The sequence below is a fragment of the Gavia stellata genome, chromosome 1 (assembly GCF_030936135.1).
Source record: "Gavia stellata isolate bGavSte3 chromosome 1, bGavSte3.hap2, whole genome shotgun sequence".
Taxonomy (NCBI): domain Eukaryota; kingdom Metazoa; phylum Chordata; class Aves; order Gaviiformes; family Gaviidae; genus Gavia; species Gavia stellata.
Genome location: NC_082594.1, coordinates 1,049,512 through 1,176,336, shown reverse-complemented (window position 1 = coordinate 1,176,336; position 126,825 = coordinate 1,049,512). Strand labels below are relative to the sequence as shown.

Below are 126,825 nucleotides of genomic sequence, written 5' to 3'. Positions count from 1 at the left end.
CACGCAGACATGGGTGCACACACACGGGTGCACACGCGTGTCCCTCACCTGCACACAGACATGGGTGCACGCACACGGGTGCGCACACGCTCGCCCAGGCGCACTCACGCCGTCCTGCACCGCACGCCCGCGTCTCACCCCAGGGCCCCGGGTGCTGCCGGGAGAGGGCCCCGGCCGAGCCGCGTCCCCCCGCGCCCCGTCCCCCCCGGTTTCGAAGGACCCCCTTGAAAGCGGGATGAAGGGGCAGAAGGGGCCACGGGTGCCGACGGCGCGGGACTGGGACCCCTCGCCAAGCGGCTGTGCCGTGACACCGTCTCCGTGATCCGCGGCTGCACCGCCAGCCGTATCCCGCAGGAGCATCGTCCCTCCCGCGTGGCCGGGGACACGGAGGGTGGGTGCCCGGTGAGCGCGTGTCCCCGTGCCGGTGCCGGGCCCTGCTGCGGCAGCGCGGCGGTGCGGCTGGCGGAGGGCAGGAGGGCACGCTGCCATCGCCGGTGATGACTAGGAGGCAATTTTTGGAAGGGCTGGGGATGCCCAGCCGGCTCTGGAGATGCTGCCGACTCAGGATTTCTTGCCCTCCGCTGGGAAAAGCGAAGGAAGCCTCTGCCAGCTCCCGCTGCCCTGAATAACCGCGTAAAGGAGTCCGGAGCAAGCGCGGCGCTCGCTCGGCCTGGCAAAGCGAAAGGGACCTGCAGCGAGGAGGGCGGGTGGCACGGAGCCCCTTCCCAGGCCGCGTGTCCAAGGATGGGGCCCTTCCCTGGGATGTGGTAACCGGAGGAGAAGGGGGGGGTAAGGGGGTGTCACCTGTGCGTGGCACATGCGGCTCGGGGACCTCGCCTCGCTGGGGCTCGACGTGCCGCACGGCTGCTCCCGGCAGTCCCGACCCGGGAAAAAGAACCACGGGAGCCCTCGACGGTCCCGTCCCAGCCCAGTGCGGAGAAGCCGCACGCGGGAACCCCACTGCCGTCACCAGTGGGTGAGGGCCGGGCCGGGGAGGAGGAGGGTGCCTGGCCACGGGCTCGCCGTAGCCGCTGGGCTTTGCTGTGGGTGGCACGGGGGGGACCCTCTCCCCGCGTCCCCCTCGCCCCAGCCCTTCCAAAAAGCCCTGCCTCGCTTGAAACCTGGTTTTTTCCAGGCAAGCGGAGCGGGTGCCAGCATCCCGCAGCCTTTCCCAGCCCGGCTTCCCACCCCCCCGGCCGGGGCAGCTCCGGCTCTCCCTGGGTGCAGGAACACCCACGTCCCCGGCCAGGGCTCGCCGCGCACGCCGCGGTGCGCAGAACCCCGACCGAAAATAGGACAGACGTCATCCGCGGGCCTCGAAACCCTGCCTGCGCGGGGGGCCCGCGGCGAGGGAGCCGGCGGCCGGCTGGAGCCGGGATGGGGGGGCTGGGCTGGGGGGTTTGGGGGGTTTGGGGGGACTGGGGGAACTGGGGGAGCTGGGCTCTGGGGTTTGGGGGGACTGGGGGGGCTGGGCTGGGGGGTTTGGGGGGGCTGGGGGAACTGGGGGTGCTGGGCTGGGGGGTTTGGGGGGACTGGGAGAACTGGGGGAGCTGGGCTCTGGGGTTTGGGGGGACTGGGGGGGCTGGGGGAACTGGGGGAGCTGGGCTGGGGGGGCTGGGGGAACTGGGGGGACTGGGGGAGCTGGGCTGGGGGGGTTGAGGGAGCTGGGGGAACTGGGGGAGCTGGGCTCTGGGGTTTGGGGGGGACTGGGGGGGGCTGGGCTGGGGGGTTTGGGGGGACTGGGGGAACTGGGGGAGCTGGGCTCTGGGGTTTGGGGTGACTGGGGGGGCTGGGCTGGGGGGTTTGGGGGGGCTGGGGGGGGCTGGGGGAACTGGGGGGTGCTGGGCTGGGGGGTTTGGGGGGGTTTGGGGGGACTGGGAGAACTGGGGGTGCTGGGCTGGGGGGTTTGGGGGGACGGTGGGAGCCAGCCTGGGGAGCTGGGGGAGTCACGGAGCCAGGGAACTGGGCTGGGGGAACTGGGGGGGCTGGGCTGGGGGGTTTGGGGGGACTGGGGGAACTAGGGGAGCTGGGCTCTGGGGTTTGGGGGGACTGGGGGGGCTGGGCTGGGGGGGTTTGGGGGGACTGGGGGAACTGGGGGGAGCTGGGCTCTGGGGTTTGGGGGGACTGGGGGGGCTGGGCTGGGGGGTTTGGGGGGGCTGGGGGGGGCTGGGGGGAACTGGGGGTGCTGGGCTGGGGGGGCTGGGGGAACTGGGGGGACTGGGCTGGGGGGGGTTGAGGGGGCTGGGGGAACTGGGGGTGCTGGGCTGGGGGGTTTGGGGGGACTGGGAGAACTGGGGGAGCTGGGCTGGGGGGGGCTGGGGGAACTGGGGGGGACTGGGGGAGCTGGGCTGGGGGGGTTGAGGGGGCTGGGGGAACTGGGGGTGCTGGGCTGGGGGGTTTGGGGGGACTGTGGGAGCCAGCCTGAGGAGCTGGGGGAGTCACGGAGCCAGGGAGCTGGGCTGGGGGAACTGGGGGGGCTGGGCTGGGGGGTTTGGGGGGGCTGGGGGAACTGGGGGAGCCAAGCTGGAGGGCTGGGGGAGTCACAGAGCCAGGGAACTGGGCTGGGGGGGGCTGGGGGAACTGCGGGGTGCTGGGCTGGGGGGGTTTGGGGGGACTGGGGGAACTGGGGGAGCTGGGCTGGGGGAGATGGGGGAACTGGGGGTGCTGGGCTGCGGGGTTTGGGGGGACTGGGGGAACTGCGGAGCTGGGCTGGGGGGGCTGGGAGGTTTGGGGGGGCTGGGCTGGGGAGCTGGGGGAGTCACGGAGCCTGGGAACTGGGCTGGGGGAACTGGGGGAGCTGGGCTGGGGGTTTGGGGGGGCTGGAGGGGCTGGGGGAGTCACAGAGCCAGGGAACTGGGCTGGGGGGGGCTGGGGGAACTGGGGGGGCTGGGCTGGGGGGGGTTGAGGGGGCTGGGGGAACTGGGGGCGCTGGGCTGGGGGGTTTGGGGGGACTGTGGGAGCCAGCCTTGGGAGCTGGGGGAGTCACGGAGCCAGGGAGCTGGGCTGGGGGGGCTGTGGGAACTGGGGGAGCTGGGGGGGGGGGGGGCTGGGGGAGCCGGGCTGGGGGAGTCACAGACCCAGGGAAACTGGACTGGGGGAGCCGGTCTGGAGGAGCTGGGGAGCTCAGGAGCCGGGATGGGGGAGCTCTGACACACCCCCGAACCCGGCTGAACCCCCGCGCTGGGCGCAGAAATGCCGATTTCGGGCTGCTCCCCGTAGCAGGGCGGTGGGAACGAGGAGGGGAGCGAGGGGACCAGCTCCCCCCCCCTCCTCTCCAGGGCCCCCTCATTCCCCTCGTTCCCGCTCTCCCCAAACCCATCCCTGTCACCCCCACTACCGCCTCGAGCACCCCGGCATCTCTCGGGCGAAGACCGCGGCACGGCCAGGCCACGCGGTGCTGAGCCGGCTGCGGTGCCAGCCTTAACCCTGCCCCTCGGATCTGCAGCTCCCTGGCAGGCTTTAATTAGCAGGGCGCAAAGCGAAATTAGCCGTGCAAATGCGTCCCACGCTGCCGGGCTCCGCCGAGGGCTGCGGGGCGCGGGGGGGACGGCCGCTGGGAGCCGGGGGGGAGAGCTGCAGTTATATATAAAGGCTCATGGCTGAGTGGAAGGAATTGGGTTTTTCCTGAGCCACCGCCATCACCGGCGAGCTCCCGCGATCTTCCCGGAGTTTTCCGGCACGGCTTGGCCCAGCAGCACCCGGCGTGAGCTCCGTGGTCACGTCTTCTTCCCTGGGTGGCTGGTGGGCAGAAAGCAGCTATTTAATAATGCCATAAACCCAATTCTCCTCAATAAACCCCATTTTTTTTTTGTTATCATCGTCTTGTTTTTATTTTTCTCGCTAAAATGCAACTTTTCAGCCCCCCCTCCCCAGCACCGAGCGCGTTAGAGCCTATTAAAGCGCTGAAGCGACGGTGCGTGATGTCCAAGCGTGCCAGCGGAGCGGGGAAGAATCGGGGGGTGCCGGCGGCTGCAGCCCCCCCAGCAAATCCCACTGCGGGGAAGGGGCGCCGGGCAGCTGCAGCTTCCCCTGCGCGGTGGCGTGGTCCCACATCGCTTTCTTCACCGAATAATAAGCAGAAAACACCTCTTTTCCTTCTGGAGCTGTAAGCGCACGGGGGAGACGGGGCGAATTCCTCCGGCTCTGAAATATTGATGGAGCCAGAGGAGAGGAGCGGGAGACGCAAGGCTGCTAACAGCCTGCCAACAGCCTGCCTGCCCGTCCTCGCACTCCTTCGGGTGCCGGGGCACGAGGGTTGAGAAAAAAGCGTTCCCCACCAGCGCACGGTCATTTAAGCGACCGTGCGGGGAGCCCTTCTCCCAGCGCACCCCCCTGCGCCGCTTGCCTTTCATCTTCTCCCTAAACCACGCAATTCTACGTTTTCTTTCTCTCATGCGTCCAGTTACACCCGTTTTCACCGTCTACCGAGCAGCTCTTCGTGCACAGGGCGGTGGTTTAGTGCTTGTCTTGCGCGGCGGCTCCGCGGGACGGCGGAGGGGGTCCTGGGCTGGGGTCCGGGCTGGCTCTCCGGCCTGCTCCCACCCTGGGAGGGCGGCGGGACGGGACGGGACGCCGTCTGTCCTGTCCGTCCCCTCCGCAGCGCGAGGTGGGACTGAGCCCGCTGCTCCCCTCTGCGAGCCTGGGGCAGGGTCCCCAGCGCGGGGCAGGGACGGTGGCACGGAGCGGGGATGGGGACAAGCGGGAGCAGATCTCCAGGTCCTCCCGCAGAGCCCTGCAAGGCAGGGAGAGGCTCCCCGGCCCCCCGACACACACGCACCCACCACATCAGCAGCACTGAGCCCACCTGGGTGTGCAAACGCCCTGGCCGGCGTGCAAATCCCCCGGCTGGCGTGCAAACCCTCTGGATGACATGCAAACCCTCTGGCTGGCGTGCAAATCCCCCAGTTGGCGTGCAAACCCTCTGGATGACATGCAAAACCCCCCGGCTGGCGTGCAAGTCCCCCGGCTGGCGTGCAAACCCTCTGGATGACATGTAAACCCTCTGGCTGGTGTGCAATCCCCCTGACTGGCGTGCAAACCCCCCCGGCTGGCGTGCAAACCCCCCCGGCTGGCGTGCAAATCCCCCGGCTGGCGTGCAAACCCTCTGGCTGGTGTGCAAATCCCCCAGTTGGCGTGTGCAAACCCTCTGGATGACATGCAAACCCTCTGGCTGGCGTGCAAACCCTCTAGCTGATGTCCAAACCCCCCCCTGGCGTGCAAACCCTCTGGAGGACATGTAAACCCCTCTGGCTGGCGTGCAAATCCCCCGGCTGGTGTGTGCAAACCCCCGTGGCTGGCAGTGCAAATCCCCCAGTTGGCGTGCAAACCCTCTGGATGACATGTAAACCCTCTGGATGACATGTAAACCCTCTGGCTGGTGTGCAAACCCCCCGGCTGAGGCTCCCGGAGATATTAGCTGCCCGCCCCTGGGTGCAGACCCGGGATTTCCAGATGGGCGCAGCAGGGCCGCGGCAGGAGAGGGGAGCACCCGTGTGTGTGCGAGCCCCGCACAGGGGTGCAAAGGGCTCCCGCAGGGCCTGCAGCGTGGGTGTGCGCGCACGCGTGCATGCGTGTGTTCACGGTGAGATTGTGGTGTGTGCGCGTGGAATGCATGCGTGTGTTCACGTGGGATTGCATGTGCGTGCAAATGTGCGTGTGCACATGAGATTGCATGTGGCATGCACGCGTGCATGCGTGTGTTCACGTGAGATTGTGTGTGTGTGCATGAGTGCATGCATGTGTTCACGTGAGATTGCGGTGTGCGCGCACACGTGTGTTCAAGTGAACGATCGCGTGTGTGTGCGCACGCGTGCATGCATGTGTTCACGTGAGATTGTGTGTTGTGCGCACGATTGCATGCATGTGTTCACCTGAGATTGCGAGTGCGCACGCGTGCATGCGTGTGTTCACGTGAGATTGCATGTGTGCACATGAATGCATGCATGTGTTCACATGGGATTGCATGTGCGTGCAAATGTGTGTGTGCACATGAGATTGCGTGTGCATGCACGCGTGCATGCATGTGTTCACGTGAGATTGTGTGTGTGCACATGAATGCATGTGTGTGTTCACGTGAGATTGTGTGTGCGCACACGTGCATGCGTGTGTTCAAGTGAGATTGCGTGCGCGCGCACGCGTGCATGCGTGTGTTCACGTGAGATAGTGTGTGTGCGCACGAATGCATGCGTGTGTTCACGTGAGATAGTGTGTGTGCACACAAATGCATGTGTGTGTTCACGTGAGATTGTGTGTGCACACACGTGCATGCGTGTGTTCAAGTGAGATTGCGTGCGCGCGCACGCGTGCATGCGTGTGTTCACGTGAGATAGTGTGTGTGCACACAAATGCATGTGTGTGTTCACGTGAGATTGTGTGTGCACACACACGTGCGTGTGTTCAAGTGAGATCGCGTGTGCGCACACATGTGCATGCGTTCACATGAGATTGTGTGTGTGCGCACGAATGCATGCATGTGTTCATGTGAGATTGCGTGTGCGCACACACGTGCGTGTGTTCATGTGAGATTGTGTGCGCGCACGTGTGCATGCGTGTGTTCACGTGAGATAGTGTGTGTGCGCACACATGCGTGGGTTCAAGTGAGATCGCGTGTGCACGCACGAATGCATGCGTGTGTTCACATGAGATTGTGTGTGTGCGCACACGTGCGTGTGTTCAAGTGAGATCGTGTGTGCGCACATGCATGCATGTGTGTGTTCACGTGAGATTGCGTGTGCGTGCGTGCACGCGTGTGGAGGCAGGCGTGTACGAGTCCACACGCGTGCGAGGGCAGGTGTGCGAATGCAGGTGTGCATGCGTGTGCGTGTGCACGCATCCACGCGAGTGCACCCGTGCCCGTGCCCACGCCTGCGAGTGTGTGCACACGCGTGTGCGCCCGGGCCTGTGACCACGCGCGTCCCTGGCGGGTCTCGAACCCGCGTCCCGCCGCCGCCCGGGGGCGGACTCGAACCCGCGGCCCCCTCCTCTTCCTCGCCCTGCCGGGACGGGAGCCTAGCGCCGCTTCCCGGCATGCCCCGGGCGGACGGGCCGTGCCACGGCGCCCCCCCCTGGGGGGCTGTAGTCCGCGGCGGCGGCGGCAGCGCGGCGAAGGGCGCGGCGAGGACTACAGCTCCCAGCAGGCCTTGCGCGCGGCCCCCGCGCCGACGCCATGACCGCGCCGGGCTGCCGGCGGCCGCCATCTTGAATCGCCGGCCTCAGCGGCGTGGGGGGGGGGAAGGTGCGAGCGGCGCGGCGCGGGGCGCGAGGGGACGATGCTCGCCTCCCTGGCGTCTCGCCCGCCGCCGCCGGGGCTGGCGCGGCTCCTCCGGGCGCGGCCGTGGCTGGCGCCGTCACGGGCGGCTTCCGGGGTTGCGGCGGCGCTTGAGGGGGCCGGGACCGCCAGGCCGCGGCTGCTCCCGGCTTCGGCCGCCAGGGGGCGCCGCGAGCCCGCACCGCCGCCGGAGAGCGCGGGGTTGCCATGGCGGGGCGCGGCCGGGGGGGGGCGACCCCTGGGGACGGGGCCGGGCCCGGGGGGCTGCCCCCCAGCAGTGGGGCCGGGGGTCTTCCCCCCAGCAATGGGGCTGGGCCCGGGGGTCTCCCCCCCAGCAATGGGGCCGGGCCCGGGGGTCTCTCCCCTAGCCATGGGGCCGGGCCCGGGGGGCTCCCCACTAGCCATGGGGCCGGGCCCGGGGGGCTCCCCACTAGCCATGGGGCCGGGCCCGGGGGTCTCCCCCCTAGCAATGGGGCCGGGCCCGGGGGTCTCCCCCCTAGCAATGGGGCCGGGCCCTGGGGTCTCCCCCCTAGCAATGGGGCCGGCCCTGGGGGGCACCCCTGTAGATACGTGGCCAGGCCCAAAGGGGACCCCCACGTTGGAGGGGCCGAGGCTGCAGGCCCCAGGCCTGGCCCTGCTGCGGACCCCCAGGCTGCGCACCACCAGCCTGGCTGGCGCAGGCTGCCCCGTGGCGGGGCCGTCCGGCCTGGCGGCGTCCCTCGAAGAGCCGACGCCGTGGCCCTCGGGTGCTGAGCGGCACTGTCGTGGCGGAGGAGACCCCGGTGGGCGTCGGAGCGGAGATGGGAGCTGCCCTCCGGGAGCTGCGCTGCCTGCCCTCCTCGCTGCGCTGGCGTACTGCTACCTCAGGGACCATCTGTCCAAGGGTGACTATCGCTGCTCGGCCAGCCCCAGGGTGGGAGGGGGCTTGATGCGGAGCAGAGGCGCTTGTGCCCCTCGGGGAGGGGGGCGTGGGGGTCCCTCCTTGGGGATGGAGCCTGCTGGTGCTGGCCTGGGAAGCCCTCCAGGGAAAGTGTTATCCTTGATCCCTAGCCCAGAGGTGTGCTGCTGCGTCGCGGATACCCAAACCCTTCTGTAGTGTGAAGATAACGATCCTCATGTTTGCCACCAAGATAAAATAGCCCGCACCCTTGTCGGCTGCACCCCAGCCCGTCTCTGTGGGTGGTTTTGTGATGTGTGCTGGGAGAGGACCTGACTCCGGGTCCCTGTGGGTGAGGAGTCTGGCAGGTGAGGGTTGGAGCTGTCAGGGTGCGTGTTCTCCGCAGGTCCGGCTCTCCCCATTCCTCTGCTTTGACCGTAGGATATTTTGGGCAAGTAGAAAGGTTTGGGAGTTGGGAAGGGATTGAGTCACTACCCTGATAAGCCCAAGGTTTCTCACGGAGTGGTTTATGTCCACCCCACTGTGGGAAGGAAGCAGTTGGTGGGTGGCCACAAGCCCTTGTTGCCGCAGCATTAGCTTTGGGTCAGGAAAGGCTGAGGCGTGTGTCTGAGCTGAAGCTCACAGGATAGTCCCAGTGATCTGTTGGGACAAGTTGCATGCTTTTAGGTTGACGCGTAACTGTAGGTTTGCGCCACAGCGAGTCCTTTCTCGGCGTTCATGCAGCATTTTTTTGTTGGGAGTACTCGGGGTGCAGTCCTACGCTTGGCCTCTCCGCCCCGGGTTGTTGTCACCCCGCTTTCCTGCCGCAGGACAGGAGATGGAGTGGCCTCGTTGGTGTTACTGGACGAGGTGATGTTAGAGCTGAGACATGTTTGCTGCTCTGCTGAGTGCCAGGCAGCCTTCAGACCTTCAGCTGGACGAGGTCAGGATCCAGGCTCGGTCCGAGCAGTGGAAGAGGAGATGGTGTGTGCACGAGGGGAGCCTTCCCTGCTCGCTGTGGTGCCTTCGTCGTGAACCAGTGCTCGCTGCTCGTGGGTTCGGGCTTGTTGGCAGCGAGCGCATCCACTGGTGGGACACAGGCCTGGGGCAGGAGGGGCTGTGACTTCAGAGCAGGACACTTACTCAGTGGTTTCAGGCACTGTCAGAGGTCAGTTTCCCTGTGAGTAAGGCGCCGACTGCTGTGCTGGGCTGCTGGGTTGGTTACCCAGGAGGTTTCATCATCGTTATGGGGAGTCTTGTGTAATTAGTGCTTAGGAAAGGTCTGCGAGACCGAGGCCTGGCTTTCTTGCAGGAGCCGGTTTGTGGACTGGTTAGTGTTTAAAGCTGGGCAGCCACGTGGCTGTGGCTGCAGGCGGAGGGGACAGAGCCACAAGCGCCCCAAACCCCACAGCCAGGGCGGCGGGGAGAGTGCGGGAAGCAGGCGGGATCCTTTCCCAGAGAGGGCAGGGATGCAGCTGCAGAAGGTCAGGCCCGGAGAGCTCCGGGGTCCCTGCAGAGCTCGCTGAGCCAGGCCACACATCGGAGAGCCTTCTCGCGCTCTCGCTTTGCAGGTTGCTTTGGGGAAGCCCCACGTTATTCTTTACCAGGTACTGCATCCAGCTCTGGGGTCCTCAGCACAGGGAGGACATGGACCTGTGGGAGCGGGTCCAGAGGAGGGTCACGAAGATGATCAGAGGGCTGGAACAGCTCTGCTGTGAGGACAGGCTGAGAGGGTTGGGGTTGGTCAGCCTGGAGAAGAGAAGGCTCTGGGGACACGTTCTTGTGGCCTTTCAGTACTTAAAGGGGGCTTCTAAGAAAGATGGGGACAGGTTTTTTAGCAGGGCCTGTAGCAGTAGGACAAGGGGTAATGGTTTTAAACCAAAAGAGGGGAGATTTAGACTAGATATAAGGAAGAAATGTCTCAGGATGAGGGTGGTGAGACATGGCCCAGGTGGCCCAGAGAGGTGGTGGGTGCCCCATCCCTGGAAACATTCCAGGTCAGGTTGGACGGGGCTCTGAGCAACCTGATGTAGTGGAAGATGTCCCTGCCCATGGCAGGGGGTTGGACCAGGTGACCTTGAAAGGTCCCTTCCAACCCAAACCATTCCATGATTCTCTGACTGTGAGGAAGACACTGTGCTGGGCCTGAGTCCAGGCTGTGGTGGCTGAACACTCGATAATTTGGACACCAAAGGTCGTTTGACCCCAACTACCTGGGGTCTACCCCGTGTCTCGGGCAGGGCTGAGTGGCCGGTGCTCTGCTGCGGTACTGGGGCCAGCGAGCAGCCGTCATTGCCCAGGGGGGACACATGAACGTGCCCGCTGCTCCTCCCCTCTGAGACGCTCAGCCTGGTGAGTTGTCCTTGAGACAGCATGCTGCCCGGGTAAACCTGCAGTGCCCACTGGTCTCGGCTTTGCTGATAAGACCACTAAGAGCTGGAAAGCTCTTAGTTTGGATCTGTGTCTGCACCCAATGACATCCATCAGCCTAAAATAGCTGTCAGAGCCCTGTCTGCTCGTGCTGCTCTCCAGGAAGACAGGTTAAAGATGCAAGGCAGAAGGCCGAGCCATGGGCACAGATGATTTGGAGAAAGGAGGCACAGAATGGTGGGGAGAGAGCTGGAAGCACCTGAAGGCTGGTAAGAATTGGGGAGAATTGTCCCCAAATGCCCCGGGACAGCTCTGATGTCTGCACTGTTTTTGAACAACTCCCGCTCCAGCAGCTCTGTGCCTCTCCGTCAGAGCTGGGGTGCTGTCCTTACCCTCTCTAGCCAGGAGATGTCATTCTGAGCCTGCGGAAGGAGCTCGCTGGCCTTGGTGTGGTGTCTGGAAACCTCTGGCTGAGGCTGTGACTGCCTGGGCTGACAGCACCAGCTGCCCCGCAATGCCTGTGGTACCCCAGAGCCCGCCGTTTGCAGGCTTTGCCTTGCAAACACAGGAGAAGTCTTTGTTTCTCCGGTTGTTGACACAGTTGGTTCCTTGCTGGAGCTGCTGCTGGCTCGCCCCCAGCCCTGCGTGCCACAGCAGGACCCTTCCCTTCTGCTCCAGCCTTTTTCCAGGCCCATCCCCTTGCACCTTCCGAGCCAGAGACTGGCAGCGCCCGCAGTCGTAAGCGAAGGTAGTTTCCTGCAGACGTGGGTGATCTCTGGCAGGCTGGGAGAAGAGACTGGTCTCCCAGGGAGGAGCAATTCATGTCCCTGGCTGCGTCCGCTGAGGTGCTGCCCGAGGGATCTCTCGTGTTACGGTGCGGCGCGCAGGGAGCTGCTCTTTCAGCTGGCTGAACATCTGTGTTTGGGCTGGGAGAGGTGAGGAAGGGACTCGTGCAGCCAGGCCGGGGATTCAGCTTGCACGCAGGTTCCCATGTCTCTGCTTGTGGCTGTGTTTTGAGAACTGCTGTTCAGTCCTGCCTTCCCCAGAGCCTAGAACCGGGGCTTGCAGGGAGGCTGTGGTAAGTCAGCAAGCAAGGGATTTTTGGAGTAACCTGCTCACAGAAATAGATCCTTCCTAACCGGTGGTGTTTGATAAGAGCTGTAAGCACAGGCCCTGCCTTCTCTGCTGCAGTGGCCTGTGCCACCTCCGAGTTATTATGTGCGTGCATGTGTTTTGCTGCTAACTCGCTTTCTCTTCTGTTTTCAGAAGATGCTCTGCTGGAAGCTGCGAGGATCAACAACGTTTCGGAAGTCAACAGGTGAGCAGGCTTTAGAGAGGTGTGAGAGAGCAGGGCTGCCGAGGGCGTGGGAAGGCAGGAAAGCTCTGTCAGCACTTGGGGAAGGGGTGGGCTCATCCTCGTTACCCGCTGTGACTCGGCACTTGTTCGTGTTTTGGTGGGCATCCCAAGGCACAGCTCCTGGGACAGAGGCTGGCTGCTCCCACACCTCTTGGGGTGCTCACCTTGCCGTCTTGGATCCAGAGCGGGTCGGAAGGGACGGTGAGCAGAGTTACCTGTGAAGTGGAAGGCAAATCGCAGCTCCCAGTGCTGGGAGAGGACAAAGCGTGAGACTGCAGTGCAGCGTGGTGCAGACAAACCCCTCCAGGCCAGAAGCCGTAGAGCCTCGCTTGTGGGGGTCTGTCTCTGAACGAACAGCCCTTACGGGCTCCTCAGCCCGAGCCAGCAGCTCTCCAGCCCGGACAGGGGCTCGTGTCCCACAAGGAGCAGAGGAGAGAGCCCAGGTCTGCCTGTGCCACACAGGCCGACCTGTTGGGAAGTGGCTGTGGTTGGTTGACCAAGCACATGCCCGTTAGGGAGCGGAGCATCTCCAGAGCTGTCCCGGCGCTCCTGTCCCACAGGCAACGGGCCTCCAGTTCTCTTGTTGCCGTTGGCCGTGCCTGCCTCTGTTGAGGTTGTGCCATGGCATCGTTTGGGAGCTGTCTAGCAACGTTAAATTCACTGGGGTGTTAACAAACGAGCGTCTTTCTCAGGCCCAGTGTGTGACCAGTCCCTGAGAGGCACGTTTGCTTGCTGCCCGCCGAGTCCTCCTGTGGCTGTAGCTCTGCGGAAGGACTTGGATTGGCTCGAGCGGTTCCCAGGATGGTTTGTGAGCAGCGCTGCTGCATTAACGAAATATGTCTGCTGGCAGGCCAGCGCTGACCTCATCTGCTGCGAGTGCCAGGGACTTGCTCTGGAGCTGTGTGGGGGAAACAAGCCTCCTGAAAACATGGGGTGAAGAGAAGCGTCTGAGAACCAGGTGGAGCTGCTTGTCCAGCTGAGCTCGGCTGTTCTGCCTGGTCTTTCTCAGTAACCCAGTGGCGATGAGGTCTCCCGTGCCCCAAGCACTGCCCTCAAACAGCACAGAATTAAGATTTTTTTGGTAGCCTGGCAGCTTGCGTAGGATGGGAGCAGACATTGCTGCTCTCCTGTGTTTGCTCTGCCTGATGTTTCTCTCTGGCTGAGATCTCCCACCCAGCGCAGGCATCCAGGGAGCTCGGTGCTGCGAGCTGCTGTCCCTGCATCCTGCTGCGGCAAGGGAGGAGAGCCCTCCTGGCCTGCAGCCACGGGATGCTCCTTCCAGTCTCCGGGATCTCAGAGGAAGCAGCCTGGCTCTGCTGCACCCCGGGGCTGAGATCTGGCCTAGATCAAGGACCGAAGAGGATATTGGTGTGCAGCTAATTGGCACATGTGTTCTGTTGCTTGTAATTGCAGGAAGCTGCTGCTTAGGGATGTCTGGGTGATTTGTGAGCCTGGTCAGGCAGAGCAGCAAGAGGGATGCTCTGTGCTCCCCCTGATTCGGGAAGGGCTGGTGGCTCTGTGCAGCCCAGATGTGCTGCACGTCCACGGCCTCTCCCTTTGTTTCCGTGCTCTTTCCTTCCAGTCCTGCTCCCTGGGGGGGAGCTGCCTCCCCCCTGCAGCACCCCGGTGTTTGGAGCTCCCCGCCTGCCTGTGTGCCTCGCACGTGCCCTCGCTGCCCGGCACGGGCAGGGGACGGTGAAAACTCAGCCTCTGCTTTACAACAAGCTTCCGCAGCCCAGGCACTCCACCGCTGCTTGCAGAGCTGACAGAGGAGGCATGAACAGAATTACCTTAAGGGCTCTTGCTCTTGCCACCTGCAAGGGGTGAAGCCCAAATTCAGCATTAGCAGGGCAGGAGCGTGACATTCAGCTGAGCACTGTGGGCTGCACCCGGGAGAGGGCAGCGCCGTCCACCTAAACACCCTGTTGGTGACTTGTCCTCTCCCCCCTGCTCCACACAGCTGGCTGGTGGTGAGTGAGGAGAGGGGAGGCCGGTGTGACAGAGTTTTCTAATACAGCTTTAGCCTCATTTAAACTCTCTCCCGTGGCCTAACGTCTTGGTATAATAACTTAAAGGCAGTGAAAAGCCAGTGGTGCAGTAGGGCTGAACTCCTGCGCACTGTCTCGCTCGGGCCTCACAGAGCGATTCAAGACGCGTGTTCTTTACTGTTCAGCCACCTGTCTCCTTAGGCCGTGCCAGGAAAGCTGAGCAGAGACGTGTTGTTGCTCGTGTTGTGGAGCAGTGCTGATGTTGGTCAGTTCTCTGGCCTTTTGGCTCAAAGACTATTAGAAGCAGCACCCAGATGTTTATAATTCTCCAGACCGCGTTCTCTGCTACACGCTCTCTTCATCTGCTGCTGGGGGCTTGTTTTTCCTTGCTGCCCGAACTGGGGAGCTGGCCTTTTTCAAGTGCCTTGTTCAGCTGACGGCTTGTCACGGCCCTTTACGCATTAAAACTTCGTAACTACAATGCCTAGGAAATGCAGCCTTTTGGTCTGAAGTGTAGAAAATGGACGTGTGAGGGAGGGTGGTGTGAGGTACAAAGAAGATAATTTTGAAACCATTGAGTTAAGTCATAGTTGTGCTTAATTGCAGAGGGAAAACAGGGTAGAGAGAGGCTCCAAGGCAGTTTGGAGCAGAGGCTGTGCTATAAGCAGAGAACTGAAGAGCTTTTAGGGTAACTCTGTGTCCCATATCCCAAAAGAGTTCTGTGTTCTCTCTTGGAAGAGAGTGACTCCCTTCATCACCCTAACAGCCACCCGCAGGGGCCAAGGCTATCATCCTTGTGGAAAACTAGGGAGAATGAGAACCCCCGTAGAGGATTTGAAAGCCAGCGAGGATAACCGGTAGCTGGTTCCTAAAATGAATGATAGTCAAAGAACGGGAGGCGAAGAGGCCCGGGGATGTGTGGCCATAACCTGCTGCCTGTTGAGGTGTGGCGGTGACCTGGTGCAATGAAGAGTGAAGCATTTTTTTCCTGTAGGAATTAATGTAATGAGGGGGTGGAGGGGTTGTACATGAGGACTTCAGACATACACCTTAAATACACTGGGACAGCGTGCGTGATGTGGAAGATGGAGGGGCAGGAGCAGCGTCAGAATCATTAACCGGAGAAGATGCTGGCTTTTTGGAGGCCAGTTCTTCAGAGCAGGTCACCCTTCCAGAAGATCTCAGCCTCCCCATCTTGGACTGCTAATCTTCCAGTGCGGGTCTTCTCGCTGCCTCTTTCTGAGTATTTACGTCTCATCATCGTATTCCTCAAATTAGTTAAAGTCAGTCACGTCAGTTGAGTAGGAGGGTCCGAAGATGGTGTAATGACAATGGTTAGAGGAACACGGCATCAGGCAGCTGCAGAACTCCTAAATGACCTATGGAGAAGCGACAGGTAGCAGAGCGCTGCTCTATGATAAGTACTTCCATGTGTGTAAGGACGTGGATGACGCTCCTCGGATTACGCTGTATTAAAGAGCTCACGTTTCACGAGGCTGCAGGCAAACACGCTGCTTTGTTCCAGCCCTCGGGACGTGAACGGAGGTGGAAAATAAGCGATACAGCTATGCAAAATTAAAAGCATTTGATCCTGGAAGCCAAGCTGTCCTACGCCTGTCCAGATCTTCTGTCTGGGAACCCAAAGAACCCCAGGCAGAGATGAAAGTCGGGCTGAAGGAACCGAAAGGAGGGTTTGTGTCAGGGGCCCTTGGGCAGCACGTGAAGGCAAGGTCTGGCTGTGCCTCGGGCTGGTTGGCAGCTGTGCCGCTGCACTAGCGTCTCTCCGAATTTGGGCCAGGATACTTACACAAGCCAGCCGAGCTCTACTCACAACTGGCGTACAGAGCACCTTGCCCTGACAGGCTTCCTCTGGCTCCCTTTTTGCTCTTGAACTGCTAAACAGGGAGAGTGATGAGACACGATGAGCTTTAGTTCAGCCGGTAACTAGACATTTCTCAGCCAGGCTTGGAAAGACTAAGGTTATGAATATCGGAAATGAATGGGAGGCGCATGTTCAGGGGAATTTTGCGTTATTCCAACCAGCACCTTTTTCCTTGGTTAAGGTTGAACAGGCCTTTCAAACATACCGGGCAGACCTCACGTTAACGCACACGTTAGTGTTCCTGCGGCAAGGATCGCCTGTCCAAAGGCTGGGTCCAGCCCCTGAGCCATAGGCTCTCCTCTTCCCTCTCTCTGCTCTCAGCTCCCAGACAGGTTTTCTCATCTTTACCTGCTTGCTAGATGCGAGAAACCAGGCTGAATTCTTCACTGAGATCGAGGAACGCGTTACCTTCTGAGACCATTCCCTTTGGAGCGTGTGGCCAACCAGCTATTCCCTTCAAGCCCTTCATGCTGTTAGCCAGCACAGAAGATAACACCTAATTAATGTGGATAGTTTAATTTCCCTCAACCTCAGTTGTTCCGTGCATTTGGAGGGAAAGCAAGAAGCAAAGCCATAAAGAATTACTGCCTCAATCCCCCTTGTGTTTATATTCAGTATTAATATTGATTCTCTGTGTTCCAGCTTTGTTTCTTAATAAGCCACCCACAAAAGTGCAGGCTTACAGCAGAGTTTCCTCGCCAGATAAATATGATGGAACAGTATTCTCACAAGCACTGTACGACTGTGACTCATGGAAACACAGCGCGTATGTCAGACGGCTGTTATCAGGCTCATTCATAACAGCAGGCAGCAACCCACATCTGCATGTTAATGAGATCTGGAGATGACCAGGCGCTCTCCTGCTCTCAGAGGGATCCAGCCAGGCATGGTGGTAGGGCAGGAAGCTCCGTGTCAGCTCCTGCAGCTGGTTTTGCTCTCTCCAGATTGATTTTTAGGTCGGGGGGGTTGCAGAAACAGCTAAGTCAAGCTTGATCACCCCAAACGGTGATCTCTCCCTTTTGGTCGAGCAGCCGAGCGTTGCTCCTCTTGTCTCTGACTCATCGTTGCGCTTCCTCCTCCCAGGCTGTGTCTGTCTCTTCTCCCTTGTTTTGTAGGCAGCAAAGCTCATCGAGCAAGAGTTCCCTTCTGCAGCAAGATGGGGTTTGGCCCAGCCTGGGCTCCTGGCCACGGCGGGGTTACACCGGATTAACGGTCCTGATCCCCACGGCAGGAACAGCCCGCTTTGCCTGGATGGGAGGAGGGTGGTCCTGGTCCGTTACTAGCCTCGCTGTCCCCTGCTTCCAGTCCTCCGATAGCGTGACGTCTCCCCTTGCTGTCACAGAGAGGTTTGCTGCCCACCGGCACAGTGCTCCAGGGCTGTTCAGTCCCCATATAGTTAGAACTTAGTCACAGAAACGCTGATGTGGGATGCGCTCCGGAGCGTATGGCATACATGGGGTGTGCTGGCTGGGCCAGACTTCTTTCCGCACCGTGAAAATACCTCTGGCCCAGGGCATACCCTCTCATGCTGTTTTGGCCTGCTAGTGAGAAAAGATTAAACCTGAAGCTGTGGCCAGCTGCAGGAGACTGAGCTGAAGGTTCAGGGGCTGCGTTAGTTGCTGCACTCGCTGAACTGCGTAGTCACGGTGGTGATTTGCTTTCTAATCCGTACCCGGCACAGTGGTGGGATGAGCTGAAAAACAAGGCTGCTTTTCTAGAAGGCTTTCTGCTCTGGGGCACGTGTGACACGGCAGGACCTGGACAGTCCTCCCAGCTAGACCAGAGCAGTATTCATCCTGTCTTTTACGCCTTTTATATCTTTTTATGTTTAAATGGCTAGGAGGAACCGAATTAAGCTGCCAGGACCACAGTAGATCCATGGAGACGCGTCTCTTCGTGTTCCTGGACATTGCACTTGTCTCCCTCTCAGTTCTGTTCAGAGCAGGGTTGGGGCTAGGAATTCAGCAGCACCTTCTATTTGCTTCCCATCTCAAGAATTCATTAAAGAATTCAGAAACTGTGTATGAAATCACAGACTGGGTAAAAAAACCCCTCTGTAGTGAATCAGGCTTCGATTACCAACTTGGAACAACACCCTCCTCAATCCAGGGACGGATTTTTGGAAGTCCCCTTTCTGAAATGAGCCTGAATCGGAGCTGAACATGAGCTGTTTGCATCAGAGCTTCCCGGAGCTCAGCCCCGTTGGTGGATCTTTCTCTCTGGACCCGGCAGCCCCGTTTCTGCCCCCACCAAGCACAAACGGGCAGTTGACGTGGAGTTGTGCTGCCCACGCCGCTGTCTGGAGCTCCAAGCAGAAAGTCGTGCCCGCAGCTGGGAAACTGTCGGATCACGGGAAGGAACTCTGCGGAGGGTGTGGGCCCTTACGGGAGCAGATACCCCGTCTCGTAGCTGTCAGAGCATCTTTCTGTCTCAGAGTAATTTGCAGTGCCGTGAATATCGCGCGTGGGGCCTTACCCTCGAGGGACGCCTGAGCGCTTTGTAGGGTAAACGTAGGAGTCGTGTCAAGGGCTACCGAAGCATGACTGCCTGTGGCCACCCGCCAGCCGTGTACCCTATCTTCTGTCCTAAACAGCTGTGAAACGTCTTCAGCCGTGGCAGTGAGGGAGGGTTGGAGACGTGAGTGGGAAATTATTTATAATTACATTTATTTCCATTCCTACATGCTTTATTTTTTGCTGTCTGTTTGCCCTCACCAGGCCTGTATTTGTTAGTATACATCTGAGTTAATGGACACCTGGGTTTTTTAGGATAAACAGATGTTTTTCCTTTAAATGTCCCCTTTAATCTTTTCTCTTAAGGTGCGGACCAAATTATACAGTACTTTGTTTCAGTGGAAGTTTTTGACTGGTTATCAAGTTTGATTTGGTGCATGGCCTTGGGGACTCGGAGCAGATGCAACAGCCCAGATTTCTTCCTGTTGGCTATGAAATATCGGAGGAGACTTGGATGCGCTGTGCTTTCCCGTATTGGATAGCTGAGAAGCCAAGAGGGGCCAGCCTTTCCCAGGCAGCACCGCAGAGCGGGCTTCCCAAACAGGGCAGCAAGGACTGAGGAGGAAAGATGGGAAATGAAGCGGTAACTTCTGCTGTTGCCGCTCAGTTTCTTGCTGGTTTTGCAGGAGCGTTTTGCTTTAACGCTTCCCCTGTAGTGACCTTTTTTCATGCTTTTTGTTGTATTTTGTCCTCCCAGGACTGATGATGTTTGCACACTGAGTCATAAGACCAATCTCTTTGCAGTCGGCGTCCAGCCAGCCAGCCAGCCACAAGAGACAGAAAATCTCATGCCTCTCTCCAAAACAGCTTTAAACCTTTTAAAGTGCCCAAAACCCTCTCTCTCAGAGCAGACACCGACTCATCTGGCATGGCTGGATGTGTGGAATACATCTGGTAGCCATCACAGGGCTAATTCCAGTTAATGTAGGTGTTTATCGCTCTGGCAGCAGCGGGGCTGAGTGCAGGATAGCCTCCGTGTGAGGGAGACGGCCGAGCGGCTCTGGGTTGCAGGAAAGGCGGCAGCAGCACCGGGAAGGGCAGTCGGCCGGCGTGGAAGTGGCCCGTACAACCACGAGCGATAGGGACGAGTGGGAGCAATTATTCCACTTCCCTCACAGCTCAGGAGCCAAGGAGCACCCGGGGAGATGTCAGGCAGCAGGTTTAAAACAAATGCAAGGTGCTTTCTTACGCAGCACGTAAACTGTGAAACTCGGTGGATGCTAGGGAGCCTGAAACTCGAGGTCAGGTCCGTGCAGAGTAAGCCTAGCAGGTAACCACGTGTCACCTCCAGCTCAGAAAACCAGTGTGTTGTGAATTGCCAGAAGTTAGTGTATTATGCTCAAATCCCTCTGCAAACAGGGATTACTCATGTTCTTTCCCCAACTACCTGCTCCTGGCCGCTGCCAGAGACAGACTGTCGGGCTGGTGTGGTATTTTTCCAACGCACAACTTAGCTGTTGCATTGCGGTGACTTGGGAAGTCAGCGATGAATTGGGACTCCTTCAGGGGAGGCTACATTTTCGTTTCCTCTCAAGCCCTGGTGATGCCAACCGTAGCACACGTTAGCCAGCAGCGAAGCCAGCCCTTCTAAACTCCTGCCCTCCCCTGTTCCCTGGGCGGTAGCAGGAGGCAGGGTGTGTACGTCCCAGTCCTTTTCTCCCTCTTTCAGCCTGTTTTGAAAAGCAAAATCTACTCGTAGCATTGGAGCATGGGACGAGGACCAGCATCTCGCTGTGTGTCTGTGTCAGTCTCTTCACGTTCACGTTGTGCCACTTCGGCATTCCCCACCCCATGTGTTCTCGCCTGTGGTGCTTTTGCCCACCTCAAACAACCCCACTCTCATCTGGGAGCTTGGTTTCCCTTCTGAAACTCGGATTTATAAGAGCTTCCCTTTGATTTTGGAAATTTATTTCCAGGAGTTTCTCCTTGGCTACCCACCTCCCCACATGCCCTGTTTGTGCTGTCTGGGTTAGGGGCACCGTCCCCTCCGGGACCCCCGTGTCCTGGGAGCTGCGGAGAAAACGCTGCTCTTCTCCGTGTCCCTTCCCTTCCCGAGCCTCGCTTGAACTGTCTGCACCGGCCCTGCCCGGCATCTTGTGGGTTCGTGCGTTTTCACGAAGCACCGTGGTGCGTTACCAGCCCTGAGATGATCATGAAGGGGTTCGGAAGCAGACGTGAGCTGTCTCGAGGAAGACGGCAGCGAGATCAAAGGCTTTTCAGCGGCTCGCGTGGTTCTCCTGAGCGGGCAGATGCTTTGCCTGGTTCTAACGGGGCTTGTGCTTTCATGTTCAGAGATATTCGGATGTTTTTCTTCTCTCCCTCTTCTGCAAAGTGGAGGGCAAGTCCCAAGAGGGTAAGCACGTCTGAGGGTGCCCCGCACCCTTGCAGTTAAACAGTGACATATTGGGGAAGGGGTGGGGGAAATGTTTAAGTGGCCGGGAGAAACAGAAGCTATTGTTGTTGCGAAAGTTCAAGTTTCCAGCTTCCTCTTCCTCCACCTGTCAGGAGGGAGCGCTGGGCATGCTGCCGGCACTGAGCACAAACTCAAACATGCCCTCTGGGCTCGGCTGTGAGCGCGGTGTCACCGAGTTAGTCACCCAGAACCCCGGCAGCGGGGTGAATAGGAGGCACATCTGTCCGGGGGCCACGGGGGGAGAAGGCCCGTCGCCGCAGCCGACTTGGGCTCTTTTTCCCTTCTGGGTGGATCAAAGTGCTGAAGCTTTGGGAGCTGCTGTCTCGAGGTAAAATAGGGCATACACACAAAGCGGTGGGTGCCGTTTTCCCTGGGCTCCTCCGGCAAATTCCAGAGCAGCCGGTGATGTCCTGCTGGCCAGGCCCCGGGCTGCTCCAGAGCCTCTGCTCGTTTCCGGAGAAATCTTCAATTCTGCAAAGTGCCCCCATCGCTGCCCTGGGAGCTGATGCTCTGCGGGGAAGGCTGGGACCGGGAGCCGTCGCTGCTCGCTCGCGGGCTCTCTGACCGTTAGAAACCTGCCGGGAAAATCCGTTGTTGCAGAATGCCCCGTCCGTCTGGAGAAGCGGCCTGAAAAACCCTAAAAAAATTAATGTTTTTCTGAAATCCTTAAAATACAAACACACCACCGAACAGCAAAAGCACCCGCTCTTTATCAGGGGTCTTGGTGGCACTGCTGCAGCCAAGGACCAGTTTGTCTGTTGAGAAACACTGAAAATGGTGCTAATAGAGCTATATATGCATGAGAAACTCCTTAGGAGGTAAGAGTGAGTGTCCTGGATCTTATTTGGTTAAACTCTGGATAAACATCCTAAACATTGATCAGAAGGTTTTATTTAATTAAAAAAAATACTCCTGCTGGTAAATACATTTGGCTGTCTAGGATCTGAGCAGTGGTCGTCGCTTTATCGATTGTCATATCATTAAATCAGGCGGGGAAGAAATTAATGATAGGCTTGAAGACCCTGAACATAAAGTTCAGTTGTCTAGAAAATCTGTTAAGTTGCTGAGCATCTTGCAATGATTTAAAAAAAAAAATAAAATCCAGCTTCTAAATGAAATGTCAATGCATATTACGCTGGATGATGTGATGCTAGTAATTCTCTCACTAGTCTGGGTCATGTGGCGTTCCAGATGCTTACGATTATCTAGATTCCTGAATGGAAAACTACTTGATTAATTCTAGTATCTTCGCTCCGAGCCTGTAATCGAATCCCGCAGCAGAGACTCCAGCGCCCTTCCTTTTGGATGCACTATGTTTTAACAGCTTTGGCTGCTGGACTAGGATCTTATTTCATTATTTTTTTACCTAAGAATGGAGATAATTCATTGCTCAGTATGCCCTTCCAGTACATCTGTAGAGAAAAAAAGCCTTGCAGTGAGCTAAAATGTAGTTTTTCCTTTCTTTTATTTGCTGGATTTTATGTGGCTATTAGACTGTCAAATGGGGGTGAGGTGGAAGTTACTGCCTTCAAAGTACTTTCAAATGGCCGAGTAAATAAAATGAAATTCAGAAATAACTTGTACACGTCCTTCTGTGCCACTCGAAGAGAAGAGTGGAAGGTGACTGGGCGTCACACTGGCTACGAAGGGATTTGTCAAAGCCCCTGGGGTGGCTCGGAGGGGAGACAGTAAGATCTCAGTGTAGGTTTCCCCCGTCTCTTGCTGGGCTCAGCCTCCCGGCCGCTCTGGTGCGGGTGGGTACGGCTCCTCGTGCTTTCTGGGAGAGCCGGGGCTGAAGCTGGTCCCTGCAGCGGCGGCAAGCGAGCGGGTTTTCATCTGAAGGAGCAGCTTTCTGTGCCTGTGCGGAGGACGCGGTGCACATGGCGGCACAGATGGAGCCGCGGTGTGGATTTCTCCTGCAGGCAGCGTCCCTCCAAGCAAGAGCAGGTGATCGCTGTGACCAGCAGCGGATCCGGATCCCTGTCAGACTTGCTTATGTCTCTGTTGTGAGTGCAAACACCCTCCGTATGCATAGCTGCAATGGGAGCTGATCTCTGAAGATAGCAATCTGCCCTGAGTATCTAGGCACGTCCTGTGTTACAGGGACAGGAGAGCTTTGTGGCTGCACATGGATAATTCTCCTTCAAGCAACCTGCTGTCTGGGAGTGCTCCTCAGGCAACAGAGCTGGCAGCACGCTCTTGTCGTTTGCTTTCAGTGATGGGGTGCTGGAAGAAGGAGAAAGCGTAAGGACGTATCCTGGGGGGAGCCAAGGCTGGTCCTGCGCAGCACCGCGGACGGTAGTTTGCGGGACCGTTTGATAATGCAGGAGCCGCAACCTGCCCGGAGTTAGTGATGTGCAGATCTGAGTGGCATGGATCTGGGGAGGATTCTGCACGAAAATTTGTTCCTCTGGTACTGTGTAGCATCAAGTATCAAGGTTGGACTTGATGATCTTACAGGTCTTTTCCAACCTTAGTGATTCTGTGATTCTGTGATCAAACTTTTTGGGGCAAGGACCTATTGTTTACCTGCCAAATAATTCATTATCATTAAACTTTTAATTGTAACCCTGTAAAGAGAACATAAATCTTCTGTTAGTGCTGTGGGTCATTTACAGAGGTCGTGGCCTCCTGAACCACAGTTGGGAGCCATGAATAAAGGCTACCAGTTACTATTCTATTTTTTTAGCTATTGGATCTCAGTCCGAGTGCCTGAGAAGCAGTTCAGAGCATCCCGTACCAGGGCACCAGCGCTGGCTACCTCTCCTGTCAAAATTACCCCCCTGTACCCGTTACCTACATACCGTACCTCCACTGGAGTCAGAAGAGTTACCTGACATGCTTCGACATAGAGCTTGGCTGAAGTCATCTGCCTGCTGCCTCTCATGCCCCACAGTCTCAGTCTGATAGGGCAAAAAGTTCAACTGGAGGGGGATACGGATCATTTTAGGCATCTAACTCGGATGACGATTGCTTGGCTAGTCTCTCAGGGCAGCGAGAGAACTGTGTTCAACTATGTTCAAGATACGAGCTGAAGCTTAGGCATTGGTCTTGCTGGTTGGAAATAACTGTAGGATTAAATGAGTATATTTGTTCCTTGGGATAGGTTTTTAGTGAAGGCGCCGTGAGGATTTTTGACCAGGTGGAGGAAGGTTCGCAGAGACCTTGTGTACAGCTGCGGGTGTTTGCTAGGCTAGCGTTCGTGCTTCCCTTTATGTTTGTTCCAACTGTAGGAAGAGGAATACGGTGCATTTAGCTCCTTTTCACTAATTCCATCCCAATGCTCTTTATCAACCATCTGACAGAGTTACCACCCCAGCAGGCTGAGGGCAATTAATTTGAAAAGGGCGGCCAAATTCAGACGCGTACCTCTCTAAGTCCTTAAGGAAATGGCCTGATTTTTTCAGTGCGTGCGAGCAGCCGCAGCTGCCATCGACTTCCTTATCTGTGGATCTGGGGGCGGATTTTAAATACTTAAAGTGTGGTGCTTGCATGTGTGAAACGTGGCTTGTGTTTTCACTTGTGTCTCTCACAGCACGGAGCTTAATGGCAGTTTTTCCTTGTTACAACTGTCTGAAGGATGTGCTGTGCGGTAACGGCTTCACAGAGAGAACGGCGCTTCCAGGCTGCTGTTTCATGCCGTCTGGGTTTGGCACTTGTTTTAGGATGAGCTGAATTCGCTTCCGCAAGGACCTGTCCCTTGCCATTAGCTGGGGGGGAGCGTAGGCAGCTGGGGTTATTTGGACTCCTAGCATCCACGTGGCTTTGGCTAGAGGAGGTTATTTGGATCCCATGGTTGGCCATGGAAGAGAGAAGGGTTGGGTAAGTTTGTCTCTATGAAATCTCACTGTTCTAAGGGTACTGCTTGGAATCTGGCGCTAAGAGTAATAGTGTTGCTGCTGCAGGATCAGAGGATGCAGAAAGGGTAGAGAAACCTGCTGGTACTTTGGAGTCTGAAGACTATAGAAGGAAAAGCCAGCAGAAGCCACGTAGGAACAAAGTTGCTAAAAGGTGACGTGAGGGATGAGGGAAACAGTGCAAAGGCTGAGAAAATATTGCAGAAAAAGCACCAAGGGTAGTTTGATGCCTCATATTTCTTGGGTTTGTCTCGTTTGTTCTCATGTTGTGCAAGAAAACTGCAGAGTATCTCCTGATGACTTGGGCTTTGGAGATGTGCTGGGCTTTTTCTGAAACCCTAATGGTTGCACTGCAGCATGAAGATCCAAACCTGTCATCAGACTGTAGGTTAATCAGCTTTGCTCTCCATCATGCTGCTGGTTGGTTCTTCGGGTATTAGACTGAATAGAAGAAAGAAATCAAAAATAAAGACAAGAAGACGGTTGGCATTGCACCATTTGAAAGGACTGTGCTTGTTATCACCTACCAGTTCGTTTCAGCTTGGGAGCCGACGAGAAACTGGATTGAATCAACTTGTCATGTTGGGTCTTCTAGGCTGCGCTGGAGCGGGTGCCTGCGGAGTAAAATATTCCGCTTTCCGTCGTTAGCTCCAGCCTGCTCGGGATGTTTTCTCTGCGTCTTCTTCCTGAACGTGTCTCTTTTCTGTCCAGGTTGTTGCTGGAAGGCACAGACGTGAACGCGAGGCACAAGCTTGGCTGGACTGCTCTCATGGTGGCAGCTATCAGCAGAAACTCCAGGTATGTTTGTCTCGGCATTCACCATCAGGTAGTGGGTAGGTCACTTCACAGCTGCCCTGCCTTTTGGAAAAGTCATACTGAGCTCCACAGAGGGTTTCCAAAAGGTTTGGGCTGGTTTGGGATGTGTTGTCCAGCTAAACCCGAGGGAGCTTTTCACTCTTCCTTTGCTCGGTACGTTGCGTGACAGACCGAGGTAGGCTGCTGTGCGATCCCAGAGAGGTGACTGCTGAATTGGCAGCAGATTTTGGCCTCTGATGAGTCCGTAACCTTGGGATGTCATTGTGGTAGGTAGTCTAACACCCCACCCTCCGAAACAGCCCCCGTAAGAGCTGCCGCGTCCCTCCTAGCTTGTGGGGCCATTGCTGGGTCTTTCACGCTAGGCCTTTATGAAGCAAAAAGGCTGAATGCTGTGCCCTCCCTCCTTAGTTCCCATGATGATCGCCGTGGCTTCTTGTAACCTTTTAAAGACACTCTTAAATATATTCAGTCTACAACTAAATTCAATTAGTTTTTTATTTAAGGAAAAAAGAGAAAAAGAAATCCAATTTTGGAAAACGTGGGACAGACGGGAGAATGAGCTTTGATGTTACAACCTCTCAGGGATGCTTTACTTAGTCACAAGTTCATAAGCAAAAAAGCCTAATTACTTGGGAAAACACAAGATTAAAGCAGTGCACAAAGGCTGAATATCCGCTCTCGGGCGACACGATTCCAATCCATGTGCCGAGTTCGTGTGTGGTGCAAACTTTGATGTGTGCTATGACAAGCTGAAAGTCGTGACCTCCTCGGGGAGCTCCTTAAGACGGGCACAGAGGCGGGGGCTTGGGACTGTTTGTTTAACTTTGATGTCCGAGCAGCAACGGGCCCCGTTGTTTGCCCGTCCGCAGAGGGACGGGCTTTGGAGCCTCCCACCTTTGCCAGTGGACAATGGTCAGCAATGGAGTGTGACGACTGTTGACCATTCCAAGTGACTGGTGGACCAGAACAGGGCTTCCCGAGCTGCAAAGGCTAAGAGGAGACAGGGAGAAAGGCTGTTCACGGTACAATAATTACCTAAAACCAGGCCTAAAAGCAGGTAGAAATGCTAATGAAAACATCTAGGCTGTAAAAGGCGTTCAGCACCCAGGCTGGTCCCTTGTTACGGAGCCGTAACGGCGGAGTGTCTTATTTGGGTACCTGGCAAAAAAAAACTCAAAAAGCTTTTGGTTGTGTTGGGCAAACGGTGTTTATTTTTCCCACATTTTGGATGAATACTGTCTTTAATTGAAAATTAAGAAGTCCTTGAATATCTGAAGCTTGGTGGGACTTGTCTCCAACAATATAGTGGAAGAGTAATTAGATACTTTGTGGAGGCAAACATAAGTGCAAGCCAGACTTACTCCGGGTGTAACAACGCTGTCGATACCGCTGGGGTTACGCCAGACATGTTTTTGGCTCTCCGTACCGTTTCTAGCTCTGTAATGTCCACAGTGGGGTCTCGCTGCTGGCTGGGAAATGTGTTGAGCTGGAACGTGACACACCAAGCATTTGAAATTCCCTACAAATCATTTGCTCGTGGACATAGTCCACAGGGTGACTTTTTTAACCCGAAGCCGGCAGAAGCGGGAGTTGCGTGTGCCGTCGGCTGTGGAAGTGGAGAAGGCAGAGCCTGGGGAGCTGATGGCTTTGACTCAGTGGCACGGGTTTGCCTGCAGAACTTTAAATGTTTATTAGCTTTTCCCTTCCAAACGCAGAGTGCCCGCTGGTTTTCTGGGTCTCTTGCAATCCTTTTACATGCATTGAGTAGGAACTCGGCTAAATACGACTTAGTCTGCTTTGTGGTAGGATGCAGGATTATGGTATTTTTAGAGTGTGCTCCCTCTGTAAAGAGCAGTGATCTAAAATTGGTTTATCCAGCCACAGCAACTGATCTGGTGGATTATAAGTTGTTATGACTTTTGGTTCTTAGGCCATCAGTCAAACAGCCTCCGGGAGAGGTGAGCCGGGTCTTTCTCCGGCTTGCACATCGGACGAGAGGTAACGAGCGCCTCAGAGACGGTCACGATGCAGCCAGCTGAGCAAGGGTCTGCACGTATTGTTAGCCTGCAAGAAGAACAAGGTCATTTGATTTTGTTTAACCCACCTGCTCCATGACCACTTCTTTTTTTAAGGTTGTTGATACCTGCACAAGTTACCCAGCCTGGCTTTAGGGGGCTGTGACGGTGGTAGCTGGAATGAATGTCTTCAGCTTAGAACCGCTGAGAAAAAGTAAGCCTTCAGCCCCAAATTGCTGTCTTTCCAAAGTCATTTCTCAGAGTAGAACTATTTTTTTCAAGTCTGGGCTGTGCTGCTGGAGATTTCTGTGACCTGTCCTTTAGCTTTGCAATGTTTCCCAATTTTCACAGCCCTCACTCTTCCAATTAGACAGCATATGTTTAATTTCGTTTCGGAGGCACTGCATTAATGATTTCTGTCAGTTGCCATCAGCTACAAGATGAAATCCCCTGTACCGGCAGGGAAGTTTGGGGTCTGTCTTTTCTTTTTACAACAAAACAATGATCATTTTCTTCCTCTTGAAAATGTCCTGTGTCCAAAACATGGCGAGGCATTAAGAAGTGTTCTGGTACATTCCCGCTGACAGGTTTCAAAGGGGAGACTGGTGCGTAGGTGGGAAGGAGTGGGGTCAGGGCTTCATGTCACACTGAAGCAGAGCCTTTCTCATGGGCTCCCAAAGGCTCCTAATCCGGGTGGATTTAGCCTCATAGCACCCTGTGAACTGGGAGAGGCACTGGCACTTCCAGCAGCTCCAGGGACTGGGCTACTGGGACACCCGGGATCTGCTCTGGTGTCTGCTCAGCGGCTTGCAGGAGTTATTTCTTTTTTCCGAGTGTCCCTTATACTCTGTGTCTGTCTTTGCATGCAGCTGGGGCTCTTTCTTGCGCTACAAATACCCAGGGCCCCAGCACATGCTGCCAGCACGATAAGCTCCCAAACATTGCTGCGGTGATAGCTATAAAAGTAAAGGGACGTGGCCAAATACTTCAGTCTGGTGTCTAATTTTGGTGTTTGTGTTTTAAAAAACACTTCGTTAAGGTAATGTAGATGATACAAAAAATTGCTGAAATAATCGTGACCCTTTTTTTTATTCTTTTATCTAGCTTATTACCTTGTTTCAGACCCTTCCTGAAGTGTGGATAGATTCATTTATGGTTCGTTTTTTATGTGAGAGGGAGTCCAGGTCCAAATTCCTCGGCTCTGTGATAATACAGGTTGTAACCGGGTTGTGGGCTAAAGACAGATCAGCTGCGACCACATTTACATGAGCAAAGGAAGCTTTTATACTGTAATTCCCATTGCTGGGGGAATTCACCATAGCTGTAACAGAGCTGATGGGGCAGTGATGCTAGTTTTATTCCAAGGATAACAACATAAAACTGTCACTTTAGTCTGCAATGCTGTGTCATAACTGTGCGTTTCTGTTAAGGCACGAAGAGTAACGCAGGCGAGTGGGTGTGCGCGTATGCACATACACGTTCCACCTTACTTTTCAGTTACGTTTTTCAGTTGGAGTGATTCCTAGTCTGTTTTATTTTTAGTCTTTGTGAAATCCTTTTGCTCTTCTGGATTTCAGGACCTGCTTTAAAGTGGCTTCTTAATTCTCCTGGAAGGACATCAGTTTTAAAAGGGAGGATTTATAATCCATGTGAAAAACACTGCTAGGGGCTTCTTTCCCTTGGCTGCACCTGCTAGCTCTGCACATTTAACGTATTTATAGTAATTAAGCTTTAATTAAATGCTTACTGAGCGCTTTGTGGGTTTTGCGCCTTTATTAAAATAAATAACAAAGCTATCATAAATTAAAAACCAAAGCAGTTAGGGCTTAGCAGGCTGTGCCTATGCATTTGTAGCATAGTGATCTTTTCTGCATACATCTACTCTGTTTTTCATTGTTTCAGCAGAAATAAAACGACAGTGAAATACTGAGTCATCCTCTCAGCCCCTTATGAGGCGGAGAACTGATTTTGTGGAAGGGGAAACTAAGGCACAAAGCAGCATGGAAACTCTTGAGTCCCAGTGGGATGGGTTTTGGTAGTTACAAAACACTGACACCTGGTTCTGCCTCCGTTCTTTACCATCGACGCAACCCCTGTGCACCAGTCCAGCGGGGAGGGAGGGGGTCAGAGCATGATTTTAGGGCGTCCAAAGTTATATGCAGAGCTCAGGCGGTGGGGAGGAGCAGCCGGCTGTACGCAGAGGGATGACCTTCTCGGAGCGGTTCGGGCCTCTGCAAGGTTCGGTGATGGCTTTCTCAGCAGCAGCGGTACCCACATTTTGCAGGTGGAGAGAGAAGATGAAGAGAAAATGGCTCGGCTGCAGCTGGGTCTCCGTGTCGCAGCGAGGTCTCTGTTTGCTGGGACAGAGGCACGTGCGGCTCTGGGGAGGGGGATGTGGGTGAGAGTGACGGGCACGTGGCTGCTCGCTTTCAGTAAGTTTGTGCGTGTCTTCTCGGGTTTAACAGTCAACCCTCTTCTTTCCAGCTTCCCTTTTTCCTCTTTACTAATACATAGCCACAGTACTTCCGCCCATCTTCCTCCCCCCTTTTTTCACACACCCGTCTTGTTTTACACATAAAGGAGCGCTTCGTTCTCACCCCGAATGCCGTGGGCAGCTGTGCGTGGATCTCAGCGAGATACCCTCAGTGAGTGCGGGGAAGGCGGGAGGAAGGACAAGAGTACAGCTCCACCTAAAGAACGTTTCTTTATTTGAACAGCTGCTTTCTCTTGGAAGCTCGTCCCCGTCTCCCCTCGCCCATGAGCGTTCTTCTGTGCAGACTGCTTCACGTTCTCTTAGAGCAGGAGGGGACAGCCTTCATGCTCTGTGCTGGTGAACCATTCCTTCCACGTGCTTGTAGATGAGTCCTGCTTGTCCATCCAGCTCACTTCCCAGGCATACCTACTCTAGTTTCATCAGGGGCTTTAGCCGCTGATCCTCTCAGCCGTTCCCAACATCATCTCCTCGCCTCCATTTTCTTTTTGCGTCTTTGCCTTCTTGCACACCCTTTCTCTTTCTCCCTCCATCTTCAGGTCTGGATCTCTTTGCCTTTCCTCACCTTTGCTTCTCAACACCTTCCTGCTGGGAAGGACCAACGACAAGTGACTCCTCCCCGTGCCTTGGCTCTCCTTTTCCTCCTCTGTCTTTCTGTGTAGATGGAAAGAGCTGTGGGTCAGAGGCTCTCATGTGGAACCAGAACCGGCAGTGCTCGGCCCAGCATGGTCCTGTCCCTTCGCTTGCCGCCCTCCTCCTCCTGCACCCTGCCCTATTCCAGCCCTCCTTAAGGAGAGGAGTCGGGAAGCGGCTCGCTCTCTGCCTCGGTGTAGATAGCTGGGACTTGTGCCTCTTCCACGCGTACCTAGACTTTGTGCGTTGAAGGTGCTGTATAGATGTTTTATATTGGTAATAACAGTACATCATGCATAGTAATATTCTAGTTGGTAAGTTCTAAGACTTATAGTGAAGGGTGACCTATCTGGAGCTATTTTCTGTCTATAGGCAATGACATGATTAACTGGTGCAGTCTTATTACCTATATTAGGTACATACATCTGTTCCGTGTGATTTTTTTTCCCTCCTTTCACTTCAGGCAACTCATTCAGAGCTGTCTGCAGCAGCGCTGGAGAAATATCTGGATTCCAAAATATCTTTGGAAGCACGTATGGCCCGTAGTGTTGCCTGTCAAAGAGCTGAGGAGTCGAACACGGTTTTCAGCTGCGATGACAGCGCATTTTGAGGGTTTGATCCTACAAACTGGGGCGTTGTCTTTCAGCTGCTCCCCTTCTGGGTGTCTTTGAGGGGTGGTGTCCACTTGGCCATTCCTGCATTGTACTTGCCCACCTGAGGACAGGCCAATGGCAACTGTCCCCCACGCTTCTCCTCTACTGCCTCGGCAGCGTCCCCATCTGAGAACTCTGTGAACGAGCTCCCCTCTTCCCAGGGATGAACTGCATCCCGTGTCCTGCAGGTCAGGCACAACGAGATATCGTCAGCTTAGCAGGTCACTGCACCGCTCCAAACCACAGAAACTGCCTCTGTGCACATTTTCTTACCACTGAGACTTCTTTTAACGCTCCTTCGCTGATGGCTGGGGGCATGCAGCAGCGCTGCTGTACCTTGGCCATCTCTCTGAAGCATGATTCACCTGAGTCACACTCTCAAGAGAAAACTGTTGTGAACAATATAACAATCCTTACCCTTCCAGATTTTTTTTTTCTTTTCGGATTCCATAATCCCTTTTTATCCCTTTTTTGGGGGAGGAGGATCATTTTCATCCGGGTCAGTAATAAACCGCCACGGAGTGAGGGAATGCCGCAGCTGCCCTGTTTTCTGTGCCACAGGTGGGCATAAACATATTGCTGGGAGGGCTCACGTCCACTTGTAGACCTTATCTGAGAAAAAACCGAGAGAACAGCGGCTGGAGTGTAAACAGCATCCCCCCCCAGCCCTCCTGCCCCTGCTGAGTTTTACAGAGAGTTAAGATATAGCCACACAAGAGATCTCCTTTGTGTCCAGGCAGGACCTGTGGCTTCTGCCAGAGCTCGGGGCAGCCGCATATCAAAACACGTCAAGGCTTTTGCATTGTGCTGATAACTCACGGTCATGGGGATCACTGGACTTCTTGGTTCACCAACCCCAGCTGCCGGCGCGTTGGTCCAGGCACAGCGTCTCTCCTGACGCAGCCCCAGTCACGTCCAGCCATCTCATCATTGATTTCCCCACCCCCTGTATTGTATCTATATATTTATTTATTTAACAATATGTTGGTCCAGCCATTAAAAGCAGAAAGCACTTTCTCCAATCGATTGAACTGCCCGGCGAACTTCAGCTAAGCATTGCCCTCTGAGTCATCACCAGGGTCAATTTGGATTTATATTCATGCTGATGAATAGGCTCTGCCTCTAATCTAATGAAAACTTGATCAGCAAATTAAAACTCAGCTTGTTGAGGCTGTTGAGCACAGGTGAGTTATGGAGGGAAGCCTGCCTCCCCAGACCAGCTCAGCCGGCCGTCGGTGTCCCTCTCCCTCTGGGTGTCTGGCGTGGAGTCTTGTTCTGCCCCAACACCTGGCAGCGAGAGCAAGAAAACAGGAGGTATATGGGCCAGAGAATCATCCATTTAAACCCCACTCCTTTATTAATAACTATTAGCTGAGCTGGTGCAGAAGAGAAAGATGCTTTCTGCCTTCTCTAGCACCTTAATTGATCCCCGCAACTGCCTTGTGAATTGGGAAGCAGTTACACCTCTTCCCCCTGGGAAACCTGAGATTTTTACCCAGGGACTGCATTGCTAGACCGTGCTTTGTGACTGTCATCCGATTTTGCAAGTCCCTTGCTTATTCCAATGATGTTCACACGCTTTACGCTGATGAGCGCAGTTACTCTGTATTTTGATGGCGCCTTTACCTTTCCTAAAGGCTAATTTGCTTGAATGTCCCATTACCTGCAAATTGGATAGGTACAATCAATATTTGTGGTTCCAGGAACGTCTGGCTGGTGCAGAAGTGCCTGGAGGGGACGGCACGTCCCAAAAACAGGAGGTGAGATTGAAAGATGATTGGAGAGGGAGGCTGAATGTGCAACGCGTTGTTATTAGACCAGTGAGTCCTTCCTGTGTACAGAGCTGGATCGCAGCCTGAAACGGGGCCAGGCTTTTGGAACACCAGATTTTGCCAGTAAGAGATGATATCCGTGCGTATTAAACTTGAGCCTCCCAGCTATCTTAAGAGCTAAGGAAATGTTTCTTATCGCTGGGGAGAAATGGTGTAGGGGGTCGTTAATGGAGAGCAGAGCAGTTCTGACATCATCACCTCAGACCACCTCACATCTAGCATTTGTGGTCCTCTGCTAAACTTCCCCTGAAGGGTCATTGCCGAGAGAGCAACGCCATAGGTGTGTGCAATGAGTGAAGAGGAAAGGGCTTCCTGGGAGTCACTGAGAGCAGGTGAAGGTGATACCTGATGAAGTGCCCAGGAAGAGCATTCGTTTCAACGTAGTCACTAAGAACAGGAAAGGAAGATGGATGGGGTTACCAAGGAAATTACAAGTCACTGTGTGTTACCATATGGCTCGTTCAGTACCCATAGCTCACCCCGGGGCTGCAAGGTTGTGGGTTAAAGTCCTACACTGGGACTTGGGATTGTTTCTCTTAAAATGAGGAGGATGCACGGACCTTAAAATATATCATAGCCTGTCAGCTAAAACTGGAGTAGAGGGATCTCTTTGGTGTTGACAGCCATGAGGACGGGGTCCAAGAAGGGTGGGTTGACTGTATCAGAACCTGTACTTCTAAGGACTTGAATGATCAGAAAGGCCCGCCTTTCTGGTGTGGACGCTGGAAGCCCTGATGCAAGAATGATGGTAAGTCAGCTGCTGGGGCAGGATAATCGAAAGCTTAAATGAGGCACGTTGCATTACTGATGGCTTCTGTTCAGTAGCTAGGTGTCCATCTCTAGGAGCGTGGAGGTCATCAACACAGATCCCATAGGGCAACAGGGCAGTGCCTGCCCCACCATCTTCCATCCCGTACCTCCTGCTTTCCATAGGGACTGCCTCTTCAAGATCTCTGATGCAGTTCTCTTGCTGATTGGGCTGCACACAGTAGCACCAAGTACTGGAGATGCAGGATGTCTCCGGAGGAATCCAGCAGTGGGTCTTCCAGAAGAACTTTGCACACATCAGTGACCTGTGCTAGAGCTTTCCCAAGTAGAAAGCCTGGCTGTAGCACCTTTACTTCTGTTTCATAGACCTGGACAGATGGCACACCTCCCTCCTGGCACTGCCAGCCAGGCACCAAAAGTAGGATTGATAGGCCTCCTACCTAATGACCTACCTCATGACCAGAGGTGGAAGAGCCTGGGCTGGTGGGCTTTGACGGTAGCTGTTCTGGACAGCCACGGATACGCACTTGGGCTCACGTGGCTTTAGTGCGGCCAGACCTCTCTCTTGCTTTCCATTTGCTGCGGCCATAGAGGTCAGTGGTAAATGTCATGCAGTGTCCCTTTATAGAATCATAGAATCACAGAATGGTTTGGGTTGGAAGGGACCTTAAAGATCATCTAGTTCCAACCCCCTGCCATGCACAGGGACACCTTCCACTAGACCAGGTTGCTCAAAGCCCCGTCCAACCTGACCTTGAACACTTCCAGGGTTGGGGCATCCACAGCTTCTCTGGGCAACCTGTTCCAGTGCCTCACCACCCTCATGGTGAAGAATTTCTTCCTAATATCTAATCTAAATTTCCCCTCTTTCAGCTTAAAACCATCACCGCTTGTTCTATTGCTACATGCCTTTGTAAAAAGTCCCTCTCCAGCTTTCTTGTAGGCCCCTTCAGGTACTGGAAGGCTGCTGTAATGTCTCCCCAGAGCCTTCCTTCTCCAGGCTGAACAACCCCAACTCTCTCAGCCTGTCTTCATAGGAGAGGTGCTCCAGCCCTCTGATCATCTTCGTGGCCCTCCTCTGGAGCCGCTCCAACAGCTCCATGTCCTTCTGATGTTGGGGCCCCCCAGCTGAACGTGGTACTGCAGGTGGGGTCTCACGGGAGCAGGGTAGATGAGGCAACACGTTAGAGTTGTGAAGTAGAGGTGAGTCTGGAGCTAGGCATGCTGAAAAGCCCTGAAGAGAGGTGCTAAAGGACCTCTGAAAAGAGGTGCTAAAGGACTTTTAGGATAGGTTTTGTGCCCCGTGCCTTACTGATGCTCCTAAGGTGGTCCAGAAGGACCTACAGGCTTGTCGTGAAGCTGGAGAGGAGGCACTCCTACATAAGATGTCCTCATTGATGTGGCCTTTAGGAGCAGTGTAGCAGGGCAGTGTAGCCACGGCTTTTCTGATCATGGAGGGGGAAATTTGTATCAGCGTCTTTTCCCTGGCAGCAAATTGTGTGTTCTGAAAGGACTGAGGATGAGACAGGAAGGTTCTATCTCACTGGAACTATGATGAAGATAGTAGATGATCTCACGTGCCAACCCTTGCACCAAGACCAAGACTGCTGAATAAACTGAAAGAAAATTCAGGCTAGTTGGAGTGATTTGAGTGGTAGAGAGTGAGCACATCTGTGATGGGAGGCTTCTTAGGGCTTCATGTCTCCCATTGCTGATGTCTGGAGGTAGGTGAGATGATCCCCGCTCCTTAGTGCCAGTCCTAACCTGTCAGATATCTAATTTGATCACGGGTGTGCAACTCAAACCATTCGAGAAAATCTTGGGCGTAACGTGCTCCTGACTACATTGAAATTGTGAAAGATCATAGTTGGTGGTTGCTGTTTGACGAATAAGATCCAGCGCATCTCAACCTAACTATTTTAGAACTAAGGGCATTGTTGAAATACAGATCTAAATGAACTCTGTACGCTCACACGGGAGATGGCGGGAGGATCTCCTGGCTTCCAGCCTGGTGCTTTGCTCACCAGAAGTGACTTCGTACGTGGTGAAGAGCGTACCAGTGCCAGTAAGGAGTTAGCCTCTGTTGTACCGTATTCAAAGAATAAAATAACCACCTTTTATTCCGCTAATGCATTTATGGGGTAAATGGGAGAGGAGCTTAAGTTAAATTCTAAATGTGACTTGACAAGACACAGCCTGCAGATACGTGTCAGTCAGTCTGCGGTGCACGTCGCTGTCAGCCCGTGAGCCATGTCACCAGTGATGAATGCTAACTAACGAGTTACTGTCTAGTTGTCATGGAAAGCTTGAACCCTGGAAAAAAATTAAGAATTAACTGGCTTCAAGCTGCTTTTGGAGGTGGTGAGAAATCTAATTTTTGCCTGATGATTGTTTGAGTTCGGAAGCAGAGATGGAGGACTTCCACACCAAAACTGCCTGGCCTGTGTGCCTCCTGCTGATCTGTCCTGCTGCAGCGTGTTGATAACGCTGCAGCTCTGGAGACTGAAAGCCTGGCTCCCAACGCATCGGAGAGTTGGCGTATGGGTTGTCCTGCCTGTGTTGCCGTGCTGGTCAGCCCTAGGAGGACCTGCCTCTCCGGTGGGCCCTGCAGCTATGATACAAAATAGTGGGAAAGTTCTCTACAAATTCAGGGATTAAATCTTTCAGAAGTCCTGGCAGCTGCTGGGCTGGTTGCAGATGATCAGGCCATCTCTGGTGGTGAGATCATATGAATTATCTGGTTCTCAGAGATGGGATTTGCCTGAGCTTCATGCAGCAGTCAAATGGTTTTCTTCCAGAACCCCATCTAATTAATGCAGTTGAAATTTATTTTTGAAACGCTGAGGTCAGTGCTTCATCTTGTGAGGGCAGAAGGTGGCAAAGAAAGACTAGCTGTCTCTCTTAGCTGATGCGGTTGCAAGAGATGCCTTTCCCAGGGTGGCTTTCGTTAGCTGCGTCGATGTAAAGGGACCGCTCGAGTGAATGCTGCAGACTGACAACGTTACGGGGATGTAACTGATTCCCATGGCGGACTGGGAATATGACTCATGCTAAGAGCCTGTTCTGTGCAGGTCTTTTTGGGAGGGCTGTGTTTCCCTGCGGTGTCACCCCTGCCTCCGGCGCCTCCCACATCTAATGGGTTTCAGAATGTGCTGGTGTGGTTGTATTTGTTGAAATGTTCAATGATGGTTGTTGGTTTAACTTTCCTGCACTGGCTGGGAATGTTTGAGGAGAGCTTTCTGAGCACTGCCTCCCTTCTCAGTCTCTGAAGGACTTTAATCACTCATGTTCTACCTCTACCTTATTTTTCTTCTAATTTGTAACAGTGTGGTGAAGATCCTGCTCGCAGCTAATGCAGATCCAAACCTTGGAGATGATTTCAGCAGCGTGTATGAGACTGCCAAGGAAAAAGGCCTCCATTCTTTGGAAGGTAATATTGGTTGTGTGCAGCTACCTGCATTTGCTTTTCAGGTCCCAAAATTTTGTTTGCTGGCTTTGAAATGGAAATTTGACCTAGGTTTTTTTTTTTTTTTAGAGCTAGCTTCAGCTTCCATTTAAATGCAGAGTAACTGATGGTACGTGGGTGAGTGTACATCTGAAGATGAGAGAAAACGTTATGTAGATGTTTATGAGAAGCAATCCTTCAACGTCCTAGAGATAACCTGTTTTTATACAGCCAGAATAGAACACAAAGTTGTAGATAGGAGCTTCATCCCATTGACCCACATGCAGGCACTTGCTGGGGAAGGAGAAGGGTTCGAGGCAGGGTGTTCCACCAGTAGCCTTTCTCTAGATCTTATAAGCAGATATAACATGAAGAGACTTGTCCAATTGAAATAAAACAGAATGACATAACTGGTTGCAATTACTGCTGCTGGGTTTTGGCCAGGTGTTAATGCTAGCTTTCAGCCCTTGAAGTCTTTACAGGCAAACGAGGAAATTTTCTCTTGTTACGATTTTTCTTGGCCAGTGTCTCAAGTTCCAGTCTCACCCTAACGTTATCCCCATCGCTGGGGTGTTGAGGCAGACCTGACCCCGGTAAAATGTCCCCAGCTGTTGCCTTCGCCATTCCAGAGGCCTCTTCCCCTTCCGAGCGCTGCGCTGACCCGCCGGCCTCGTCTCTGAGCTGGCAGAGCACGGATCGTGTCCCAGCCATCCCCACCACCCTGCCAGAGCTCAGCCAGCTGCCGGGACTCGCGTTCCCAGGGACCGCAGTCCACAGTGACTGCGTTTGTGTGCTCTGACCTTCTGCTTTGAAGTTAAACCTTCTCCTGGCTGCTGTAAAGAGCAAATTGGAGGAAGCCACACAGGTCGTCCAAGTGTGCACGGTTTGCAGAGCCAAAATCAGACGGTGACATTATCCGTTGGTCTGTCTGTGCTTTTTGCCTCACCGCTAAGAGCTGAAAGCTATATAAAGTCTAATGAAGGTGTAATATTTGAACCTTTCATAAAACACAGGTTGAGTTAAGAAGATGAATCAGTGAGGGGACAGTTTTGACAGGGCGTTATTTTATTTTTAAAAGCTCTCCGCTCTCATCCCTCGTTGTAACCCACCCATGCAATAGACCTGCTCCTTGATGGAAGTGAGAACAAGCATATATCAGATCGCTGTAGCAGTGAATGCAAAATGTATGAAACAACATTAAAAAATGAACAATGGAATGCCAATACATAATGCATGTACATAGACTTTATTTAAGACAAAGTATATCAACCAATAAAGTTAATTGTTTTTGTCTGCATTCATCCCTCTATAATGTTATATATTTTTGGGGTGAAGAAAAGATAAGGCCACTCAGTAAGAAGTTGCATTAATTCTTTGGTTGACATGTTTTATTAAAAAGAATAAATTCAGTTGCATTTTTAAAAAGAGAGGGAGAGAGGGAAACTGCCTTTGTTTTTTACTTTTTTTTTACCCATTTACATATTTCGTGTATAAATATTTTTTCATAAAAACATCCAAATCGAGAGGGTATGCTCCACAAACACTGCACAAAATATATTACAGACATTTATATGGATGGCAGGAAGGGAGACAGAGGGCTGAAAATTTCCAGGCACCCAGTGATTGATGGTAGACGAGGCTTCCCCTGACGCTTTATTGAGTTTCCGATGATTATCTCTCTCTGAGACATTTTTTACAGATGACGGCCGAGCTGTCACAACGGACCATGGGGGAAAAAACCCAACAATAATAACACTTTAATCTCTTTACTGCACTGCTCCCTAGTATCTCAGATTCATCTTCCCTGACGCACGCAGTTCATTATCCTGCTCCTCCCTGGGTAGGAAATGACGACAAATAAATAAATATACATACTCACCCGGTATGCTTGGAGAAAAGACCCAGGAAAGGAAAGGAGCCAGGGCATTAATTGATCTTCCTGGAGGTACTGCGGTTCATTAGCGGAGATGCTGGGCTAGGACGGCATCAGGTATTCGTTACAGTGTTTTTCTCTTCTGAACTTTTCAAATCTTCTGGAAATCTGACGGTAGCTCTTAGGAGGGATCGTGGAGACTGCGCTGCAGGGGATCCACCGTCCGGGTCTGCTTGCTTTGCTGTGACAAGGTATTAGGTGCTCAGAGCCCTTTCAAGTTCTCGATGGCAAAGTCCCTGAACGTGGCCTTACTGAGTTTTGGTTATATAGCCATTCACCAAGGAGCTGAACGCACCTCCAGGAGCAGAATTTGCCCCACCAGTTGGGTGGTGTTCACTCAACAGGAGACAGCACATGCCAGCCCCGCCATCACTTAGGCTGCGTGGTGGGACTGTGTGCTTGTGGGGCTTCCTCGTCTCCCGAAGTTGGGGAGAAGGGTCGCGGCCAGGCCTGGCCCTATTGCCCACCCCTCCCAGCCGAGTGAGAGGTGGATTACTCTCCATTAACTCTGGAATGGGTGCGACAGCCTCCCTTTCCTCGAAAACCAGATAGAAAGTGCAGTGCCTGTCAAAACCCGCAGCCCTGAGTGATAGTGTCTCCTCGTTGATGAAAGAGCCAGTGAAGATGGTGAATGCTGAAATTAGAGAGGGATCTGCCCTCCCGTCAGACGTGAGAGCGGTGCTCATAGCCGATTCTCCACTGTGGAATACTCGACCTCTTTGGTGGCTGTGATCATCCATCTGGCCAGGCTTTAGATCAGGCTTCTCTCTGGTGTGCTGAACGCTCTCAGGGCTGATGTTGTGAAGATGCTGTCTCTGCTCCCCTAAGTCTCCCTTCATGGCTCATCAGTGGGCTGGTATTGTTATTTCCTTCCGTACCTAAAAAGAGCCACTCTTTTCCCACTGTTCATTTTTGCTGATGACTGGAGCAAAGGGCTTAAAAACCAGGAGGTTTCCTAAAGCCTGACGCTTAGACCAGCTGCAGAAGAGTATCGGTGCTGCAAACCCGTCCTGGGGACACGCGCAGGGTGCTGGGCCCCTGGGTGCTGGAGCCCTGCCCGGACACACCGGCTGCTCTGCTGGAGACTCCCAGAATTAGGAATTTTCTTGAAAGCCAAGCGATGGTGGGGGAGCGTCCTCTCCTGTCACCGCTTCCCTTCTCTTTGCTGAAGTCACCACTGCCTCGCAGTGATCAGCCTGAGTATCGGGAGAGAGTTTCTCCTGGCTTGGGAGAATATTCCCTCCCATTGTAGAAACAGCATCTAAAACCAGGTCTTTGATGAGCACCAGAGCATCAGCAATGGAGGCTCTTTCACCTCTCCTGTCCGAGTCGAAGCGTGCACGTAAATGTTGCAGATGTTGTTAGGTCTGTGCTCGGGGACAGGTCGGAGCTGGACTTAGCAGAGAAGGACGATGCCTTTCAGTGTGACCTCGCAGGGGTCCCGTGCCGGTGCGGTAACAGCTCGGCCACGTCTGCTAGCCGTGGTGCGTTGCCGGCATGTCAGCTGGGTTTGCCTATGAATCTGCCGCTTCACCAGCTCCTCCCTGCACGTGTTGTGGGAAGGGGACAGATCTAGCGAGAGCTGGGCTTGGAGCTGGAGTGCTGGCTCCCCTGCGGAGAGCCTTTGCCTCTCTACGTCGGTTTGATTTAATGCGTTCCCCAATCTTCCAGCTTTGAGGTCCAAACTCTGATTTTGCACCTGATCTGGAAGATTCAGTGTTTCAGTGTGCCTGTGTCTCACCACACAGTCCTTCTCCTGTCCTCCTGGGAATGCCTTGGCCCAGCTTTGCTCTGGCCTGCAAGCACAAGTCATTGGGCTTTCCCTTTTGCAGGGTATCCGTGCACGTTGGCATTCAGTAGAACAGAGCTCAAGGGAAGAAAAGATTATAATTAATCAGCTTTAGAAAGCATCAGTTTCTGTTCAAAGAAACATCACAATTTCTAGCTCTGATTTCACAAAATCTGCCAGGGCTCAGTGTAATTGCATTTGCTCAGGGGATTCCAGGCTTTCTAGTGAGTTGTAAAATGTGTTATTATGAATTATTCCCATCCCAGTAGCATCGAGGAATACACCTCATGGAGTACACTGTACTGGTGACTAAGCAAACGCAGGATAAAAACTCAAAGTCCTAAAGAACAGCTGGTTTCAGTACAAAACCAAAGATGGCAAGCCGGTAGATATGGACAGGAGCAGAACTGAGTTGAGTATCGTGTGCTGCGGCACTTTAATCCGTATTACTTTTCAGTTAACAAAGAAAGTATTTTTAGAAGAGTTCCTGCTTTTAAATGGCTATTTCTTGACATTTCTGGGAAGAGTGGAGACAAGGAGGCAGTTGCTGCTGGAGATGGGCACATGAGCAATAGGAGCGATGCGATAAGGGAAGCATAGTGTGACTCTGAGGAGATCCACGGGCACTCCCAGCTGACTGCTGTCCCGAGGACCTGTAGCGCTGTCATCTGTCACCCTCTCCGGCTCTTTTCTCTTGGTTATGGCTTGTAGGTTTTGGTGCTTTGTGCTTCCAACATTGAGTAGGTGCAGACTGCTGGGATCGCGTTTTGGCTGGGGGAGGAAGGTGGTGTAGAGGAAGCACTGAGTTGTTCTCCAGCCCTTCTGGACAGTAAAAGGGGAAAAAAAAGGCAGAAGTCTCTGTATTGTTTGCTTGTGTTGAATCCTGATTCCACTTTGAAGGTGCCAGGAGGCTGTGGTTGGAAGAAGGCTGAGAGGTCTTCTCTTGGGCTTTCTCCAACCACCTCCTCCCCTGCCTGGGCGCTGTGAAGGCAGTCACGGGGATTTGTGGAAACCGTGTTGTCTTCATCTCCACTGCTGCTCAATGGAGTGGGGACAAGAGCCACCAGAAACCTCCAGTGGGATCCTGATGGTCTCCTGGAAAAGGCCATTAGGCTCTTACCAAGCTTCCAGACCGGTGGTGGTGGTCCGTGCTGCTGGTGCACGTTCAGACAAGGAGTTCTTTACTTTGTCTCAGTGAGCTGAGCTTCCATTCTTCTTCCCCTGCAGTCCTTGTAACCCGGGAGGACGACTTCAACAACCGCTTGAACATCCGAGCCAATTTCAAGGGCTGCACAGCTCTACACTACGCAGTCCTGGCTGACGACTACCTGACGGTCAAATTGCTGCTGGATGGAGGTGAGTTTCGTAGCTCCAACAGGCTCTTGGGCCAGGAGCGCTTTTTCTGAAGCAGGCGTGACCCGCAGAACGGTCAGGCTCAGACAAGGACCATGCTCTCCTGTTGTCAGGATTAGATGTGATTTGCTGTTTGCTTTAATCTCTTTATTTTTTGGTTTCTGTGTTCCCATTCATCTCCAGTGGTTTTTCTCATGTACTTCGGGTGGCTGTTCTCATCTTAATCACTGAGTCTTCCCTTTTTTCCTGCAGTTCAGTGGGGATGCCTCCCCTGGTCTCTCTGTTCAGTATTTTTAACGTTTCCCTTTCACAATTTGCACTCTGCTCATCTGTCATATCCCTTACCTACCCATGTGGAGTGGAATCAAAATCCCGCTTTACTGGGAAGGGATCTGCTTTGTAGAGAAGGCACCAGACAGGTACCGGTTCCCACATTAGATGGTTGAGGCTCAGGTACTGTGGTACCTTGGCAATGCAGCTCTCGTGAGGATGGGTAGAAATCGGCTTGTGCATTTACTGGTCCTCCCAGTTAGATCACAGACCCCTTCTTCTCATGGATCCTTTTGGACTCGATGATCTTAAGGATCTTTTCCAACCTAAATGATTCTACGATATTAAAGAGATGAAAATTTGTAGGATTATAGCATAGCTTGGGTTGGAAGAGACTTCAGGAGGTCTCTAGTCCAACCTCCTGTTCAAAGCAGGGTCAGCTGTGTGGCCAAGCCAGGTAACTCAGGGCTTTAGCCAACTGGGTCCTGAAAACCACCAAGGATGGACGCTGCCCAACCTCTCTGGGCAAGCTGTTGCGATGCTTGGCTGTCTTCGTGAGGAAAAAGCTCATCAGCACTCGTGGAGGAAAAGAAGACGATGCATTTAGCTAACAGAGTAGAGATGTGCTACCATGACAACAGTTTTTTATATTTCCCCTCCTGCTGATCTTCACCAGGATGACATTTGCGTCTGTGTTATGCTGTTACCCAGAACCAGAGTCTGCTGAACGTGTATCTAGATGTGCACGGTGCTGCTAAATTAGCAGCATCTGCCCGCGACGCGAATTGTTCTGCAGACCGCAGAGCTAGTCAGTAGAGTTCTGCTTTCCTCCGGATTTGTGCCCTTTGTCCCTAGCTCTCCTTCTGCTGCAACAATTTCAACCCCTCTCCTCCCTGCAGGGTCACCTAGGGCACCTTTGAATGAGCAAGGAGCAGCGATGCTGTGCCTGCTTTCAAGTGTGTGCTTGCCAGCAGCCTTCCGCCTTCTGCCAAATACAGCGGATAGCAGCTGAACGCTGTCAGCCTGTCCCTGCAGCGGAGAGACTCTCTAGCGTCTTGCATGGTGCTGTGTGGTGTTGGGTGGGTTAGTTTTTGGTGTGTTGTGGTTTGGTTTTGGTTGGTTTTTTTTTTTCTTTTTTTTTTTAGGTTGGACTTGATGATCTTACAGGTCTTTTCCAACCTTAGTGATTTCTGTGATTCTGTGATTCTGTCTCTCTAGCCAGATGCTGATTTCTGCAAAAATTTTAGGAATGTCACAATCTTCACGGTGTGGGCATCTCAAGAGCTCAGGAGTTAATTCTAGGGAGGCAGATCATCGTAGGACAGGCTCACATAAGGCTTATTCCTTAAGAAAGCAACTAAAAAGATAATGGAAAGTAGCATCCGTGAAGGCTAAACATCCCCAGAAGAGATGAAGAAAAATAATTGTAGGAACATTGAACCTTGATACTTACCTGTACCATATGCTTGTTATCCTTCACAGATAGACAAATAAGAGTGAAAGATTGAGATTCTATACGACTGAATTCCACAGTTAACTCTGGGTCAGGATTTCTCTGGGAGCCTGCCAGATACCAGAACCCTATCTCTTGGCCATCAATTAACCCCCCCCAAAAAAGGCGCCATTGAAAGAAAACCTATTGCAAATGGATTTAGCCAAGGTTCCTCAGGGATGCTTGCAGAGAAGGGAGCTGACAAAGCAGACAGCTGTTCTGTAGGCTGTGGGAATATGCGCACGGGGTGACTGGGAAGTCCTCGGACAAAAATATTGGCCCGTGCGTGGTCCAGAGCATTTCTCTGACGTGGCAGACCTACTCCGTGTTTGCAGCACATGTAGGCACTGCATGAACACTGAATCTGACACTTTCTCAGCGCATCTGCCTCGCTGTGCATCTGCTGCGGAGTCCGACTGCACGTGTTCAGCAGTTGCTTGTCCAAGGGCGCTGGTGGTCGGAAGAAACTGCTCCAACGGGACCTCTGAGATCCCGCAGTCGTGGGCAGGGATGCCTGTGCGGTGCGTGGAGTGGGCTTCCCCTTCTTGAGTGATGAGTTGTGAATGCACAGACCAGAAAGGGCTTTGATGGTGAGTGCCACGGGCTCTGTGGCGTTAGAGAGAGTGGCAAGGTGGTCGAAGTGCTGGCATGGAAAAGTCCTCGACACAACAGCGTTGTGAACAGGTCTGAACAGGGTGAGTCTGTGGGTCTTGAGGCTAGGGAGTATTTCATGTGCGGGATGGTGTGAATCTCAACAGCAGAGTTTTAACTCTAAAAACGCCTAAAATGCAGACGTGGACGAGCCGCGAGGGCAGAGGGGCGGTCCGCTGTGAAGATGGTACACAGGCACAGGCCACAGCAACGGCGGGGATGTGCCTCTGTTGGCACAGTGGTCATGAGAGAAGGCGATGGCAGAGCTGCCAGCAAGCGGCTGAGAGCTCTTCTTCCGTCTGTTGAGTTTGGGCTCACAAACCTTCCCCGTACCCGCTGGGGAAAAGCTGGAATGACATTTTTTACAAAGATACCTGCTTCTTGTTTCTGCCTTTGAAAGTCTCCTTGCAAGACGTGTCTATTATTAGCTGATTGAAAGTACCGAGGCAGCTGCTTGGTTATCCTAAGTACAGGTAAAATATGGGTGCAGATAACTGAGGTTGGCACTAAAGAATTTCGCCATACTGAATAAATAATTGCAAGTAGCAAGTCCAGCTCATTTCTACATCTGTCCCCTGCTCAGCTATCTGAGTGCCGTTACAACACAGCCCTCTCTAATAGAGAGCACTGTTCTTTTTGTTCAAAAGCTGTTTCTGTATCTGTGTTGGAACTGCTGCTGTCTTTGTGAGTGACCACTTCTGCTGCTCGATGCTCATAGAGAGTTCTTTGTTCGTGGCAAAGTGTCTCAGCTCAGAAGAACTCACTTGGATCTCAGAAAAAACGTGTATAACAATCTGCAGGGCTGTGTTTGTTTGAGTACAACTGGGGGGATTGTGTACGAAATCAAAGTGAAAATTCTGAATTTAGTCAGCCACAGCACTGAAATGTGACGATCGCTCATCACCATTCTGTTCTTAATCCAGCCCTACGGGAATCCTTCTGGATACAGATTCAAGGGAGTCTACACTAAGAATGCGTATCCAAGTGCAAGTCATCGTCTTGCAAAGATACGAGCGTGTCCCAGTGCTTAGACCCTGGGAATTGCAGTCCACCAACATGAATCTCCACTTGGTGCATGATGTGAAAGATCACGCTGGAGTCCTTGTAGGCTCCCGAGGCGGAGTTTGCAACGTTCTTCAGATTAATCCATATTCCCCAGCCCATCCACAACATCCACTTACCCTTTGCGGTCATAGTTATGATGAAAATTTATGACGGTTTACTTGCTAAATCAAATGCGTCTCCCCTCTTTGTCAGGTGAACCCTTCTGAGCTGGTGGTGTTACAGCAGAGCCTTCCCTTTCCTTTCAGTGAGTTTTGCACGCCGGAGTTCGATTTCACGATTGGCGCCTGACGCGAGGTTTTCATCGCATTGAGCGGGGGGGTGTTCCCCTCCTCCCGGTTCTGCGCGATAACAAAGCGTCGGTCCCTGCGTCCTTGTTAGTATAATCTGCGATGAATACATGGCTGAAGGTCTCAGAAGTGGAGATCGAACACCTTTCAAAGTGTGCCTGCCCCGGGCCCTTTGTGAGGATAATTTCCCCGTGCGGTCTGCCATTGACATCCGCGCGTAGGATGTCTCCTGTTTGCTGACATGGAACAGGCTCCCCTCGCTCCCTCCCTTACACTTCCCCACACCTGCCTTTTTACTAACTGTCCATTTACTCTCCCTAACACTTCCTTCGCTTGGTGCCCTGCCCTCGGGGCCAAAGCCATTAACTGCCAAGGCCCCTCTCTGCTGAAACAACCACCCCGTTGTGCCGCACTGTTTTTTTTTTTAAGGGAAGCCCCCGCGCTTGCCCCTCACCCCACATCCCTGGCCTTTTGTGGCCCATTCAGTGACTCGCTTGACCCCTCCAGGACCTTATCGCCTTGTGGTCAGCATGTGTGTGCCCAGCAGACCGCGAGACGAAGTCGCTGCTCTGTTGTCCTTTCGGGCAGTTGTTGGTGACATTTCACAGTCTCCTGACCTGAGCTGACACCATAAATATCGGTGTTTAGGGGAAGGAGTGGGTGGGAGCTCACGTCCACAGAGTGCACCAGTTGCTACTGCAGGCACGATCGATTCAGAGGGCTTTGTTTTGGGCTTGGAGGAAGGACGCCAAGGTCTCCAGCTCGTTGACGATGGAAGTCTCTTCGTTTTAGAGGGAGCTTTTATTACGTCGATATTTAAATCTGCTATGTGGAATAGCTGGTATTAAAAGGTTCACCTTTCTGCATGCAATAGGGTAGCCTTGCCGTAGAGCTCAGCCGCCTTCTAGCACCCTTCTAAGTCTGATTCTGCTGAAATGCAGGTAGCTGGAGGAGCCCAGGCAGGCGCTGATCCGTGGGGAACTGGGACTGGAGCTCAGTGACCCCCATGCCAGTGTCTGGAAGCACAGTGGGTGTATTCCTGCCCTCCATCCTCCTCCTAGCTCCAGACGTTTGCTGGTGGTCAAACCGAGCCAGCCCTCTTGCCCTCCGGCAAGTCTCTGCAGGAGACCTAGGAGCGGGCTTGAGTTCAGGACTGGCTGGAATTCAAAGCCCAGCCCTTCTAGCCGGGTGGATGCAGCAGGCTCAAGCCCTGCGGCACGTGGATTCAAGGTGACGATAAAGGCAGCAAAGACACAACCTGCAGCACTTAGGTTTCCGTGCGTAGAGGCCTGTCCGTTCTCACAGTGTCGTACTACTGCAGATGAGGGGTATGGGGTGTTCTGCAGGGGAATGAGTTATGATTTGTTTTGTTTAATTTCTTGGGATATTCTTGTGTTCTTGTTTTTTTGGGTTTGGTTTTTTTGGTTTTACTCCCATGTAACAAATGCACAACAGGGTTTTAGGTCCAAAGAATACCAGCAAGCTCTAGATTTGAGCAGCAAGTACCTGATACTACTTTATTGGGCTAATGTGGGGAGAAGAGTACAGGTTTGACGTATTCTCAAACCTGGTGTGGGGCTGTGAAGAAGGGCAGACCCTGACCAGGAGAATTGAGCAGCAGGAAACTTGAAGAAGCTTAGAAACCAGAAAAGGCTGGAGAGGTTCACCAGAAGTTGTTTGTGCCTCTGCATCTCTGAGTGGCCTCTCGTGCTGGGAAGAGTTCTCGTGGCTGCCGTACTCCTGTAATAAATTAAAGTTAGGTGAAACAAAGCACAGAAGGAAATGCTGCAGAGACCTGTCTTGTTCTTGCGCTAGAGCTTATGAAATGCAGAATCAGAATATTGTGACCGCTTTCTCCCGTACACACCTTGGGCACAGAAAGAAGCGTAGAAGCAAGGTTTCCCTGGCGCTTGCCAGCTTGGCTGTCGTTTTTCTTGGATACCCACTTGCTTTTCCAACTGCCTTTCCCAGGTGTGTTCTGGGCGTGCGTCCATGCAGTGAGGGGTTGGCTGAAGGGCCAGCTGCCGTTGTGTGCCCATGCACTGTTTTGCTGGTGCACGTGGGTCGGTGATGTCCTACATCTCCTGTCCTTGCTTAAAAGTAGAGCAATTCCCTCCTTCAGAGACTGACCCCTTGCCCGTTGTCGGGACCTCCCCTCTCTGTCCCCGTCGTAGGGACAGACACATCTCCTCCTGCCAAACCTGAGCAGCCTCATTATGTGTCTTGTTCTCCCCAGCACTGTCCTAATCACGGACCGCCTTGCTTTCTACTTCCCATCTTCAGAAATCCCCTTTGCTTCCAGCTCCTCCTAGAGCCAGCGTGCAGGCTGACCAGGCTGCTCCAAAACACCCTTTGCCTCCGTCTCCCTGCGTGGGACCCTCGGTGTGACTCCGGCACTGGTCCCTGTTCTCATACCAGCGCTTCCAATCTCTTGGACTGGGATTGATGGTCTCGGAGGTGCGGAGAGGCTGAGTAGCTGAGGTCACGGAGCACGTATCTGGGGAAGCTGGGAGCGGAGCTCGGGTCTCGACTCCAGCTACGTCTCGATGGAGCAGCCTCACCGCCTCTGCCGCCCTGAGAGACTCCAGCACGCACGCCTCGGTCTCCTGCTCGAGTCTCCCTTTAAAACATGAGCGATCGAGTCAGCTGAGTGCACACATCCCTAATTAGAGGGGAGAGAGAGAGAGGGGGAGAGGAAGGAAAGAACCGACATTTATGAAAACATTTTAGCTGAAGCTGCAATAACCTGGACTTCTGAACTCGATTTGCTAGTAAATTTAGCACAGTACATTTGTTGGTAATGCTCCACGCTCACCTATTTGGTACAGTATAATTGCAATTATTGTGAATAGGATGAAAGATGGGTAAATGAATTACAGAGCCAGCATTACAAGGGATGGTCTTTTGACATCAGAAAGTGAAAGTGCTTGTGGTACCCTCAGGAAAAATCAGGTTGTAATTGTAGCTGGCTTTCTTGTGTTTGAATTCTGCGTGATATGTCTTGGAGAGTTTTCAGTTGCATCCCAGATGGAAAGGGCTCTGTTCTTACAGAGAGAGGGTGAAGGACGTCACTAGACGGCTGTGGCGTCCCAGGCCCCCGGCAGCCAGCGCGTGATGGTGAAGAGGAGATACCTGGGGCCCGATCACATCCTGAGAAGGTGACATCGTTGTTTCGCTGCGCTCGGTGGAGTCGCCTGCGTAACCAAGAGCAAAACTGGGGAAACTACGTGAGAAACTGAGGAATTCAAGCTGGCGGAGGTCTGCTGGGCTAACCATCTCTGAATAGGAGGTCTTTCCTAATGGATGGACCCCCAGAAATTTCCAGTTAAGGTTCAGATGCAGCTGTACAGTGACTTTAAACCTATTGAATTTTTTTGCTTTGCTTGGTTCTCCGTTGAACCCTGGAGACTGATCAGGTTGATAAGCGCTGCCCCGGGGCCCAAGGCAGTAGATGGTACGCTCGAAAAGCTCCCACATGAGCTGGTTCCCTTCGAAAATCATTTCATTTATCCTAAAGTTACCTTGGCAGCTTTTCCTACCTCACCCTTGATCTCTGCTGGCTCTGCCTCTGCCTTGAGATCAGCCAGGGCTTCGGGAGGAGCGGTGGCGCAGGTACGGCAGCGCCAGCCGACAGGACAGAGCAGCGCAGGAGCCAGGAGTCCCTGTGGTCCACGGCTCCCGTCACAAATGCACAGCGTGTCTGCAGGGGGCTGGGGGAACGTGTGTCTTTGTCTTGAAAGCCGGTCTTGTTGCAGTTTGGTTTGGGGAAATGAAAACCACAGGCTGCTCTGTCTTCACTGGGGTTTTTTGCCTCACATTAGATAGGAACCTGTTTGTCTTGTGAAGAACAAGGCTGTAACTCAGCCCTCGTGAGCAGAACCAGGCCAGTGTGAAATAATAACTCTGCCTTTGCTGTTCGGGATCCTGCCGGAACGCATGTAAGTGGTCAGCGCTCGTACCAGGGGATCATCCCTGCTCCCGCAGAGCTGTGTGCTCACAGATTCCGTGTTGCCCTGGCCCCGGTGTCGGAGGGAGCGCGGCTAAGTCCTCCCCTGCCAGCGCCGCAGAGGACACCAAGCCCTTCCTCAGCCCGAGGCGGCAGCGGGGTGTCAGGGTCAGCATTTTCGGGGAGTCACACGCGTGGTAGCTGCCCCCGGGTGCTCTCTCCTGGAGGTTTGCTCCAGGTCTGGCGCCTGCCATAACACATCCATCCCAGGCCAGCTGTTGTGCAAGAGTGCCTGAAATCCTCTCTCCCTCTCCATGCTCATATTTACAAGGGAATGTGATAAATTCAGTATTGATTCCTTCTGTTGCACTGTAAATTTTGCAAAAGATGATTAAATAGTGCAATAGAGTCTGCAAGCGCCATGGCTCAATATGTTCTGGGCCGGCGTATCGACCCCCTCCATCCGACGGCAGCAAGTTCCACTCCCAGCCGCGCCAGACCAGTAATTAAAATCCTGTGAGACTGGGATTTAGAAACCAATCATATCACAGCATCGAAGCGTCTAACATCCCACCGTGGCGAGAGCAATAAGCGTATAAGTGCAAGCACATTTATGTCCGTGTCGGAGTGCTTAAGAATAGTTTCCCCATAGGGCAGGGGAGCAGATAGAACCCTCTCTAAGTGTTTCTGGGCACAAAACTCTACAGTGACATAATGTTTGCCATGAATTTAATGGCTCTGCACACATGTGTAGATATATAGAGAGAGGATGATTCTTTAGTTTCCCTTCCCATACTGTTACCTTACAAACAAGGATACGGTGGATTGTTTTCACACCCGGGTATCAAGTAGGCATAAAACAACTTACACCCACATCACAATAAAGCACGATTGAAAGGAGCATGTTTTAAAAGGCACGGCAAAGAATAAAGGTTTATCTGAGCCCAAAATAGAGTCCAAACTGCCCGAGCCTTTCCATGCTCTGGTCCTTCCCATGCATTGCTGGAGGAGATTGTGTTTGAAAGCGGTTTGAATTTAAGCGCCTGTGCAAATTGAAAGCAGTTTGAGGTAAGACGTAGCTAATATTCTTAACGTCTTGAGGGAAGCCTTTTTTTTCCTGAGATATGTCAAGTCTTGCGCACGGAGTGCAAGAACTTGCAAACCTGACTCCCCTTCTTCATCCTCATGATCAGGTCTGCATCTGAGCAGTACATGCAGTGCTGCGTCAGGCACGGGGGACCTTTCAATATTTAGAGGGGGCTTGTAAGAAAGACGGGGACAGACTTTTTAGTAGGGCCTGTTGTGATAGAACAAGGGGTAATGGTTTTAAACCAAAAGAGGGGAGATTCAGACTAGATATAAGGAAGAAATGTCTTAGGATGAGGGTGGTGAGACATGGCCCAGGTGGCCCAGAGAGGTGGTGGATGCCCCATCCCTGGAAACATTCCAGGTCAGGTTGGACGGGGCTCTGAGCAACCTGATCTAGTTGGAGATGTCCCTGCTGATGGCAGGGGGTTGGACTAGGTGACCTTGAAATGTCCCTTCCCACCCAAACCTTTCTGTAATTCTGTGACGAGCACTGACCACGGTGAGCCCCTTACCAGCTGCCCTGGTCCACAGAGCTGCAGGAGGGAGGCTGCTGTGCCATGCCATGCCGTACCATGCCGTGCCAGGGATGCACCAGCAGCAGGACTCTTGCTCAAAGAAGCACTGCTGGAGGGAACGCTTCTGCACTGAGGCTCTCAGAAGGCAGATCCAAAATAATGTATTTATATTTAACACACACGTTAGTTTATTTTTTTCTCTTTCTTCTTCTATAGCAACCTTCCCATTTGCCATGCGTGCGAACTGTTTTATGCATTCGAAGGGAAATACAGTCCTCTACTGTTATTTTTCTGGAGGGCAGGTTCTGGTTGGGATTGTGGCTGTGCACTGGGCATACCGCTGCAGAGCTCTTTGTTTTCCAGAGTTCTACTGGGGTGACTGAAAGCAAATTTGGTCGTTTTGTTGTATTTTGTAATTTTATACTGGGGTGAAAAATCTATGGGCAAGAGTCTACCCGTAAAGAAGGGCGACAGCCATTGTCCCAACGCTGCACGGCATAAAAGAGATCGAGTAACTGTGAAGGGCTTGTTCTGAGCTTAGAAGAGTGTTCTGCAATTCATACCCTGAAGCATATAATGCTGTATTACGTGGTGCTGAGCACACCAAATCGCCTTCAGGACACGACGTGTCTGAATAAGGAAGTATTGGGCTGAGTCTCAGGAGATCTGCGGTGCTGCTCAGCCCTGCCAGCAGCTCGCTTTTCTAGATACTCTTCTCTCTCTTCCGTCCTTTATCGTGCGCATCTGCACAGCAAGCTCCTCTAGGCAGGTCCTGCTTATCCTGGTGCCTAAGGGCGCAGCGATGCAGGACCCAGCACGGCTGGAGCACAGCTCATCCCACCACGTCCCTGCACCTCTGAGAGCAGCCGGGAACAGCGCTTGGGAGGAAAACTCAGAGCAGGACAAATGTCCGGCGCTTTCTTCTTTCCGAACGAATTCCCGCTTCCATTCAGCAGCAAGTTAATGTTTTCATCGAACTGTTCATGGCAGCTCCAACGCCTCACGCCCGATTTCCCGGTGAGGGTGGCTCCGTGCCTGTCACTGCTTGTATGGAATTCAGATTGATTTTTCCACACGTGCGTTGGTTTACGTTTATTATCCAAGTTAAGTTTCGCTTGCCAGCTCATTGCTATCACTCAGATGGCTCTGAATAAATGGGTATTGGTAGTCATCTTTGCCGTGTCAGTATTAGTCCTCGCTCCAGTCACTCGCAGATGGTCCAACCCCACCGGCATCAGTGGATGCCCTTGGACAGCTTTCTTCCCCTGTGGACACTTGCTCTCCTGCAGTGGATGTGACAAGACGCGAGTCGTTAGCGCTGGTGGATAATTTGATGCTTGAGCCCCTTCTGAACTCCTCAGTGGAAAGTCTCTGGGTCTGGCAATTTGTTAACGCTCAGTAATGTTTTAAAACTGTTTCTGCTGACTCTTCAGCTTGAGGCAGTTCCTCCAGCATGTCCCTGTAAGAGGTTTGGCGTGGGAGCCTTTCCGTGGGAGCGGAGTGCAGTTTTAGCCGTTCCTCGCGTCGTCTCGAGCCCTCCTGCTTCACCTTGGTCACCTATGGAAACTCGCCTCCTCAGGCTGACTTCCAGCTTCTGATAGGGCTACAAAGAGGTTCTAGTTTTCATTCCTGAAGCAAGGGCTTCTTTTAAATCCTTTTTGACCTGTGGTTTTTACATTTATCTTGCCAGAGCAAATGCTCCGTTGTGTTTTCCTCATCTGGACGCAGCCTCCAGGCTTCGAAGGAAGGGAGGGTGGTTTATTCTTAAGATCCTGATTTTTCTCATTATAAAGACTTTTTATTAAATAGCATGGGTTTCTTTAGTCTTTAACATCCATGTTTCTGAAAGTTTTCTGCTGGTGGGCTGCTGCTGTATTTCTGGCAAGATCCCTGCGCTCCTCTTTCGGAACAAAGCTCCTTGGCAATGGGTTCTTCGACGGGTTTTGCTTGTAGCGAAGTTAAGCAGGAGCGTCTGTCCTGCTGCAGCCTGGTGCTTAGGAGCTGAGGTTTTGGAGAAAGTCTTTTGCTCTGTCCAAGCCTGAATTAAGGCTTGCTTCTTGTCCCGTGAGCTTTCTGACTACTTGCTTCAGGAAGTGCCTCTTAGTCTCTGGTTCTTTCCAGTTCATCAATTTATCAGTATCATGCTTTTTGCCCTTGCAGTCTCTGCAGTTTTTCTTAGCACGTCACGTCCTTCAGTCTTTTCAGAGCTGTGATTCTGCATTTTCCCTACTCAGTCAGGACATTTCATTCTGTACAAATTCTGCGTTACTGGCTCGTACAATCAACTTACCTTCTTTTTGATTCCAGTCTTTAATCACTGCTCCACCAGTGAGACTTATTCCTTCACTGCACTAGAGTTTATACGCCGGCATTAAAGCATCCTGCTGTTATCTTCCTACCTGCTATTATCAGTCTCCTCTGGCACCTCTGGTCCAGCTTGCACATCCTAGTTTTGGAAGCACACGCAGATTTGTCCTCAGCCTGGTTCACGAGGTTTGTGAGCGCTGGTTAAGCTGCGCCTCCGCGAGGACCTCTCCTTGCTGTTTCTTCCCTGCCCTTGTCAGCATCTGCCCTTCATGTCCAGAGCTCTGGATGTTTCTGGTTTAGAGGATCTCTCCTTTCCATGTAGACTCTCTCCGCTCCAGAAACTTCTAGTTCCTAATTAAGTCCGAACCCTTCCTTCCTACATCACTTTTTCAACTGTGTATCGAGGCACCATCTCTCTGTTTGGTCGTGTATGTGTTAAAATTTATTACAAACCATGCACAGTCATAGTAGTGACTAAGTAAATATATTGAGAACAAATCCTCAGGAGATGGAGGAGTTGCCAGCTTGGTCAGTTGGGACCAAATGTATTTTTAATGCAGCCAGATGCAAAGTTGTGCATGTTGGGAGAGGAGTACAGAGTGGTATCGACCCTTGGAAAGTGGAGGCTCCGGAAAGGATGCGGAGTGACAGCCGGGTGAGCAGGAGCAGGAGGAGGCACTGAGAGCTGAGCCACACCGAAACGAGCCCGTCCTAGGCTGTACTAACAGGGGAGCAGTCAGAGGGCGAGAGGGATTTTAGGAAGGAGAGGCAGGACAAGAACTAATGCATGATGCTGGACAAAGTCATACTGGAAAGGCTTCCTGTGCTTTGTACAGTGCTAACGTTTTTAATGAGGATGTTACGAATCGCTCGTGAGTGGTTCTCATCGTTCGGTGCAACGCATCTGCAGTTACCTTCTCAGCTGCATTTGTAGCCCCCTTAAAGAGGGAAGCGAAGCTTGTTTGGCCAGACCTGCTTTTCATGCAGCCCCAACCAGTGTGGATTTTGCTCCTGCCCACGACATCTGTAGTTTACTTCTTTAGCAATGGCCTGTATCTCTAGAAGGGCTTTTATTTCCTACCTTCTAGCGTGGCAGCCATTTGTGGGTTTTGTTGATACCTTTAGCATCGCTTCTGTTCTGCACCTCGTCGTTTCTGCGCCACGTTGATTTCTTCCCCCCGCTCCCCGTGGGTTGTGCATGTTGCTTTGGAAAGGACAACCGCTGTCCTTGGAAGAAAGTGGGTCCTTAACCACAGCCACGCTCCTTCCCTGGGATTGCTGGGATTTGGGGGAGCTGCCCTTCCTTGAGTATTTTCATTCGCTCTTTTCTATCTCCTTTTTTCCTCCTCGTTACTTGCTTAGGTGATTTCTTCAACTCGGTGAAAGTACTCGGATATGTGGCTGCGTGCGCGCGCACGCGGAGCTGTGTACAGACGTCTGTGGGTATGGGAGAGGTCAGAGGCTCGGGACCTTGCAGCTGCTCACCGTGGTGGGGGCTGAGCATCGCCGCTCAAGGCGGTACAGCCGAGTGTGGCCCAGAAGAATTATTACATCCTTGAGCCATACGTTGCCCTTAAACATGCTGAGCATTTACTCCTGTGGAAACTAATGTTTTCACTGGAGGGACCAAAGGCAGGATTCTCCTCAGCGTGTCAGTACGTTGAGATGGTTTGATCTCTCGTACTCTCACAGGCAGGGTAATTAGCAAATGCCACCAAGTAGGAGGAGTGGGGCCGGATGCTAAATCATCCGGAGTATTGTCCTCAAGTGTGCCCGCAGCTTCTACTTCCACCCGGTACCTTTGAAAAATCTTGCTCTGGGTCTTCCCGTGATGAGATTTGAGGGTATTCCCAGGGGATCGTATGTGCACATTGAAATTCAAGCATGTGGGAAGATTCATTCGCTGTAGTGGCAGGGGCAGGTCTTCAGCGGGAGCTGAAGGTCGTTGCCCAGCGAGTGGAGCAGTGCCCTGTTATGTGTCTCTTGTATTTATTGAGACATCAGGCAGGAACAGGGTGGTAGGATCACGGGCTGGGGTGGCTACTTTCATGTTAATGTTGTATGTTAAAAGCTGCTTGTGAAATATGTGTCCTATTGATTTAAAAACAGGTTTGCGTTACTGGAAAAAGGGGTGATCATGCTAATTCAATCACTGAAGGCTCAGGAGGACAGAAGTCTTTTTATATTACTTTAACTAGCCATGTGGAGCAATAATAATGTCATTCCTTGTCAAAGCTGATGGCTGATGACACTGTGTAATCCCCAGCAGGTAGTATGGGCTGCTCCCTCCTGGTCAATCCCAGACTATGTTGGTGTTTGAACAGGGCCACGGAGAGGTGGAACTGCCGTGGCAAATTGCATTTAGCGCACCGGAGTTGTGCGATTTGTCCCAGTGCTTGTCTGCTGCTCGGAGCCTCCCTGGTTCAGGATGACAGCCGCTCTCTGTGCCCATCTCCAGCATCCTCAGCAGCGTACCCCACTGTGGGCTTGGGGATTTCCAGGCTTTCCTTTCTGGGGTTTAGTTTCCTTTGACAAAAAAGTTAGTTTATTTTTTTTTCCCCCCAGGGGAAGCTGTGGATTGGGTCCTGCAGAGTCTGCTGCAGGGAGAGGGGCGCTGCCCGAATCCTCTCCAGTCTGCTGGAGCACAGGATGGGCAAGCGGGGCTGTGATGGGTCCAAGGCGGTGGCTTTGGCAGAAGGGGTGCTCGCTGAGCCTGCTGAAAGACCTTGGGGTGCTCCGCGGTGCGGGGCAGAGTGATGAAGCCTGCAGGGTGCCGTGAAGAGCAGGGCTGAGTGCCCCGGAGGTCCGTGATCTGAGTACCATCCATCCCTCTTGCTGTGCCGAGGACGGGCTGAGCCCAGCTGCCAGCTGGCTGCCTGCAGTGCCCAGACCCTGCCTGTACCTGTCCTGCCCAAGGGATGAGTGTGCTCAGGCCCTTCCACTCCGGAGAGGCTCAGAGCTGGGGCTGAGCCTGGTTTTGCATTGTGGCCATGCTGACGTGTCAGTGTAGGCTCTGCAGCCCTGCCAGCGCCACGGGCAAGGCTGGGCTGGCCGCTCTCCTCACCGGGAAGGGTCTGATGAGGACCTGAATGAGTGGAGGGACCTCGAGGAACCCTTGCTGAAATGACTTCATGGTGACTAGATAACTGCTGTAAAAAGATGTCTGCAAGATCAGTCCCTGGTCGAGAACCTGACGTACGAAGTTAGCAGCTCTGCTTCTGGGAGGCTGGAGACGGCTTTGTACTGGGGAGAGCGGCTTTCAATGACTGAAGCTGTGCTGTCTTCTGCACCCGCGACTTGCCCAAGCGCTTGGTTGCCACCTTCGCTGTACCATTTCTTCAGGACACAAACGAAGGAAGACAACAAGATGTCAAACATTTTGGCATCTTGTCTACCATACTACTACTTCCCTCCGGCTCTTCTGCAGATGGGACCTTCAGAGTGGCACCAGGACGTAGACCGTCGGGTGCTGGTTCATAGCAGCTGCGTCCTCTGTCCCCAAAGCAGCTCCTGTTGAGTGGTCTGCAGAAGAGAGGCTCAGACCCAAACGCTCCGCTGGAGGTTACCTCTGAGGACGCCCGAGAGCAGCAGTCCATGCAGGAGTTTTCACAGCATCTGCCTGCACCGTGCAATGAGGTCCTCACACTTTCTCCTTTCCTTGCCTCAGTGCTCAGGGCTTTCCCAAGCCTCTCCGTGTCCGGTCTTTGGAGAAACGTAGTTCTCTGGGTGTGCATATGGGTCACTGATGCTGCTGTGAGCCCTGTTCTGTCTGTCCAAGGTATGAGACTCGTTCTTGCTTCAGCGGGCTTGTATTTGGCTACGAGCCCTGAACCATATCTCCACTCCTCTGCCCTGCCAGGACAGACCGCGGCGGAGGACGGAGAGCAAGCACCGAGCTGCGGCAGGGTCCCAGGGCTGCTGAGCTGCGGAGGACGCAGGGATGCTCCTCCAAGCCCTGTGCAAGCCCCGCGAGCTCCTGGCATCCTCCTCTCCCTCCTGCCATCGCCTCCTCCTCTCTGCCATCTCCCCCTCCTCCTGCCATCCCCATCTCCTCCCTGACGGCAGCGGAGGACCCGGGTACCAGCACCCGCCGTGTCACGAGCTCTATTGACAGTTATCCGGAATCTGAAGGAATTCAAGACAAATTGTTAAGAGGATGGAGTTAATAAAATTTGAAAAATTGAGGCCTGTCACTCTACTAAACTTTTTTCGATACCGCTGACAGAAACATATTTCCCCAATGAGTGACCTTATGCAGCTGCTCCAGCGACGCGACGCTGCGCGGATGCTGGGAGTGAACCGGCGTGCTATTTATCAAATATTATAAGCCAGGGCCTCCTAATATGAGCAGGGAGGTGCGGGAGGAGGCGACGGACTCGCACAGCCCGAGGTGTTGCCCAGGTGTCGATCTCCAGCTACAGACAGCTAGTGGGAGGTGACAAATTGCCTTCTATTAAGTCTCCAAAGGTTGGCGTCCCCTCCGCCGCCGCTCGAGCCAGCTGCCGGGGTGGGAGAGGGCAGGGGAGGAGGTGGGGATGGGGAAGGGGGTCAGGCCGGGGCGCTGACGAACCGGTCGCCACTTTTACCTTCTATTAGCAAGCAAAGTGACACCGTTATTTATTGCGGCATAATATTTTATTGCTGCCGGTACTCGAGGTTGGAATCGACCAGTTGTAGGAGTCGGGTTCTATCAATTATTGCAGCAATTAGTCAAGTCGTCAAAGCCATTAACAGGGGGATTAGGCCAATATTGGATAGCCATTATTGATAGATCCAGGGGAAGGGAAAAGCCAAACAAACCCTCAACCTTCATCTGAAATGAGAGCAGGCCTAGCCTCGAGGATGTCATCATTTGGAGAAGCCAGAAACCTTGCCCCCCTCCTCGCTGCACAAACCAGGGTGGGTTTCGGCGGGGGGGTGCGTGGGAGCACTGTCTCTTTAAAAGATATTGAGTGGCCGGCCTCGGCAGTGTATAATCTCACCTGTCTCGATCATATTCTTTATTTGCAATGACAAGGCTTGCAATAGAAATTACTCTGTGTCGAATGTTTATGGAGCACATTTTTCATTCTGTAAGCAAATATAGATCCCTGATGCCAATGCTTAGAAATGGCTAATCTCCCCGGCTCCCGCTCGCAGAGTCCTCTCACTTCTTTCATATATTATGATTGCTGCTCGCTTTTATCGAGCACTCCTGGCGCTCGACGCTCCCCTGCGTTGTCGAAGCAGGAGCTGCAGCCTGCTTGGTGTGTGCCAAGGTGCCCGGCTCGCTCCCGTTGTTTCCAGCGGGATGGAAGATGTTTGCCAAGCCTCTCTGCAGAGCGGGGATGCCGTAGCAGTGCCCAGGCTCCCGTTTTTCGCAGTCGTGCACAGGCACCAGCAGCCCGCCCTTCCCGGCAGCTTGTCGCCGCCGTCCCCTCCGTCGTACAGGTGAATGAGCCAGACCTAGTGAGCAGAGTAACGGGCTCTTCCCTCGCCAGGCTGATTCTCAAGGCTCTGTAAGCGCTGTAGCTCTGAAACCGGTGGGATGGTCAGCTAAAGCACCAGCCCGAGGGGTTTGAGGCCGATTTGAAGGTTCATTCTCGTAACCCTTGGTGTCTGGTTGGCGACAGCAAGCTGTCGCGGAGTGCACCAACATTAAGTGCCAAGTCCCTCTGCCTTAGAGAGATCTCCTGAGATGCCAAGAGCCAGAGATTAATCCTGAGACCTCGCCTGCATCGCTGGCTATTCCCCAGTACCCCTCTCTCCTGATCTCGGACTGCCCTGTCCAAAATTCCCTCTATATACTTCCCATCACTGCAACTGGGACCAGTTGGACTATGCGTGTTCTTCCCCAATCCAGCGTGTCTGGGATGGGGACGGAGGACGGGCAGCTCTCCCCGTGAGGGTTCGTTTCTATGAGGGTGCCCATCTGACTCCCTCTGGTTCAGTCTTTGGGGTTTGTTGACTTTTTTTTTTTAAATTAGATTCTGAAGGAGTGTGATTTTCCCCCAGAAGCCCCTCCTGTGGCTTAGGGTGGCAGCTGTTTAGCCGACTACAGCCATCTCCAGCTCCAGCTTGGAGTAACAGAGAGGAAGGGTAGCGTGTCCAATTGAAGCCGTAATGGTCCCATGTGGCTCCCACAGGATCGGGAGCGGGTGCTTTTGTGAAGCTGTATTTTCTTCTGGTGACCATGTGCTCTCATCCCCCACAGCAGCTCTTCCCTGCCAAGCCAATTGTCAGCAGTGACAATTCCTTTTCTTCTTCCCGGGACACCCCTGCATGTAACCGCTGGTTGTACATTGTCCCTTTCCCATCCAGATACCCTTCGGAGCAAAGGTTAGGAGGGGACGCCGACTAGGACGGGAGGCACAAGATGTGCTTCCTGCTCATTCTGCCCCAAGACTGAGCTCCGATCCCCTCATCTTATTAATTTCTTCCTGCCATCAGGTGCCAACCCCCTGCAGAAGAACGAAATGGGACATACGCCCCTGGATTATGCCCGTGAAGGGGAGGTCATGAGCCTTCTGAAAGCGTCGGAGGCGAAGGTGAGCCCGCGATTCAGGTGACTTTGTGTTTCCTTTCCCTCTGCAAGAGCAGTTTTCACGAAGACCTGGTGCACGTCATGGAGGAGCGCCTTAGCACACCTGCACCTCCATGCTGTTTCGAAAGAGGTCTGTAGAAATTAATGACATGATGCATAAGGGAAAAAAAAAACCCACTTCTGAAGTCTTTTTAGCTGTGCCCATCTTCTGCGTTAACATTTCTTCCTCGCAGTGGCCAGCACAGGAGCAGTAACACTGCTCTGTAACCCCTTGGCAAAAATACAGTAACATCACGGGATTGTTTTTACTGTATTTTCTGAAATTCCTGGTAAAAGAAACAGGTCTGAGAATCCACAGTCCAGCTTGGGCCTGGGATCCCTGCATTCGCGAGCACCAGCCTGAGGCAAGACACCCATTTCTGCTCTCTGGTTGTGACGTGCCCATCCCATCCCTTCAGCCTCCCCGGCTCCTTCCGTGGGCTGGAGCCCACCGTGTCCCGTTGGCGAGTCGCTGTTAGAAGGTATTTTAAAGAGGGAAAAGAACCACGTTTGCCGGAGCGGTTCCAAGAAAAACCCCAGGAGTAAGTAGGTTGACAGAGTAGCAGGTTTCTAGGCAGCGAGGGATCTGCAGCCTGATGTCAGGGATTTAAAATTCCTGGGTGTGAAGCCTTACTCGAGTAGGAGCAACTAATTATCAATCGGTAGGAGAGGCCGTCACAGCATCATCTCTCCGCGAATCTCAGGTCAGACGGGGTGTGAAAGTCCCCCCGGCTGCCCCGCGAAGCGGGGGTACCGCTGCCCCCAGATTGCGAAGGCAGGGGCAGAGGAGGCCAGCTTTGCTCGTGGTTGCGGACTTGCCCTCTGATGTTGTGCACCTCAGAGTTTGGTCTACAGGTTTGGAATTTGAGCTTGGCGTGCTGGAAAACCCGAGGTTAAGAACTGGCCCATAAGTGGAAGATGAAGGGAATTAAAACTGTGTCAATTACTGCATTTAGTAGATATTACCATGAATTAAACCTGCCAGGCAGTCAAAACTGCTGTACTGTCTGTGCTCGCATAGGAAAATCCCTGCTCGAGCCGGAGTTCCGAACCACATTCCCGAATGCTAAACCTCTTTCCTAAGCGGAGAGACGGTGATCTTTCCTCTTGGGCTCTCCGTGCTCCATCATGGCAACGGAAAGCCTGACCGTGGCACTCCTCTGCAGAGCGGACAGCTTCTCGTGTTAGCCAGAAGCAGTGCCTGGTCGCTTGGACAGCTCTCCGAGCAAGCTTTAAGGAAGAAAAGTTGAGAATAAAATACTTGAAATCTTCACAAGGAGGAGGTGGGGGGGAATTATGTGCCGGGTAAACCGCCTCTGGAGTCCAGCATCGGCAAGGAAACCTGCCCCTAACAGTTGGAAAAGCTGCGTTGGTTTTTATGCTTAACTAATAGATGGAGGAGAGAAAGGGAATATATCTATAGAGATGTTCCTGATGAAAATGATTGTACGTGTATATAAAACATAAGACAGTCAAGCCAGCTCGTGATGAATATTCAGCTGGGGGGGATACGGTGCTCCCGGGGTTGCATCCACCCCAGTATCTGCATTCCACCGAGAGTCTTTGAGAATTTATTGCTCATTTTAATCACTGCTGGAGAATGAATTGGCAGAACTATTACTGGATGGGTACATCCCATAGATTTTATTTACATATCCTTGTGACAGAATAACAGGAGTTTTCATATGTATTTTTAATTTATTTTGATTTCCTTTATTGTTTAAAAAAAAAAAAGAATTCTGTGTGTGCTCTCCCTGTGCTAGACCACACTTGCCTGGCGTTCAGGACTCTGGAGCTGAACATTGCTGAACAGTCTGGTGAAATTTAAATAAGCCGTCATGTATCTAGGGCTAAAAGGAAGGGAGGAGCCCTCAAAACTAGTGTCTTCTGTATGTAACTGATCTCAGCTCTTCCAAGTCTTTCTTTGCCGTTCGACTCCTTTCCCCTGGTGTACTGGGCGCAGTCAGATCCAGCCAGTGGTCTCTCCTGTCTCCGTCGGTGGCTGCCAAAGGATTTTGAAGGAGCGTTTCAGCCAGGACGAGCACGCAGTTGCCCTTTCCCCAGGCTCCCTCCTGGCAGGCGGCGGTGTGAGGACCTCCTGAACTGGAGCTCGTGTCCCCTTCATCACAGTGAGTCGCCTTTGATGGACCTTTGGAAGAAAACAAACATCCAGCCGTGGCTCAAGCATAGCCTGCTTTTTCCATCCAGAACATCCTCAGGTTGTTGGTTTAAGCCTCTTTTATGAGGAAAACGTCTTCTTTTGGTTGTTTGCGAAGTGTCTGTTCATTAAGCCACACACAACCCTATATGTAGAGTCAGGAGCAGAGCAGCCTTGCGGTGAAAGCTGATTTTATGCTTTCCGTAAACCCACAAGAATCGCCTCAAGACGGCGTTTGCCCTCCCTGCGGAAGAACCACTCTCCAGATCCCCAAAGGCTGTCGTAGCTTAGTTCATATCCCTGGCATGTTCTGCACCTGACCAGAAGTTTATCATCCTGCTGTCCTTTAATCTTTTAAATTCCTTTTCCCATAAGGCGAAAGACACTGTCCCCTCCACCTCTGCAGGTATTCTGCAAAGTTTTGGTTCTGCTGGTGCTGTGCTTTTGAACCTCTTCCCTCTGAATATTTTCCCGTAAATGCAGTCACGCTTGGGAGGGATGCCGTGCTGGATAACGGATAACAAAAGCCAGTGAACACAATTGCCGTGCCCATCTTGGTTACAGGCAGCCAGCTGTTATTATCTCAAGGTGAGGTCTGCCAGAGCATGGATAGAGTGAGTCTTTTATTAAAAATTAACATCTCTCATGCTTTTGGCATCGCATCAGGAGAACCTCTTAGCCCAGGTGAGCGCAGGAGTTAGGTTGCCTTCAGCGCGAGAGCAGAATACAGCTCCTTGCATTTCTTTCAGAGCACGTAACACCGCTGTAATCCGCTTAAGTGCCCGTGATGTGCCATAAAAGTTTCATCAGGCGAACAGAAGATCCGTTGTCAGAGGGTGCGGACACAGTCCCCACCGGCACCATTTTACACCGCAAACCAGGAACGGGCGTTCCTTTCTCCGGCTGCTGTTTTCCTCACCACCGACGCTGAGGACTGAGGTCAAATGCAAACAAGGTCGAAATATCGGGCAGAGATGTCTGACAGGGGCGAGACCCTGATACCAAGATAGCCGGGAGGAGGTGGGAGAAGCTGGATGCGTACCTGCGCAGGAGGATGGAGGGGGGAATGGAAGAGAAAGGAGAGGAAGCTTCTGCCTCATGTAAAACCCAAGATTGGCCAGGCTTTTTGTTGCAGGCTGTATCCCAGACTGATCTAAAATACGTTTTTCTCGGTGGATTTTTCTCTTTCCGGTGTCCCCTGCTCAGTGTGGGCTGTGGCGGCTGCTGAGGATGCTCCGGGCCAGCAGCGTGACCCAACTGCGGGATGCTTGGTGCCACTGCAGCTCCGCCGAGGAGGGCAGGTCTCTCCAGAACAGACCCCCAGCAGAAAACCCCAAAGAGTGAGACAGCTTGGAAAAAGCACCATAACTGGCGCTTTTTACCCATGAAAGGGACTTTCTTCCTACCCCGGGACTGTTACGATCTTGGTTTTCCAAGAAGGGAGGGAGAGGACATTGCGGAAGAGGGGCGTCCCCTCCTGCTCTTCGTGCACGTCTTCCCACCTCTCCATAAACCGGCACGAATCGTTCGGTATCCTGACAACAGAGATCACGTTCTCCGCACCTGAAGAAAGGCAGAAGAGGAGGGAGGAAGAAAAGATTTGTCGAGATATACGGAAAGACACAGATATATGGCAAGAGCAGTGCTTTGAGCCTGGTGGTGTACACGGAGCCTGGGGGAGATCACCGCAGACACGCCGGTGTCTGTCCCGCAGTGCTGTTCCACTGGGATCCGCAGGGAAGTTATTGCTCCATATGAGGCATCAGGGCTGATGGCATCTCTCTGTTACGCACGAGACTGATGGCACCAGCCAAAATGGGATTGTTTGCTATTTATTTTTTTTTAACTTCTGTCAGAGTCACTACTAGCCCAGGAAACACTGGCAGCCTGGCTGGCGGGGGGGTTTATCCGCTCCGGCTCCAGCAGCAGGATCCTGCTGCAGCTTCTGCGACCGCTTTCTGGTTTTGTTGGGAGGTGTCTCCCTTCAGGAAGGTGGGTTAAGTGATGGATACCAGTTACGTCTGTTAAATTACTCACTCTGCACACCCTGTGGGCCCTTTATGTTCTGTCCTTAGCTAAGTCTGGCTTTGTGGGACGCTTGTTTCCAGAGCAGTGGTTTCACTGGTAAGATGGCCAACCTCTGCTGGTGATGGGGAAAGGTGCTCAGCAGAAAGTTTCGCAGCATTTTCTAAAGATGAGCAGGGGCTGGATTTGTCCTCTTTCCTCTAGAATTTCACTGCACCATAAGACCTGCTCCCGCTTTGGGATTCTGCCTGTATCCCGTCCCCGAGCATCTCGGAGACGTGCTTGTGCCGGATGTCTCTGTAAACTGCTCTGTGCACTCTGTCAGCCTTCAGCTCCAGAAAATGATCTGGGTGGAAGCAATGTGTAAGTCACTGGCTCTCAAAGGCCCTGCTTCCTTGTGAGCTGGAGGTAGAAGAAAGCACATATCCTGAGTAAAGAGCTTTTTCCAGCGCCGTCCTGCGTGCTGCTGTGGGTTTAGCTGCAGAGCAGCGGTGTCTGACTTGCCCAGCGTACACAACAGGAGAGAGCGATGCTCTTCTGTCCCTGTGGGATGTTGTTGGAGTCTTTGAATAGATGTGTGGAGGGTGGAAAAACAAATATATAGAATAGTTGAGGCCCTATTTTTCAAAATAACCAAGATCGTAACAGGTTAAGAGCTCATTAGGAAATCTGAAAAGTGTCAGCGTTCCCTCTGTGTCACCGTTACAGAGTGCCGTCTCTGGTTTTCCCATCAGCTGCAAAGCCGGTTCCCGAGTGCTGCCCATGGCGCGGCAGCTCGCCCACTTCTCTCCATTCCCGTGCAGACCCTATCCCTGGCAGATCCAGAAATTTCCTCTTGCTTGGGCCGGTGCTTTCAGACCGAGCTGCATCTGCCCTGGCTGCTTCCCCGTGCCAGGGAGCAGTGCTCCGTCTGCCCGGCTGTCGGAGAGATACACGGGCAGAGCTTTGCAGTCCTGGGGGGGGAAACACGGTGTAACCTACCCGTTGCTCCTGTTGTTGCTCCAAAAAGCCTCTCATCCCAACGTTTTCTTCCCTCTCACAGTTCCAGGAGGAGCAGCGCAGGAGGGAGGTGGAGGAACGCCGGAGGTTTCCGCTGGAGCAACGGCTAAAAGAGCACATCATCGGTCAGGAGAGCGCGATAGCGACGGTGGGAGCAGGTAGGACCCCTCGCCCGCCGCCCGCTCTGCCCTCCCACATCTTCTGCTCCGTGGGGAAAGCGGGCCTTTCCCTCAAGCCCTGATCTGAGGCTGCCTCTGAGCAGCTCACCGAGGTTGGTGGGGGACTCACGGTGAGGTCCAGCAGGTATTTCTTGGCTGTGAGAGAGAACACTTGCTCTTCGTCACGAGAGGGGCTGTTTCAGGTGCAGCAGCACCATCGGATGCTTTCTTCCCAAGCACCGGAGTGAGGTGCCTACAAGCCCTTTCCTTCAGGATGATTTCTCCTTAGACTAAGCGTAGTGGCTCAACGGTCACAGCTGGTCACTGAGACGCCCACCGCACACCTTTGAGCACGCAGGCAGTTCTCAGCTAAACGCAGTGGCTGAACGTGCCGACACTTGAACATCGAGCTACCTTTTTACAAGACCGTTTGTCTTAAGAATATCACTCATTAATAATTCACGAGCAGTTTTGTACAGCTTTATGTATAGAAGCTCCTCACACGTGGGCTGCTTTGGGGAATTTTTCTGTATCCCTTAACAGATTTGGGGCTTTATTCCACATAAAATACAAGCACATACTTCAGCCACACTTTCCTGGCCGCCTGTGCTACGTCAGATCAAAGGCCAGTGTCCTGTCACTGGTACCAGAGCACAGGGAGCTTTAGCAAGACGAATACAGAGCGGTATTTCCCCACTCCCCTCTCGCAATGTCCATAGATTTACAAGCCAGGAGTACCCTGAACCAGAAGTTATGTCTTTGTGTGCAGCAGCCCTCGGGAGATTTTTCTTCCATGGATTTATCCAAGTTTCCCTTGGATCTCCTGTAAACGTCCGGCCTCTGCAGCACCCTTTGGCAAGAGCTGCATAGCTAGTGAAGAAATAGACCCTTTTATTCATTTTAAATCTGCCTCCTGATAGTTCTGCCTGGTGCCCTCTAGTCCTTGTGTCAAACGAAGCATTTGCTGCTGAGGAAACGGTTGCTCAGCCGAAGCAGCTGCAGTTTACGACACAAAGCTCTTCTTGCCTCATAACGGACTGATTTCAGTCGGAGCGCAGAGCCTGGCCCCTCTTTGGTCAGCGGGGGTTGCGATCCTGAGCTCTCAGAATCCGTTTGGTGGTGGTTAGTCGTAAGATACCCAGGCTTTGGGGAGGATGGGATGGATGATAGCTATCAGAAGGGTTGTTTGCCTCCTGAGCTCTTTCCATCTCCACCTTTCTGGAGGTGTTGCCAGTAAATACTGAAGGTAACATTAAAGGAAACCCTTTTGCAGCAGCATGTCCCTGTGACGTTCCCTGCTGTATCCGCGAGCCCTTACACTTACAAGGGGACACCATCTACAGGGGACTTGCTATATCCGCTGCCGAGAGAGGAATGTCGCATGAGGCAGCTCCTTAAGAGGCTGCGCTTTAAAGCACGTTGCCTTTACGAGTCTGCTTCTGTTGTTTGCTGTCTGGAAAGCCGCGTTAGCTGTCTGTGCTGTAGAACTGGTAAAACACGTGGTTCCTTATGTCTCTGCGTCCACTGCAGATAGCGTGAGCCTGCAGTATTTCGTTAGCTAGTGTTTCCTCGTCTGGGTCTGCTGGAAGCCCTTGGCCCTCATTCCCAAACTATGCCAAAATGCCTCTTTCTGCAGGTGTTTTTCCTGCACTTCTAAGTTTTCGCTGTTTAAAAAAAGAATTAAATAAACACAGGGAATAAATGAGGAGTCTGGCCTCTTGTGGCTGTGATGGAACCGTACAAGTGTGCAGCGAGGTTTGGAGGGAAAGTTAATGGTTTTCATCAGACCAGAGGATGGAGTTGGGGGGAAAAACCAGACCAGCTTTTAGGCACGTGGACCCCAACAGAAACCACGAATTTCAGATGAGCGCAGACGGTTGCTCCGAGCATAACTTCGTTACGTTAATCAATTAGGCACTTTGGGACGAAAGGGTGTTGGGTGTCTGTGGAGCGGAGGGGGGATGATGTCTGACCTTATCGGTTAGCCTAGTAAATGCTATTATCTCTCGCTGCCAACCCCGCTTTGCTTATACCACCACGGCCCCGGCAGCGGCACCCCTGCAAAGCCTGAGCCTGGGGCATCAGCCTGGCCCCGCAGAGAGCCTGGAGCTGCAGGTCCCCCGGCTCCGAGCCACCCGCTTTCCCTCCGGAGGAGCACTACGCTTTGTCTCTCGCTGGCGGCAGCGGCCAGGCTCCGTCCATTGCACGTGATGGAGCGCACGGCCCCGACCAGAGCACCTGCAGGGAAAAGAAAAGAAAAGCGGGGTCCCGGTTGCTTGTGCGAGGTGGTTTTCCTTGGTGTCACAGGCTTGGGGCAGCCTCTCAAAGCTCAGGAGCCGTTTATTTCATGCTGGACACGAAAAGACTGTAAGGAAATCAAGGCTCCAGCAAGCTGGCCTGGGTTCGGTTTGCCAGTCCAAAGCCTGAAAGCCTCTGGATCCTGTTAGTAATTCCTCGAACCGTCCGTGCATCCCAGTTTAGTGCCTGCAAACGGGACAGCGAGGTAAGACCGGGCTGAGGTCAGGGCAGAACTGCGAGCAACGTGCTGTCATAAATACAAAAAGCATAGCGGTCTAGTTAACAAAGACGAGTCCTGTGTGATCTGGAAGCCCTGGAAGGAGCCAGCTCTCCCCCTGCAAACACAACAGACACCCTCTGTGTTCGGAGAGTGGCTGTGCCTGGGGGCAGCAGCACGGGCTAATTGGGAAGCTTTGATTAATGGGTAGTGCCTGTTTCTGACACAGGTGGTGTTTCTGCACATTAGAGTGGCTGCCTTTATGGAGGGTTCTCTTATTGAATTATAGGGAATGTGCTTGATACCCCCGCAGCCTCGGGATATCAGACCAAAAGGTAGCAGGAGAGTCTCCGTCCCCCCCTCCTCCTCTTCCCTCCTGCCCCATTTTTGTTGTTTTCTTTCAGGAAGGGCGAATTTACAGTCTCGACTTTGTCTTTCAAGCACTTTCTGTCTCTTTTTGTTATTTATTTTATTCCCGGCTGGTTTTGCTGCCACTTTGTGGGCTCCACGTGCCTCCTGGTCTGCACTCACCGATGCAGTTTGTTGGCTAGGAGACTTGCCGCACACCACGTCTCAAGATTTACCAAGCCCAGCTGATGTGTTTAATTTACAACTGCTGCCTTAATTGAATAATCTGATTTAAATCCGTCACTTGGTGCATGATCCAAACGGTCTCCAGAGGGGCTCAGCTGAGAATACAAAGGGAACGTGTGCCCTGGGATTTGCCACGCAGGTCCGGGGTGGTGGGGATGCACGGGGGCCGCGACTGCCGGGATGCTTGCACGGAGCTTGCCGCAGTGGCAGCACCAACAGCTTGACATCTCTGCCGCATAGGGAGGAAGCCCTTCTCTGTCGTTTCCACGGGATCTATCCGAGCCCTGCTGCTCTCTTTTCTGCTACGTGAAGCAGGACAGACGATGGCAGGACTGCGAGAAGGTGGATGACGATTATCCGATTGTAACGCGGCATCTCCGAGGCTGCAGGATTCTTCCCAGTGCTCTGGCCGGGGCCAGCGATGGTGGGAGGCAGCTTGGCCGTGGCTGAATGGTGCTCGCCCCGCTGCGGGTGTAGATACTTGTTTCATTTTAACAAAATCCAAATTAAAGATTCCCATCTCGTAACATGTCGGAAAAAAACCCCAGGCAGGTCATTCCTCTGATCCCAGGAGCTAATGGCAGCCTGGATGCTACAACCGGTTCATGCAAATGAACAGCTAAAAGGCTTATGATTGTGTTTCCAGGGCACTTTCATAAATGACGATACTCTGCAGCCGGTTAGGTCTCATTTGCCTTGTCACTTGAATACGCAGAGGCACTGGGGTGAAGCAGTGCATGCTTCTTACGGGATCAACAGACAGCATCTCCTGTCTGAGGTTATAAACCAAAGGAAGGGCATTTTTGGAGACTGTGTGTGATCTCATATCCTAAATATTACGCCAGAGAAAGAATACTCTTCTGTATAGATACACAGCGTTTGCCAGGCAGTGGTCACGTAGAGGTGGGCGTTCAAAAACACCACTTTCCAGTGCTGATTTTTCAAAACCTTTTGGTTTGAAGTAATCTGTTACAACTCTTCCTGAAGGTGAATAAGGAGGGAGGGAGGAAGGAAAAGTGCTGTTTATTTTTTAGTGTGGAGATTTTGAATGAAGGGTAGTGCGGAAAATCTACTTTTTAATTATAAAGTCTCAAATTTTGAACATGCTGAGCAGCTATAATGTTGAAATCAGTTGGCGTTTCAAAGCTGAAGGAAAACGGGTGAGCAGGAATATCATCCCGCCCTGGTCCGAAGGAATTTGGTTTTATTTTGGACAAGACAGGATCCTTTACAAGTTCTGCATTTCAGAGTGTGCAGCACTCGTTACAGCGAGGCAGGTTGCCTGCAAGTCAGGTCAGTCTTCGCAAGGAAACAGCTTTGGTCGAGTTTGAGGCTCATCTTCTTCTGCATCCCAGAGCCACCGACCGTGGGGCTGGACGAGCGGTCCTGCGCCCGCCAGCGCCGCCTTCGGGGATGCGGTAGACCCAGGACGGAGCCTGGATGGAGCAGAGCGATCCCACGGTGGGTATGGACCTGGAGACATCACCCCGTGGTACCCTGAGCCCGGGCGGTCTGAGGAGCACCGCTGAATGAATTGATTTGATAAATGGACATTTATTACACTCACAAATTGGCTGAAACCAATTTCGGTCACATCAACCCCTGATAACTGCTAGGGTATTGATTTGTGTAAAGTAATACAGTGAATTTATCAGTTCAATAGCAAGCTGAAGGGCCTCTCAGAGACACCGCGCTACAGTTACGCTGTTACAGATGTACAAAATAAAGTGAGAGCACTGCAGCGACGCTGGAAATGGCTCCAAAGAAGAAGGCCCAGGCGTCATCATCAGCCTCTTCGCTTGGACATTGGGTCTGAATGTCTTAATGAAATTGCAGCAAAGCAGCACGACCTATCTCCTTTTAGTTATTTTTTTCTGCCATCCCTGAAGTTACGTGAGGAGGGGGACAGCTTTCCAAGAGGCGTAGCATGGATTTCTCGCCTGGCTATCAACGAAGAGCGGTCAACGTGGCCAGCAGCTGCTTTGTGGGTACAGACCCCAAGGAGAGGAGTGCTCCCGTGGGCTTTCCTAGCTGAGGTTTTCATCCTTCCAGCTGATCTCCTGCTCTGGGCTAGGACAGCATCCTTGTTCCTCTTGCTGAAGCTGAACCGTGCAGCAGCCAACCTAGGAGAGCCCCCCATGGCCGTGGCTGCAAGACCTGGGGGTGCGGTGGCCCCTCTCTGGTGGCAACCAGAATTCTTCAGGTTTTCCAACCCTCAAGAGCACTGAGGCGAGGCTGCGTGCTAGAACATGTCATTTTAGGGCTGCTTGTAGAAAAGGTTTTGCACCTCATCACTGTTGATCTAACTAACCCGCTAATTAATGATGATCAACACCTTCCAGCCGGGATCTCAAACTTAATCGCAAGCACTAACTTTATGGTAGGTTTTCATGGGGCGGTTTATATCCCTGGAGTTGCTATGAGTGAGATGAGCGTTTACCCATAAAGTCTGCAGAGGGGAGCGAAGAAAGACCGCACTTAACCTCGCTGCCTCCGGACGGTTGAACGTGCTGACCCCTGCAAGTGGTCACTCCGTGCCCCGAAGCAAAAGTTTATTACCTTTATTATCTTAGCTGAGATAGCTGCAGAAATTGTCGGCGGTCACGCTATTCCCCATCAATTTTTTTAAAATATATCCTACCCCGGCTACTTGAGCTCATGTTTGCCGCGTTAACGGGCAGGGAAGGAGGACGTGCACCACCGGGAAGGGCAAGCGGTGGGATGCAGTTAGAGGTGTGCAGGGCTTGGGATGGCTGCAGCACGCCTGGGCTCACACAGACCCTCCTCTGCGCCTCCGTGTCAACGGCACGGCCGTTTCCTCCTCTTCCTCCTCCTGCGGCGGCTGTTTTTGGGGGGTGACATGGCCCGTGAGCGGCTGGAGGACAGGACGGGATGCCCGCCGGGCTTTGCCTGTGATTTCCAAGAGGACAGACCCGAGCTGGTCCGTGGGGCCGAGGGGGGACAGCCGGGCAGGGTGAGACGGAGCCGGGCGCAGGCCGGTCCTGCAGCCTGGCTCTACGCCCGAGCTAATTAAGCCTTGACAGGAGTCAGGACTTATTAGCGTGGCTAAGGCACTGGGTAATGCATCTCGATTGCGTCCAGGCATAAAATGGCAAGTCCTCATCGCGCTGGGGCTCGAGTTCCCACTAACTTCACAATCCCTGCACTCAGTCCTGTTCCGCTGGGTGGATGTGCCCCTGGATTTTAAGGTTAAATTGGGCTTTTTTGGCTGTTTGGGCTGACCCTCTGCATCGCGCAGCGATGCAAGCCTTCATCTCCTGGCTGAGCTGCCACCACCTTTCAGGAAGACCCCTCATCTTTCCCTGCAGACTCCGCAGGGATTAGGGATTCAGTCACGCTCCTCTTTGTAAGTCGCGGCAATGGTTAATTACCCTCATTATTAAAAAACGTTCTGCCTTATTTCTCGTTTGAATTCATCCAGCCCCTGGAGCATGTTAATTTTGTCTGCTAGATGAGTGAGTTGTGTGCTTTCTTGTGGAGATACTTAATGACTGTGGTCAAGTCAATCCTCAAACCTCTCGTCTTTAGCCTCAGTAGATTGATTTTTTCTTGCCGTTTTCAGGCTCTCTTGAGTCTTCGTACGTGTATTCCTAATCCTCACCAGCTCTGTCGGCTCCCGCCCTACCTGGGTCTCCTCAAACACAGACAGGGGCTCAGAGGAGCGGGGCTCCATGCAGGTCTTCTCAGCAATGGGAGCAACTCCCAGAGCTTCGTGGCAAGTTCACGTGAGAGTCCTCAGTGCAGCTGTATGATCCAGCTGCTGGAATATTTCACGTCAGCTGCTGCTCCGTAGCGTCTTCCCATGACATCTCCGGCTGGCAGAGGCAGCGTTTCACCGTCGCTCTGCAGGCTATGACATTCAGCTTCTTTTTACATGCGAAACGGAAATATTTGTTAAATATTTTTACGTGCAAATCTTTTCACATGCAAAATGGAAATATTTCTTAAATATTTCCCTTGTCAGTTTACTCCCCCTGTTCCTGCAGGAAGACCTCCTCGCGTACCATGGCTAGGATGCCTTTTCTTAGGGATCTTTTCTTTTCCCATACCCCATCAAACAGAGGGTTTTGTGGACTGACTTTCTTTTTGAGGCTGAATTTCAGAATTCTCCAAATTTAAAGGTTACCATCATGCTCTCCTGCCAGCTCCGGGGAGAAAACAAATCCACAGCTCCCCACAATGCCATCCGGTGCCCTGTTCCGGGGAGACACGGGCAGCTGCAAGCCCGGGGTTGAGGGAGAAGGGCAGAGGCTCCGTCCCAGGCTGCATTTTGGGGATGGCAGTCAGAAAGAGAGGAGGTGCGGTTTTATTCCAGTGTTTGCTGTGGAAGCCACTGAGAGGCAGCGAACGCAGAGCTTTGCAGTGCCACTCGTGCAGCGGCGTTTCAAGAGCTTTATTTTAAAAGCGCGGTCGAGCTGCGGATCTCGGAGTGATTTCCCTCCGTTCTTCATTCTACCTCTGATGCTGCTATTTTCCTCTGCTACCTTAAAAATAACAAAGGTTAGCGTTCTTGGGCATCTTGCCCATTTCATGCCCTACTTCTATCAAAAATAATGTGCCGCATCCTCGGTCTCGCTGACAGCCGGCAGCTGCCGTGCGCCCTTCGAGAAGCACGCTTGCAGGTGCCTTGTTCGGCGGAGCCTCCCCATCATTTACAACACCCTACACTTTTGGTTTATGTCGCTTCTTACAAAATATCACAAAACGCTTCACAACGTGCACTGTGGCAAGAATAACTCGTTTTAAGAGCTGTAATACAGGCCGTGTTTAAATAATGCAGATAAATCAGGAAGACTGAGATGTGTCTGTCTCTCTCCCTCTGAACTGGGAGCTGGAAATTCAGTGTATCCCAGGGCGCAAACGCTGATCTGGTGAGCTCTGTGCTCTGCTCTGGAGCCTTGCACCACCTCGTTTTGCTAGAGCCAGCTGCCACGTTGTGTCCAAGCTGTGGTCCGGAGCGTTTCATGTCCCACGGTCCCTTCCTGGCTCCAGCTCGCTCCGAGTCCATCCCCGGCGCTCGGTGGGAAGCAGAGAGCTAGCAGAGCAGAGCAAGCTCGGATGATTTTGGTTTTCTGGGGTCGGGTTTGGTTCGGGGGCAGAGTCAGCAGCCCGGGCATGGGGATAACCGTGCTGCTGTCCCCCATGAGTGCTTGTTCTGGCCTCATGCCCTTGGGCAGCGCCTGCTCCCCCGTCATTGCCGGAGCCTGTTTAAGGCAAGCTGGGAGACAAATCCCACTAATGGTTTCCTTGCGTGTCCCCATGTCCCACTGGCATACATCCTTACCAACGTCCTGAAATACGAGCTTCGTTCATCCCTTACAAGATCTGGGTGAGACCTGAAGCCCCTGCAGATCAAAATTCAGAACACCGCCCACAAAATAGAATCACAGAATCATTTCGGTTGGAAAAGACCTTTAAGATCATCAAGTCCAACCGTAAACCTAACCCTGCTAAGTCCACCACTAAACCTCCTCCTCCTCTCCTTGCACCCTTTAGCCACTGCTTGAACAGAGGCAGATTATCCACCCTACCCGCCTGCACCGGTATTTCACATTTATTAGCGGTCACTTCAGAATGTTTCAGGCTGCAAATACTGTGGGGGGTCTGTTTTCCGTAGACCGTGCTCGGCACGGGCTTTGCTCAAAGGTTCGTGGCACTTGCTTGGACTCCAGAGGAGTCTGAGCAGGTACTTGGAAGTGAGACCGTGGAGGATCCTCGCCACGGCAGGCACAGGAGATCCCCAGAGCTGAAGGTAGCTGTGGGTCAGCGGAATACAGGAGGGAGGTCCCTCTGATGGGACTTACTCGTCCCTGAGGCTCCTCCTGCGGCTGCTGCTTCCCACGTCGCTCCGGGGAGCATCGCTGCACCAAGCTGACACCCACAGCGGATGGAGGAAACACCTCGTCAAACAACCACCAGATATCAAGTCCAGTCCAACCAAGGGGGTATCTAATATTAAAATGCGAAGAATTCTTTACTTGGCCAAAGGGCCGAGCAGCAATGGACCCTTGATCTGAACCAGGCCAGTCACTTTTGTGCTCCATGAGCCAGATCTGGCCTGCGGGTGACTGTGTTTGATCCTCTTGGCCTCCAAAGCTCTTCCTCATCTTCCAGATAAGCCCGATGCGGTGATGTTACTGGTTTGGTGAACGTGCTCACGGAGTCTGAGGCTGTTCAGTGGGGCTGAATCGCACCTTGGGTGGCTGTGGGCACCCGTGGGGGGTAGGAGGCATCGGCAGCTCTGGGAGGCAGATCCCTGTCTGTCCTGAAGAAGGACAGTGTTTTCCAAACACTCCTTGCCTTTTGTAAAGTTTTCCATTGGTATCTTAACCAGGATGCCCTTGGACGTTGCTGTCCAGAGAGGCACGGAGACGACCGTCTCTCCTTTCCCAGTCCTTCTAGACTTGCGCCAGTTCAGAGCTGTTGTGACCTTCGATCACCTCCCTCTTTCCATTCGCATGCGAGAAATAATGCATAAACCTCTTCAAACCTCCTTTTTTTTGGCAGAAAGGTTGCGCTTGCAAGCTGGGAACGCGGCATGCCTCTCGCGTCCTCCCCTCGCCAGCCCCCGTCGGTCGCTCCATCCATCCATCCATCCCTGTCCCCCCTCCCTGCCGTCTCCCTGGCAACGCTGAGTGCACATCCTGGAAAACTTTATCCGAAATCTGCTCTGGGCAGCTTTCCAAATCCATGCTAACCTGATTAGGTGTCTCTGGGGCCTTGGCTGGCTAATCAAATTAGATAGCACTAATGGTAGTGAGGACTTGGAGTGGGTAGAGAGCAGTAAAACATAGTGTATACTTAGTGATAATTATACTTGCTTTTGTGTCGTTGATTTATATGCCTTTTTTCCACCCACCCCCCTTTTGTTTTCGTTGTCTTTAAATGCAGCTATTCGGAGGAAGGAAAATGGCTGGTATGACGAGGAGCACCCGCTGGTCTTCCTTTTCTTGGGATCATCTGGAATAGGTAACGTCTGGGTCGTGGTGAGAGGGACGGAGAGCCCCGTGGAGAGGCTGGGCCGGGAGAGGGGGCTGCGGCAGGGCTGCTCCTCGGGCTCAGCACGGGCCCGCAGCACTTTTCGCAGGCTCCGCGTAAAATACCAGTTAAAGGTGCTGTCGTCCTTCCAACTGGTCACCCAGTCCACGGTCCCGCAAGGGCAGCCGCCGCCGGACTCCAGCACCCAGGGCCACGTCCCGTGCTGGGGCGCCGGCAGCCCCACGCTGAATTATCCCGGGGACCGTCTGCCCCCCGAGTCTCAAGAAGGGGCAGTTTTCACAATAAAAGTGTTATTTTAACAGCCCGGTGCTGGCCGGTAGGAATGCCTCCGTGGGTGGGGTAATAGGAGAAATCTGCTGCTTGCAACCCAAATCTCGGCTCATCTTGCTCCTGTGGGCCAGGATTGCTTTGTAATGACGGGATTTTATTGACATTGATAATATTTGCCCTCAAGCACAATAAAACGCAACGTGACAGCTGATCAGTTCATGAAATGGACAAAATGACTTTTAGTCAGGGGGGAAAAAAACCCCAAAAAACGCAGCTTTAAAGTAACCGAACCGTGACATTTGAAACAACCTCAGTGCTTCTCCTGCACCGGCTGACTCCCGTGGTCCTTGGGAAGGCGCCGGTGCCGGAGGGGTTAAGGCGATGGGACACACGCAAGGATTGCTGCCTGACCAGGCTCCTGCCTCAGAGCAGTGGCAGGCCAAGTATTAACACTGAATGACTTGCTATAAAGCTATATAAAAACAGTAAGAAAGGTTTTTGAGACTTCATTGGACTGCTTATAGCAGGTCTGAAGGCTCAGTAATGTAAATTGTCAGCTCTCCAACTCCCATGTATTTCCGTGGGGTTTTTTTAACTTCTTTTACTGCCATAAAAATGAAGATTGAAATAAGAAAGCAAAGCAGCTGAGAATTTTGTTCTATCAAATGGATATTTTATATAGGTCTTGATGTAACAGCAATCTGAAAGCCCAAATATGTCCAAACTAAAATATCTAACGTGTCTTCACATTTCAGTAGATTCCCACAGCAGTAAAACACTTTAAAGATCCATTCATACATATGTAAGTATATACAATATGTGTAAGTACACATATGTACCTATATGCTCACACCTTGGGATCTACGATAGAGCAACGCACAAAGTCAACAAAGCCTGAACTGAAATAAGACGCGGGATTTTGGCAGAGATTTTACCTGCCAGAGCACAGTGATGAATTCCCTTTTTTGCAGCCCTTTCCTGGTGATCTAATCAAGTGATCCTGCAGCCCTGACCCACCCCATCTATCGTCACCGAAATACAGCTGTGCCAGGGTGGGGCTGGGGCAGATGTGTAATACCCCAGTAAGACTGTCCCTTTTTTTTAGCTAGTTTGGTATTTAAGACACAGTCTTTATTTAGAATAGTTGTTTACGGCATATCTACGTGCCTGCTCTCTGCCCTAACGTGTCAGAGTGTTTATTTTCCAGTGTGCAGTTAAACACAAAGTGGATATACGTGCAGTGCAGATGGCACCTGGGCTGCAGACGGTGTGCGAGGTGCTGCCGTTAACCCACAGAGTATCCTCCGTGGCTGCCAAAGGCCGCACCTCGCCTTCGCTGATAATCCCAGGAGCCCAAATCAGCCAAATTCTCCGCCTGATAAACCCCATAAACCCAGCAATGACGTGCCAGTGGGTGGCAGCAGGGAAGCCCCCGGGAAGAGGGGTTTGCTGGGGGATATCTCCCACCCGGGGTAGAGCCTGCCTGTTTAATGACGTTTTTCCCTGAATAGATAGGTTGGGAGGACAGGATCTGGCCTTTCTTGAGCTGGTGTGCGTGTTCATCCGTGTCAGTGTGGATTTGCTCCATTACCGATTGTTCCTGATCCTCGAGTTTTATGACAGTCGCCTTATATAAATCAAAGAGAGAAAGAATATCCCATTTCCCTGAAATTCTTTATCTAGAGACTAAAAGACATTGCGCACGAAACTGGGAATATGGAGAGTAAATGTAGCAAAAAAAACTGATCTAACCACAGCTTTTTGTGGAAAAAAATAAACATCCCTCTGCCCATCCCGTAAGAATCAACTATTAAGAACGAAGCAGCCGGCGCGGTGATGCCGCTCTCCTAACCAACCCCTTCTAACCTGCCCGGCTGTGTCCAGCCCAGGGCCCTCGGCAGGGTGTTTTCCGGGGGATCCGGCAGCGATACCCTCTTCCCACGAGTGCATTTGCAGAAAAAAATACCTGTATTGGTTACAGGGGGTGCTGGCCCTGGCGTTGGCGCAGCTGACGGACAGACAGACGGTGGACAAACCTGGTTTAACACGAGTCTTTTCTTCCCCTCTTTGCAACAGGTAAAACCGAGCTGGCCAAGCAGACAGCCAAGTACATCCATAAGGATGTCAAAAAGGTAAAGCCTCTTCCCTTCGCTTTTTGCCGTCCGGGTGCTTTTAATAACGGGGTGGGTTCGGTTTCTCGGTGGGGGCCGTGGTCTGGCTTTGCCGGGCTGGGAGTCCAGCTCGCCGGGCAGCCCGGCTGCATTGCAGCACGCGGAATTCATCCGTGGAAGAGAACTGCGAGGTCTGTCTGTGCGCACGGGGAAGGGGCTTCTGCTGCCTTGAAACGAACCTGCGAAGGTCCCTCTCTGTGTTACCCGTGTATTTGAATTGTAAAAATCTAAACGGATTTAACAGTATCTTCTGGTCCCTGTTGGATGTTGCTGTCATTTTGACATCCTGTGTTGTGAACGTATTTTTTTGCCTCTGTTACTAATAACACTGTAAATTGTTAGAAAGAGTAAACACCGAAAATCCCTTTTACATGTCCCTGGCTGCCCCACTTGTCGCATTGTACCAATACGGACGGTGGAGATGGCGGCATTGATTTCGTGCTCGGGTTCTTAGTGCTGAAGTGTTTGGGATCCAAACGGCAGAAGCTGTTTGCGTGGTTTAGTTTCTTACCCACTTGGCGTTTTTTAGTGAAGGTGGGTTAGAATTCTTTCTAGGTGGTGGGGGCTCAGAAGGGGGGTAGTTCAGGGATGTCTAAGATTTTAAAACACCAAGCATTTGAAGCCGGGCTCCCCGATTCCCATTTAATCCTCTGCCTGCCTTTGGGATGTGCCCAGCTCTCTCCCACGGAGGTTGGAGCCGGGGAAAAGGAGCACACACAAGCACAGCTGCCCCCCCCGTGCCAACGTTAGATTAATTCCTCTCCCCCACATCCTGCCGGAGAGAACGGACACAAAACGACACATGTAGAAAGAAGATCAAAAGTAAAACAATGCTATAAAAAATGGCTGTTCTGGTTTCTTTTCCTCGTCCTTCGATATTTGCCTTCCAGAAGCAATAAATCCCAGCTCCTGGGTCTCAAGCACCTTCATCCCCAACTCCCACACCTGGAACTGGTCAATGCCCTGCCAAACATCAAATGGAGAAATCAGTTAAACACTGAATGCTGTGTTAATTCAATAGCGTGCACAAATCGGAGTTTTATTGGTAATGAATCAGCTTGGCCATCGGTGCTGTAATGAGCGGTGTGAGGGGGCTCATAAACCCCACGGGCGGTTATGGGGGTGCAGCACTTCACAGGAACTGACGGATTACGAGAGGAAAACCCGTAACCGACCCATTTTCGTACTGCTGGAGAGGCTGCGAGGTAGTGACAAATGCTCACCTCCTTATCCAGCCTGCGTGGTATGAACACGGAGGCAGGAGGACCGGGAGCAGGACCGGACCAAAGCAGAGCAGGTCCTGCAGAGCCCAGCTCCGCTTTGCTTGTGCCAGCTGTTTGCCAGGGCGCTGGTGGGACGCTGCTCGGCGTGCACGCCGCCAGGATCGGGCCCCAGTTTTGTACACCTCACTCTGCCCTGGGCAGTTTGTTGGTGTTTTAATATTTTGCAGAGAAATGTGGCTGTTTTGAATTGAAATATGTCCTAAACTGGCCTGAACTCTTACCACCGCCCCCCCAAATACTGTCATTTCACGGAGAGTGGCAAACCAGGCAGCTCCTCCTGCTTTCCCCCGTCCCTTGGGAGTTCATGGCAGCACCGTCTTGGTTTGGTGCCCCTCGGCATCACCCGGGACCAGAAAAGCTCCGGCTCCCTACGCGCTGCCAAACGTCCCATCCATTAGCTTTGAAGCTGAATATTCCAGGTCAGGTTGGACGGGGCTCTGAGGAACCTGATCTGGTTGAAGATGTCCCTGCTCATGGCAGGGGGGTTGGACTAGATGGCCTTTAAAGGTCCCTTCCAACCCAAATGATTCGTGATTCTATGATCCCTCTGTGTGTGTCCATGCGTGTTCCATGTGCACGTGTCTGGGTGAGATGTACACACAGACCTACGTCTCCTTCTGCACAATACCTGTTCTTGTTCCCAGTCTGCGCATGCTCCCACGTCCGTGCGCTCTTCCCAGTAAATAACTATTTCACATGGGTCTCTGGCTGTGGTTGGAGGATAATATCTGTATCAGCACATTTGCAACCAGCCTCTAAGGGTCTTCAGCAGCGCGGGATCACTGCCTGATCCTGCCTGGGAAGAGTCGTGCGCAGTGGAGCAGGGCGGTGCGGGCTCCTGTGGGTGGATGCCGATGGAGAGCTGCCGTGTCCGGCTGACCGTGCCTGCGCTGATGCTGGGGATGTTCCAGGTTGCCTTCTTCTTGGGCAGCTGGATTAGATGATCATTGTAGGTCCCTTCCAACTGAAATATTCTCTTCCATTCTCCTCTCCTCTCCTCTCCTCTCCTCTCCTCTCCTCTCCTCTCCTCTCCTCTCCTCTCCTCTCTTCTCTTCTCTTCTCTTCTCTCCTCTCCTCTCCTCTCCTCTCCTCTCCTCTCCTCTCCTCTCCTCTCCTCTCCTCTCCTCTCCTCTCCTCTCCTCTCTTCCCTTCCCTTCCCTTCCCTTCCCTTCCCTTCCCTTCCCTTCCCTTCCCTTCCCTTCCCTTCCCTTCCCTTCCCTTCCCTTCCCTTCCCTTCCCTTCCCTTCCCTTCCCTTCCCTTCCCTTCCCTTCCCTCTAGGAGCTAGCTTATAGCTGCAAGCCAAGGAAATTCAGTGTCTGCAGTGAATCATCAGCTTTTCAAATGCAAAAAGGGAGCTTGGGTAGTAGCCGTAAATTCTCTAACAATATCATCTCTTTGAGATGATCACCCACGAACCTAGTTTACCTCGGCTTTACGATTTTGATTTTTATTTTCTTTTTTACGGAGAGGCATTGCGTTCTTCTTGTGATTTATTTCTAAAAAGCTGAACCACAATAATATCCATTTTATTTAGGAAATTGTGAGTTGCTGTTTCAGTCCCATCTGTATCGCTCCGGCTCTAGCGACAAGCGGAGCATCTGAAGTGAATCTCGGCTGGGGGCTGTGAGCCAGCAGTGGGAACTGTTCCTGGCTCTCTGTGAGAAACTGCAATCACCTTCCCCTTCCTCAGGATAACCCGCAGCATTTTGTGGTGGATCTGTCCACTCCAGCGCCGGCAGTCCTCGGGAACACCAAAACCACATGTTCATCCATCCAGCCACCTGCCTGGTTCTGGAGAAGCCTTCTAAATGTAATGAAGCTTTGAGCACATTCATCAAATACCACGTTAAGTTATTTCTTTCTCTTGCAGGGTTTCATCAGACTGGACATGTCAGAGTTCCAAGAGAGGCACGAGGTTAGTAAATGGGCTGTCTCTGCTTCCAAGGGGTGCAGCTTCAAGTTTAATGGGTAATTTAACCAATTCCTGTCAATGCCCTCATTCCCCTGCATTTGATCCCTGTCCTGGGTAGTGCTGAGCATCCTCCCGCTGCCGCTGAACACAACAAGCGTCTCCTGTCTCGCCCTGGCAGTGGCATCCAGGACCTTCCCAAATTACTTCCACCTTCTCTAGAAAATGGGCAGTTTGGTGCGTCAAAGACGCAGAGCAACAGGAGTTGCTCCGGGCTGTGCATTAAATTGCAATATGGGAAATACCAGCCAAAAAAGCAAGTTTAACTCAAAAAAATTAGGAACAGGGACCAAGGAGCAAGAAAAGCTCCAATAATTTCTATCTGATGCTGTGACTTCTGTACGTGGTATCGAACCTTGAGGGAAGAGCGACTGAGAAGTGATCATACTGTGCATGAAAATCTGCAGCCTGGGCACGAGCCATGTGCTGTACGTCACCCACCCGTGCCAGGGCTGTCTGTGGACCCGTGCCCAGGCAGGCAGAGCTCAGCCCAAAGCCCCATTCCCCTCCTTACCTCCGACACGTTGCCAAGTCCGGTGCAGGATCACCGCCTCAGCATACCTGCCGCGGGGAAAATGGGGAGAATCCAGCAGAAGACAGGACCGTGGTGCGGAGTCCACCCCTCCCGTCACACCTCCTACCCAATTCTGGTGCTGCAGGAGAGGTGGGACATCTCACCAGGGTCACCCCCGGAGTTGGGGGGGGCCCTAAATCACTTTGGAGGGCTCTGTCTCCCCAAAAAGCAGCAAGGTCCTAGCTGAGATAGGTTCATAATATTTTTCTTTCGATGGCTGTGTGGGGGCCTTGTATTTTTTATTGATGCTGTTGGTGAGGTGCACCTGAATCCAGAAAGCATGGGATGAGAAATATCCCATGAGGGATCCGAGGATCATCCCCATTAACACTGGAGCTGCTGCGTTGTTCTATGGAGACAGGGAAGAAGGAGGAGGAGGACTCGCTGGCTGGGACCTGGGAAGATGGTGTCTTGAAGGAGAGGAGGAGGAAGGTGCTGGGGAGGAGCTCGGAAGGACCGGTCCAAGATGGGACTACCATTTTTTTGCATTTCTTGCTGCTGAGGGCTGCGGCCAGCCTCTGCCCACTATGCACCAGGCTGCGAGCGGGCAGGGGTCAGGCAGACCCTCGTGCTCGGCGTGCCGGGCTGTGACAAGGGCTGTGACAAGGGCTGATTCGAGTTTTGACCTCACACGAGGCAGCAGGAGCCTCAGCATCACCATCTGGAACTGCAGGGCCATCGAATGGCCAGGGCTAGAAAAGGTCCAGAAAATGTCTTATTTTTATCCAAAGCAGTGAAGTGAAGAGGTGTGGGAAGAGAAAATAAAGACGTGCTTGCAGCTGGCCTGATAGGTTGGTTATAATAGGGTCCTACACCGTAGGAGTCCAAACCAGATAAAAATAGAGCCATGCTGATGATTCAGTACAAAGAAAGAGGAGTTAGGAGTGGCAGCATAAATGTAAGATGTAAAATACCGCGCCCTGACAAAGACAAGAGGCAGAGCAAAGGGGAGGAATAAAGTAGAGAATTGCGGCGAGAGCAATATAAATTTCTCAAGCAAACAAGGATCAGGAGGTCAGCCCGTGAGACAGCGTCCTTTGAAGGAGCCCGGGGACCCTCACGTAGCCCCGGGCGCTGCGAAACGAATGCACTGAATTAGCTGTCGTCAGCTAATTTCTGCCCTCCTGTTCCCGAGTCAGCGGGACCCCCCTCACCTCCGTCTCGTGGCCGGGGGAGCGGGCAGGGGCGGCAGTGGCGGTGCAGGGCAGCGATGCTCAGGGAGGGGGGATGGCAGCTCTCCTTGGGCGGATGGATCCTATCGCGCGGCAAAAAGGAGCAACTTGAATGGGAGAATCACAGAATCATGGAATGGTTTGGGTGGGAAGGGACCTTTAAAGGTCACCCAGCCCAACCCCCTGCCATGAGCAGGGACATCTTCCACTACATCAGGTTGCTCAGAGCCCCGTCCAACCTGACCTGGAATGTTTCCAGGGATGGGGCATCCACCACCTCTCTGGGCCTCCTGGGCCATGTCTCACCACCCTCATCCTAAGACATTTCTTCCTTATACCTAGTCTGAATCTCCCCTCTTTTGGTTTAAAACCATTACCCCTTGTCCTATCACAACAGGCTCTACTAAAAAGCCTGTCCCCATCTTATACGCCCCCTTTAAGTACTGAAAGGGCACAAGAAGGTCTCCCCGGAGCCTCCTCTTCTCCAGGCTGAACAACCCCAACCCTCTCAGCCTGTCCTCACAGCAGAGCTGTTCCAGCCCTCTGATCATCTTCGTGACCCTCCTCTGGACCCGCTCCCACAGGTCCACGTCTGCCCTGTGCTGGAGAAGTTAGGTGCTTATCGGTGCTGGCTGTGGGGAAGCTGTCGTGGCTCCTGTCCTCTGCCAGCCCAGCGGAGCCGGGCTCACCGAAAGGGGACACGCCGGCGTGGCCATGCCACAGCACACGCGGCTTTCATCGTTCACCAGCACTGAGACCACGACAGACTCACCCTTCGTCTGTGCTGTTTCCTTGTCCTGGATTGAGGAGAGGAAATTTCTTTCTTTTATGAGGATTCGGGATTTTGCTCCATGAATTCCTTCTGCTTCCTGTACAACCAGCCAGCCGCTGACTCTGCATGTCCAGCGTCCCAGAGAACCACGCGGGATTAGCAAACTTGACTGATAATTTTATTCTTTTCAACTTTTATACACCTAAAGATGCACCCACAGCCCCTGGTCGCTTGAAAATGCTCCAAGCTGTGCGTCAAAAATTACTTGTCATTTTTACCAAAACATTTCGATTGTCAAAAATATTCTTCTAAATAATCTTCTAAATTTTTAAGCCTCATTTAAAAAATCTTGATGTCAAGTAGTGAAGTCGGTTATTAACACAGGAAAAATATTTTCCTTGTGGCCTCTTCCCAAGCTTTGATTCCCCACCAGAGCCACCTGCCACTCACAGTCCTTTGAATTTTTGCTCTTAAGAAGGCTAAAGGAGATGAAAATAGGTCTTGGACAGCTGGGGTGGGTCGCTCAGACACTGTTCGGAAAAGCAGGGCTGGTGCCTGTTCGCCTGCCGGTGGCTGCTCCTGCGGACTCTGCTGGTTAAAGCTCTGGGCGAGGGAATTGCTCAGCAGCCACCAATCCGCATTTTGCCAAATTGGTGCTGATTAAGCTGATTTGGGGATATCCGGGGTGGGATAGATGTCACAACGAACGTAGAGCTTGATTTGTCGGCAGCAAAGAGTCCCGGCTGCCTGCTGAGCTACCGAGAGGGCTTCGTTCCCGGCATCCGCGGATCAGCTTTCACGTGTCCTGTTGCTTCCTCCTAGGTCGCCAAGTTTATCGGCTCTCCGCCCGGCTACGTGGGCCATGAGGAGGGCGGGCAGCTCACCAAAAAGCTGAGGCAGTGTCCAAATGCCGTGGTGCTCTTCGACGAGGTTGACAAAGCCCACCCGGACGTCCTCACCATCATGCTGCAGCTGTTCGATGAGGTAAATCCGCGTTTCAGGGTCAGAGTTTGCGCAGGGGCCGTTCGGAAGGTGACGGTGAGCGGTGCAAGGGACGACGGCTGCAGGAGATGTCCTGGAGCGGAGCTGAAATGCTCCGGATCAACAGTCCCTTCCAAAAAAACGTGAGCCAGGCAGTCAGCCTCTTCTCCATTTGAACACCAGGAAACAGGATGATGCTGAGCTCTCCTGCTGGAGTAAATGACATCTTTAGGCAAAGAAAAAGCCAGTGATGGGAGGGTTGGAAACCTGCGGAAAAAGCCTGAGAATTGGATTGTCCTATGTCACCGGGAAGGTGTGACAGCCGCAAGACTGTGTCTTGAGGATACTGATAAGGAAAATCCACCGCAGCGACAGGTCGGTGCGGGAATAGGTGGGCTGCCGGTCCACGGCAGAAAGCAGGAGCGGCGAGAGGAGGCAGGAGGGTGATGTCCCTCTTCGTGTGGGTGCCCTGTGCCCACCTCCTGCGTACACCTCCGTGGCATGGAGGGAATCGTCTCCTAGGTCCCAGGCTCGGGTCAGGGTGTTGTCACAACATCAGAAGAGCAGGGTGGTCTGAGGACTTCGTAGTCCATCGGTATTCTAACAAGTCATGTCTTATTAATCGCTGGGTTTTAGTTCAGGTCGGTTAATTGATGACTTTTCAGGTGGCACGTGATTTGTCTCACACCTTTCCTCCCCCAAACATAGAACCACAGGATGGTTTAGGTTGGAAGGGACCTTAAAGATCACCAACCCCCCTGCCATGGACAAAACTCTTCAGCTAACTACCTAGGAGGAGTCTGGGGCTGCTTCCCAGGACTTCAGCTGGCTCCAGAGGGAGCCAGAACACTCTTGGAGATGCCTGGGAGGAGTCCTGAAGAGCTACCAGCATGGACCTGCCTTAACATACACAAAACTCCTTGGGTGGCTACCTTGGAGGGGCCTGGGGCTCCCGAAAGCATTCTGTATGCTGGGGGAAGGTCCATGGCTGGTAGCTCTCCAGGAAAACTCCCAGGCATCTCCAGGCGTGTGTTGGCCTCCTCTTGGAGACAGCTGACATCCCAGATAGAAGCCCTAGACTCCTCCAAGGTAGAGACCCAAGGAGTTTTGTCGATGTTGGAGGCAGGTCCATGCCCGTTCGCTCCCCGATACTCCTCCCATGACACTACCCGACCCTGCGACAGTGGGGAGGAGAGCCGACGCTCGCCGTCTGAGGAAGCACGAGCTGGTGGGAGCCAGGGACAACCGCGCGTCTCCGGGCTCTGCGTCTTCTGCTGAGCCCTCAGCCTGCTGCCTGCGAGCTTTCCGGTTTATTTTTAAGGTCCCGGTCTGTCCTCAGAGGCAACCAAACTCCAGAGCAATGCGCTGGGAGGTTTTGGGGTTTTTTTTTTGTTTTAAGGATTAATAACACAATTTTTTCTTGCATAGATCATCGCAGCAGCAGCTAAATGTGAAATCAATTCCTGTACCACGCACTTGACAGGGCAATAACCCAAATGTTAATCTCAAGCACCCAACAAGGATTTGTGTCATTGTGCTGGATATCTGCTGCTGGAGACATATCGAGGAAAGAAACTGCCTGGGGAGCTCCTTACTTTTTCCTTATTTTTCTCTCTTTTTTATTTTATTAATCAAGAGAACTAGTACTTTTGAAGGGTTCCTGCGTTGGTTTGGTAGGAGGAGGGCTGATGCCGCAGCAGTCGGCTGCAGCGGCGGTCGCCCGCACCGCTGAGCGCGGTGCTGGGCGGCCCTGGTTTGGTTTGCCGGGCGATCGTGCGGGCGTGAGGGATGCTCTCTGTTGCCTCCGTTATAGCCGTAACCTGGTTATTTCTGCAAGGTTATTTTGGCTTTGCTTATTTTCCATCAGGCTACCAGCAGCCTGTGCTTCCCCGTGGTGTCTTCAGACCACCACAAAGCCCCCTCTGAGCCCTCCCGGACGGCCGCGGTGCCACGGGGACCTTTGAACCGACTCCAGTTCGAAGTCTGGAAGGCTTTGGTCAACATCTGGGCAACGTTGCTGGAGCTCTTCAAGGCACCGATGCCTGCAGCTGCCCGCTCTGCCCCCGAAAAGAGCCCGTACGGGGGAACGTCTCACGTCTCAGTCTCACGTCTCAGCCACTCCAGCACCGAGCCCAGCGTCCCAACCTAAACCACAACCATGGGCAGGGCTGAGCCAAGGGCCTGGGCTGCCTCTGAGAGCCCTTCGAACCTCCCTAAGGGGCAACAGCCTCTGTTAGAGGGGTGGGACGGAGGCACAGCAGCTTCACCTGCGCTCGTGGGGTTCACCAGAGCTCGTGCGTCAGACCCAAAGCCACGGCAGGGAGGTAGGCGGTTGAGTCACGTATGGGCAGCCGTACGAGCTGCCCCAGCCCACCTCCCCTGCGAGGCATCTCCCAGGGCTTCCGTCGGGTGTGTCCTGGATGGAGCAGGCTGGGACCACGCGCAGGGCAAGTTTCTGTGATCCCGCGGAGAGGTGGGGGCTTCTTCAGCCTCGGCAGCTCAGCCCTGCCTCCTTCCTGCCGGTGTCCTTGGGCATGCCTTCAAAACCAAATCCTCTCGGGGCGGGGGGGAAATGGGACCCGTGTCCTTTTGCCTCGCGTTTTGGCCGTGCCCTGTGGCACCTGCTCACGCTGCTTGTCTTGACTCGGTGGTGTTGCAGGGCAGACTGACGGATGGGAAGGGGAAAACCATTGACTGCAAGGATGCCATCTTTATCATGACCTCCAACGTGGCAAGCGACGAGATCGCCCAGCATGCTCTGCAGCTCCGACAAGAGGCCATGGAGATGAGCAAGAAAAGGATCGCAGAAAACTTAGGTACTGGTCTTTCCATGTCGTACTCCAAATCCCTAAAGAATCCACCTCCTTCCTGACATTCATTTGACACCAGCTCAGCCATCCCTCTGCCAGGGGGGAGCACCCAGCCCCTTCGCTCGCCCCTCCGCTGCTCGTCCCCGCAGCTGGTCCGCACTGACACGTCCTCCAGGCCCTGCAGCTTTGGGGCAAGCCTCGGGGATGCTCCTCTGCCAGGAGGGAAGGCAGCTGCCTGCTCTTTTGTGCGCCTGTGTCTGGGAAGTCGTCCTGTTGCCTTCTAGGGTGACCTGTTGCTGAGACGTCCCACACCCCAACCTCCACCGTTCTCCCTCCTGTGATACCTCTGCTTTGGGCTTGCTCTGTTCTGAAATGCTCGTTATTCAAGATCACGTCCTTCAGAGGGAGATCACGTCTTTGAAATCCTCATTATTCGAGATCACACCCTTCAGAGGGAGATCACATCTGTGGAGAAGGCTTTCTGTCCCCCCTCTCAGCCTTCCTGCCCCTGTGCTCTCTTCCCTTTGTCTCCTCACCCTTTTCATTCTTTCAGGACCCTTCCAAATGCTTCCTAGAAAAGACTGGGGCTGCTACAGGTGCTCACGTCAAAGAGGAGGAGTTTTGTTTCCTCCCAGTCCTTCCAAAAAGGACTGAGCTTAATCAATTTTACTTCGCCTTGGAATGGGAGCCCTGGACCCACACATCCGGGTCCCGTAGAAAATTTTCCAAAAATGTGGATTAGGTACTAAAAGGCGAATTGAGTAGAGTAAGGGCAGCCGCTAAGATTTGAACTAAACAACTCCGCTGAAGGCAGCAGAGTCCCAATTCACGTGCAAGCCTCCACCGCCTTCACCAGCCGGCTGGTGATAACTCCAGGGGCACCAGGAGGCCCCAGTGACTGGTAGGTCTCTGCTGTGCCAAGGACGGACAGACGGACGGACGGCGATGCCTGCACCAGGGGCCGTCCCCTCTAGCTCTAAAATGCGTGGCAGTTTGTGAGCACAGACACCGGCACGGGGATCACCGGGCAACACCGTCGTGTGCTGCTGTGCCTGTGGCTAACCAGGCAGCCACGAACGACGGCTGCGTCCCTTGTTTTCTCATCAGTGTTAAAAAGCTCATCAGTTTGGGTTTTTTAAGACCCTTTTATGGTCTTAAATGTCTGGACATGCATCTTCCACAGGGTACCTAGCAGCATGTGCCGTCACGGATGCACCGTATTTCCTAACCGTCAGTCTCGAGAGCTCTGCTCACCGGTGGAAATGCCCGGAGAAGCTGTGGTGTGCGGTGTGCGCCGCGGCGGTGCCGAGGAAACAACCACAGCCCTCTGCATCAGCTCCATGGGAGCAGGAAAAAATGTTGGGTCTTGGCGTCAAATGTGTTTTCCAGCTTCTTTCTCACTGTCTCTTCCTTTTTATTTTGAGAAGTGGATGCCAAAGCTGGCTTAATTCAGAATCTTTAAACTTCAATCAAACTAGGTAAAGGACAAAGCATGCCTGCAACTGAACTTTCAAGAATAACATTTTAAAATGCCAAGCACTTTTCTGCTAAATGAGGAAAGCATTGAATTTTAATTTCTGGAACTGTACAGCAGACAGCTGCAGTGAGCGAGCGGCGGCGAGAGAGCATAGCCGGAAAATGCATTTCGGCTCAGAAGCCTGCCCTCAATTGAGTTTCGTGCAGCTCCTTGCAATTTACTGAGTTCTTGGCTTGCAGAATGGTGAAGGCAGTGGCCAGGAGGTCAGCGTAAGCGCCCGGGTGGGCAGATAAATGGGAAGATAGAGGGAAGGAGCCGCTTCCGCAGCGTCTCTCCATCTGCGAGTGGAAGCAGCAGATATTACAGGTGGCAAACCGAAATATTGGGGGCGGCTCGGTCTCTTCTGCCTTCTCCAGCTCTCCTCTTCCAGAATGCCATGCCGAATTCCTGTTACGTATTGAAAAACCCCTTGGTGTCTTTTAGCAGAAAACAGAAAAGTGAAACGGGCCAAATCCTTATAACCAAAGACCCCCCCACTCCATTTAGACCCCACGGCCGGGCTGCGCTCTCCATCTCCCCGGCGCTGCGCAGCGAACTCCCCACCCAGGACGCACCCAAGCACCCGGAGTGTGCTCGTGTCTGCCGTGGGGGGCACGGAGAAGAGGTGATTTCAGAGCGTGCGGCACCGTTCCGTTGCACGCCAGCACTGGTATTGCTCCGATGGAGCCTGAGAGCCCCTTCTGCCGCTGCTGAGAAGGGCTTCCAGCACCCAGCACCCAGCGCGGGTTTTTCTCCACCGTCCCTGCGTGTCAGGATCCTATCCAGAGCCCTTGGGTGCGAGGGATCTCCCTGTGAGCGTCCTTGCGTTAAAATAGCACGTGGAGTTAAACACGTGAAGATGTGGGAAGAAATGAGGTGGTAAGAACAAAGAGAAAAGTGAATTTGGGCAGCAGAGAGGCAAACCCTGCGTTTGAGCCGTGTGGTTCAGAGCCGGGGTTCAGGAGCCAGCCAGACCCTGGCTCCATCTGCAGTCAGCCGAGGGAAGTAGACTCCGTCCGGAGCCGGAGTTGTGCCGCAAACAGTCTGAACATGGCTTTTGCTGTTTGCTGAAGGGACCGAGGCCCTGACGGAGCTACACGGAGGAGCCCCGGGGCGACGGTGTGCTCTGTGCAGCGTGTTATCGGCACCGGCTCCCGGAGCCCCGCCACCAGCCGGGGTCTGTGGAGGATGAGTGAGGACTCCTGCTATCCAAAACCCCCGGGAGGCAGCTCCTGGGGGCATAGGGCAGAGACCAGAGGCAGAGCCGGAGCTCTTTTGCCGTGCAAGTGAAACACACCGGTGTCGGGTGCTCTCCTCGGGCACCCGACGTGTGCAGGGGCAGCCGTGGGAGACCCAGACCCGCTGTCCAGAATGTCAAGTGCAGGGACACCCCGCTTCCAAACCAAGCGTGGTTGGTGGCACGTGTGGAGGTTCCAGGTGGGTTTTGGACCCCCGGCTCGCCCCACTGCCCAGCCTCCGGCTCCTTGTCCCGCTGCTTTGTCCGTCCATCCTCCAGGAGCTGGGCAGACGGGGAGCCCCTGTCCCACCTCGGCCACTGACACCCCGTGTCCTCCTGTCTTTCAGAGGATGTCCAGATGACCGACAAGATAACCATCTCCAAGCAGTTCAAGGAAAAGGTTATTCGCCCCATCTTGAAGGTACGGATGATTTTTTTTTTCGCAGCTTATGTTTCGGGTGTCCTGAGCTTTGGTCACTCAGTCATTCGATGCAGTATCCACCATATTCCTCACCCAGCTGTCCCCAAGCTGTGAGATAAGTGACATGACGTCGTTTTTTAGTTTTCACCCACTAAGAAGTAAGGTCAGAGCCCAGCAGAAATAAATAACAGCTTCTTACTCACTCCCTGTGCTCTCGCATAGAGCAACGACGTGAGACCAGAAAGGGAACATGGGATGGGAAGTGCTGCAGTGGGATTTTGGGGGTTCTCTGCTCTCCCGGGGCCACCGTCTGCTCAGCTCCTGCACTGCGCCGAAGGGGCTGGGAAAACCTGACCACAGCCACACATCCCGATGAGGTTAAGTTTCTTTAAGATGTTTCTGAAGCCCTCCAGGGCGCTGCTCACCTGGCAGCTCCTACAGAGACACAGAATTTGACCTCCCGGCGGGAGGCTCAGATGGGAGCCTCGGAACTGGGAGAGCCGGAGAGCAGCGAGGGGTGTCAGTGTCAGTGGCTGGGGCAGGAGGAAGCAGCAGAAGAGGCTGGAGCTGGGCTTCCACCGCAGGAGAGATTTGTTTCTAGTTCCTCTTGCCATCTCCAGAAGAATTAATTCCTCCCCTGAGCCATGCTGAGAGGAACTCCTGGTGACCCGAGCCCTGGCAGCACGCATTTCCAGCTCCATGGCAGGGCGTGGGATGGCTGCCGGGGCCTCGCTACGCGGATGCGTGAGCTGTTGGAGGTGGAGGTGATCCCTGGGGAGCTCCTCCTGCAGCATCACCGTCACTACTGTCCCTGTCAGGGCCACCACCCTGTCCCCACTGACCTTCACCCCTTGTCCCTGCAGGCTCACTTCAGACGAGACGAGTTCCTGGGGAGGATCAATGAGATTGTCTATTTTCTCCCTTTTTGCCACTCGGAGCTCATCCAGCTTGTCAACAAGGAGCTGAATTATTGGGCCAAGAAGGTAAAAACCATCCATGGCTTTAGAGGTAACTTCTCAAGTGATGCATGAGCAGGAGGAAATCCCTGCCCAAGCCTTCATCCTGCTGAGGTGGAAGTAGAGTGAATGTACATCTTTACCATAGTCTTACACGCTGTTCAGCACGAGGGGACCCTAGTCGGGAGGGTAGGGACCTCCGGGGACGGTTCCTCCTCTGTTGGGGCAGGGATGAGCTTATTTGACATTATTTGTCTAATTGGTCTTCGCACATCTGAGCTCTCAGAGGGGCTGAATAGGAATTAGGGGACCCCTTGCTTTGGTGGGTCTGGCCCGGCGGAGCTCTCGGTGCCCTTTTCTCCTCGCCCCAGGGATGCTCGCACCCCACCGCGCTGCCCCCGCCGCTCAAGGAATGGGGTGCCAGGGTTGCTCGAAGGCATCAGTAACTCTTCCTCCTCTTCCTCACCCGGCAGGCCAAGGCGAGGCACAACATCACCCTGCTCTGGGACAGGGAGGTCATGGACGTGCTGGCTGACGGCTACAACATGCACTACGGTGCCCGCTCTATCAAACACGAGGTAAAGCCAAGGACGGAGCACGGGCGAAGCCCGCGCCGTCACCTCCACCCCTTGCGCTGCACGGGGAAAGGCAGGAGGGGGTTATGGTTTGGGTCTGTCCCGCAGAAGAGGGTCCCCACGGCTCCCGAGGGGAGACGTTCGCGGTCTGTGGGAGGAAACGGCACAGTCAGGACACTCCAGAAAGCGACGGGGAATGAGCAGGATGAGCAGGAGATTCTGGGATTCCCGAGGTGGGGAAGGAGAGCTGCCCGGCTCCCCGGGAGGCTGCTCCCAGGGGTTTCCTGACGGGAGCTGGTTTTTCCTCTTCAGGTCGAGCGGCGCGTTGTGAACCAGCTGGCAGCTGCCTACGAGCAGGACCTGCTGCCGAGGGGCTGCACCTTGAGGATCACGGTGGAGGACTCGGACAAGCAGCTGCTGAAAACCAAGGACGGCTCTTCCCCTGGAGCGGAGAAAGCAAAGATGCCGACCCTGCGGTTGGAGATAGTGGAGAAAGGCAGCAAATCCCGAAAACTGGACATCCAAGCGCCTCTGAACCCAGAAAACATTACTTACTTCTTGTAGGCAGCGACGAGCACTCCTGGAGCGCGCTCTGCCCCAGCAGCTGCCTGCGCCACGCTGCGGGCAGCGCGGGTTGACAATAAAACGCCGTGAGACTCGGGAGCGTGCGATGTGGCCACCTCGGTGAGGGCAGGGCAGGGGCAGGCAGGAGCTGCCCCGCAGCCGGGCACGGGCAGGCAGGAGCTGCGCGATCAGCCTGCGCCTGCGTACCCCGGGGTGGGCGCAGAGGGCTCCGGAGCCGTAGCTACGGGTGGCGAGGTGCCGCCCCGCCATTCGGGGACGTATAGGTGGAGGGTCCTGGGGTTTCACTTGCCACAAGAGGTGTCGGAGCTTTTTGAGAAAGGGGAAAGCAGATTTCAGAGCCTACGGGAGCCGGGGTGTCCGGCTCCGCTGGGATTTACGGTTCCCGCAGCGGAGGCTCGCTGCGGAGGCCGGGTTTGCTGGGTTGGGCTGCGGCTGGTAAGGGGCGGGACAGGCACCGCGTGTGCGACAGCTTGATTTGAAAAGCCTCCGGGCACTCTGTATTTTGCCCGTTTCTCTTTATTTATTGCAATAAACACGGCGTGCGCTTACGACCTTCCGTGCCTGCTGCGGGCAGCGGGAAGGACGGGTGGAGCAGCGCTGGGGATTGCCCGTGGGCAGGATGCGTCCCCGGGAGCCTCCTGCATCTCCTGCTCATCGCTGGGAGCTGCGAACAACACCGGCACATCTCCCCGTCCCGGCCAGGCGACATCCCAGTTCAAACCCCTCGCTAAATCCTGCTTTCCTCCTGCCCTGCTTATGGGAAATACTTAATATCTCGGGCTTAACCTGGCTGCCCGAGCTGTCCCCGGCGTCGGAGCTGGAGCAAAGGTCCCCGTCCCGGACAAACTGAACCTCACGGCAGCTCTCTCTGGGTGGAATTGGATTTTTTCCTGCCTGGTTGTAGGCGGGAGGTTTCGCTCTCCCAAGCCGTGGTTTGTCGACCGGCCCCGTGAGCTCCGCAGGGACTGATCCTGCCGCCGGCCATGTCTGCGGGTCCCCAGGGCTGGTTTGGGGGCTGACCCTGGCCCCCCTCCACGGTCGCTGCTCCGGGGACCTGCCAGCGGTGGGACAGGGATGGAGGGACCCAGGGGTGAGGGTCTCCCCTGCGAGCGGCTTTGGGGTGCTTCTCTCCGGAGCAGAGCCGGCCCAGCCGGTGTCACTTCCCTAGGGATGAGGTGTCCCGTGGTGGGTACCGGCTAGGTTCGGGGTGCACGGTCACCGCCAGAGCCACCCCCAGCCATGCCACCGTCACCCCGCCGGGAGAGGAGCCCTCTCTGCCGCCGAGACAGTGGCACATCACCGACACAGCACCGACTCCTCCGGCCGGTGACGTGTCGCAGGGGCGGATTATGAAGAGTAGGAAATTAAATACAAAAGGAAATCAAACCAAAGAGCCCTTCCGAATTAATAAGCCGTACGTCACAGTCCCAGTCGGAGGTGGCAGCGAGCTGCCGGGGTCCCCATCCGACACGGCAAAGCCACTACGTGAAGTCCCCCTGCCCGAGCGTCCCCGCCGGCGCTGCCGGGCCGTGGCGTGGGTTTCGCTTTGGGGCTGGCACTGATTTTCCAGGGGATACGTGGAGGTTTAGGGGGGCTGCCTTGAGCCGCCTTCCCATGCCTGTCGCCTTTTCCTGCCATGAGGCTCAATTCAGCGACGGCTCTGGGGACCCGAGCGCTGCCTTCGACCAGGGCTGCAAACGGGGGAAGGAAGGCTGGAAAAGGGGAGCTGCCGAAACGGAGCTGCCGGGACGGCAAGTGGAGCTGCCCCGTCCCGGGCATCGCCCGTGCTGGTGGTCCATGGGTGCCCTGCTCCTCTCAACCCCTCTCCGCTGCCCCGGCAGCTCCGGGCTGGCAGCGGGTGGGTGTCGGAGCAGGAGAGGATGAGCGTGTTCCCACCCCGGCACTGGGATGTGGGAGCTGGCAATGCCTGGGGATCAGCTGGAGGGGAAAGGGGTCTCCGGCAGCAGGATTTGGCCTTCACAGACCACTGAAGGTGCCCGGCGACAGGACAGCAGGACGGCCAGAGCAGGTTTCTCTTCCCCTGAAAGTGTCTTGGAGCTTTTCTGGACCCTCCCAAATTGATATTCGCTCCCGGTGGAGCCGCCGTGGTGGGGATGGCTGACTGCAACCCGACGGGAGGGAACGGGAGTTCGCTGGCTCGGTCCCTGCCTCTTCCCCCGTGCCGCAGCCGGGGAGCTCCAGGCGTGCAGGGGGGCCAGGGCTCGGGGAGCAGGGTCCCCAAAAACACCGGGGTGCCTCGCAGGACAGCAAGTGGGAACCCCGAACCCGCCGTCACCTCCTTGCAGTGACGAGACGCCAGCGAACGCCGGCCCCACGCTCCACACAGCCACCCGGGCTCGGATCCCTCCGGCCACAGTCCGGCACCGCAGCGCCGGGGCGGCACCGCGGAGCTGACGGGCAAAGCCGGGATCCCTGGGGCCTCCCCGGGAGCCAGCCAGGCCCCAAAACTGGTGGCTGCAAGGAAAAAGGGGGCTGAAAGTGGTGGGTCTTGCAGCGGTGGTAAAGTGTGTGACGGGGTGTGCGGGGCAGAGCGGAGCGTGCCGTGCCGGCGGTGCGCGCGGCTGTGCTGCATGACGCTGAGGCTGACCCCAGGGACGAAGGCAGGATTCCCTCCTCGCAGCCCCAGGGAGCAGCTCCCTCCGTGCCCCACGTGCCCAACCCACCCCAGCACCCGTGTGCCACGACACCAGCACCCCCACGCCGACACCACCGGGCTCGGGGCACCCGGTGCCGGTGCTCCTGCACGGCAGCGGGAACGGGCCATGTCCTGCCCGGAGCTACTGGCTGGGACGCAGGGAGGGCGGAGAGCCCACGGCCAGGCGTGCTGTGCCACGTCGTGCCACGCCGTGCCATGCTATGCCATGCCGTGCCGTGCCACGCCACGCTATGCTGTGCCACGCCCTGCCATGCTGCGCTGTGTTGCGCCATGCCATGCCACGCCATGCACGCTGCACCGTGCTGTGCCATGCCACATCAGGCTGTGCCATGCTGTGCCATGTCACGCTCTGCTGTGCTGTGCCATTCTGTTCCGTGCTACGCTGATGTCTGCCGTGCTTTATCGTGCCGTGCCATGCCATATCGTGCCGTGCCATGCTGTGCTGTGCCACGCTCTGCCACGCCACGTCACCCTGTGCTGTGCCATTCTGTGCCGCGCCATGCCATGCCGTGCCGTGCCATGCCGTGCCGTGCCGTGCCATGCCGTGCCAGCCCCCCGGGAAGCGCAGCCCCGAGGGCCCCGTCGGCAGGAGCGTCCCGGCCGGGGCGGCACTGGGGGGCACACGGGGCCCTCCCCGATCGTTTTATTTGTTTTTAATTGTGCTGGAGGCGCGGTGCCGGCGTCCTCTGAGCAAACAGCAGCGGGTGAAAGGGCTCCCTCTGACAGATCAAATAAATGTGCCACCGCAGCCGGGCCGGGAACAATAAACGGGAGGCAGGATCCGGAGGGGAGAAACATCAGGCTGTGACGGGGGAAATTCAATTACCGCCAGCCTTCAGCCCCGTGCCGGGCTCCTAATTCGATTAGGGGCAGGCGAGCTCCAGCGAGCGGAGGGGCCTCGGTGCAGCCCCGGCTCCGGGCTTTGTCACCGGGAACAAAGCGGTGGCGGACGGAGGCCTCCGGCACCGTTGGGCCCTGTGCGGTGCAGGACCAGCCGGGACCCGCCGAGACCCCCCGGTGCAAAACCTGGGGGTCTCCGTGGGGTGGCACAGCCTGGACGGGCGCGGGAGGGCTGGGGACGATGCTGCGGGCGCTGCCACGGGGCAGGGGCTGCGCCTGGTCAACGAGCCCCACAAAGCTGGGGCTCGAGCTGTGCGGGGACCCGGCTGTGCCCAAAGGGGCTCCCGTCAGAGGGGGTCCCGTCGGGGGGTCCCGTTGGGGGGGTCCCATCAGGGGGGTCCCATCAGAGGGGGTCCCATCAGCCCCTCTGGGTCCAGAGGGGCCCGGACCCACCTGGGCCCCTCGGGTCACGGGTGGCCCCCAGAGCCCGGTGGGATGGAGGGATGGGGAGGGGGGGTCCCTGTCCCCGGCTCCTCCGCCGTGCCCAGCCATTGCCCCCCGTTTCGGGAGCGGGGTCAGCCTGCGCCCCCGCCCCGTTGGGTGATGCTGGGGACAACTGGGTGCCCCTGCTGCCAGCACCCACCAAAACCAGGAGGTATCACCCACATCCCCGCTCCCATGGGAGCCGGGGCGGGGTACGGGGGGGTCTCCCTGGCACTGCCCCCCATCCCGCTCCCCCCACCTCCCCCCCTTGCCCCCCTCCCTCTCCTCTCCCCCCTCGCCCCCCTCATCCTCCTCGCCCCCCCGCCCCGTCCTGCCCCTGGCTCTGGGTAGCAATAGCAGCAGCTCCTTGCGTGGCAGATTGCTGCCTAATTAGTTTAGAGGGAAAACTTAATTGAATTAACTTTTTCACAACTCCAGCAGCCTGACAGTCGGGGCTCTCGCTCAGCCGCCAGCCTCCAGCTCCGTGATCTAATTAACTTGTTTAGCAACCTGCCCGCTCGGCCGGCGCAGCTGGGGTGGGCTGGGGTGGGGAGCACCCACCAGCCCCTGCCCAGCGCCCCTGGGTGTCCCGAGGGTCCCACGCGAAGGATGGGCCCCGGCCCACCCCGGTGGAACTGGGGGCACCGGCCAGCGAGGGCTGTTCCCGGGGAGCGGAGCCCGGCCGGGAGCGGGGACGCCAGCTCTGCCCCGTGTGACATGGGGTGGGATGTGGGGCGGGATGTGGGGTGGGATGTGGGGCAGGATGCAGGACAGGACAGGGGGCAGAAGATGGGGCAGGACAGAGGGCAGGAGGTGGGGCGGAGATGGCGCAGGGCATGGGGCAGAGCGTGGAATAGGATGTGGGGCAGGAGATGGGGCAGGACAGAGGGCAGGAGGTGGGGTGGAGATGGCACAGGGCATGGGGCAGAGCGTGGAATAGGATGTGGGGCAGGAGATGGGGCAGGACACGGGACAGGGCATGAGACAGGACCCAGGGCAGGATGTGGGGCAGGAGATGGGACAGGGAGTGAGACAGGGCCCAGGGCAGGATGTGGGGCGGGATGTGGGGTGGGATGTGGGGCAGGATGCAGGACAGGACAGGGGGCAGAAGATGGGGCAGGACAGAGGGCAGGAGGTGGGGCGGAGATGGCGCAGGGCATGGGGCAGAGTGTGGAATAGGATGTGGGGCAGGAGATGGGGCAGGACACGGGACAGGGCATGAGACAGGACCCAGGGCAGGATGTGGGGCAGGAGATGGGGCAGGACACGGGACAGGGCATGAGACAGGACCCAGGGCAGGATGTGGGGCAGGAGATGGGACAGGGAGTGAGACAGGGCCCAGGGCAGGATGTGGGGCGGGATGTGGGGCAGGAGATGGGGCAGGATGCAGGACAGGACAGGGGGGCAGAAGATGAGGCAGGACAGAGGGCAGGAGGTGGGGCGGAGATGGCGCAGGGCATGGGGCAGGGCATGGAATAGGATGTGGGGCAGGAGATGGGGCAGGACACAGGGCAGCACATGGGGCAGAGTGTGGAGCAGGATGTGGGGCAGGAGATGGGGCAGGAGAAGGGACAGGGAGTGAGACAGGGCCCGGGGCAGGATGCGGGGCAGGATGTGGGGCAGGACAGGGGCAGCACCCGGGGCAGGGTGTGGAATAGGATGTGGGGCAGGAGATGGGGCAGGACAGGTCCTGGGCAGCCTCCGGCCGTTCCCCCCTCCCCGGGCTGGTGCCACTGGGGGGGCAGCGACCCCCGCCCACACTCCCCCCCCCCGGGCCGGGGCACAAAGCCCGTACCCGCCCTAATTAGACTTTTAAATCCTCTTTAGTGAAAGTGTTTGTCTTGAAAATGTCCCCAAATCCCCCCCCACCCCCTCCCCCCCCCGCACCCCCCCACCCCCCCCACCCCCCGGTGCCGCTGAAAAGGGGCAAAGCTTTTCCCTCGGCGGGGGGGGGCAGCGGGGGGGGAGGAGGCGCTTTGAAATTCAGCCGGGCTGTAACTCTGGGGGGTGCAAAGGGCAGAGCCCCCCCCCGGGGGGGGGGGGAGCACCCCCGCGCAGCCCCCTGCCCCTCCCCTGCACCCATGGGTGGTGGGGTGCCCCTGCGGCCCTCCTGCTCCTGGGGTGCTCAGCCCCACAGCCCCCCCGCTCGGTGCCGTGGGGCGGGGGGGGCTGACCCCATGGGTGGGCACCTGGAGGGGCCGGGCCGGGTGTGGGGCACCCTGGGGTCCCCCTTGTTCCCCTTTGGGGTGTCTGTGGGTGGCGGGGGGGGGAGCGGTGCCCGGGGTGGGGATGGAGCCGTGGGGCTGGGGGGGCACAGTGGGGTGGGGTGGGATGGGATGGAGATGGGATGGGGATGGGGATGGAGATGGGATGGGATAGGGATGGGATGGGATAGGGATGGGATGGGATGGGATGGGACGGGGATGGGATGGGGTGGGATGGGATGGGGATGGGATGGGGATGGGATGGGGTGGGATGGGGATGGGGATGGGATGAGATGGGATGAGATGGGATGGGGATGGGATGGGGTGGGATGGGATGGGATGGGATGGGGATGGGGTGGGATGGGATGGGGATGAGATGGGGTGGGATGGGATGGGATGGGGATGGGATGAAATGAGATGGGATGGGGATGGGATGGAATGAGATGGGATGGGGATGGGATGGGATGGGGATGAGATGGGGTGGGATGGGGATGGGATGGAATGAGATGGGATGGGGATGGGATGGGATGGGGATGAGATGGGGTGAGATGGGATGGGATAGGGATGAGATGGGATGGGGATGAGATGGGGTGGGATGGGGATGGGGTGGGATGGGGATGGGATGGGGATGGGATGAAATGAGATGGGATGGGGATGAGATGGGGTGGGATGGGATGGGATGGGGATGAGATGAGATGGGGATGGGATGGGATGGGGATGGGGATGGGGATGGGATGGGATGGGGATGAGATGGGATGGGGATGAGATGACATGGGGATGAGATGAGATGGGGATGGGGTGGGATGGGGATGAGATGGGGTGGGATGGGGATGAGATGGGATGGGGATGAGATGAGATGGGGATGGGGTGGGATGAGGATGGGATGGGATGGGGATGAGATGGGATGGGGATGAGATGAGATGGGGATGGGGTGGGATGGGGATGGGATGGGATGGGGATGAGATGAGATGGGGATGAGGTGAGATGGGGATGGGTTAGGGATGGGATGGGGATGAGATGGGGTGGGCTGGGGATGGGGTGGGATGGGATGGGGATGGGATGAAATGAGATGGGATGGGGATGAGATGGGGTGGGATGGGATGGGATGGGGATGAGATGGGATGGGCTGGGCTGGGGCGCTGGGCCCGGTTCCGGGGGTCCCTGCCGAGGGCCGGGCCACCGGGAGGGGCGGAGGGGCCGCTGCCTGTGTCCGCCCCGACGTGCGCGGCTGCGGGGGCCGGCCCGGGCCGGGGGGGGTGCGGAGCTCGGTGGCGCCCACGAAGGGTTAAGGGCGGGGGGGCGGCGGGCGGGGGGGGCGGAGAGGGGGGGGGCGGCTCCGCCCGCTCCTGCTGCGCCCGCCGTCCCCGGGAGATATTGTCATGCAAAAGCCCCCGGCGAGCGCAGCCTTTGTCCGCCGCTCCCCCCGCCGGTATATTTACGGGGCGCGGCGGGCCGGGGCGGGCCGGGGCGGCGGATGGCGGGGGCGGGCCGGGGCCCGGCGGGCGGGCGGCGGCGGTAGCGGGCGGGCGGCAGCCGGGGCCGCTCCATGTTCGCCATGGACTACTCCTACCTCAACTCCTACGACTCCTGCGTGGCCGCCATGGAGGCGTCCGCCTACGAGTTCAGCCCCTGCAGCCAGGCCGGCTCCTTCCAGTACAGCCCCATGCGGGGGGGCTTCGGCGCCGGGCCCGCCTGCCCCCCCCTCGCCTCCGCCAACTGCGCCCTGGGCGCGCTGCGCGACCACCAGCCCTCGCCCTACTCGGCAGGTAACGAGCCGGGACCCCCGAGCCGCGGGGACCCCCCCCCCGCCTCCGCCCCCGGTGTCCGCGGGGCCGTCGGGGCCGATCCCGTCCCTGCCCGGGGCTGATCCCGTCCGTGCCCGGGGCCGTCGGGGCTGATCCCGTCCGTGCCCGGGGCCGTCGGGGCTGATCCCGTCCGTGCCCGGGACCGTCGGGGCTGATCCCGTCCCTGCCCGGGGCTGATCCCGTCCCTGCCCGGGGCCGTCGGGGCCGATCCCGTCCCTGCCCGGGGCCGATCCCGTCCCTGCCCGGGGCCGTCGGGGCTGATCCCGTCCCTGCCCGGGGCCGTCGGGGCTGATCCCGTCCGTGCCCGGGGCTGATCCCGTCCCTGCCCGGGGCCGTCGGGGCTGATCCCGTCCGTGCCCGGGACCGTCGGGGCCGATCCCGTCCCTGCCCGGGGCCGTCGGGGCTGATCCCGTCCCTGCCCGGGGCTGATCCCGTCCCTGCCCGGGGCCGTCGGGGCTGATCCCGTCCCTGCCCGGGGCTGATCCCGTCCCTGCCCGGGGCCGTCGGGGCTGATCCCGTCCCTGCCCGGGGCCGATCCCGTCCCTGCCCGGGGCCGTCGGGGCTGATCCCGTCCCTGCCCGGGGCCGATCCCGTCCCTGCCCGGGACCGTCGGGGCTGATCCCGTCCCTGCCCGGGGCTGATCCCGTCCGTGCCCGGGGCCGTCGGGGCCGATCCCGTCCCTGCCCGGGGCCGATCCCGTCCCTGCCCGGGGCCGTCGGGGCTGATCCCGTCCCTGCCCGGGACCGTCGGGGCTGATCCCGTCCCTGCCCGGGGCCGTCGGGGCTCGGGCCCTCGGTTCCCGCTGCCGTCGGTGCCCGGGACCGTCGGTGCTCGAAGCCGTCGGTGCCCGGTACTGTCAGGGCTCGATGCTGTCGGTAACGGCTGCCGTGGGTGCTCGGTACCGCCGGCACTCGGTGCCATCGATTCCCGGTCCCGCCGGTGCTCGATGCTGTCGGTAACGGCTGCTGTCGGTGCTCGGTGCCATCGGTTCCCAGCACCGCCGGTTCCCGCTGCCGCCGGTGCTCGGTACCGCCGGTTCCCGCTGCCGCCGGTGCTCGGTACTGTCAGGGCTCGGTGCCATCGAGTCCCGCTGCCGCCGGTGCCCGGTGCCCGCAGCCCAAGGCCGGCCCCGACGGCGCGGTGCCGGGCGGGCGCCCCGTGCGCGGCCGCGGAGCCCCCGGGGTCCCCGGGGCGGCGGCAGTCCCGGAGCGGGGCTGGGGGGGGGCACCGCCGCCGGACCCCCCCCTCCCGCCGCCGCTTTCGTTGCCGCCGCGGACGCGCTGCCCGCGGATGCGCCGACAACGAAGGAGCCGCCGGACGGCACCGGCCGCCCCCCCCCGCCCCGACCCCCGCCCCGGACCCCCCCCGGCCCCGCTCCCGCCGCCCGGGACCCCGCGTCCCGCCGAGGGGGCGGCGGCGGCAACGACCGAACGGGAGCGGGGGGCGCGGGGAGGCAGCGCCCGAGTTCGGCGGCTGCACCACCCGGTGGGTCCTGCCCGGTGGGTCCCTGCCCGGTGGGTCCTGCCCGGTGGGTCCGTGCCCGGTGGGTCACTGCCCGGTGGGTCCCCGCCCGGTGCGTCCCTGCCCGGTGGGTCCTACCCGGTGGGTCCCCGCCCGGTGGGTCCCTGACCCATGGGTCCTGCTCTGTGGGTCCATGCCCGGTGGGTCCTGCCCGGTGGGTCCGTGCCTGGTGCGTCCCTGCCCGGTGGGTCCTGCCCGGTGGGTCCTGCTCTGTGGGTCCTGCTCTGTGGGTCCTGCCCGGTGGGTCCCTGCCCGGTGCGTCCCCACCCGGTGGGTCCCCACCCGGTGGGTCCCTGACCCCATGGGTCCCTGCCCGGTGGGTCCGTGCCCGGTGCATCCCTGCCCAGTGCATCCCCACCCGGTGGGTCCCTGACCCATGGGTCCTGCTCTGTGGGTCCATGCCCGGTGGGTCCTGCTCTGTGGGTCCTGCCCGGTGGGTCCCTGCCCGGTGGGTCCCTGACCCATGGGTCCTGCTCTGTGGGTCCCTGCCCGGTGGGTCCCTGACCCATGGGTCCTGCTCTGTGGGTCCCTGCCCGGTGGGTCCCTGCTCTGTGGGTCCTGTTCTGTGGGTCCCCACCCGGTGAGTCCTTGCCCGGTGTCCCCTGCCCACCCTGCCCGGTGGCTCCCCATGGCCCTGCCCCGCTCACCCCCTCCTCTCCCTCCCCAGTGCCCTACAAATTCTTCTCGGACCCGTCGGGGATCAACGAGAAGCGGAAGCAGCGGCGGATCCGGACGACGTTCACCAGCTCTCAGCTGAAGGAGCTGGAGAGGGTCTTCGCCGAGACGCACTACCCCGACATCTACACCCGCGAGGAGTTGGCCCTCAAGATCGACCTCACCGAAGCCCGGGTGCAGGTGAGCTGCCGGGGGGGACGGAGTGGGGGGCTCTGGTGCCGCCAGGCCGGGAGCCGGGGTACGGGCGGCTGCGCCCCGACCTTGGCACTCCGCTGCTCTGCTCCCCACATTGGGGTCGTGGCGGGGGAGTGGTGGGGACCCACTGCAGGGTCCCAGTGTGGGGACACCCCCCCACCCCGAGCGACTCAAACGCATCCATGTGTTTTCCCGGTACCGGCTGCCCTGGCCGGGACCGGAGCGTTTCCCAGAGCGGTGCCCAGGGGGTCCCCGGGGATCGGCTGGGACAGGGAGGGGACCGGGGCCTGCGTCCGTCACGTCACCGCAGCGGCGAGGGGTTGGGGTGCCCTGCTCTGCCCGGGGGGCTCAGAGGACACCCCCCGGGGCCCAGCCCGGCTCCCGGCAGCGGTGGGGGGGTGTTGGTTCATGCCACATCGCCGTCGCGCTGGCACCCGTCAGCAAGGATTTATCTCAGTCCCAAATGCGTCGAGGTCGGGCGGGTTTGGCGAGAGGCAGTGGGGGACGGGGAGCGGCCCCGCGGCGGTGCAGCCCCCCTTTGTCGGTGCAGCCCCCCCCTTTGTCGGCACCGCGGTCCCCACGGGGTGTCCGGTCTCGCTGCAGGGAGAGGCGCCCGGTGGGACGATGTCCCTCGGCGGGACACGGCCAGTGTGACCCCTCCGGAGAGGGGGACGCTGCTGGGGGGTGGTCAATGGGGCGGGTGACACCCCACAGTGGGAGGGGGTCTGTCCATCGGCCCCCAGCCCGGCCGCCGCAGTGCCGGCCGTGGGGTGCGCAGGGCTCGGGGCCGGGGTCCCCGTCCAGCCTCAGCCCCAGCTCCCCTCTGTTTTCGGGTGGGAACGGGGTGGTGTGGGGCAGCTCCTGCCCCCCAGCGCGGGCCCTGGCACCGTGGGGCTCTTGAGCACCGTGGGGTGATTCGCTTTGTCAGCCCAATGGGGAGAAACGACGGTCCCCCATTTCCACGGGCGAAGGGCGGGTGCTCGGTGGGTGCCATGGGGCGGTGCTGGGGGGGGACGGGAGCGTGCCGGGTTACGGGGGGCCACGCAGGGATGGAGGGGCCCGGAGCAGCAGGCACGGCCCGGGGAAGGGCGTGGGAGCGCTCCGGGCTTGCTCTCGGGCAGGGGGGTTTGCCCGCCACACCCCGAGCCGTGGTGACCCACAGCTGGGTGACAGCTCTGGGGACAGCTCAGGAGGGGTCACCCTGAGTCCCGCTGCGCCCCAGCCCCGGCTCTCCCCCTCGGCGGGTCCCAGCAGCGAGATCCATCTCCAGCAGCGCCGCGATCGGGGCGGGAGACGCTGGTGCGGCAGAGCCAGCGCCCGTGTCCCTGACACCCCAGGGAACGTCTCGGTCCCCCCCAGCGTGTCCTTGCACCAGGGGCGCTCCAGGGGTGAAGGGCTCCGTGGGACCCCTCTCCCCCATAGCATCCCCCGGTGTCGTGGCGCAGCCGGGGGATACAGCCGGGCTGGCGGCTGGCGCTAACCGGGGCGGCACTGGCCCCAAGGATGGGGGTGCCACGGGGCTGGGGGGGGTCCTGGCCCCAAGGATGGGGGTCCCACGGGGCCGGGGGGGTCCTGGCCCCAAGGATGGCGGACCGGGCGGCATTTCCAGGTCCGGCCATCTCCAGGGGCGGCCGGTGACATCCCCAGCCGGCCGTGGGGACAGAGCGGATGCCACGGTCGGCACCGCGGGGAAGGTGTGTACCGGGGACCCCGGGGGGGCACAGGCTGCCCGGGGGGGGTCTGACCCTGTGAGGTGCAGGCAGGGGTGCAGCGTGGGCCCCCTTCCCGTCTGCCCCCACAGAGCCCCCCGGCATCGCCGGTGCTCGTGCCGCAGCACCGTAGCGGTGCCAGCGCCCGCCGTCAAGGCCGCGAAGCCTGTAGCTGGTTTGAGGTGTATTGACACCCCCCGGCGCGGTGGAAAACGTTTCACCCACGGGCGCGGGGGTGCTGCAAGGGGCGAGGGCCCCGGCACGGGGGGGGCTGCGGAGCTGTCTGCACCCCACGGGTTCCCCAAATCCCCGGGGACGGCGGTGCGGCGTCCTCCCGTCCCCTCCCGTCCCCTCCAGGTCTGGTTCCAGAACCGCCGAGCCAAATTCCGCAAGCAGGAGCGGGCGGCCAACGCCAAGGGTGCCGGTGGCACCGCCGGCGGCACCGGCAAGAAGTCGGAGCCGCGCTCTTCCTCGGAGGACGACGAGTCCAAGGAGTCCAACTGCAGCCCAACGCCGGACAGCACGGCGTCCCTGCCCGCCGCCGGCAGCCTCGGCAGCCCGGGCAGCAGCCTGAGCCCCAGCCCCGGTGCGGGGCCACCCATGGGACCCGGCCACCCCCCCCCAGCCCCTCAAGGCGCCCATCTGGCCCGGCGTGAGCACCAGCAGCGGCACCGCCAACGCCGCCGACCTGCTGAAGGCCTGGCAGCCCGCCGAAGCCGTGCCGGGACCTTTCTCCGGCGTCCTCTCCTCCTTCCATCGGAAGCCCAACGCCCTCAAGACAAACCTCTTCTGATGCGCCGGACGCCGGATCCGGCTGCCCCGAACCCCCCCTGGCCCCTCACCACCGCCGACCCACGCCACCCCACCCGCCGCGCCGACGCTCCCGCCGCAGACCCCGCGATGACGCTCCGGCGGGGAGATGGACCGAGGACCCCCCACCCCTGCCCGACCACCTGCACCCGAGGCTGCTCCCCGGGATGGGCCACGGGACCCCCCACCCTCTCCCGGACCCTGCGCCGACGTGACGGACCCGGAGCTGGGGACAGCCCCCGCCGCCGGCTCCCACCGGCACCACCCACCCGTGGGTGCTCCGGGACCACGGGGGTGCAAAGGGTGGGCGGCAGCCCCCGGCCCCACCGGCGTGCCCCGGGCGTAGCCATCGCTCCGGCACGCTTTCGGGGGGCTCCCGGTACACCCCGGGGGTGGGGGCAGCTGCAGGGCTCCCCACGGCATCGTGGGTGCTCCGGCATCGCGGCGGCCCCCCCGGGAGACCCCCGGGAGCCGTGTCGCTGGGCCGGGGGCGAGGAAGCACTTTAGGGCGGGGGGTTCTGGGGGCCACGGGGTGAGCAGTGCCGGGGAATTTGGTAGTAAGAGCCCCCTTGGCACAGGGAGGGGGTGATGCCCCCCCAAATCCCACCTGCGGACGTGGATTTGCCCCCCCCAGCAGCATCCTGGCCTGGCGGCACTGGAGCGGAGCAGACACCCCCCCCGGGGTGCGATGGGATTTTGGGGGGCAAACGCAGGACCGGGGCTTTGCGCTCGCCGGCAAACCGCCACCGTCCCGCTGTGCCGGGGCCAAACCGCCCCGGTGACGCCGCAGCTCCCCCGGAGAGGGGCTGGCGTGGGATGGCCCCCCCGGAGCAGATTGTGGGACCCCTCGGAGGAGCTGTGACCCCTCACCGGCCGTCACCGCTGCACCGGGAGCGGGATGGGTGCTCCCACCGGAGCGGGCGCAGCTGCAGCCGGGACCCCCCGGCACGTCACTGCCCGGCGGTGACCTTGGGGAGGGTCCCGGGGGGTGTCTGTGCAGTGGTGGTGGTTGGTCCCCGTCCCCCCGTCCCCCCCCCCGTGCCGGCTGAGGTGGGTTTGGGTTTCACCTTTTTTTCTTTCTTTTTTTGTTTTTTAACCATTCTGTAATTTATTGACCCCCTTTGCAAATGACACTAATCCAAATAAAACTTAATTTATTGAAGACGCCGCCGGCCCCCTGCCCTCGCTGCAAAGCCCCCCCCAGCCCCCCCATGCCAGCCGGGGACCCCCAGGCGATGCCGGGGGTGCCGCAGGCCCCGGCCCCTTACGGATATTCCGGGTGTCCCCCCCGGACAGACCCCGAGCGGTGCAGGGGCGGGGGGGGGCACCCCAGGGGCAGCCCCCCGCGGCGGGGGCGAGGACAGGGGTGCCCCAGGCACCAGCCGGGAGGGTCCCAGTCATGGTGGGACCAGGATCCCGAACCGTACTGGGACCCCGGTGCCTCATCCTGCCCATTCCCGCGGGAAGCCGCCGGCGCGGGACGGGACGAGGGGGTTACGACGACCATCGCGTTCCACGTTTTAAAAAAGAGCTCTCGATTTAAGGACAACCACCAGACCACGGAGCACAACACGACGGCGGTTTTAGTAGGGGTTAAGTTAGGGGGGACTGGGGGGGCTGCCGGGGGGGGGGCTGGCCCATCCTTCATCTCAGCCGGAGCAGCGGCAGCGGGGCCGGAGGGGGGGCTGGGGGTCCCGGGGGTCCCAGGAGCCGGGCTGGGGTGCAGCCCACGGGGACGGGGAGAGCCCGGGGGGGTTCACTCCGGTGGGGAAAGGCGGGGGGAAGGCACGGCTGGGGGACCCCCACCCTGGGGTCCCCCCTGGAAGGGCACTTGGTGAGGCTGGGGGCTGAGCACCCGCGGGGGGGGCCTGGGTCAGCACCCCTGGGGTTGGGGACAGCCAGACGAGCACCCATGGGGGGTCCCGGCTGAGCACCCACGGGGGAGCCGGGTGCCAGCCCCGCTGCCACCCAGGGCGACGCAGCCCCCGGGAGGGGACGGATCCAGCAAGTACCGAATGGGCAAACTGGGGCGGGGGGGCCACGACGCCCCGGAGGCACTGGAGGTGGTGGTGGTGGTGGCGGGGGGAGTTGGGCGAAGGCACTGATCCGGCTCTGCTGCGCTGGGACCCCCCCGGGCGGGGACAGGACCCCCAGGGTGGGGACGGGCACCCCCAGCTCTGCCTGGTGTCATCCGCGGGGGCTGGCAGAGCCCCCCCATCCCATCCCATCCCATCCCATCCCATCCCATCCCATCCCATCCCATCCCACCCCATCCCATCCCACCCCATCCCATCCCATCCCATCCCATCCCATTCTCATCCCTATCCCATCCCATATCCCAGGCACTGTCCGGGTATCAGGAAGGCACTTGGGTTGAGACACGGCTTCGCTCAGAGCTTCCTCCTCCTCCTCCTCCTCCCCGGCTGCGAGGGGCCGCGGTGGGAGCCAGAGGTCCCCGGGGCTCACCCCAAAAACCTCCCCCCGACCACAAGACCCCCCCCCCGCCCGCGAGACGACTGCTCATCCCTTCTCCCAATAAATAAGAAATAACTTAAACGCGGGGAGGCCCCATCGGCAGGACCCCCCCCTGAAATTGTCTGACCAGGTCCCGCCACCCCCCCTGCCCCCCCAATCCCCCCCACCCCCCCGTTACCCAGCACCCAGGGCGGGGGGCGGCCGGGGGGGCCCTGGTGCTCCCGTTGGCTGGTGACGGCTGCTGCTGGTGATGGTGGGATGTGCGGATGCGGGATGCTCAGCCGCAGAATCCAGGAGGCTCGGCCGCGGGATCCGGGATGAGCGGCTGCAGGATGCTCGGCCATGGGATCCAGGATGCTCGGCCACGGGATCCGGGATGTGCAGCCGCGGGATGCTCGGCCATGGGATCCAGGACGCTCGGCCACGGGATCCGGGATGTGCAGCCGGCGGATGCTCAGCTGCAGGATCCAGGATCTGCAGCTGCGGGATGCTCGGCCGTGGGATCTGGGACGCTCGGCCACAGGATCTGGGATGTGCAGCGGCGGGACGCTCGGCTGCGGGATGCTCGGCCGCGGCTATTTGCGGAGCTGGAGGCTCTCCAGGAGGATGCGCTTGTGGCCGGGGTCCAGCACGCCGGCCTCCTCCAGGTCCTCCTCCGTGATGTCGCTGGGGAGGGGGGGGGCGCAGGCGTGGGTCTCGCAGCCCCCGGGGGGTACCCCAGCCCCGGGGGGGGGCACCCCAGCCCCGGGGGGGACCCCCTCAGTGAGTGCAGGAGCACCCAGGAGCTGGGTGCCCACCCAGCCCCCTCCCCTCCCCGGGTCTAACGCAGTCCTGGGGGGCAGCAGGGACCCCCCGGGGGCAGCACCCCCCAGGGGTCTCCCCACGGCAGGGTGACCCCCCCGGGGAGGAGGTGGACCCCCCGGGGCTGGCGAGGGGCGGGGGGTGGATGGGGGGGACAGGGGTCCCCCCCGCCGCCCCGGGGGGGTCTGCTCACCTGAGGAACTCCAGGTCGTCCCAGCCGTTGCGCACCAGCCCCTCCTCGTACCGCTCCAGCCCCAGCGCCCGCAGCCACTCGCCCACGCCGGGCACGGCACCCACGCCACGGCCCGCCTGGCACAGCGCCTGCGCGGCAGCACCCGCACCGTCAGCCCCGCGCCCCAGGGGACCCCCAGGGTGGGACCACCCCGTGCCACGGAGGGCCCCTTGAGGGGCCGGCGGCCGTGCCCGGACCCCCTGCCCCATCCCGGCGGCTCCGTGGGGCAGGGGGTGCGGGCAGCTGCTGGCCCCAGAGGTGTGGGGCTGAGCCAGGATGGGTGCCCAGCCTCTGCCCTGCCCGGCTGGGGTTTGTGCCCCACAGCAGCGCAGCCCCGCGCCCCGGCACACCCCGAACCTCCGCGTGGCACACCTCAGGGGTCCCCGCAACGGGGGGGGAGCACCCTGAACCCCCTCCCCGAGCACCCACCTCCTCAGCCAGGTCCTCCTGGATGCTCTCCCGGATGGAGTGGGGGGGGAAGGCGAGGGGGCGGCTGTAGTCGGGGTGCAGACAGCGGGGGGGCAGCTCCAGCCGCCCCCCCTTGGCCAGCAGTGGGGGGGTGGGGGCCGCTCGCCCCTTCCCGCCGCCGTAGTCCACCTCGCTCAGCGTCTTGGCCATCTGCAGCACCGAGCAGGAGCGGTCGTCCAGCAGCCCCCCCGCCGCGGGCAGCCCCCCGGCAGCCGGCAGCCCCCCGGGAGCAGGGGTCCCGCCGGGCCCCTCCAGCCCAAAGCCGGCCCCGGCAGCCGGTGGGGGCCGGGGGTGCAGCTTGGGCGGGGGGGACTCGGCGAAGGCGGCACCGCCAGCGGCCGGCCGCGGTTTGGGCTCCTCGCGCCCGGTGGGTGCCGGCAGCTCCTTGGCACCGCCGTAGAAGGGGTTCGGGGGCAGCTCCAGCTCCCGCGGCAGCGGCGGCGGGGGGAAATCCGGCGGTGGCAGGTTGAGGGTGCCGGCGTCCTCGTCCGAGGAGCTCTCCTCGCTGCGGCACGCCGGCGGCTGCCCGGTCGAGGGGTGCCGGCGTCGCTCGGGCACTGCCAGCTGCACCTTGGCCTTGGGGTTGGGGGGTTTGCCGGGGTCCCCGGGCGCCAGCAGCTGGTGCGGGACCCCCTCCAGCACGTAGTATGCCGGGTTGTTGAAGCTGTTCTTCAGCGGCACCCCCGCCGGCTCCGGCGTCGCCTCTGCCTTGCACCTGCGGGCACAGGGGTGACCGTGGCACCCCCAGGGGCACAGGGAGCTGGCGGGTGTCCCCCCATCCCCGCCCGTCCCCCCTCACCGGCTCGGAGCGGCCTCGTCCCTGGTGGTGCTGCGGTGTGGGGCGGGGGGCCGGGGGGCCGGCGCGGCACTGCCCTTCTCCAGCTCCTCCGGGAGCTTCACTGCAGCGGCGGTGGCGGGTGCCTCGGCACCGGTGGGCTTCCGCCCCACTGACCTGGGTGACAAGATGTGTCGGGTGCCCCATGGGGCTCAGCCCCCTGGGATGGGGCTCGGCCCCCCGGGACGGGGCCAGCGCCGCTCTCGGAGGCACCGAGCCCCCCGTCCCTGGTGTGCGCGGCACAGAGCCAGCACCGGGACTGTCCCCAACCATGTCCCATATGCCATCCTGGAGGGATGCTCTGAGCGATGCCCGTGCTCCCGCAGCACCGGGAGATGCTCAGGCCCTCCCAGTGCCCCCCGGGACCCCCAGCCCCCTCCCCAGGACCCCCAGCCGGGGGCCACCGGTGCTCCCCCACCCCACCGAGCCCTATCCCCCGTACTTGGCATAGTCCTGGTTGGCTCTGGCCCCCAGCGGCACCTTCCCTTTGCCGGCCGCCGTCTCGTCCTTATCGATGCTGATCCACTCTGCCAGGGGACGGGGGCTCAGCGGGGGGGTCCCATCCCCGCCGTCCCCCCGCGGGGGTCTGGGGGGGTCCTCACCATAGAGCCTCTCGCGGGTGCCCAAGCGCTCGGCCGGCACCCGGACCTTCATGGAGCCGCGGATGTTGCCCGTCTCCTCGCCGCGGTGCGACAGGTAGGTGAGGAACTGCTGCGCGGTGCTGCCGATCATCGACTTCAGGGCGATGACGCACTCCCCTGGGGGCGGCAGCATGGGGGGGAGGTCGGGGGTCCGCATCCCCCAGGGACCCCCCCGGGAGTGCCGCGGTGCCGGGGAGGGGAGCCGGCGCAGGCGCTCACCGTAGGACTCGTAGCCGTCGAGGGATTTGACGGTGAGCAGGAGGTGCTGGTCCTGCAGGTACTCGATCTCGGAGAGGATGGGCTTCAGCTGCGGGCGAGGGGATGGGGTGTTGGCACTGGGGGGGGGTCTCGCTGCCTGCAGCCCCCCCCCGGCACCAGCCCTGCCTCCTCACCGTGGGCAGCTGCCGGGACGACCACTGCACCTTGAGGAAGTTGATGTTGTCGCTGCTCTGGCTGTCGTTCTCAAAGCTCTTCTTGAACTCTGCGGTGGGGGGGGACACACACGGCACGGCCCCCGTCAGCCCCTTGGGACCGCGCCGAGCCCCCCCCGGACCCCCCCCCTCACCTTCCAGGCAGGTGGAGTAAAACTCGATGAAGAACTTGGTGCGGCTGGCCGTCTTCACGATGGCCTCGATGCTCTCGAACTCGATGTACGCCTGCTCGGAGGACTTGGAGAGCCCTCCAGGGAGAGGCGAGGAGTTGGGACCCCCCCCGGGACCCCCCCCGGGTCTCCAGGGAGAGGTGGGACCCAGAGGGAGGGGAGCGGGGCGTCCCCTTTGGCACAGGCACCTTTTTTGGAGACGAACTGGGACGTCACCCCCACCTCGAAGGAGCCGAAGACGGGCGAGTGGTCGCTGGTGACGATGTCGTCCGTGCACCCTGCGGCCGGCCGGGATGGGGCGGGGGGGTCAGGCTGGGGGGGTGCCCATCCCCGGGGTGCGGGGACGGTGTCCCGGGGGGGGGACACGGTGTCCCGGGGGACACACAGGCAGCTCACCGTAGGCGTTGCAGTTGACGTGGGTCTCGGGGTAGGACTTCCAGAGGATGCGGTCGCACCAGGACGGCACGTTGGTGCGGACCTGGCAGGGATGGCGAGTGGGGGGGGGGGCATCAGGCTGGGGGGTGTGTGTCCCCCCCCCGGCCCCCCCCACCCCAGCACCTACCCCCGTGGGCTTCTGCTTGTGCCAGACGTAGGTGTCCCGGGAGCCCCGCTCGTAGCGGTAGGTGGGGGGGAAGGTGATCTCCTCCTCGCCTGCACCGACAGCGGGGGGGTCAGGACAGTCCCGGCAGCGGGGGCTGCCCCCCGGACCCCCCCCGAGCCCCCCCAGCCCTCACCGAAGCGCAGGAAGACCTTGTGCTTCTCCTTCTCCAGGTTGAGCTGATCCACCTTGAGCAGCGGCTCCAGCTCCTTGCGGCTGATGTAGTTGAGGATCTCCTGCGGGACAGAGGGGCTGGCACGGGGAGGGGGGGACACCAACAGCCCCCCCCCGCCCACGCCGCCCTTCCCCGCACCTGGATGTCCATGTCCAGGCGGTAATTGAGGTCCCCGAACCAGAAGAGGTGGGTGAAGCGGAGGGAGATGTCGAAGGAGCTCAGCTGCTTGTCCCCCAGCGAGAGCAGGCGCAGGATGTCCAGGTAGTTCTGGTTCCTCCTGCCCGGGGCCGGGGGGGACACGGGGGCGTCACGGACACGGGGACAAGGGTGTCACAGCCCCGGGGCAGGATGAGGCCCCTCCCGGTGTGCGGGCGCTCACCGTGCCGTCTTCTCGTTGCCAGAGGTGAGGTGGCAGTTGACGAAGCCGAAGGAGGTGCCGTTGAACATGAAGGAGACCCCCACGGCCCCCTTGTTCCCTGCAGGGACACGGGGACGGGCGCAGGATCAGGCCGGGGCGGGCGTCCCCTCCACCCCAGGGGGGACGGGACCCACCGGCACCCGCAGCCTGCGCTGCACCCAGGCTCCCAGTGCATGCCCGGACCCATCCCCGTGCGACGCGTGTGCTCCAGGACCCCTCGTGCAACGCACACGCACCTGGACCCCTCCTCGTGCAACACAGACCCCTCCTCGTGCAACGCACACGTGCCCGGACCCCTCCTCGTGCAACACAGACCCCTCCTCGTGCAACGCACACGTGCCCGGACCCCTCCTCGTGCAACACAGACCCCTCCTCGTGCAACGCACACGTGCCCGGACCCCTCCTCGTGCAACACAGACCCCTCCTCGTGCAACGCACACGCACCCGGACCCCTCCTCGTGCAACACAGACCCCTCCTCGTGCAACACACACGTACCCGGACCCCTCTTCGTGCAATCCATGTGCTCCAGGACCTCTCCTCGTGCAACACATGCAACCCCGGGACCCCTCCCCGTGCAAAGCACACGTGCCAGGACCTCTCCTCGCACAACGCACCCACAGCGGGACCCCTCCCCGTGCCACGCATGCACACCCAGACTCCTCATCATGCCGCACGCGCACTCCAGGACCCCTCCCTGTGCAACACACCCAACACCAAGACCCCCCCATGTGCAACACACACATGCCAGGACCCCTGCTTGTGCAATGCACGCGCACTGGGACCCCTCCCCGTGCAACGCACGCACACCCGGACCCCTCCCCGTGCAACACACGCACACGCAGACAACCCCTCGTGCAACACACGTGCTCCAGGCCCCCTCCTTGTGCAATGCATGCAACACCAGGTCCCCTCCCTATGCAATGCGGGGGCGCCGAGACCCCTCCCCATGCACCGCACACGCACCCAGACCCCTCCCCATGCAACACACACGCACCCAGACCCCTCCCCATGCAACGCACACGCACCCAGACCCCTCCCCATGCAACACACACGCACCCAGACCCCTCCCCATGCAACGCACACGCACCCAGACCCCTCCCCATGCAACACACACGCACCCAGACCCCTCCCCATGCAACGCACACGCACCCAGACCCCTCCCCATGCAACGCACACGCACCCAGACCCCTCCCCATGCAACACACATGCACCCAGACCCCTCCCCATGCAACACACACGCACCCAGACCCCTCCCCATGCAACGCACACGCACCCAGACCCCTCCCCATGCAACGCACACGCACCCAGACCCCTCCCCATGCAACGCACACGCACCCAGACCCCTCCCCATGCAACACACATGCACCCGGACCCCTCCCCATGCAACACACATGCACCCAGACCCCTCCCCATGCAACACGTGTGCCTGGGACCCCTCCCTGTGTAACGCAAACGTGCCTGGACTCCTCCTGGTGAAACACACGCATGACGGGACCCCTCCCCATGCAAGACACACGTGCCGAGACCCCTCCTCATGCAACACACCTGCCCTGGGACCCCTCCTCGTGCAACACATGCAACACCAGGACCCCCCCCGCGCAATGCATGCATGCCTGGACCTCTCCCCATGCAACACGTGCATGCCCAAACCCCTCCCCATGCAACGCATGTGCTCTGGGACCCCTCCCCGTGCAATGCACGCACACCAGGCCCCCTCCTTGTGCAACACATGCAACGCCAGGACCTCCCCCTGTGCAACGCAGACATACCAGGCGCCCTCCCCGTGCGACGCACACGTGCCCAGACCCCTCCTCGTGCGGCGCACACCCCCCGACCCCGCACGCCCCCGTCCCCGCGCCCGGCAGCCTCAGCGGCCCCTACCCAGGGTGTTGGCGATCCCCGTCTTGACGCTGGAGGTGCTGACGTGGCTGATGCGGTTCTCGTGCTCCGGCTTCACCAGCACCACCACCTTGATGTTCCACAGGGACTGCATGGCCACCTGCGGGCCCACGGCCGCCGTGAGACCCCGGCGAGAGCCCCGCGCCTGCGCCAGACCCCGCCGGCACGCACCGGGGAGCGGGACCCCATCCCGTGGGTGCCGGGTGCCCCTCGGGTGCAGAAGCGGCTCGTTGCAGAAGCCCCCTCCTTCGCCCCAGCCTCTCCCACCCACCAGACGAGCTGTGCCACGGGCTGTTCCCCGGGGAAACCCACCACCACCAGCACCCGCAGCCCCCCAGCACCCCGAGGCCACCCCGAAACATTGCAGCCAGAGCACCGCAGCGCCCGGTCAGGAGCCGTAGGGACACTGAGCATCACGCGCCTCCACCACCCACCGACGTCTGCATCCCGCGGCCCCCGGGACCCCCGGGTTCCTACCGGGCGGTACTCGACCTCCGTGAAGTCCTTCAGCACGGCGCGGAGGAAGTCCACCCACTCCTTGTCCCCCAGGGAATTCTCCTGGGTGCCGAAGACGTAGATGTCGTGGGGGATGGCGACCGTCACCTCGTCCAGCGTCTTCCCCAAACCCTTGGAGGTGAACCACGACGTGATGCTCTTGGGCGGGGGCACGCTGCCTGCGGCGGGGCGGGGGGAAACGGCAGGGTGAGGGGGGGACCCCAAGGGCTCAGCCCCCCCCAGCGGGACCCCCCCGGCCCCGCTCACCCATGTTCCAGGTGCCGATGAAGATGGAGATCATGTCGGGCTCGTCCTGGTGGGAATGCTTGTTCTTCATCAGCTGCAGGAGCTGGCAGAAAGCCTCTCGCTTCTGCGGGGGGGGCAGCGGTGAGGGGGGGCAGAGGGGCTCCCCACGGCCCCCCCACGGTCCCCTCCAGCCCCCGCGACTCAGCTCGGCCAAACTTGGCACCACCCCGGCACGGGGGACCAGGCGGGGACCACCCCGGGGACACCCCCCAGCGCTCGTCCCTGAGCCCCCGCGGGGGAGCGGGGGTTAAATCCTGCACCCCCCCACCCCGGCAGAGCGCCACCCACCCGGGCGCTGACGAAAACGAAGTCTTTCCGTTGCGTTTTATCCTTTTCCTTCTCAAAAACGATGCCCAGCTTGTTCTGCACCCGCTGCGACTTGATCAGCTGCCGGACTGGGGGAGAGGGGGGAGAGGCGGGGGGGGTGCTGGGCTCCGGCCGGGCACCGTGCCCCCCCCAGCCCGGGGTCTGGGGGACACCCAGGGTGGAGGGACACCCGGCACGGGGACAACCAGCAGCTCCCACCCCACCGCCGAGCCCCGTAGGGACGCTCCCCATCCGCTCCAGCGCAAAGTCATCCCCAGCCGCCAGCCCGGGGTGCAGGGACACCCCCCCCGGGTCCCGCGCCCCCCCCTCACTCTTGTCGTGGGTGAAGGTGTTCCAGTCCTCCTGGGAGTCCTTCTGCTTCTTCAGCACCACCAGCTTCCCCCCCTCCACGTCCACGCTCAGCGTGTACTTCTGCGACTTGCCGATCTTGGTCAGGTCCCCCAGGGTGACGTCCAGCTTCACCTGCGGTGGGACACCGGGTGCTGCGGCGCCGGGGGGGGGGGACACATCCCCGGCACCCACCCCCCCAGCACCCAGTCCCCCCCGCCGTCCCCGGGGACACCGAGAGGTTTGCGCCCTCGGCGTTACGCCGGCGGCGTTCGGTCGATGCCGAACGCCCCCCGCCCCGGGGGGGGACCCCTCAACCGCGGGGGGGTCCGGGACTCACCTCGAAGGTCTGCACCGGGATGCTCTTGGCCTTGCGGGAGAGGGGCTGGGTGGGGGCGGCGGGGGCCGAGCTCATCTCCTGCAGTGCTTTCAGCGCCTGGCAGAGCCGCCGGCGTCAGCCCAGCGCCGGGCACCGCGGCCCCCCCAGCCCCCCGGGTTCCCCTCCGTGCCACCATCCGGATGGTGCCCCGGCCGCACCCGGGAGCGGGCGCAGACCCCCGCGGCGGGACCCCCGGCCTCACCTTCTTCTCGATGCTGGAGAGGAAATCCTTCAGCACGGAGAGCTTCAGCACCAGGTTCTCCAGCTCCTGCTCCCCGCTCTGCCCCGCCGTCTGAAACCCCCGGCACGTCACGGCCGGCCCCGGCACCGGGACGGGACCCCCGGATCCATCCCAGCCCCCCCGGAGAGGCAGGACCCACCCAACACTATGGGACGGGCAGGACGGGACCCCCAGATCCATCCCCCCAGAGGGGCAGGACCCCCCCTGGCACTGTGGGATGGGGCAGGATGGGACCCCCAGATCTATTCCCGCGCCCCAGAGGATCAGGAACCCCCCAGCGCCATGGGATGGGGCAGGATGGGACCCCCAGATCCATCCCAGCCCCCCCGGAGAGGCAGGACCCACCCGACACTATGGGACGGGCAGGACGGGAGCCCCAGATCCATCCCCCCAGAGGGGCAGGACCCCCCAGCGCCATGGGATGGGGCAGGATGGGACCCCCAGATCTATTCCTGCTCCCCAGAGGATCAGGAACCCCCCAGCGCCATGGGATGGGGCAGGACGGGACCCCTGGATCCATCCCAGCCCCCCCGGAGAGACAGGACCCACCCAACACTATGGGACAGGCAGGACGGGACCCCCAGATCCATCCCCCCAAAAGGGCAGGACCCCCTCTGGCACTGTGGGATGGGGCAGGACAGGACCCCCAGATCCATCCCAGCCCCCCAGAGGGGCAGGACCCCCCAGCGCCATGGGATGGGGCAGGACGGGACCCCTGGATCCATCCCAGCCCCCCCAGAGAGGCAGGACCCACCCGACACTATGGGACAGGCAGGATGGGACCCCCAGATCCATCCCCCCTCCCCAGAGGATCAGGACCCACTGGCACCATGGGATGGGGCAGGATGGGACCCCCGGATCCACCCCCCCACCGAGGGGCAGGACCCTGGAACAGGGCAGGATGGGTGGGAGTTGCTTTCCCACCCCCCATGTGTCCCCGTGGACAGTGCCGTGGGGGGTCCGTGGGCCCATCCCCGGGGGGGGGATGGCACCGCCGCGTCCCCGCGTCCCCCCCACCTGCTGCAGGATCTTGGAGACCATGGAGGAGCTCTGCTGGTCAAAGACCTTGGAGAGGATCTCCAGCCCCGCCAGCACCTTGTCCACCTCGCTGGGCAGGGCGAGAGGAGCGGGCTCAGCCGGCGGCACGGCCGTCTGTCCGTCCCTCCCTCCCTCCCAGTGCCCGGTGCCCACCTGTGCAGCCGTTTGCAGGAGGTGACGAGGGTCTTGTTGAGGTGGGGGAGGCTGCTGGCCCCCCCCTTCACCGCCTCCAGGTCCAGCGTGTAGCTGCCCTTCAGGTACTCGTGGGAGATGCTGCTGAGGCCGTTGGTGCTGCAGGGAGGGAGCCCGGCGGGTGAGGAGCTGGCCGGGACGGGCAGGGGACGGGCAGGGCTGCGGACCCTCACCTCTCCGCCGTCCCCTCCGGCACGGCCGGCCCCAAGCCGGTGGGGCTGAGCCCCGCCGAGGTGCCGGAGAAGCTGGTGGAGCCGGAGCGCGGCGGTAACGGCGGCTTTTCATCCTCTCCATCTGCAACGGGGCGAGGCGGGGGGGCTCGGTCACAGCACCCGTGGGGACCGGGGGTCCCGGGACCCCGTCCGGCCGCCCGGGTGGCCCCGCCGTACCCGAGTAGTCCCTGTCCTCCGCGTTCTCCTTCTCCTTCTCCCTCTCGACGGGGAAGAGGAGGGTGCAGACCAGCCCCTGGTTGGGCTGCAGGTACAGGGCGATCAGCTCGCTCAGCGTCTTGAAGCGTCTCACCTGCACCCCCTGCGACGTCTGCGGGGAGACGGGGACCCTCAGCACCCGCGGCGGGGCCACCCGCACCCCCCCGCGCAGGGACCCCCCCGCGCAGGGACCCCCCCATGCAGGATGGGGGACTGACCCCACAGCCCCAAGGCTGAGCCCCATGGGGAGCGGGGCCCGGTGCACGTGGCACCCCGCCACGGTGCCGCGGCTGCCTGCCGGGAGGGCTGCCAGGGTGCAGAGCAGCCATCCCTCGGCCTCCTCCCTCCCGGGGGCGGCTTTTTCCTGCCTGCCCGCACCGCACAAAGGGGGTTCTGTTGCTCTAAAAATACCCAGCGGCGCCGGCCAGCCAAGATGGGCGCTGCCGAGCCGCCCGGCCGTGCCGGAGAGCCGGGCACACTCATGGCACGGGGCCGAAGCCAAGCCCTGCCGAGACACCCGGCCATGCCGGAGAGCCGGGCACACTCACGGCACGGGGCTGAAGCCAAGCCCTGCCGAGACACCCGGCCATGCCGGAGAGCCGGGCACGCTCACGGCACGGGGTTGAGGCTGAGCCCTGCTGAGCCGCCCGGCCATGCCGGAGAGCCGGGCACGCTCACGGCACGGGGTTGAGGCTGAGCCCTGCCGAGCCGCCCGGCCATGCCGGAGAGCCGGGCACGCTCATGGCACGGGGCCGAAGCCAAGCCCTGCCGAGTCCCCTAGCCATGCCGGAGAGCCGGGCACGCTCATGGCACGGGGCCGAGGCCGAGCCCTGCCGAGCCCCCCGAAGAGGCGGGGGGTGGCGGGTGTCGCGGGGGGGCACTGCCCACCTGCACGGCCAGGAAGTCCTCCTCGTCGGGCAGGATGCGGTAGGTGTGGACGTGCTTCTGGAACCTGCGGGCAGCGGGGGGGGCGTCAGGCAGAGGATGCCGGGGGGGGCGGTGGCACGGCCCCCCCAGCCCCGGGGGGACACCAGGCACCCATCCTGTGGGACCCCCGTGTCACCGGCCGGGCACGAGCAGCCACAGCAAGAAGCAGCTCCAGTACCATCGCCGCCTGTGGCATGCAACGAGTTGCCAGGTCTCAGCCCGGCTCCCACGGGAGAACGCCTGTGGGACGGGTGCTGGGGGTCCCGGATGGGTGCTGGGGGGTCGCAGAGTGACCCCCTGCTTCCTCTGAGGAGGACCCCACGATCGACATCCCCGTGTCCCCAGGCAGTGCCGCAGCCTGCCGCATGCCGTGCCACGGATCCCAGCCCTGCTGCCCATCGGCGTGCGTCCCTGGCCCGCACCGCAGGCAGGAGCAGGCAGGAGCAGGCAGGAGCAGGCAGCCGCTGGCAGCCGGGAGGCCAGGAAACAATTTATTTTTCAATGGAAGCTCACAGGAACCGGGGACGCGATCCCGGGGCAGGGGGTGACGGGCAGCGCTGAGAGACGCGGTGCCGACGCCAGCGGGCGCAGGGAGCAGGACCGGGACCCCACGCACGTCCCGTGCCCTCCGCGGCAGGGGGGACACCGGTGGCGGGGACCCCCAGCACGGCCAGACCTCGCCCCCAGTGCCGGCGGCAGGGACGGTGGCTCCGGGCTGGCCCCTGGCCATGGCACTCGCGGAGGTCACCGTGAACATAGAGGCGGCTGTCACCGCGCCAGGGCCACCTGTCAGCGGGACCGAGCTCGGCTGGGGTGTCCCCTGCCCCGGTGGCACCCCACCACGGGGCTAGGGGACTGAGGCCAGGCAGCGTCCCCCTGCCACCATGCCGTGTCCCCGCAGGGGCTTCCAAGCCTGCGGTGCCAGGTCCCCTGGTGTCACCCCGCTGCCCACAGCGCCGGGTCCCCCGGTGCCACCCTGCTCCCCACGGCACTGGGTCCCCTGGTGCCACCCCACTCCCCACGGCGCCAGGTCCCCCGGTGTCACCCAGCTCCCCACGGCACCAGTTCCCCCGGTGTCACCCCGTTCCCCACGGCGCCAGGTCCCCTGGTGTCACCCCCTCCCCACAGCACCAGATCGATCCCCCGGTGCCACCCCACTCCCCACGGCGCCAGTTCCCCCGGTGTCACCCCGCTCCCCACGGCGCCAGTTCCCCCGGTGTCACCCCGCTCCCCACAGCGCCGGGTCCCCCTCTCCGCCCCTCCAGCCCCCCACCCCGCAGCGAGTGGGCGCACGGCGCGAGCGTCCTCCCGCGGGCTCCAGAAAGGGGATCCCCCATTTCTGCCCCCCCCCACCCGCAGGCACGCTCCCCCCCCCCAGGCCGGCATTGCCCCCCAGCACGCTGGGGGTGCAGCACCCACTCCCCCAGCACCAGGGCTGCTCCTGGGTGCCCCAGTGCCCAGCCAGGGGTCAGGGGGGGCATGGGGAACCCCCCAACTTGGGGGGGGGCTGAATGGGAGCTCCCCAGAGATGGTTATATGGAAAACCCTCCTGGGGGGGGTTAAAGGGGTCCATATGGGAACCCCCCTGAGGAATCTGGGGGGTCCCCAACCCAATGGAATCCGGGGGGGGTCAACATGGGAGACCCCCAAGTGGTGTCAGGGGGCTACGTCTGGGGACCCCCAGCTGGTGGGATCGGGGGGGGCACACAGAGACCCCCAGCTGGGGGGGGCAAGGGGTCTCTGTGGGAAGCCCTAAAGCACAGTCGGGGTCTCCATAGCAGGAACCCCAATGGGGGGTGATGGGGGGTGCGTGGGGAACCCCCCCAGCACAGGGTCAATGTGGGGAACCCCAAATTGGGGGGAGAAGGGGGGGCCCAGTTGGGGGGAAAGCACAAGGGGGTCTCTATGGGTAACCTTGCGGGGGGGCCTATAGGGACCCCCAGCACGGGGGTCGGCACAGGGGACCCCGGCCGGAGGGGGGGCGGGGGGGCTGCAGGGGACCCCCACGGGCGCCGTCCCGGGGGGCCGCCCCCCCCCCACCCAGCCCCACACCGCTGGCGGCTGCTATTTTGGCAAGTAATCCGAGGGGGCCGGGGAGCGCCGGGGCTGCTGGCACAAAGAGCCATTATGTGGGAGCGCGGCTGCCGGCTCACGCCGGGGCTCCCCGCCGGCTCTGCCACGCCAGCCGGCATCCCGCCACGGCCCGGCCGGCGCAGCGGGGACCACCCATGCACCCACTGCCGCCTGCGCCCCTGGGGAGGGGGGGACCCCCCACCCTCCTCCGCCGGGAGAGGGGTGCAGGCGCCCCGGCGAAGTGGGCACCACGCGCCCGCCGGCAGCACCCCGGCACTGCCGTCCCCATGAACCGCCGGAGAGCCGGGATGGGGGCTCCGGCCCCCCACCCTCCTGTGGGACACCACACAGGGACCGTCCCCACCGGCATCGCCCGCCAGCCGCCAACCGGCGATGCCAACGCTCCCCGGGGTGCCACTGCCGCGTGCCAGCACCGCCTGCTCTGGCGAAGCCCCGGTGTGCCGGGGAGGCCGCGACGCGTCGGCGGGAGGGTTAAAGGAAGACGGCGCTGCCGGGATCCCGGCGCAGTTCCCTTTCCTCCTCCTGCCCCCGCAGCTATTTTTAGGCCCCGGCGGCCGCTGCCACCGGGCCCAGCAGCCCCGGCTGCCCCCACGCCGGCAAGGGGGCTGCTCGGTGGGGCCGTGGCACGCTCCTGCCCACCGCCCGGGCAGGGACCCCCACCGGTCCTTGCCGCGGCAGGGTCTGGCACAGCCGCCCGCCATGATATCCCCAGGCCCCACTGCGGGGTCCCGGCCCTTGGTGCGGCCACACGGCACCCGCAGCTGGGCCGGCGGCACGGAGCTGGCGGTGGAGACTGGAGCCGGTGAGCCCCAGGGAAAAGCCATAGCCGGGCCGGGCAACCTGCCAGCACCAGCGGCATGGGGGGACCCCGGCCTCCGAGCCAGCCCCGTGGCGGGGACACCACATTCCCACTGCCGGCACCGGGCCAGGCGGGAGGAGATGCCGGGCCCGGCCCCCCCCTTACCCCGGCACCCGAACCAAGACACCGGCTGCAGCCCCCCGCTACCCACCCAGGTGCCCCCACGTACCCACGGCACCCGCGGGCGCCGGTATTCGCAGGGGCGAGGCGTGCTCTCCCCCCATCGTGCCGCCGGTGTCGCTCACCACCCCGGCTTCGCGGCGGGGAGCCGGCGGCCGCAGCCACGCCGAGCCCACGTGGCCGGGAAACCGAATTTGCACGAGCCACCGGCCGCGGGGAAGGAGGACGGTGCCACCGCGAAGGCCGCACACCCTGCACCGGCACGGCATGCGGCACGCGGCACAGCCCGAGGCCAGGGCAGGCCGGCTTGTGGCGGGCTCCTGGTTCTCCCTCATTTGCCGTAAGGAGCCAGCGGCTGCCGGCACCCACGGGCTCTCGGGGAGCGGAAAAGCCTCATTTCGAGGTGCCCTCGCCGCACCGCCTGCCCCGCAACCACATCAAGGTCCCGGCGCTGGCGCAGGCAGTCGGCCCCGAGCAGAGCCGGCGGCGTGTCCCGGCACACCCCGACACGGTGCTGAGCCGCGCCGCCAACACGCCGAGGTGCCGGCGAGGCCCCGGGGACGGTGGGGTGGCCGGGCTCCGCTGCACGGTGACGGCCGAGCTGCTGCTCCGGTGCCAACCACGCTCAGCCCCAGGGCCGGCACGGCCGCCGCGCGGGGGGGGTGGCAGCACCCCGGGGACCCCCGGGGCTGTCGGCGCTCCCCCGGGGCCCGGCACCAGCCGGCGCTGCCGCAGCGGCCCCCGAGCCCCTCAGCGTGACCCACGGGCACAGAGCCGTCCCCCCCGCAGCCCCCCGGGCTGGGGACCCCCCCCGACACGAGGGCTGGTGCCCCCCGGCCCCGCGGGGAGGCTGAGGGACCCCAAGAGTGTGGGGCGGGGGACAGTCCCCATCCCCGCAGACCCCTGCGCTGGCAGGGGGGGTGCCCCGGCCCCCCCAGCGCTGCCCCCCCCCAGTGCCCGGGGACCCCCGGCCCCCCCAGCCCCACTCTCCCCCTCCTCCCCCCGCCCCGGTGCCCCCCAGCCTGGCGCTGCCCGCTCCCCCGGGACCCCCAGCCTGGGGTGGGGGGGGGGCTGCCCCCCCGGGGCCCCGGCCCCCCGCAGCGCCAGTGCCCCCCCGGGGCTGTGCCCCCCCAGACCCCCACCCGGCCCCTCCCCGCCCCCCCGCGCCCGTTCCCCCCCCACAGTGCCGGTGACCCCCATGTCCGGTGTGTCCCCCCCCGCAGCGGGTCCCCCCCCGGGCCTGATGCCCTCTGGGTGTCGCTGCCCCCCCGGACACCCCACTCGTGTCCCCCGGTGCCCCCCCGGATCCCCTCGCGACCCCCACCGGTGCCTCCCCGGACCCCCCCGGGTGCCCCCCCGGGACTCCCTACTCACGCCCCCCCGGATTTCCCCCGGACCCCCCCCGGATCTCCCCCGGTGCCCCCCCGGATCTCCCCCCGGGTGCTCTCCCCGGACCCCCCCGGGTCCCCCCCCAGGACTACCTACTCACGCCGCCCCGGCTCTCCCCCGGACCCCCCCCCGGATCTCCCCCGGTGCCCCCCCAGATCTCCCCCCGGGTGCTCTCCCCGGACCCCCCCGGGTCCCCCCCCCGGGACTCCCTACTCACGCCGCCCCGGCTCTCCCCCGGACCCCCCCCGGTGCTCTCCCCAGACTCCCCCGGACCCCCGCCGGTGGTCTCCCCGGACCGCCCCGGGTGCCCCCCCGGGACTCCCTACTCACGCCCCCCCGGCTCTCCGCCGGACCCCCCCCCGGTGCCCCCCCGGATCTCCCCCCGGGACACCCTACTCACGCCCCCCCGGATCTCCCCCGGACCCCCGCCGGTGGTCTCCCCGGACCCCCCCCCGGTGCCCCCCTCGGATCTTCCCCGGACCCCCCCCCGGTGCCCCCCCGGACCCCCGCCAGTGCTCTCCCCGGACCCCCCCGGGTCCCCCCCCGGGACACCCTATTCACGCCCCCCCCGGATCTCCCCCGGACCCCCGCCGGTGGTCTCCCCGGACCCCCCCCGTGCCCCCCCCGGTGCCCCCCCCCGTGCCCCCCCCGTGCCCCCCCGGCCCCCACTCACAGCAGGCACAGCGCGTAGGCCCCCGCCACGCTCTCGCTGTCCCGCACCAGGAAGCTGCCGTCCCGCCCGGCCCGCGCCAGCTGCTCCTCGGCGGCGGCCCGGCTCAGGTCCCGGTGGTACCAGGGCGGCGCCGGCCCCCCCGCGCCCCCCGCGCCCGCCATGCTCCGCCGCCGGGGCCGCGCCGCGGGGCCGCGCTCCGCGCTGGGGGGGCGGGGCCACACGGGGGGCGGGGCCACACGGGGGGCGGGGCCACACGGGGGCGGGGCCACGCGGGGGCGGGGCCACACGGGGGGCGGGGCCACACGGGGGCGGGGGGGGCGGGCAGCGGCACCGGGAAGCGGGAAGCGGGAGGCGGGAGGCGGGGGGGCGGGCGAGGGCACCGGGGGGCGGGAGCACCGGGGCTATGGGGGGCACCGGGGGGGCGGGCAGCAGCGCGGGGTCGCGGGCACCGGGGGCTGGGGACACCGGGGATATGGGGAGCACCGGGGGGGCAGACACCGGCACCGGGGGGGCGGGGGCACCGGGGGCTGGGGACACCGGGGCTATGGGGGGCACCGGGGGGCGGGGGCACCGGGGGTATGGGGGGCACCGGGGGGCGGGAGCACCGGGGCTATGGGGGGCACCGGGGGGGCGGGAGCACCGGGGCTATGGGGGGCACCGGGGGGCGGGGGCACCGGGGATATGGGGAGCACCGGGGGGGCAGACACCGGCACCGGGGGGGCGGGCAGCACCAGAGTATGGGGGGCACCGGGGGGGCGGGCAGCACCGGGGGGTCGGGGGCACCGGGGGTATGGGGGGCACCGGGGGGGCGGGAGCACCGGGACTATGGGGGGCACCGGGGATATGGGGAGCACCGGGGGGGCAGACACCGGCACCGGGGGGGCGGGGGCACCGGGGGCTGGGGACACCGGGGCTATGGGGGGCACCGGGGGGCGGGGGCACCGGGGGTATGGGGGGCACCGGGGGGCGGGAGCACCGGGGCTATGGGGGGCACCGGGGGGCGGGGGCACCGGGGTATGGGGGGCACCGGGGGGGCGGGAGCACCGGGGCTATGGGGGGCACCGGGGGGCGGGGGCACCGGGGTATGGGGGGCACCGGGGGGGCGGGAGCACCGGGGGTATGGGGTGTACCGGGGGGGCGGGCAGCGGCACCGGGAAGCGGGGGGCGGGGGGGCGGGCGGGGGCACCGGGGGGCGGGAGCACCGGGGTATGGGGGGCACCGGGGGGGGCGGGCAGCAGCGGGGGGTCGGGGGCACCGGGGCTATAGGGGGCACCGGGGATATGGGGAGCACCGGGGGGGCAGACACCGGCACCGGGGGGGCGGGCAGCACCAGAGTATGGGGGGCACCGGGGGGGCGGGAGCACCGGGACTATGGGGGGCACCGGGGATATGGGGAGCACCGGGGGGGCAGACACCGGCACCGGGGGGGCGGGAGCACCCGGGTATGGGGGGCACCGAGGGGGCGGGCAGCAGCGGGGGGTCGGGGGCACCGGGGGGTCGGGGGCACCGCGGCTATAGGGGGCACCGGGGGTATGGGCAGCACCGGGGGGGCGGGCGGGGGCACCGGAGGCAGCGCCGGGAGGAGACCGGGGAGGGCGGGACGGGGACGGGGACGGGGACCCGGGGGGGGGGGGAGGGGGAAACCGGGCGGCGCCGAGGGCGGGAGCGGGCACCGGGAGCGGCGGGCAGCGGGCGGGGGGCTCCGGGGGGGCCAGCACCGGGGGCTCAACGGATGGGGTGCACGGCCCGGTGTGGCACGGGAATGCCCC

The 126,825-nt window shown here is 58.4% G+C and overlaps 3 protein-coding genes across 3 annotated transcripts; 2 read left to right on the top strand and 1 right to left on the bottom strand.

Annotated features, from left to right (window-relative positions):
- The first annotated feature begins 7,268 nt into the window (after positions 1–7,268).
- Positions 7,269–93,746, top strand: CLPB (ClpB family mitochondrial disaggregase). The gene is made up of 17 exons (XM_059827626.1): positions 7,269–7,680; positions 7,846–8,151; positions 11,781–11,832; positions 25,236–25,322; positions 37,059–37,162; positions 42,127–42,255; positions 60,304–60,401; positions 65,662–65,776; positions 75,798–75,875; positions 78,252–78,307; positions 81,501–81,545; positions 84,940–85,101; positions 87,758–87,914; positions 91,009–91,082; positions 91,946–92,065; positions 92,512–92,616; positions 92,926–93,746. Exons 1-17 carry the CDS (start codon positions 7,269–7,271, stop codon positions 93,175–93,177), a joined length of 2,352 nt encoding a protein of 783 aa, XP_059683609.1. The 3' UTR covers positions 93,178–93,746.
- A 7,202-nt stretch (positions 93,747–100,948) lies between these two features.
- On the top strand, positions 100,949–106,100 carry PHOX2A (paired like homeobox 2A). Its single transcript, XM_059827733.1, is given in 4 exon segments — positions 100,949–101,168; positions 103,396–103,583; positions 105,665–105,925; positions 105,927–106,100. Coding segments are annotated over 4 exon segments (843 nt in total).
- A 2,712-nt stretch (positions 106,101–108,812) lies between these two features.
- INPPL1 (inositol polyphosphate phosphatase like 1) lies at positions 108,813–125,217 on the bottom strand. The gene is made up of 28 exons (XM_059827509.1): positions 125,057–125,217; positions 119,883–119,946; positions 118,956–119,106; positions 118,740–118,860; positions 118,528–118,665; positions 118,354–118,444; positions 117,298–117,387; positions 117,057–117,152; positions 116,701–116,851; positions 116,351–116,457; positions 116,024–116,126; positions 115,739–115,935; positions 115,244–115,361; positions 113,323–113,419; positions 113,082–113,220; positions 112,905–113,004; positions 112,733–112,821; positions 112,567–112,648; positions 112,359–112,448; positions 112,135–112,248; positions 111,962–112,050; positions 111,789–111,876; positions 111,531–111,686; positions 111,371–111,455; positions 110,893–111,045; positions 110,055–110,808; positions 109,587–109,714; positions 108,813–109,258 (listed from the first exon to the last, which is right to left on the bottom strand). Exons 1-28 carry the CDS (start codon positions 125,215–125,217, stop codon positions 109,168–109,170), a joined length of 3,843 nt encoding a protein of 1,280 aa, XP_059683492.1. The 3' UTR covers positions 108,813–109,167.
- Positions 125,218–126,825: the final 1,608 nt, after the last annotated feature.

Excerpts from the sequence above, each read along its gene's own strand:
- INPPL1 (XM_059827509.1), bottom strand. The coding sequence starts at position 125,217 with ATGGCGGGCGCGGGGGGCGCGGGGGGGCCGGCGCCGCCCTGGTACCAC. Across the intron at positions 117,388-118,353 it reads TCTCCAAGATCCTGCAGCAG|ACGGCGGGGCAGAGCGGGGA; the intron begins GTGGGGGGGACG and ends CGGGGGTTTCAG. Across the intron at positions 111,687-111,788 it reads CGACGGCTACGAGTCCTACG|GGGAGTGCGTCATCGCCCTG; the intron begins GTGAGCGCCTGC and ends TGCCGCCCCCAG.
- CLPB (XM_059827626.1), top strand. The coding sequence starts at position 7,269 with ATGCTCGCCTCCCTGGCGTCTCGCCCGCCGCCGCCGGGGCTGGCGCGG. Across the intron at positions 37,163-42,126 it reads AGGCCTCCATTCTTTGGAAG|TCCTTGTAACCCGGGAGGAC; the intron begins GTAATATTGGTT and ends CTTCCCCTGCAG. Across the intron at positions 81,546-84,939 it reads AGTTCCAAGAGAGGCACGAG|GTCGCCAAGTTTATCGGCTC; the intron begins GTTAGTAAATGG and ends GCTTCCTCCTAG.